The following is a 111,174-nucleotide window of genomic DNA, read 5'->3' on the forward strand; positions in this document are numbered from 1 at the left end:
GCAGTGATGCTCAGGTGGAGTTGCTGGGGTCAGATGTGGGGACGGCCCCCTCCTTCCTCAGATACAGATCTGGAAACTGAGCCTGCGAGCTGCTGCTGTTCAGGTAAACAGATGGGAGTTTTTCTGCCCTCTGCTCTCTCTGCTCTACATGATAACCTCTGACTCCCCCTCCTCCCCCTTCCAGCTTCTCCTCCTTCCTCCTTGTGCCACTGATTGCACCTGTAACCCCCTCACTGTTGTCCTCACCCCAGGGCAGAGTAGAGTTTCGTCCTGTTCACCCTCAGCAGACCTCTGTAACTGGTTCATTCATCTCCGCAGGGTGCAGAGCAGACAGCCTTTCCAATATTTGGTGAGCTGATGGGCTCAAACCTCAACTTCAGCATTTATGGCTATTTTGTGTCCTCGGAGAGAAAGGAATTGTGGGTTGCTGGAAAAAAAAGGCTTCTTCCTGTGTCGTCTTTTCACAGTAAAAGTTTTGCAGTTTATAAAGTTTATAAGAGAAGTAGGATTATAATATTTACATTGCAACAAAAATAATACACTGTGTGCACAATTGTTAGGGAAGTTGTATTTGTGAGGATTCATTTCATTATTGAACAACTACAGTGCTCTCGGGCAATCAAAAATGTTAATGAACCTAAACCTAAATGTTTAAGAAAGTAAAAATTAGGTTTTGTCTTTCTTAAGAGAATATATATATGAGCACAATCATTAGGCAACTATTAGTGTGCAAAATTATTATGCAACTTAATGAAAAAAATGAACATTTTCCCATCTCACTTGTTTATTTTCATCTGTTAAAGTAAGAATAATAAAACAACTCAAAAAGTACATATTAACATTTGTGACATGTCAAAAATAAATAAATCAGTCACCAATATAGCCACCCTTCTTTTCAATAACTGTCACAAGCCTTCCATTCACAGAGGCTTTCTTGATCTGTTGACGATCAGCTTTTTGTGCAGCAGCCACCACGGCCTCCCAGACACTGTTCAGAGAGGTGTACTGTTTTCCTACACTGTGAATCTCCTGTTTAAGCAGGGCCCACAGGCTCTCAATAGGGTTTAGGTCAGGTGAGGAAGGCCTTTACTGGCTAGCCATGGAGTGGCCATTTACCATTTACCATAAAAATCATGGTCTTCTTGAAAGATGCAGACTTTTTCCTGTACCACTGCTTGAAGAAAGTGTCTTCTAAAAACTGGCAGTAGGTTTTGGAGTTGATTTTGAGGCCATCTTCAACCCGAAAAGGTCCAACCATCTCATCTTTAGTAATACCAGCCCATACAAGTACTCCACCTCCACCATGCTGGCATCTGAGTCGAAGTGGAGCTCTGTGTCCGTTGCTGATCCAGCCACGGTCCCATCCATCTCGTCCATCAAGAGTCCCTCTCATCTCAACAGTCATAAAACCTTTGAACATTCTGTGTTCAGATATTTCTTGGCCCTGTCAACTTGTGTGTTTTGTTCAGCGGTGGCCAGGTTTCAGCCTCCCTTACCTTGGCCATGTCTCTAAGCACTGAACACCTTGTACTTCTGGACACTCCAGGCAGGTTGCAGTTCTGGAATATGGCAGCAGTGGAGGATAATGGGTTCCTGGTAGCTTCACGTTTGATTCTTCTCAAATCTTTGGCAGTTAATTAGCATCTTTTTTTTCTCAATAAGTTTCTTGTGACCCTGTTTGCTCTTTAGAGTGTTGATCTCCTTAGGCCACGCCCTCACCCTCATTATGCAAATACACATCACCTAATATGCTTAAATCCAATAAGCACTCAAGTTTCTACAGCTTGCAATTGGAAAATATGCATAAAAATTATGATATGGCCAAAATATTCGCTTGCTTAATAATTGTGCACACAGTGTATAAGTGAAAAAAAAGTTAAGAGAAACACAATAAATAAATGAATAAATAAATAAATAAAACATAAGACATTTTAACCTATGGAAAAATAAAATAAAATGTGCCTTTGGTTTTTAAACTTATTTTTATACAAACATAAAGTGTAATGTTTTAATAATTATTACTGGCTCTGTAGTTGATTCGCCCAATGAAAAATCTCTGCTTCTGAAGGGGACACAAGGTTTACATCAGGAGGGCGTAAGCCTTGTGAATATTTCATGCTGTTCAGGCAAAGTGGGGATACTTCAACGCAACCAAGACATCAAAAGAAGCAGCAACCAATCTGTGAGCTTCTTCAAAACCTGAATAGGAATGTTTTTAGAGACCAGGATGTGAGATCTGTTCACTCCTGCTGGAGTCGATACCTTTGAAGCTTGGATTGATTTTCAAAAATACCTGTAATGTAAAATTTGATATTAGGTCTCCAAACTCTCACTCTGGAAAAATGAAATCAGACACAAATCAATCCGTATGAAGCTGGAAAGATGAAAAATCCTCTCCCGGAACATAAATGCGATAGATTAGAGTTATTATGACTTTTTGAGATAGCTTTGATCCGTGATGTCAGTGTGAATACACAAGAATTTGGATGCAATTCCTTTCACGTTGTAGCGGTAGCAGGAAGTATGGCCATGTCTGCACATGCTGATCGCTGGACTCTTCCTCCTCATGCCTTCTTCCATTACTGCAGAGCTGCCTGTACGTGTGTGTGTGTGGGAGCTGATGTTTTGGGGTGAGGGGGGGGGGGGGGGGGGGGGGGCAGGTTATGAGAACTTAATCAGGGCTGCAGAGTGCAGGAGTCCCCCTCCTCCAGCCTCCCTCCTTGTTTTCCACAATTACCATGAAATTCTTAATGTCCACACAGCTCGCTCAGACTCGAGTCATCCAGAGGGCGAGAGGGCTCCCGGCTGTGCCCGCCCCACCACCGCCACTAACCTCCACCCACACAGCTCCGAGCCTCATCCCTCCCTCCTGCTGCTGCAGAGTTTCAGGGTTCAGCTCTGCCCGTCGTGTCCCGGTTGACCTTCTGACCTCTGATGCTCCGAAAAGACTGAAGCAATTTCCAGAGCAATAAACCGTTTCTTTGGCAACGAGCGCTGACTCTTTCGCAATGTCACTGGCGTGGAAGCAAGGGTGATGAGGGATTCTCTAAAGGTCAGTAAAAACAATACTAAAATGCAAAAAAGTCACCGTCAGCCATCATATCTGCACATAAACAAACATTTGCACGCCGCGTCCCGTGGGGAGCGCCGCTCGCCTGCTCTCGTCCTGGTCGCCGACTGAATAATAAGCTTCTGTTTTTCCAGACGTATAATAATAAAGCTTTCAGTGGGATTTCTCTTTTAGATCCTGGAGAAAAAAACATCAAAATTCACCATGAAGAAAAGTATAAATCAGACATTTAAGTCGGCCCTGGCTCGCCAGGCAGGGGCCACAATGGCGGCGAGGAGGGCGAGGACGAGGGGAGCGCCATAATGTAAAATAGTTAAAAGCTTATTAGAAGCGCTGAAAGGCAGAGTGATTTCCACTTTGTTTCGGAACACCCTGAGCTCATCCTTTCAAGTGATTGTGAAGGGGGCAATTCAAATCTCTTTGGGCCCATATGAATGAAGGCCCCTCTTAAAGCTCCTTTATAAGCCGGCAAATTCCCCACAGGCGTATGCCCTTTAGCTCCATTACTGATTTACCCGGAGCATTCATCTGCAGCCTTCTGCTGCCATTGTTCTGCTGCAGCCACCCCTGCACCTGACAACACCAGCTACAACCGCAGGGCCGACACACACTTGCACACTTTCTTCTTACGTGAGGGGGAAAAAGTTTTTGTGCAAAAAGGCAAAAAAAGAAAAGAAAAAGGGAGGGGAAGCTGCACGACGATGCTCGGAGGAGGGTGGAAAAAAAGAGGGGAAAAAAATGAACTTATGTGATCTGTGATTGATTCCAGCGGGTGGAGGGGTTGCTGCTGTTAAACATGGAGGGGCTCAATGAGGCGGGTCTCTGGATAGAAAAGGTGGAGGCCTGATCCCCTCTCTCTCTTTTCTTTCTTTTCCTTTCTTTCTCTTTTTCTTTATTCCCCCCTCCCCCCGTCCTCTGCCCTCCCATTCAGATAAAGGGGGTAAAAAAAAAATTCCAAGTGGGCCTATTGGTGCTGTACTTAGATTAATTAGGCTCTCCTTTAGAGCCCATTCAGCTCCTCTCTCAAACGGGGGTCCCTCTCTCTCTGTGGAAAGGTTTCACATCCATTTGCATTTGTTTGTGTGGTTTGGAGCTGCAGCGAGGCGGAGGAGAGGCCGCACAAAAGAAGAGCAGGGAAAATATTCTTTTAATGGCTTTTTCACTGCGTTACGCTGTTTTCTTTGCCCTCCTTTCACGGCTAACAGCTCTCCACGACGCGAGAGCAGAAAGAGAAAGAAATACAGAAAAAGTTGTCAAAAGGGAGACGAGGAGCGACGAGAGGCTGTGGGCTTGAAATCAGATCCGATGCTCACAAATACATGAGAGGCTGAGAGTGTGTTGTTGTGTCGATGGAGGAGGAGGAGGAGGATGGGTTGGGGGGGGGGGGGAGTGAATGCCTGTGCATGTGCACTCATGCATTAACAGCATTTCTGATGCAGATCTGAGTGTTTGTCTCCACGTTAAATTTTCTTTCTCTGAAACAAAGGAACGCACACGTGAAGCATTAATGCTGAAGAAGTGCATTTGTGTCTCCCGTCCGAAGACACTTTAACCCTTTCGCTCGCATTTAAAGGAGGTGCAGAGACACAGAGGTCAACTCCCAAGCAGACAGAGACGAGATCTGTCAAACATGAAAAAGCGATAAACATGCAGTATGTGTGTTTGCAGAGGTCATCTGCTGGTTGGATCAACAGAGCATCCAGGCCACATGTTGACATTCATTCATACACGAGTCCTTCAGCTTCTTCACTTCAAATTCGAACCTCAACTTCAACATTTAGCCCACCTCCATTTTTTATTTTTTGGATCCAGTAGTAACTGCACCTGCAATTAGCACTAACATGCAACACAATCCCAGAATTTCACTCGCCAAAACTGGACCTCTTGAACAGGTAGTACAGTAACCTCACAGCGGCCATATTTTTGGTCAGATAATCTCATTAAAAATGATTCAATAGGCTCCAACAGCAAAAACATGGTGCAGATGTCCAATTTAGCTGAAGAGAAGCCTAACAGACAGCTAGCAACTACAACTGCCTGTGTCACCATCCAGCTGTTAGTCAAAGAGACCACGCCCCTGATAACTTAAACAATTCAGCTATAAACACAACTTACCGACCAAAACAGTGTTTCTGTAGCTGTAAACATGTTTAACATAATTAACTACTGGAGCCTCTAGTGGACGTTAGAGGAACTGCAGGTTTTTAATGTTTGATGATGATGTAGGCATTTGTTTTTTTCTGCACCTGAAAACCAAAGAACATTTAATCCACGAGCTGGAAACAAACCACTTTCACTGGAGCATCTCTGATGTTCCTTTACTCTCACACTTCATCAGAGGATATTCCATAAAACCTCTCTGCAAAGGCAGTCCCTTCTTTATTTGTGTGTCCACTTTTTGTGTGACTACATGTGTCTGAAGCTCTCGTGCACGCTGCAGAAGTTCAACAGCACGTGACTCGACAACATGTCAGATCGACAGGCTGCAGATACAAAGAGGAGGAGAAGGGTGAATCTAATCCTCACATACACACAGGATTAGGAGTCGGGGCCCCTCATCCCTGAATCTGAAATCCAGGGACTCCTAGCTCAAGTTTCCTCTGGTGAATGCTGGTTTCTGATCACAAACATTAAACTGCTGCAGATATCCCATGATACTGATACTCAGAGTTGGTTATAAAAAAAAGTTATTAGTCTGAAATAAAATAATTACTTTAAATTGTGATGCTTTGAGTGGATGCAAAAGTGATTTGTTTGCAGTTTTTCCGCTCTGAAAATTTCCAATGACGTGTGACCATCAGCCTGTAACTCTGTTTTTATAGTGTGAGGGTTAAAGTTTGCACCAAACAAACAAACAAACAAACAAACAAACAAACAAACAAACAAACAAACAAACAAACAAACAAACAAACAAACAAACAAACAAACAAACAAACAAACAGCATGCACATCTGCCCACTACGGAAGATTTCAGTCATATTTATCTGTGTAATTAATTATTTAAAGGTGCCTGAACAGCGTAGCAGTTTGTTCACCACTTACATCACTTCTAATGGGTTCAGTAAGGTGTACAGGCTAGATGTGATTTAACACTTCCTGTCACGTTATATCCACTACAACATGGAGGTCTTACTTCTGTGCAGGAGGAAACTCACTATGTGAGCTCTGTGGACTCTGTGCTCCGCTGGCTGTTGGCCGATACCAGCTTTCTGGTGCAATTAGAATGAATGGGATAGTTGATATGATGGACACAAGTCATGAGTGACGTCCAGTTTACAACTGGATATTCAGATCTGGAGACCTGGAGACAATGAAGCACAGGAGGATAGATTTATTGAGACAAAAACTCAGGACACACATCAAACAGCAAGGGCATAAAAGTATTTAAAAAAATTAAAATATTATTTTAAGCAAACAACAACCTGAGACATATTTCTTTAGAAACACCAACTGGATACAAAGTGTAATAATAATTTGTAGAGATCCCAAACCTCTGCAGGAGACAAGGGTGCTCTGATACAGCAACCACACAGACACACACACACACACACTCAGGTTTGGACTGTCAGCGTGCTTTGAGTGATGCTGCAGGATTCAGCAGGTGCTGCAGACTTTTATCTCTCTGTGTAAATAAGATAAACTGACCTCAGAGCAGCTACATCAGGTAAAGGATGATGGATTTCCTGCTACACCTGCGTTTGACACACCTGTGTGTGTCACTGATCAATATGGAGGACAGGTGTCTTTATTTATACTGTGATTTTTTTGTAGTTGCTGTAACCATCAGGTACGAGGCAAAAGCTTCTGTTTGTTAGTTTCCTTCATAATTTTCCAACTCCTCTGTAATAGGAATCCATTCATGGATTTATTCAATAAATTAATGTGTGGTGGACTCAATTAAAAGCAGTTTGGTGTAAGCGTTTTCACTGAGCGGCTCAACAATGGGCAATAAAAGATACTTTTTCATTTTTCAGAGGCTGTGTGAGAATATTGGTCAGTTTAAAGTGCATGCTGGGAAGTTTGGGAACCAACCACAGACCTTTGACTGTCCTGCTGCAGATCAGTGTCCTACAGTGACTCTATTCTTCTTCTCTGCTCTAAAAGGGACCAGCTCACAGTGGCCTGCAGGTCAGGGTGATGGGGTGGAGGGAAGAATACAAACAGTGTTTTACGGAGGATGAAAAAGAGGAGGTCGCCTGTGGACATCAAACTCTTCAAACAGAAAAAAAAATAAAAATTGTCTCACTTCAGGGAGCAGCGGTCATGTCCGTTTGAACCCACACAGTCAATTCCTGCTAAGTGTGACCTCCTGCAGGTCAGAGGTCAGAGTTTAGGGTACCTGAAGGCAGCGCATACTGACAGCCACCACACTGATGCACCTGATTCAGTAACTGGATTAACCATCAGTCCAGATTATTAAATCTGGACTTCTCTCCAGACATGAGGCAGGAGTAGAAAAACTCAGTTTATTTATGTTTATTTTTATTATACATCCTCTTCCACATACTTATTAATTTATTGTTACTCCATTATTTATTTATTATGTTATTATTATTATTTATTTATTTTATTTGTTGTTATTGTTTCACTTACTGATGTGCTTTTTAAAAAAATAGTTTTTATTATTTTTGTGTGTATTTCTTTTCATCAGTATTTTGCATTTTATTTATTTTCTTTTGTTATAATTAATTAATAATAATTAGTTTTTTGCAGTTTGTTTAATATTTTAATTGTTTTATTATTATGCCTTTAATATAGCTTTAATTTATTTATGTTGTTAGTATTTGTTGTTGTTTGTTTTTCAGTATTTTGTTTATTTTTTCAGTTATTACGCTTTTTTTTTTTTTTACCATTCCTTTGTTATTTTATTTATAATTCTTGTTATATTTACTTTATTATATCTTTATTTTTGTTTTATTGATTTATTCATTTTATTTATTTATATTGCTGGTTTTATTTACAGTTGTTACCTTAACACAGGATGTTCCAAAACCTTTAATGAATAAAACATTATATAATACATTTCATTCTTGAATCAAGCAGGTGATCGATATTTCAGAGAAGAACTTTGAGTTTTTTGATGTTTATTAATGATTAAATGATATTCTATGAAGTCATTTCCTCTTGAGCTGCTGCTGAAGTGCCTCTGAGCCCTTTATAGGCTATATTCATCCAGGCAGTAAAACTGTATGTGGTTCTGCAACAAAAGACTCTCCTCCTCCCCTCCTATCCCTTCCCCACAGAGGTCGGAGGTCAACGCAACAACTGGCAGTGGTCGCGCTTCTCTGACCTACAGCTACTGCTGTGAGTATCGCCTTTCGTTGAGAGTCCGACTGCAGCTGGGACAGCGCTGCGGGACATACTCTGTACATGCTGTGCTAAAGTAAAGGTACCACAGTACCTCAGAGTGCACTGCAATTGAAGGATTAACAGGAAAAATATTAAATATGCATCTTGAGGACAAACTGAAATACTTCCCATCCAACCATCTCAAATTGGCCATAAAAATATAAGGATGTTAGACTTTTGGCATCATTGTGAAGTGACAGCATGAGCTCAGTCTTTTAAATGCTTCAGGGTAAATATCCTGCACCACAGCTCCGTGAACACGAAGCTCTCAGACTGACACAGAAGGATGGATACTTGAAACCAGAGTTTGCACAGGCAAGGAACAGAAAATGGTTAGGTCAGTGCCAATAAAAATCAGATGAAGGTTGTTCCATTAGTGCGAATGGTTGTCTGTGTGTTAGCCTTGCGTCAGACTGGCGACCTGTCCAGGGTGTACCCTGCCTCTCGCCCTATGACAGCTGGGATAGGCTTCTTCCTGCAGAGCTCTGTGATTGTAACAGAAGAGAAACAGCCAACAGAAGCTGCCTAAAGCATCACTCAGACCTCTGAAACACGAGCTCAAATCACTACATTGATTCAGAGACACCTGACACCTGCTACTGCTGGTAAACTGAGGCTTTCATTGGTCCTCAGCGGGGAACCGTTCAGCTCCAGATCAACAAATAAAACCAGAAAAGGCGGCACTCTCCAGAGAACGCTTTACACATTCACAGGACTGAGAAACTCAGCCTTGCAGCTCCCCTCCAACACTGTCTTTGATTCTTTTATGTACGCTGAAGGCCTCCTTCATCTTGCTAGTTCTCTTCACTTTTCTGCACATCTTCCTGGCATAAGAATTGTAAAAATGTTCAATTCTGTAGTTGTCACCAAAATATTTACCTTTAGCGGACAATACTGAGTTCTGGAGGAATTTGCAGGAACTGGAAGAACTATTCAATAAAAATAGTAATAAAATTCTAGAGAAACACCTCTCTACAAATAAACTGTGTGTTATTGGCACATTTTACTTAAAGTATGAAAAATAAAGGTTTTAATCTACAAACAATGCTCCCTATTAATATTATGACTTCATATATTATATCAGATATAAATGCATTACACACTAATGTGGCTGATCAATAAGGGCCACAAATCTCTAGAAAATCAAGGCGCAGGCTTATTGCAATTTAACGATTATATGCAGATTTAAGAGAAGCCTTGTCATGGTCCTGGGTCATGTAACCCAGTATTCTGAGTTTATTGATGTTTTTGTTATTCCTTTCAGTCTAATTTCATTTCAGTTTATCTAGTTACATTCTGTCATGCCTAGGTTACAGTTTTAATTCATGATTTATCAAGCTCCCCATTTGTCTCATCCCTGTGTGAAGTTTTCTGTGTTAAGTCTTCGTGTGTTTATCTGTCATGTTTCATGAAGTTTTCTTTGTTTGTCTAGTCCGAGTCATGTCTGGGTCTCGTTATGTTTCCCGTTTTATTTTGAAGGATCCTTGTGTTTTTTGTTTCACGTCCCCTGTCCTGTCATTATGTTAATTGTTGTCAGCTGTTTTCCCCATGACCGCTTCCCCTGATCATTCCTTATGTGTACTTAATCCGTGTGTTTCTGCTCAGTCGGGGTCATATCGTCTGTTATCCTCACCTCATCTTTTCATAGTTTCCGTTATTGTGTCACTGTTTCATGCCTGCCTAGTTACTCTGTGTTCATAGTTTCTTCATAGTTCTTTCACAGAGTGTCATAGTCTTTTTTAGGTTACACAGTGTTCTTGGTCTCCTTAGTTTTCCCAGTTTCAGTGTTCTCTAGTGTTTTTGTCATGCCATCAGCCACAATAAAGGCTCGCTTTATTTTTGGAAATGTAGTTCTGTCTCCACCGTGTCTGCATCTGGGTCTACCTCTTCTTCACACCGGCGCACCCCACCGTGACAAGCCTATGGACGAGAACACTACCTTTATTTTATTTACTACCCACATCTCCCAGTTAACAAAATGAACTACATTTGCAGAGCCTATGTCAGAAGAAGAGACATGAGCCCAACACTGGGACAAAACGCTGCACAGTAAGTAAACAGCACAGAGAGGCAACAAATGGATGTTTCTAAAGTCAGTGTGCTGAGTTTATATTCAGAACACATACAGCTGGAGGCCCAGCACTTTTCTGTTTTATTTCATTGAAATTTGCCATCTTGGTTGCATGCCAAGATGATGCACTGTAATGTCCATAGATACAGAGACTGCAACATCTACACAGACACATTCACCATTTTATGATGACATTTTTGTCACTCGGACCGAAGCGCACTCAGGAATCCTGACTCAAGGGATTTAGAGGCTGTTGTTCCAGTTACTACATTCAAGGTTTTTAGTTCAGCTGTAGCAGACAGTTAGCCCCGCAGCTGTTTTATTCATTTTAAAATATTTTTTATGAAATCTTTTATTTAATCACTTTTTTTTTACAAGTTTTATTGTAAATAAATAATTCTTAAATTATTAATTAGATACCGCCTTACTTGCCAGCCTGCTTTCTTGCTGGTTTCTGCCTCAGAATTAAAGCTGAATTGAAAGCTTAATTGAACCAGACTGATCTGCTCCTGTTTGCTGGTTAAAAAATAGCAACAGTAAGCTGCACATCAGGTATAAGATGGAGTATTAGCACCATGTTAAGAAAAAAATATATAGTATAAGTTGATCAAGCTGAAATTTTGAGATTAAAGCTAAAAATCTATTTTGAGAAAAAAGTCAAAATGCGAAGATTACAGTTGTTGTCAAGACAAACTGCCACAGTTACTGTACGCTCTACAAAATTACAAAATGCCTCGCGTAGGTGACTTTTTGTGAAACTCACATAACAGCATGCATCCTCTTTATTGCATGAGGATGTAATCATCAATAACCTCGTATCTGTCCGGCCATTCGTTTTGTTTTCTACATCCTTATGCTTGTCACCACAATATGTTTATGTGTGGGGAAAAAAACAATTTCCTTCCTTCTGAAGTACGATTTCACTCAGAAAGAACAGTAACGGTGGCAGTTGCCACATTTTTTTCTCCAAATACAATTTCAACTTTTTTCTCGTAATAGAATTAGGATTTCAATCTCGAAATGTCAACTTTATTCTCAAAATGATCGATAATTTTTTTCTTACTGTGGCCCTAATACTCCTTCGTACAGGTACAACAATCCTCTGTCAAAGGAAGGAAAAGTGAAGGATTAAGGAGCTAAACAGATCCCAGATCACCTCAGGATCTCACCTCTGACACCTGGCTCATCTGCAGCCTGCAGTCCATCACACTGAGGGGATCTGAGGGGGGTCATACAACTAAGTGATGGGTGGGTCTGGAGGGGGTGACGCGAGGCCATCAGGGGGCTGAAGTGTGTCGCCTGGCAGCCAAAAGGCTGATTCTGAATGGGCAGGCAGGAGATCTGGCAAAGCTCCTTGGAAAATCCCATTAGGTCCCCCCAAAACCCAAAAAAGGCACTTGTTGCCTTGGCTGAGCCCCCCCCCTTACAAAACCCCCCCTTGTGCCCCCGGCTACATCTCTGTCTCTTTGTCCGGTGTGTCTTTTTCTGAGATTTTATCACATTAGTTCCACTGGGAGCTGGAAATCGCCTGTAATTGCAAGTTCTGTGATGCTGGCGGGCCAAAAGGAGGGAGGGGGGGGGGGGGGGCAAAAAGCCAAAGGAGAAGAAGGTGAGGGGCAGAAGAGGCGAGACAGAGGGGAGAGAGAAGAGGTTGTGTTTGGCAATGAACAAAATGGGATCTGTGATTTTAGACGACTTGTGCTCTTCTGCCTCTGAATGAAACTCCACATTCTGTGTCTGTATTCAGATTATTAATACATAACAAGCTACACGATTTTAAACATTAACTGTTCGACTGACCTGGCTGAGCTGAGGGGACCTATGAATTTATCAAATCTTAAAGAAGAAAAATATCATGACTCCGATTTTAAAGCTGTTCAGTTAGTCAGATCAGCAAGCAAACTCCTGAGATTTAGAGAAACTTTTTGAAGTTTTCTCTAGTGAATTATCAAAAAATAAATCAAAACTCAAACAAGATTAAAAGTGATTCTGTTACTGTTTCTCTATTCATCAAATACACTGGTGCAGTTCACTGAAACTACGGAGTTTCCCATCACACTGATGCTCAGAGTCGGTTAGAGAGGGGAAAAAAAATCATGCTCAACAGAAACCATGTTTTAGGTTTTGTTTGTGATACCTACAGTAGGAGAAAAGCTGACTTGGTTGTAGTTTTTATGCACTGAAAAATGAATGTGGCTATTTGCTGTATTTCTAAAGTGACGAGAGCTCAAGCATGCTGGAAAAATACTGAGGTTTCCAGGTTGCAAAATATTGATCCACTTGTGTGATTGGAGAGAAATAATTCAGAGTATGAAGGTTAACTTTTGTACAAGTTGATCAGATACTGTCTAGTAAAAAATCTGCTGATTCTACAGGGTCAGGTGGGACATAATATATTAAAACGAAAAAAGCCAATGATGAAGAGTGCTGTGCTGAAGACGCTCTGAGGTGCAGCAGCAGGGACGGCGTGAATGTGAAAGAGGCGGCTGGAGATGATCGACGAGGCATCACTTTGCATCTTTAAACGCTCTTCTTTTCTTTCTCCTTCATCACTAACAGACTGACTAACAACTGACTTTCAAATGCATTTGAAAGTCAGTTGTTTTAAGGGCAGCATGGTGCTGCAGGGAGCTTCCTCCCACAGCTGGAGGACAAGCAGGGGATCTTTAAATGTGAGTCAACACTTTCACTGGTTTTAGATTGGTTTATTTAGAAATCCCAGTTAATGTTGAACAAAACTAAGCAGAAAAAGATAAAGAAACTGCATCAGTACAAAAAAGACCTCGTGCATGTTGACTAGAGCATGAAAAATGAATATTTCCTTTATTACTGTGGTTTTATAATTTATAAAAGCAACTACATAATATTACAGTTCAGTAAAGTTAAAAGTACCAAATAATTCAAAGTAAACCTCTTCAGAGCACGTGCTGAAACACCTTTTGTAACGCTCGTTGTCTTATTCATACTTAGTAGAGGGTGTCGCCTTTATTTTAAGTATATTCTCCTTCTTCAGTTCTTTTTTTGCTCAGGTAAAGGTGTGCTGTGTTAGATGTTTTAAATGTCTAATGAACTGTGTCATCAGAACTGAGCAGCAGCTCAAAATGAAGGTGAAGCGAGCTGGATGCAGAGTTTATGCCTGACAGGTGAGCCAAATTCTCCCGCTGGCTCCACCCCCACAACCCCGTGGGGAGCCGCCAATGAAACGAGCCTTTTTGTTTTTATAGATGGTGAGTTATTAGACTCCGGTGGTAATGATGACCTACAAGGACAACAACAACAACAAAAACTTTCCCTCCTTTCATGGTCATTGTGGGGCGGGCAGGAATATTTCTTCCACAGGCTGCTGCGACCTCCGACCTCTGACCTTTTCACTGTTGGTGGCCTAAGCAATGAGGCTCATTTTACTGTTTAAGGGCTTCAGTGAGAGGCCGTTTCAGAGTGTGTTGTCTTGATATTTGAGCAACAGAGGAGACAAAAAATACTGAAGGACAGAGGGAAAGTGTGCCACTGATTAGCACTCGTGGAAGAAAACAAGGATTCACAAAACTGAATTTATCAAAATAAATTAAATAAGCAGGAAAAATGTCTTTAACTGTTCTCAAGGATATGATCTGTCAGACAGTTTCTAAACGACTCAAGTTTTAAACAGCGGTTTTCACAAAATTACATTTATTTAGGTATACATTTCAGAGCATTTCAGATGTTTAGTCTGCTCAGGGTCTTTTATTTTGAAAATATACCAGATCCTGTCTGTGAAGGTTCTCAGTCATCCAGGTCATCCGAGAAGCTTCTTCAGTTCTGTTTTAGATCTGAAGAACTGAAGAAGCTTCTCGGATGAGAGGTGAAACGTCTTCAAGCAACTTAAAGAAGTCCAGACGCTTTTCTTTCCAAGCTCCTTAGACTATACCAGATCCTCTTTCTGATGTCCTCTTTCTCTTTCCTTCCTCATTTTGCCTAGTGCCGATCTGGGATGTTCTGGGAAGTAACATGTCTGTATTTATACAGACACAAAAGTAGTGGATGAACATTAAGAAAACCCAGAGAAATTTGTGTCCAGAAACAAACAGATGACATTTCTTACTACTTTATGAACTGCTGTGAGACCTTGAACCTGTGTTCTATCTGCAGGCCAGCAGATGGCGATAGCCATGGCTACAAAAAAACGTCTGGTCCTATAGAAGTCTGCGGGAATACGACTTTCTGTCGAGTTTAAAGAATCAGCCTGGTCATATGATGTTTCACATTGGTGGGATATCTGTAGTAGGGAGTTGCATGCTTATTGGCTGACGACGTGCCAGTCGCAATCATTAGCCAATGAACATGTCACATTGTGACCCACCCTTCCCCATCACATCAGTTCTTTTGTACCATGAAAATATGATAGATGCTGCAAAACACAAATTCAGAATCAGCAGGTGACATCACGTTAGCTAGCCGTTATGTCTATGCTGATGTCACCATAAGGGCGTTTGTTAGCTATGGTTAGTGTAGGGACTGTCGCGTTATTAGGTAATGCGTTACAGTAACTACGTTATTATTGTGGTAACGAGCACGGTAACTAGTTATTATGCCAAAATCAGGAACACGTTAATCGTAACTGGGATTTAGACAGGCTCGTTATTCGTTACTTCGTGTGGTGGCTATCGCGGAGCTTCCACAGATTCAGTAACATTAGCAAGTGTTGGAGGCCAGCAGGTGGATGAAGGAAAAGGGAGGCAGGAGGAGGAGAGACGCGAGGCGGCCGCCGGTCCGAGTGTCAGGTTAACTGAACTTCAGGTAAGAAGTTATGACCTGCAGTCTATCTGGGTCAGATATGAACCAAGTTTAGGTGGAGTTTATTTTTGTTGTGCTGACTTTTTCGTACTGCGTACTAGCTAGCATGACGGAGTTTCTATACAGCTGGGTGGGTGCTATGATGTTACTGATAGTGAACTTTATTTTGTTCATACGGTTAGTTAGTAGAGTTGCCAACTGTCCCGTAAAAAAACGTAATCGTCTCGTATTAGGAGAAAATATTACGCGTTTCGTATTGAGCTGAAAAGGAACAGTTTGTCCCGTAATTCAGCTACAATGAAAAAGAAACAAAGCTGGAGTTATTCTGCATCTTTACGCTGTCAGCTGCCTCTTCTTCTCTCATTCTCCCCCCTCCCTCTCCTGTTGCTACTTCAATCATGAAACTGATCAATGATCAGCTGATCGGCTTTTCCCTCTTGTTTGTTTATCGCCCACTTTGCGCCAGAAAGAGGAAACCAGCGAATGTCATTATAAACAACAGCAGCACGTTTAAGCTTGATCAGCTCTTGTTAGAATTTATTTAATATTAATTTCTAGTATCAGCTGATGTTTGCTGGAGCCACAGCTGTAAAAGCTGCTGTCATGATATCGGTTTGGTTATCTGGTGAGAGGGAAACATGAAGATGAAACCAGGAGATGTCCTTACTGAATCATCAGAGCTGAACAGGTGATGGAGAAACAGGTTTACCTTTAGGTGACATGAATGAGTTGAAGGGAAGTTATGAACTGTTTCTGAGAGACAAATAACACCAGGATCCTTTTTTTTACATAGCTGACAGCTGGTAACTGTGCAGGGGGAGGTCTAACAAAGTTTTGCCAGGGGGGCAGGTAGAGCATTAACAGGGAAAGGTGGGCATAAAGAAATACTTTTCTTTCTTATTCTCATTTAAAATGTCTAGCTTTTAAAAAGTAATTATCTGAATCTTACAACAAACGATTGATACATATATACCATCAAAACAGTGTACATCACTGTCACAACAGCGCTTGTTTTCATTCAAAGGCTTTATGATTTTTCCTATAATGGCGGTCTCTAGTCAAAATGCCCGGGCTGATTTTTTTCCCTCAGTCCAGCCCTGTATGCAGCTCATCTGCAGTCTGGTGTTACCTACATCTTCCTATTCAGAAGGCACAATTTCAGATTCTGAGTACAATCAAAGCACCACGACTGCAGTTTTTGTGTTGGATGTAAAAAGCGCACATGACGCTGTGACGTAGGCTAGAATCATGGCGGCGGTCAACGACAGTCCAGGCGTGGGATTTCTGGTGGGATTGGTCATAAAGTGTTGCTACAAAAAGCATCATTAAGGTGGTCCCTCGTTTATTGCGGGAGTTACGTTCTAAAAATCACCTGCGATAGGTGAAATCTGCAAAGGAGCCAACTTCATTTTTTACAATTTAAGGCCATAAAACCCCTCACTACACACTTTATACACCTTTCGCAGACAGGCATGCAGATTTTCACACTTTTCTCTTTTGTTTAAACACCCTAAAAGTTCAGACCTTTGTAGAAAATAAATCCAGTCTTAAAGAATAAAACCAAAGATCAAATCCTTTTTTCAGTTCCAGAACATGGGACTAGAGCAGCTGCAAGAGAATTCAACATTAATGAATCAATGGTACGGAAGTTGAGGAAGCAAGAAGAATGAGTTGAGTAAAGTTTGACTAATCTGACTGTTTTGTTTCCCTTAATGCGCCTTATAATCCGAAAAATACAGTAACTTCTACCTTCCATAAGGATGTCAGGAAGTCCAATTTTTTGTGTGATGGTTAGAATCTTCCTCTGCCGTTTGGGTGCTACCGCAGTTGCCTTTGACGGTGCAAAACATTTTGTCAACATTGTTGTGTTTGTTGGGGAGCAAACTTACAAACATACAGTGCAGCACTTCAGAGTCACACTGCTAGCGATCGAAGATTTATGCAAATTTGACAAGCTGAACACATTCTATACTGTACAGGAGACACGGCAGGAGAGTGATTGACAATGGTCTACAACCAATCAGGACACAGAGCACAATAAAAAAAAAGGTTTAAAAAAAGCATGCAAGCATGCAGCGAGGCCGTGAAAGGTTAACTGCATTATAATGAGGGACCACTGTACAGATCAAACTCATTAAAATCAAATTATTTAAATGAGCTCTTACTTTTTAATGGTTTTTGATCTTCCTGAAGGAAAGCTTCTGGAATATCTCATTGATTTAAAAGATCTGTAGAAAAAAAGGCTCCATTACGTGTCATCTGTGTGACTTTGAGCCGTTATTAATTGTTTTAAAATAAAAACTTTAACATGTGGCCAAAGAACAAGAGCATATGAATGATTCTGCTATGCGTGTGCATAAATGAAATGAAAGCCAACATGCTGAGGTGTAAATCTGATTCCCCCCCCCACCCCCTCCGTCCTCAGTCCTCTCTAATTGGTCCTGTGAAAACAGACACAGAATAAAAAGCAGGTCTGAAATGTCCTGCGAGGCGACCCCCCATTCAGCCCGATATGTAACTCGAGCCCGCCGTATTATTATCGAACCTGGACAACTCAAACTGCTAGTTAGAGCCCAGCCTCTGAGGTGCCACCTTCACACCGGCTCCATTGTGTGGACGCTCCAAGGCTGAGATTATGTCGTCAGGTTAGAAAACAAGAGAAAGAGCCCCCCGCCCTCCAATCCTCCCACCCCTGCACTTTAAATGGGCTCTATACAACGACGGGAGATGGTTTTACACATTAGGGAGCAGCTCAGTGAGCTGGTCAGGTTGCTGTGGTCACCTGGAGCTGGTGCCACCCAGCGGGACTCAGCTCTTTCATCCTTTGTGGCACTGAGCAGGAAGGGGAGGGGCTTTGATTTTGCCATGCAGCTGGCAGAGCCTCCCCCTCCTCCCCCACCAATTCAGGATTACACCCAGGACAAGAAGACCAGGACACGCCTTTAGGTCTTCATCCTCCTCTGAACTTCACCTCAGTTCACATCATCATCATCATCATCATCAGTGCTGTGGGGATGAGAGTGGTTACTGGACTAACTTCATTTCAGTTCAGTTTTTTTCTGTCTCGCCGGTTTACGTAACCTGCTCTGGAGATTAACAGGCATGTCACTGCTGCCTGATTTGCTGGAAAACTCCTCCTCCTCTGTCCTCCTGGAAGAGCCTTCAGCCTCAGTGTGCAAATGGCATGAGGGCACAAGTTTTTAAAGACTCTGACATTCACTTTATTGCTGGAAATATCTACTACAAATACAAAACAAAACTCGAAACTTAAACTAAGACACTAGAAGACAAACCACGAACTGGGAACCAGGAGTTACATAGAACAAGGAGGGAAGAAACATAGCATAGTAAGGGTATGACACAACAACTAACAGAGAGAATCACAGGCCTTAAATACATTAGCAGGACATCGAGAGGATGGGGAACAGGTAGTAACACAGCTGGGACAAATCAGACCTAACGAGACAAGAGAAGCAAAACCAGACACAGAGCACACAGGACATGGATTATCAAAATAAAACAGGAAACACAGACGGAAACTCAGGGCACACAAGTTTAACACAGTAACTGGGAAGACCTAGGGAACATAGGTGACTAGACATGAAATTTGTTGAAGATTTCCACGTCTCTGTTATGAGGCTGTGAGACCGAAAGCTTTAATGTTTAAATGGGTCCAGTTTAAAGTTTGAGAGCACCGAAGTGCAACCATCATGTTAGAAAGGTAGAGAGTGAACTCAGGGATTAATTAACTGGAGTTAAAATGTTTATTTTGTAGCTGTTTGTGCAAAAATCAACAAATTAATAATTTTCTTATGCTTAATGCATTTTTATTATCATCTTATTTGCAACAGTGCTGCATTTTACTTTATTTATTTATTTTTTAATAGAGTTTAGTCACAATTTTATCATTATCATCTGACTGTGTCTCTGATTGGAGTAGGTGGCACTCATAGGGATTGTGAAACACTCTCTTTTATGTGAGTGTGCACCGAGCCTGAAGCAGAGAACCTGGGTTAACCCTTTAAGACCTACCATAGAACCAAGTCCGCCAGAGCTTATATTATATTTTTACATGTTGTAGAGCCATTTTTGGGAGCATTTCAAGTTGCTATACATCAATACAACCATTACAGCCTAAATTTTAATAATATGTATGCATTAAGTGCATAGTAATTACGTAAATTGCAAAAAAGTGCAATAAACTACAAAAAAATTGAAAATTGTTTTTGTTTTTTAACATATATTTCTAGTTAGAGAAATTTAAGAGGCTTATCCCTCAAAACTGTAAATACAAAAAAGTTGCACAACATAGTTTCCCACCACAGGAAATTTATTTTGAGTGTCTTCATAGTTTTATTTTTGAAATACACCAATTTCTATACACTGCAGGAAAAATGAAAATAAATATTGTACTGCAAATTTGCAAAAAAGCAGCATATGCATCAAAATAAACTATTTCCAGCAGTGCAATATTAGTCCTAAGCATCCCAGAAACGACACAGAAAGTCATAAAGTCAAACATAACTTTTAAAAACACCACTATAAGCTCATGAGGCCTTGATGGTAAAAAACTACATTTTGTCGTCACTTCCGGTTTCCGGTAGGTCATGGCGGACATGCGATAGTTCGTGCTGATGGATGTAGGAAGTGTTACGAACAGCTGATCGGATCGGCAAAGCGTGTTTCTGGAATATTATGTTTTTGTTGCTGCAAGTGCTTTTTATGCACTTTTTACAAAGCTATATGTGGAAGGAAACTGTGACCTAGGAAAAGCTGATGGCATAAGATGTAAGTACAACTCCTCCGGTTTCATATGCAAAAAAAATTATTGTGCTAGCTTACGTGGTTGCAGTGCTACCCGGATTTAAAAATAGTTATGCAAAACAGAGCGTGCCCACTCTGACCGGTTTTAAAGGGTTAACAGAAAGTTAATAAGCACCATTGTGATACCCGTTATCTCTGACTGGGGCTTCAGGCTTTGTTGAGCCAGGTAATACAAAGAAAGCCCGGTTGTTTTAAACTTCATTTGTTCCACACAATTTGGGCCAAATTAACTGTCAGCATGTGATCGTTCATCGTTTTATGTTTCCTATAATTTCCTATAATTTCTAAACTTACAGGTTAGCATGGAAAAATATTATGTATCTAACATTTTTCTGACTTTTTAACTTGTTGATGATACATTTTCTTTCCCTTTTCTCTAAATGTTTGTATGCGAATAGTTAAATACTCTACTGATTTTCCCTACGTGGTTAAAAACCTCCAGGCTGTGAGAAAGATAGAAGAAGACACAGCAGCGTAAATTTGAACATTTATTGTGAAAACTTTGATTTAAAACAGAAACATTATTTTAAATATAACGTGTTTGTGTGTAATAGCAGCGGTGTAAATGTGGGTGTGTTAGCATTGTGAGATGAAGGGTGTTTGGGAGGATAAACTTAAGCAAACTCAACAAAGGGATGTAGCATCTTGGGTGTAGTTGAATGTGGCCATCGTGCCTTAAACACCAGCTAGTCTGATCACCCCACACCAGCAGGTGTAGCTCTAAGGCCTCAATTATACACTAAAAACAGGCAGGCACATGGACATCCGCACAGACTTGCAGATGCTGGAAAGTATAATCCAGGCCTGAGCTGAAGGTGTTGGGGATACTGCGTTGAGAGCTCGGAGTCTATCGGAGAGCATGAGCGTCCTTCTGCTCATCCCTGCTTTTATAACATTGCTCAAATTCGTGACAATCCAAAATTACCCTCAAGCCACCAGGAAATGTCCTGATTGGCCAGCCTGCCACTAAAGATGACTTACCTGTTTGAATTTTTCATGTTCCCAAAGGTTACTTGGCTTGCCAGCCCTGCAAGTCGCTAAACTTCACTGATGTGTCACAGTCTCTGGTTGCATCATTGCCGATCGTTTCTTCTTGACCACAGAAGGTCTCGTTTTTTGAAAGTCTCTTTTCCTGTCACAAATCCATACACTGAAAGCATCACAGCTACAATCCAAAAGTATTTTAAGTGTTTAAGCTCTCTGGATTTTTGTTTCCTTTGTAAAGCTTTGACCCATCCACATTGATCAACTTTCATATTAATGCATTAATGCTAGATTTAGAAATAAAGGCTTGAGTTATAGAGAGGATAACATCCTTCATGCAACTGCCTGACTGACGAAGAAAAACTGTCCTGGTAGTGCAGGACCCAGGTGGGCCAGCCAGGTAAACAGGTGGATGGATTTCTGGTTTCTGTGCAGTGAATTGTAGGATTTTCTTTGGATTGGATTCTTTGCATAATTAGCAGGTGTTTTTAACTTTGCACTCCACCTTGTTGTGGACATGGTCACTTCTGCCTTAAAAAAGAAAGCAGTTCAGAGGTGGCCAACGTCACAATTCAAGCTTCACAAACCAATGGATGTCTTCATCCATCTTTTATATACAGTCTGTGCTCATGACCCCTTCCTTCCCTCTTGTGCCTCCTTGTCCTTTTAATGCTTCCCTAAAGTTCGTCTTCCTCTCACAGGGACAGTAACGATGCCATTAAGATGCATTTTCATGGTGGGAGTGATTGTTAAATTGAGGATTTAAATGAGCTAACATGTTAGATACATGGGTGCGTATCCTCCTCCTCCTCGGTCTGTAAACCGCTCTGACTCTGCTCCTCGTCCTCTAACAGCCAGTTAAAAAGCTTCGACACACTTGAAGCTTCTCAGTATCCTCAGTGAGGAGTTAACAAGCTGACCCCCCACCCTCCTCGGCCTGAAAGGAGGAGAGTCTGTCGGTTCGAGTGCTCCCTCTTTATCCTCTGTCCTTCCACTGATCACTGGAGTGTGATGTCAGCAGGACGTCGCCTGCGCTCATTGTGTGGGACAGTTTTTTTTATTGGATAAGTGGAGCGGCTTCCTTTGTGCCTTGGAGCCTGAGGTGGCCTGTTGGGCTCTTAATCACCGGCCCTCTGAGGTGCGCTGCGTTCAGGGGGCAGCAGATAAAGGAGTGCCGCCTCATTCAGGCCGAGCTGTTGATCTACCAGCTCATTGTCCTCTCCTCCACACCTCGGCCAGCCAAAGGTAAACAAATGGCAAACAAAAGGCGGAGCTTCAGAGCCCAGCCGCCGCTGAGGGAGCCCCCCATGGCTACGAGTTCCCTTGAGTCTACTTTCAGAAGTTCTGTTTCTCCCCTTTGTTCATTTTGAATCCTTTTAAAGGTAGAAAACACAAAGCTCAACGGCCGTCTTTGGATTCCTGCTTATCGAGTCTTTGTTGTGAAGCTGAGCAGCGCTCTGATGTCAGCACAACCTCCACTTAGCACGTTTTGCTCAAACAGTCCTGTTTGCAGGAAAGACTTAAGCTCTAAACTTAAGTTACCCTTCAAACTACCTCTGCATCACCTCTTCTGGACTTTGACTATCAGAGTCACACATGTTTAACTGATATCACTTTGAAATGAGGTGAGGAGGTCTCAGTTGATTAAAATGCCTGTTGCCTCATCTCCTCTCTTCTCGTGGCTCGTCCTCCTTTCAGATCTTTAGGAGGAACAAACGTGAAGAGAGGAGGCAAGGACACAAATAGAGGATGTATGAACTGAGAAATGAGAGAAACTAGTTACAGTTACAGAGAGGGAGAGAAGAGGCAGACCAGCTCTGCGGGAAAGCACCTGATGCCCACCTGATGAATCTCCTTAGTGACACAGCTCTGTCTTTACCCCCCAAACCTTCTCCTCCATCTGTCTGCCTTACTCTTCCTGGCAACAATAACACACTCAGAGCCTAACTTCATTATAAATCAATGCTTCGTTCATACATTGTTACTACAAACCAGTTTGTTGTAGACACTTTAGATTCAAAGTTCACAAAACCGTTTCTAATTCAATGAAAACATTTAGGCTTAAATTTAATTTTTAATTACCAGGCATTCAGCTTCTCACAGTGTCTCAACCAAAGGGTTACGACCCAACTTGGGGTCAGCTGATAAACAAAAAGGGTCCTGCCTGCTTTCTAGTATGTTGATAGCTGCTTTAAAAACTTGAACCTGTCACTTTGGTTTGGGCTTTTTCTCGTTTTTAATCATCATTTGACCCCTGGGATTATTGTGGGACCTTCAGGGGGGTCCTGACCCCCACGCTGGGATCCATGGATCTAAAGAGTTTGAGAGGATTAACTCAAATCCTGGCAAGACTTTCTCTCCTTTTTCTCTCTCCTTCTGTCCTTTTTGTTGTTTTCCTGCTTTTCTTTGTTTACTTCTTCACCTGCTCATTAAAAAAATATTAAACATGTTGAACTAACCAGTCTCCCTGTGGACTTTGCTTCACCTGAGCACATTTTACAGCATCTTTAGTTTAGTTTTTACATTTTTTTTCTCATTCATTGCATCTTTTTTTCTGTTGAATCTTTCCAAACGTTCCCAGACATCTAATTTCTTTCTCATTCTGTGTATTTAAAACCAGATTCACCCCCCTCACCCTCTCTTCTCACCCCTACATGCCTTTAATCCCCTCTCTATAGTCTCCCCACACTCCCTCTCTTTAACTCTATTCTTTCTCAGCCTCGCTTACTCTTTGGGGATCGGATCAGATTAGCGGTGTGATGATGAGCCATCGCTGCCGTCGTGTGACCAAACTGCAGCTTTACTGTCGGATCGTGTGTTTAATTCAACAAGTCACATTTCTATGTTTGAAAGGTTAAAGACATTTAAAGTATCCTGATTTGACACCTTCACCTTCTGTAGTCAACAGAATACATTTTCTTTCATTGAGCAATTGGTGACTTTTAGGTCTTGCTGCTGGGAACTGTTTATTGTAACTCTGATTAATTTGGAAGAGAAACGTTTCATTTATGTGTGCTGGGATTAAAAACATTTTTCATCAAATGTGACTTCACTTTCAAAGAATGTAAAGCAGCAGAAATATTGATGAAAATTATCTGGGAATTCAAATATTAGTTGTCGTGTTGTTTGTAACTGGAGGAAACTATTTGTCTCAAATGTATGTGCTTGTCTTGTGTGATTGTTTTTCTTCACAGCTGTGACACTGACCTTTGTAACACAAACTAATATTTCCTTTTCCCCCCGTCTCACTTCTGTACAGATGCGATATTTGATGTTTATTATTGTTGGTTTGTGTCACAGTATGCAGAAGCAGACTGTATGAATTATGAATAGTAGATCCAAATGCAGACACAAAAGAATGAGGCAGCATGAGGTAATGAGGCAGATTTTAAAAAGGTGCAAACAAAAGGCACGCAAACTGATGCAAAACTAAACATTAACCTAAACTGGGAGAACTAAAAAACAATATGAAGAACCCTTACATGAACCTGGACATGAAACTTGGAAACATGGCAAGAAACAACAGACAACCTGACAAGGATTGAATGAAAACAAACAGACTAAATACACACAGGAGGTGATCAGCGGAAGTAGAAACACGTGGGGAAACAGCTGACACAAATGAACATAAAAACGTCACCGGGGAAGAGTAAAACTAAACACAGAAACACAAGACTTTCAAAATAAAACATGAAACATAGAGAGATGAAGACACAACAAGCAAGTTTGATAACATGAAACACGCAGACAAGAAACACGACATATTGACACTGAGAAGACAAGAGAAAGACTTATAAATCAGGAGTTATAAAAGTAGTAAAATTAGAATGAAACTAACAGTGGAAACACAAGAACTCAACATATTTCCAACAATATCAGGAAACAGAAATACAAAACAAACTGAAACTGCTGTGTCACAGACAGGTTTGTGTCTGCTGAATAGGGATGGGTATTGTTTAGGTTTTATCCCATACCGGTACTTTTGAAACGGTGCCGGTTCTTAAACGGTGCTCGAACCGGTGCTTAAAGAATGGAGAACACAAAATTGGTCCAAAAATCTCTCATGTTCAGCTGTTTTTTTGTAAAAAGATAACAATGTTAGCCTTTTCTGCAGCTATGGGGCATATATGGTATCACTCTTGGCTGGAAGCAGTGCTTAAACAATGGAAAAAACACAAACTTTGTCCAAAAACCTCTCATGTTTAGCTTTTTCTTTGGTCATTTTAGCCTTTTTGGCCAGGGTGAAGGGAGCATCTGCCATCAAACAAGAAGACAGCCACATGTAGCTATGATGATGTTTGCTAGTTCACCTTAATTAATGCAGGGGCGATTTCAGCCCATTTTTGGGGGTGCTGAAATGAATCCAAGCACCCCAAAGATTTCTTACTTTTTTTGACAATATTTGCTGTTTGTGTGACACACTACTAAAAATATAAAAAGCATACAGTACTGTACTGGTTTGAGACATAACATTTAAACAACAAAAGTATAGATAACCCCCCCTCCCAAAATGGTTTGTTCCAGCTCGCCTCTCCCCTACTCTGACTCTAGCGCTCCTGCTGCCAGAGCGATGGTGGCTGAGACGCAGCAGAGCGGAGGTGTAAGTGCCTGGCTTAAACCAGGACGTGTTAGCTGCATTTAACCTTCAGTTACTCTTTATATAGTTAGGTAGGAGTAAGACCATGTTTCTTTTTAGCTGAAAAACATTACACCCGGTAACACCCAGTGTTGAAAGCGTGTTTTCCAACAATGTTTGCTACTCTACATTTCCTCCTGCTCTGTAGTAAAATCAGCGACATTTGACCGTCGTGTTGCTCCCATTGAAATGTATACAGCCTATTTAAAATCTAAAACTTTAAATTGTCCGCAGCCTGCTGTTGTTACCACTGTCCTGTTTGAAAGGGATACTAATTAGCTAACTGACTGAATGCCCATTAACCTTATAACTCCTGTTGTGTGTGTGTGTGTGTGTGTGTGTTTGTGTACAGAGAGACAACCAGGTTCATAATGGATATGAGGTAAAGTTTTTTTTTCAAAAAAAGGAGCCACATTCAGGTAAAAGTGTAAAATCAAATGATCCGTCAATAAAGGATAATGTTGGATCTGTGTTTTAGTATTTATATCTTTTATTAGATGTTTGTGTGGTTTGTTTTTTTTCCTTTTGGTTGAAAGTAAACTGAGAGAAGACTTTTTGTTAGTGATCTTAATAGAATTTTTTTCATATTAATGTAATTTTTCATCTAATTTAATACAATCTATTTGTGTATGATTGTCAGTCCAAAGAGGGAGAGAGGAAAGAGGGAACGTGAGGAGAAAGTACAAGGTCAGGAAGAACCAGGTAAGAAAACAGACCGGGAACAGTGACAGGCAAAACAGAAACTGTTAAACTGACAAAGAGAAAAAAACTGATTTTACTCACACAATCTGGAAGTTGTGTTCTCTCTATATTAAAGCTGCTGTACAGAATCTGCTAAACACACTGGGTTGAAACATTTTTGACCCTCTTTAACAACATTCCAACATAACATTATCATTGATTGGGGAGATTAAAGTTAATGATATATTTTTATGTGGTTCAGCCACAACTCTACTAAAACCTCAGCCAGTAATAGGTAGGCCAACATTTGGACCGTCCAGTTGTCTGTATGACTGCCGCAGTACGTACATCACATTTGCACACTGTCAGAAAGTGCCAAACGGTGCCCTGGTGGAGTGAGGAGCTGTAAAGAGAAGCAGATGCTCTGTTTATATTCTAAAAATGTTTTAAGCTTGTTTCAAAGATTCTGTACAGCAGCTTTAAATGTTTTCCAAAAGCACACATACACTTATCAGTGTTTCTCAAACTTTTTACAGTGTGTACCACCTGATAAAATGTCACGCTCTCCTAAGGACCACTATGAAAGCATGAAAGTCATAAATCTTACAACACAAAATTATTATTATTAAATTAGTAAAATTAGTATCTGCAATAAAGATTTTTTCATACATTGTATACATTCTACCACAGGCAAAGTTGCCTCCATATATTATATTATAGTTTTTATTAATATTTTGTAATAATTTATTTGTAATAATTTATTCTGTTTTGGGAGTTTATTTTTATGTATCTGTATTATATTATACATACACATTAAAAGTGAATCTCTGTCCAAAAAATGCATTCAGTTTACTTTTTACTCACTGTGAGCATCATTCATTATTCTCCCGCAGTAATTAAGGTTAGGATATGTATTTTTTTTTTATTCCAATCCATTCTTCTTTGGCAGCATTTAAATAACCTTGATCAGATTTGATGGTTTTGTTACAGACTTTTCAAAAAAGTGTTTTGCTTTTCTTTTACAAATGTGGGGATTAAATTGTGTTAAAATGTACAAAACAGTGATGTCATGTTTTGTGACGAGGACCCAGGGACAGAGAGACTTGATGAATTTAAGAATCTTATGATTTAATAAAGAAATTTGCAGACTTGCACAGAGATGGTAAAATTATAATGACTGATAACGGAGACGAAGACAACAGACGATGAGGACAGGGAGGAACAGGGGTTTAAATGCATCAAAGTGACAGTCAGAGAGAATTCGGGACAACATTTAAGGATGCAGGGACTGACAGAGACAAGTTTATCTTGCCTGGCCGGGCAGCTCTCTGGGTGCTCAGCACCCCCAAAGCTCTGATCCTAGAATCGCCCCTGCATTAATGTAATAACGTGGTTAGCCTACTCAACGTAAATTACACACGAACAACATTAAGCTACTCACACAGAGAAGAACGGCTGCTGCTGCATCATCATCCTCATCATTTCTGTTACACTGGCAGGGCTAGGGGCCAGGACTCTACTCTTCGGGTTTTTGGGTGTTTTTGGATGTTGCAAACTCCGGGTCCGATAACAGGCACCACACCCGCAGTAGATGTGCTCGGTGTGAGGTACTGCAGCAAGCTATCAAATACGGCGCATTTTTCGGCTTTAAAAAAAACCCGCTATGCGTCGCCAGGTGTTTCATCGGATTTGAGGTGTTACTTCCTTTGACAGTATCACAGTATCAGCTTAAAGCACTTGTTGCAGCTGCTGAGTTTGCATATTTTGCTGTGAAATACAGCCAGACTTTGACCGCTTCACCTTGGGCATTTTTAATCTGTAGCTCTGCTCTAAAAGAACGTACGTACCTGGACCCGCCTACTATCCTCGGAAACGTAAAATGATTGGCTAGAATTCAAAGTGTATCACAGCTCAGGAAAAAAAAGCACCGAAATAAAGCACCGAAATGTGCGCAGCTTTTCGGTCTGGTTACTACCGTTTATGTCAGAACCGGTGCCATCATGGCACCGGACACTGGTACCCATCCCTACTACTGAATAAAATTAACTGCAGATAAACATGTTTGGAAAAAGACAAAGAAATATATTTAAAAAAACTGATTTAAAGACATTAACATGAGGCACGTCAGGCAGCTGGTGAGTGCTGAGACTCTTTCAGAGTCATCGGGTAGAACAGCAATGGAAATAACTATTTCACATTTCACTGCATGTATCTCTTGGGTATTAATGTCTCAGTTTTAGAGGGGAGTTGTTTCAAAACCAGGTGTATTTCAAACTAATAGTATGTGGCACCTATGATGAATTAAAACAAAGATAATAATGACCAAAAATGATTCCCACACTTGTGATTATGTAAGCTATTGTATGTGGAATATACATAATGTGCCTAAATCAAAGACAGGTAAACAAATATAAGCTTGTGACACGAACATCTCAGTGGTTTGTGTCCAAATGATGAGTTTCTGATCTCTTAATTCATCACAGAGTACATACTATTGAAAGTTAACTGGTACATTTATATTATTTGGCTTATAACAACAACAAAACTGCATTAATACTGTGTAAAAAAATGTTTTATGAGCACCTTTGTCCTGCAGCTGTTATTCTGTTATTCGGAAATTGAAGACCTGCCATTAAAAATGCCAGGCAGGTCAATATATGTTATTATCAGCTGAGTTTATTTTTTGCATACTGCAGCTTGGTGTTGCTTTCAGCAGACAGTATGGAGATATTTCATAATGATGCGTTCATGGTTCAGGTGTAAATAAAGTTTTTTAAGTTTACTGTGATCCATTAGGTTGGACTGGTGCAGAGCAGACATGGTGTCCATGGTCAGTGTTAGGTTACACCAAGGGTAACACACATCAGTTTACAATGAAGCTCATGATGCTGATTAGCTTCACTCACCAAAGTCTTCCTTCAGACAGTTTTTGTGACTATTTCTTGGTGATTCTTTTCTCCACAATGCACCGCAACACTTGATCCTATGGGTTCCCTCATCTCCCACTTTAACCCCTGTAATTAATCTACAGAAGCCATCATGTTGAGCTGCGTCGAGTCGATGTTTTACTTCTGCAGGATGTTCTGATTAAAACATGGAATAAGTACTTTAAGTTGAAGAAGTTTGTGTTGATGTGAGGATATTATAATTACAGACCGACTTCAGGACTCTTCATGTTATCAAAGGCGTATGAAACTGAAATGCAAATTCAAAGTGCTTGTGACACAAAAATTTAAGATTCAAACCACAATTAATGTATTTTTATTTTTAAAACATTGATGTAATTAACTCTAATTATCAAATGGGCTCTGTGATTTCGTTGTTTTTTTTAATAATCCTTAAGTGCTGTACTTTTTTTTCTTTATCCTTCGTTTTCATTCAAGAGAACATTTCCTACATTAAAATCATGTGACCTGCTGGGGTTCACCCCCTCCCATCTGCACATGTTGCACATTCATTTAACTGTGTCTGCTTTAATCCATAATGGGGCATTTATACGTCTAGATGAGGTGTGAATGACAGTTTAAGTGATGCTCTGTCTGACGTGTTGTTTCTCTGCAGCAGAGTTGAGTCGATGCTGCAGAGTAATGAGCAGTGAGCATGTTTTGTTCAATAGATTTAACCAGAGAATTATCACAACAAATGAATGGTTACACACACACACACACACACACATTTGACCTGAAAACACCATGATGACAAACTGCACACACTGAGCCATCTGCCGCTCAGATACATCAGCACTGTTTCCAAATGTGGTCGGAGGGCCACACGAGGCCCCGCTGAGGGCTGCCTGGGGTCCTTCACACAACAAAACACACAACGGTGATGCTGAAATACAAAACCGCATGAGAGAATCATTCGAAGAAGAATTAATAGCCTTGTTGGAAAGAGACTTCCTTTGTTTTGGCTGAGTGAATTTAAGAAAGAACCAAAAACACAAAAAGACTCATTTTCAGTCATGAGCAGATTAGAAATGTCATCATCATAACAAAAACTGATATAAAAAAACAGTAACAATAACAAACACACAAAAGGTTTAAAACTGCCTCCACACCAGGGCCTGGACCAGAAGGACATGTGGACCCAGATTAGTTTGTAATATTTTCAGTTTTTCTTATAAAATTGTTTTGTACTTATGAAGATGTGATGCAAGTTTTGCCTGGTCTTAAAACAGTAAACAGACATTCTTCCTGACATTCCTGGACCCAGATCTGGACTGACTTCCAAGGTTGTGCCAAGCCCCACCCCTGGGAGCATTTTCATGCAAATCTGTCCTTATGTTGTAGATAAATGTTAACAAACAGGCAACCAACAGAACAAATCACAAAACTTAAAGTTAAATATAAGTGTCAGCTCGATACATCACAATTAAATGTGAAACAAAACCATAGACACCACCCAATAGTTTCTATACTCTGCATTTTTAAGCCTATGCCTTAGTGTTTTGATACAAACATGACTAAATTCATAGCCTAAGAAAACGGCTTTATTTATCTCTAACTAGCATAAGCTTTTCTGATCAGCAACTCAACACAATGGAAAACTGAATGCACTGAATGCCTTGTTGATACCAGCTCCAAGTTTGTATATAATAAAGTTTCAATTGACGCTTTGCACCAGCGCCTCTGTTCCTGACTGTCTGCATGGCTTCTCAATGAGATTTAGATATCGAGGAAGTTTTAAAAAGCTAGTTAAGTGCTATTCAGCTGCCCTCAAAGGGAAAGCATTGAAAAAGCCAAAACGAGAGTGTAAAGAGCGTCGCGGCGGGGGTTTGTGGAGAAGCGAAACATCGGCATTATGGCACGGATGCCATCTCCTGAGCCGCACAGAAAGCCCTCCCCAGCTGGCAGCGCAGAGTCCGTCGGCTGAAGGCTTTCACTCTGGGACAAAAGCTATCTAATTGAGAACAAACTGTCAGTGAAAGAGACGAGACCGTGACCGGAGAGGGGGCCGCTCCGGGCCGCAGGCCAGCTCCGGAGGCCCCGGGCTCAGTCTATCGCCGGGCCTCGGCCCCTTCGGGCTCCTCGGACCTCTTGTGACTGACACAAGAGGCCACGGAGGATAACACGCGCAGCGGCCCGACACAAAGGCCTTTCAGAGCAGACACAGTCCAAACTCAGCCGACTGTCAAGCGTGAAGAGGAGGAGGAGGAGGAGAGGCTGAAAGGACGTGGATACAGATAAGTGTGAGGTCTTAGGAAAAGGAGGGACACGCATCTCTGCAGGGTCCTGAAATCAGAACGACTCTGCACATCTGCAGCTCATCCTCATTAAAGGAAGTAGTTTCAAGTCGATAGTGAAGGTCATACATGAAAAACCCTCAGTGATTTTTAGAGCCTGCCATAGTTTTGTTTGAACGTTGTCCAAGAACAAAATAACTCTGGATTTTAAAAAACAAAAACACAAGGTGGTTTTATTTTGATGATTTTTTCCTCAACTGGGAGTGTGCTGAAAATAAAACTGAGCTTTCTGGGATGTGTGTCCACAATAATTCCTCCTGAAATTAAACATTACTCTTTTTGAACCTTAAAAACATATTTCTAATTGTATAGAGAATATTTGTAGCTCTGAAAATAACAATATTGAATTTAATGCCTGAATCGGAATCATGATAAATTGTTTTTTGTTTTTTTGTTTTTAGCTCTTTTACAAACTAGACTCAACATCAAGGGTATCTGGCTAATTCTCTTCTTACTGTTTATTTGGGGAAATGGGGAAATTTAACCTGTTTTTGGACACTTGTGTGACTGCAGGATTGTATTATTCAACAGGTGAACGTTCCACAGGTTTGATTCCCTGCAGTCTTGCGGTGAACCTTCTGCATTTTTACCCGTTCCTCTCCAGCTCCTTGCTGTCCTTTTACCCACGTTTTTGTGGAGGATCTTCTCTCCAGCCTCATGCTCCACTGCTGCAATGTTTGGCGTGTGAGATGAAAAGCCGCTCCACCACCAACAGAGCTGAATGGTCATTGTGAGGTTCACAAAGGCGGCTGCAGGGGAACACAAGACTCACTCGTCTCAATGGTTCACTTTGGGAGCTCAGACAAAGGCGTAAAAAACACAGATAGAGGCTCCAAAAGAGAAGCACCACTCGAATCTGAGGGACTCATCTGGGATTGTGCTCTCTGTTAAAGACGCCATCAATCACCCCATCAGTCGTGCTCCGGCTGACTTGATTTACATGTTCGCACAGAAGCATCAATCATCCCAAACCTGCAGAAGTGTTCCCAAAAAGCTGAGAGGGAAAGTTTACCTCACCTGACCTGCCACCTTCACTTAGCATCATGAGGTTGTGGTGCGTTTAGGCGCTAAAATGTTGTCAGGAGAGAAGCGGACATGTCGTTCAGGATGAAAACAAATCCCACACTTTGAGTCTTGGTCAGTGTTTGCAGGAGACGGCTTGGTTAGACCTGTTGTGCATGAAAATTACAAATCTGACAGGATAAATAACAGTATTTTTTAAAAAAATACAATCACAATAGATAAGGGTGGTATTTCTTATCTCCTTATGTTTTCCAGCAGAGCCCTGATGACTTCATAAGCACAGGAGACATGCACATGGAAATTTCAGGGCTGAAGAACACATTTAAGCTCCGTTTGAAACTCAAACCAAATCAATTTTACACCCACTCCAAGTCGTCTTCCTCTTCTGTTGGCTACTCTCTTTAGAGGTTGCTACAGTGGATCATCCAGCTCACCATATCCCAGCATCCTCCTCTGTCACTCAGGCTTTCAAGTTTTTTTTTCAGTGTTGTTGAGTGTCAGTATTACAGGATCTATCATAGCTTCAGTTGAATGCTCCAGTTTAATGTCTGTGGTGTCGTTGAACAGAAACAAGCATTGATATCCTGCAAGTTTGATCTGTTTCTGATCGTTCTCTGGCGAAAACTTAAAAAGTGCATTTTGGGTAAATTTTCAAGGCTCATATTATCATGTTGCATAAGTAGTTGCCCACAACAGGTTAGAGCATATGAAAGGCCTCTCTTTCACTTACATTTAGGCACCAAGATCATCTACATCCTTCTAGCTCAAAGCAATTTTCTAATAGAGTCGTTTTATGGATCATTCAGTGTCTGAGTTTGACCTATGCAAGTTGACCAAAAGTTACATGTTTCTGCATGTGTTTGAACCCAGACTGAGATGAGATATTCCTGCTTTGGGTAGATCTCTAATGCAGTGGTTTTCGTTTTATTTCTGGAGCAGTCCCACTCAAAAAGCTGACATGATGAGTGGAGAGCGAGCAGGCAGAGGAGGGGCTGGGTGGAAACCTGCAGACAGACAAACGAGGAGCACGAGTAGAGCCAGGAGGAAAGAAAAGTGTTGCCTGTGTTCAGTGAGCACATGTGCCGATCTTTAAATACTGCAGGTAAAAGACACGCCTCACAAACACAGAGGAAGCTAACCTGTGATACACTGGCCGACAGTCAAAGCAAAGTGGTTCAGGAATAAACTTTTAAAAGTAAGTATTGCAAAAAATGTCCAGTTAAACTAAAGAAGAATCTTAAAATTTTCAATTCAGCTAAATTTTGGCTAAGTTACGTGAAATTTGTGATTTAATAGGTGACACTTAAATCCCACATGCTTTGGTCTGTTAGTTTTGTTAGTTTGCTACTGGAGCTGTGTCTGTTAAGTGATGTGAAGCCAAGCGCACTTTAACCGAGCGCATGGTTCACTATTGAAGTTAAAACATTTGACCGGTGTGCTGTGGTGAGACCAACTCGACCATGTTGTGCTGAAGTTAGTGTGAAAATGGTGCAAAACGTTTATCCACCGTTTCCAGGTTTTACTACCCCATATGGAAAAGAAATAGTAAAAACTTATATGATTTACTCATGAAAGTGGCCACTTTCTCATTACTTTCATATATTGTTTTAGTAAGTATCCAAAACATACAAGTTTCATTATATATTTTTTCAAGGGATCTTATATGTGTTTTCACTCTTGTATACTTTTCATACAAGTTTCACACAAGACAGATACAAACTTTATAAGATTTATATAAATCTTTTCCATATGGGACGTTTCATGTGGCATGCAACAACCCGTGAGCTACACTTTTCTCTTCTTCTGTGGTGTGTGTAAACTTACATTAATTAGGCATTGTATGTATGACATCCTATCCACAATTATAATAATTCTGAAAACAGAATAGAATTTAAATTTTTTATTTATTTATTTTGCTTTAGTTGTGAAGGCACCATGTGGCTATCCTCCTCACTGCTGCTGATATAATGATGCTTTGCAGTGAGACTCACTGAACACATCCATGTGGTTTCAGTCCTGAACAGGTGAATGAGGTTTTGAATATTAATCAGACACTGATAATTATAATAATAAAAACTGTGAACGTTTCTGAGTAGCCTTGTGACAAACCCGTCACCGTGTCATACCGAAGACTGGAATGAATATAAAGTAAAACGAATAAACTAAGACATATTAGTAAAAACACACTGAGGACTAAATTGAGGATAGAGGATGTCGGATTATAATATTATTTTATGCCATGTTAGACCCCTAATTAAAGATTGTGAATTATTATGTAGTTTTAGTTTGCATTATTCTCCTGAATTAGAAGAAGGTGATAACTATTACATTTGGTAAACTGATCTGCATTACATTAGACTGCTGATTTATTGTGAATGAATGATATTGTTTTATGATGCATTATACTGCTGAGTTATAAGAAATACTGTTCACAGAAAGTCATCGCCTTATTTGTCTGGTTAGAAGAGAACAGAGCATACTGCCCCATCTCAGCAGGAGCAGATAAACAGGGAGCCAAGGTCGTAGCTTAGGCGCTGTGTGAGAAAGAATGTGAATGTTTAGGCTTTTATGATTAGGTGGGGGCCACTAGAGGCTATAAGAGTTTGATCAAGGCTCCACCATTTTGAGATCTGATGCTGTCTGCTGTATGGTGTCCATCTCCCACGCGTGTGTTCATTAAATCATCGTTTGACTTGACCCGGCCGGACCAGTGTGGTTATTTTTGGTTTCCTCTTGTATCCATCCCCAATATTTGAATCCGTAACAAGGACTAAATAGAAATTATAAACAGAGACACAGGCGCACATCGATCCGACAGACAGGAAGTAAAAACTGAAAGAAGACGCACAAGAGAAAACCAACTTTGAGAGTATAACAGGTAATAGAAGCACAGAGACAGAGGTACACTGGGCAGAGGAGAGAATAAGATCCCAAAACTCAAAGCCAGGAAAAAAAGTAAAATCAAAACCAGGACCACATTTTAAACTTTTAACAAAAACCCAGAAACTCATTCATAAAGAGGTCAGACCATGAGTCGGCATGAGGGAATGAGAGTGTGTGATAAACCTGCAAACACAGGCAGAAAACAGGAAAGACCTGAGAGATAATTTTAGTTCAGCACAAAATGTTTTGTGTGTGATTATCTGAAAGAACGAGAATCTGAGGGACTCTTGGAGATTGCTCTGCTCCAGCCTGAAGTGTGTTGATGTCTACCGCTTGCAGAAGCAGCGGTCGCTTCACAGTTTGTTTTGGAAACAAACAGCACATTTTTCTTGTGCGTCCTGTCAGCAAGGACGGACGGACGGAGGAGGAGGATGAAGCAGTGATTATTCCTCCCTCAGAGTCCTCCCATCTGTCCTCGTTTCTGCTGGCCTCAGCCTCTTTCACTGCGACTGACAGGAGGGGGGTCCACCTCACCTCTCTTCCACCCCCCCCCATGCACACACAAACACACACACACGCATATACACACCTCATCCCACCAAACCCCACCCCGCAGACCCCCGATTGTGTTCCTGTGCACCAAAGCACTCTTCTATAGCTTTTTGATTGGCTTTCAATCCCCACACCACTGACAAGGTTCTGTATGGGAGGAGTGTGTGTGTGTATGTGTGTGTGTCTGTGTGTGTGGTGGGCTTACTAAGGAGATTTAGTGAAGGGCGAGGGGGGCACAGAGGTGATTTTTCAGGGGGAGGAGGAGGACGAAAGTAAAAACTGGGACAGATGGGGCTGATTGTTGCTCTTTACGCAAATTAAGGAGCGAGACATCTGCAGAGAGACGGAGCGGCCGACCGAGGCAATTAAGACAGAGGAGAGAGAGTCCGTTCCACAAGTGAGAATACGTTCAGTTCACAGTCAAACACTGAAACAAGAAAACAGCAAATTTATGCAAAATTTAAAAAACGGCCCTGACAATTCTGAAAATGTCTTATTTGAGAGTGACTCTGAGCTGAGCTGCCTTTGACCCTTCGCAGTTTTCCTTGCTGTCCAAATAACTAATTTAGCGAAGTCTGAAATGGAATTCATTAGTGTGTGTGCAGCTTTCTTCTTCAAAGAGTCCCGAATAAAAAGAGTTTAGAGTAAAAAGTCCAACTAATGGGAAATCTTCAGAGATCACCTTAAACGACTTCCTTGAGATCACACACTTTTTTATGTGGCGTCGTCCTTTTCATCACATCTAACAATCTTTTAATCATTTGTGTATCATTTTTAAAAGTTTCTTGTATAATTTTTCACTTTTAATTGCATTAAATTTAATAACCATGAAACTTGAAACTCAGATTTTAAAGGTGCTTTATGATTAAATGTATTATTATTATAACAACTCGATCATTTTAATATTAGATGCAATGCTTTTCTGCCCCTTTGTGTTCCTGGTGCGTGCACGCACACACACACACACACACCCACTCCTCCATTGTAATGTGAACCTGATTGAATCTCTGCATCTCTCACACTTGTTGACGTTGTTCTTGTGCAATGTCTGCATGTCCTTTTTTTAAACCACAGCAACAGAAAATCCTGCTCTCTGATTGGCCGGGAGCAACAGCATCCCTCCAGCTCAATCCAGTGAAAGGATTCAGATTCATTTCAGATGTGAAGTTTTCACAAACACACAAGCTTTGGTTCCAAGAAGAAAGCATCACAAACTGAAATCTTGAATTACATTTTATAAATCTTGAATGTATAAACGTGTGAAACTATAGCACCTTTTGAGCAGATCTGATAAATTAAAAACCTGCAGGAGGTTTAAGCTCAGCGTAAATCCGCAACCAAGTCGGTCTCTAAAAAGAAATTCTCAGAGTGTACAGCAGGAAATTTGCGAAAACTTTCCTTTTAACTTTTTCCAAAGCTCTGATCTCAAATTTGGGGTAAAGCTGGTGAAAACAGGATGTCCACTGAGAGATACAAAGTAGCAGCCGGCCTCAGAGCTTTTTGGAGGTGCATCTAAAGATGACCTTGATGAGGTATGATTATAATTCATAATTTTAAAGGACCTTAAAATAACTTTCAAGTTAACTCTATCACCCAGAAAATAAACGGAGTAAAATAAGTGGTCAAAAAAAACAAGCTGGAGGTGGTGGAGAGCGGAAATCCAGAAGACAATGGGAGACGAGAAAAAGGAAAGCAAGGAAAGGGATACACCAAAGCACAAATGAAACACAAGACAACACAAGAAAAGAATTACTAAAAATAAAAATACCAACCAAATCTCAACAACAAGACCCTCACAGTGACTACAGAAGTTTCTCTGCTGTGTGTCACGTGTGAGACAGGAAAACCGCCGCAATACTGTCCAGCAACAGAGTTAGCATTTTTAACCTTGCTAAGCAGCATCCCAATAAAATCCCAGAATTTCACCCACAAAAACTGGAGCTCAGACTTTTTGAATGATTTGTCAATACAATTAACCTCCCAGCAGCCGTATTACTGGTCAGATAAAAGGCTCCAACAGCACAAAGGGGTCCAGAGGTCCAGTTCAGGGACTGCAATTAGCTGAGGGGAAGCCAACAGACAGCTAGCAGCTACAGCTGGCTGTCAGTCAAAGAGGCCGCGCCCCTAATATTGCAACCATTAATTGGACTCTTCCAGCTATAGTAAGTGCAGCAGAGCTGAAGCAGGAAGTTAGTGATGGTTTAATTTCCCTTTAAAGTCATGTGGTTAGACCTGCTGGTCCTGACCTTCTTGTGAGTTCTTGTGACTCTTTCCTGTTGAACTTCCTGTTTTGTGTCAGAAAATATGACCAAACTACTAAAAAAAGAGCTGCAAAGCTAAATGAATCAACCTGCACGTCTTGTGAGAAGAAAAGCAGAAGAGGCAGGAGGAGAGTGATAGAAGAGAGGAGCAGCTCAGCTCTCTGCAGCGATCAGAGGTCGCAGCATAGGCGAGCAGTGTGCTGGATTTAATGTGAGCTTTCTTCCCTTTTTGTCTCTGCTTGTTTTGTTTTGTTCCACTGGCGCACACACTTGGAGACCTTGTGTGACAAAGCAAGGTCATCGGCAGGATTACTGCCGTCGGACGCTGCTCTTATTGGACCGTTTGGAGCTGCAGCAGCAGCGGAAGAAGAAGAAAACGTTAGCCATAGGGTAATCTTCAAAATAAAGTTTAAGCCATCAGTTATTCTGCGTGTTTTGTAATGACACTGTTTTTGTTGTAAAGTGGGTCCGACAGTCTGAACTCATGAATTCTCCTTTGTTTCATATGTAGGTTTGCAGACTGACACACGAGCGTGAACAAAGACTGAATCTCTGCTGCTGAATCGTTAATCCCAAACGAGGCCTGAGCCTCTTCATTCACTGTCAGCAGAGCAACAATACAACAGCCCCCTCCGCCCCCAGAATGTCTAAACGCACACACACTCACTTCTAAAAACACTGTAAATCATCAACTACAGCATGCCCCAACTTTATTAGGTGCTTAGTTTTCACAATGTTGCTCTCCTAATGGGATTTTTACCATCAATCTGAACATGTAATCTAGTTACACTGGCTGTAAGGGTCACATTTTCAATGACTCTTTAACTTTTCATTTTTAACATGGCCTGTAAGTGTGATATAGACTCTCTGCTGCAGGAAACATGCTATATTTGCAACCTGTTGCCCTTCATTTTATTAAAACAACCAAATGAAGCCCAGCTGTGAAGTTACGGCATCTCAAAATGCCTCATTCTGTCGAGGAAATCTGAACGCATTCAGATGGCGATGCACAAAAATCTGGTTATAATCGGCTGCTAACTCATATGTAGTCAGTAAATGTTTTTTCTGTTTAATCCAGTAACAAATTGAAGCAATTTCCATGTCTCCTTCATTATATCATCAAACTGTGACAGAGCTGAATATAATGAGAGTCACAAACTGCAGTGTGCTTGGATTGTGAGATAAGAAAGAGACAAAGTGCAGGACGGACAGTTTCCAAAAAAGAAGAGCCAGACATAAATCTAATAAGCAAAGATTCAAAGACACGAGGAAGCCAGAAACACTACAGTATCCCTGTAGTTTACCCCAAAAAACATGTTTTTTACATTATTTTTTTTATTTTTTAAACCATTAAACCCCTCCCACATTCTTGTAAACCCTTGCACTCTTAAACACTTTTGAGACACATCCTTACGAAAAGTTATCGTCCAAGTCAAGAGCCTTGACCAGGTTTCTGCTCATCACTGATTCAGATGAACCGTGGCTTTAGTTTTTGTTGGCGCTCCTGCCACCCATGCACATACCCAATGGCCCCATCTTTGACACAATACCCTCCCGGGGAGCTCTGCTTTACCCTCAAACTCTGTTATCAGTAACTGTCACATACAGAGTGTTGATCAGACACAAGTGAAATGTGAAAACGGTGCATGATACTCTGCCATTTGTACTTCCTGAAAAGGCTGCGGCTGGAAAGTGATAAATGTTTGCAGATATCCAGAACTTCCTTGGCATGATCTGGATCCCGATACCAAGCGCCCCCCTTCTCTCTTCCAATCTGGTGGCTTGAGCACCTCGTCTGACACATCTTTTCCCAGCAGGTCAGTCACCTCCGAGCGTGGGGACACAAAACACAAACCCTGGAGTCAAAAGGGTGTCGAGAGAGACAGAAAGAAAGGAGAGAATCCCTCCTCAGTCCAGAGATAAGAGCCCTTTGTTATCTCCGTGTTGCCTCACAGGAAGCTTTTGTGAACGGACTCAGAGGTGATATTAACTCTCCGAGCTAGGATCACTTCTCTCTCCAGACACTGCGCCGTTAATCCAGAATCACAGAGAAAGATCTGGAATAAGAGCTAGAGAGCTGGAGAGCTGGAGCTGGAGTAAAACCTAATCCGGTGGTTCACTTCTGAGTTCAGGAAGCACATGAGCCCCGAACGCCTTTAACCTTTTTATTAGTTACACCTGTGAGTTTGATAGTGCAGCAGGTAATGAAAAATCATCTGCTAACAGAGAGATTAAAAGGCTTCATTCCTGTTTACGATTAAATCTCATTGCTAAATATCTCAGTCCAGCACCGGATGCACTCAGTAATTAGCTTACTTCATGGTGATTGATAATCTATCCACTAAATAAATAATTTCAACAGATTAAACTACAAAATGTTTGTATTCTGCTGTAGATTTCTCAGTGCTTAAATAGCTTGATAGATTTCTTAATACACTTTTTAATGCTAGACTTATTGATTAATAAAAAATAAATTTTTTCTCAAAAAAATTATTGATATGAAGTAATCTATGAAGTTTAGCTAAACTGAAGCTAAACTGTTTGTTTAGCTAAACAATTGACTGATTTATTAAAAGACTTCATAGACTCCTTGATCAATACACTTCAATAGATTACTTCATAGATGATTTTACAACAGGTTTTTTAACTAGCTTGATTTGACAATAGATCCCTTCATGCATCTTGATAGACATCTCGATCTCGATAGATTTCTTCATCGCCTTCACGGTCGATTTCTTGATAATTAAACTTTTTGATGAACTAATTGATCAACTGGTTTCTTTGTGTGTTTATTCTTTATTTGATAATTGATAAATCAGTCTACCGATATATAAATGGATGCTTTTATATGTTAAATCTCTGAAGGTCAGTTTTTTATACTGATCCCTAAGTTTCAGTTTTTTTAAACTTTACACCTCATTCTTCTACCTGTATTGAGAACAAACCTTTCCCATTTTCATTTCTCAAAGCATTTTTTCGTCATATGAACAAAGCTTTTGCCCCAAATTAACTCTAAATTACCAGTTTGACACGTTAAAGCCCGGGAGAGAAAAACTCATAAACCAAGCAGGTGTTTTACCACCAACGAGGTCTCTGCAGAAATGTGCTGTGGGTTAAAGAGATGAGGGGACTTTCTGGAAGCTAAATCAGCTTCAGTCTGCTCAGCAGCAGCTTTAATGAATCCTTCTGGGATCCTTTCACACTTGTAAAGGAGCCGGTGGGAGCGAGGAGGTTTTAACAAGCTCTGTTTGTTCATGAAGGAGGCTCCGGCGTGATGATCTCCTCTGAGCTCGGAGATAATACCGAGGGCAAACGACACACAGAAAGGACCGGCCTGATTGGGAGTGAAGAGCTGTTAATGAGATGGAGGCTGCTGGTGGAGAGTCGGCGTATTGTGCTGAAGGGTGGTCCGAGGACAGGGAGCCGGGTTCAAGAGGCTGAGAAACCATTTTTTTTATGACCAGGAAAAACTGAACAGGTTCTACAGCAGAGACAAAGAGTAGCATCACGTCGAAGCAAATCTCTGATGGCTTAAAGAACATTTTCAAAGTCATGCTCCTCAGACGGCAAACAGCTGAGGTCACTGACGAGCTTCAGGTGCTTGGACAACTGATGTAATCTTGTAAGAAAGACATTTACCAGAAAACCAAATAACATTAAGATAAGAAATTATTCAGGTTTACGTATATTTGATCTTCATTTAGCTCATTCTTGGAGGATTTTTGAAATCACAGAAATCGGGTGTGTAGCAGACAAGAACATGAAGAAAAATAAAGACAAATAAACCTCAAATCCATCAGAAAGCAAAGACTTTGATGAACTTTAAGCACTCGCACTGATCCTACTTTTAAAGACAGTGAATACATTATAATTACATTCGAAATATGTTGTTATATAATGGAGGAGTGGCCTCTTTGGCTGACAGCTGGATGGTCACGCAGGCGGCTGTAGCTGCTTGGCTTCAACTAAGCCAATTGGAGTCCCTGAACTGGACCTCTGAGCCGTGTTTGTGCTGTTGGAGCCTTTTGATGCGATTATCTGACCAATAATTTGCCTGCTGGGCGGTTAATTGTACAAATAAACGTTTAAGAAGTCTGGGCTCCAGTTTTGGTGAAATTCCAGGATTTTACGTGGAGGTTACTCAGCACTTAGCATGGTGTAAAATGGTAACGCTAAGGCTAAAAATATAGATGGTGGCTACATACGGTATTCAAGTGACTACTTTTGGGATATTTTCACAGTTTTTCTTTCTCACATGTGACACACAGCAAAGAAAGTCTGTAGCTGTCACAGTTTTGGGTTCTTTGGTAGAGTTTATAGAGAAATTTATTTAGATTTTATTTTAGATTTTTATTAATATTCTTTCTCATGTTTCCTTGTTCATTTTTTCCTGGTACCTCTGGTATTTCCCTGTTTGCCTCCCACTATTTTCCATATTTCTGCCTTTTACTCCTCCATCACCTCCAGCTTGATTTTCTCACCACTTGCTTTGGTGAGTGAAATTCTAGGATTTTATTTGGATGTTACTGACGCTTAGTAACAGCATCACTCCACCCTTGCTTCACTTCTGACAACAAAAATCTTACCTGGTGATGTCACAAGCTCCATAGTCAAGGGTTCTGAATGTGAAGTGTCCATTGTTGATATACAGTCTGTGGGAACAGTGCACCTACTTTTTCTGGTTCTGGTTGAAATTTTGAGTTATGGATGGCAAAAACATTTATTTTTTTTCAGAGGTGGAAACAAGTTTCCATACTTTTCTCCCATATAAGAGTAGAGCACAAGGTCTGGTAGCGCTTCTCCATCTTCAGTGAACCTGCTGCAAACTGTGCTGAACCTGTGAACGCAGCCGGGTGTGGACGTGAAGACGAAGCAGATTCAGTTTCAGTTTTGGCTGCAGTCTGACGCCTCAGGATGTTTCAGGGTTCACTGGACTGGATCTCTCCCTCTCTCGCTCTCTCTCTCTCTCTCTCACACACACACACACACACACACACAGTGCAGGATCTCCATCCTTATGAGGTCTTTCCATTGACTGGGCTCAGTCCTGAGCCCCCCCACGTATGTGTGTGTGTTTGAATTAATGTGCGCGTGAGCGAAGTGTGTTTGTGCAGATGCTTTTTCATTCAGGCTGGCAGTGAGAATGAACTTAATCCTCTAAGCTCTTGTCGGGGCTTGTCCTCGTTCTCTTCAATAAAGCAAGAAGAGAAAAAAAAACTAAAGCGATGAAACTTTAAAAACAAAATCCCCAAAACATTTCCACAACTTTCTGATTTACAGGCTGTTTACTGAAGGCGTGAAAGAAGAAGACTCAAAAAGGAAATGTTGCACCTTCAGTAGCACTGAACTTAAAGTTATGGATGTCCACAAAGTCCTGTTTGGCAGCCATCTTGGAACAAATCCAGGAGGTTATTTTGAAGCCTCAGTTTAAATGCAAGCAAGTTAAGTGCAAAGTGGTTCATACTTATAGTAATAACACTCTAACACCTTGTAAAGGCTGTAACTCTGTTACTGCTGGTTTGGTTAGAAAGAGATCAGCTTTTGCTTTAATGCAAATGTAATTTCATCTCATTGGACTCTTCTGGATAAAAACAAACCACTACCATCCTCCCTGAACCCAAACAAGACCTGCTGGAGTCTGAGCAGAAGTGGAGGTTCCTCTGCAACCCCCATCATAGGGGCAGACTGTGTTTGTCCAGTACAGATCGTCTGGTAACTTCAGCATACACTAAAATCTAAAGGTCATATTAATGTTTTACCTGTTTTATTTTTGTATTTGCCCAAATACACAATGTCTTCTGATACTACAACTTCAAATCTAGGAGAAACAGTGCAGATTTGAACTCTTTTGGTCCTCAAAAACAAAGGCATTATAACTTTTAGGTTCTTAGGAGGCACATTTAACTAACTACCTGCAGGGATAGAAATGTGTAGCACATGTGTTTCTGAGACCTGTAAGCTGATTTCCAGGATCTGATTAAAAGGGAAAACTAATGAAGCACACTGTCAGTAAAAATTTCACACATTCATTCATTAAATATGTTCTTCCTACATTTTTACCTACATTTATAAACCAGGATCCTCTTCAAGAGCTAAAATGTCAGTCCTGAAAATGTCATGCATATATCTCAAGGCTAAAAAAGTGATGGAAAAATGATTTGAGTTAAAAAAAAAACAAAACAACAACTCTAAATTAAAGTTGTTACTGTTGTAAGTACTGAAAGTGTGGTGGAACATTTATTGTATGGTTTCATTAAATTTACTACTCAGCTGACTGTGAGGGGGTCTGGTGGGTGGCACTGAGTTCTGATGGACCACCATTGGTTTCCCAACATGTCCTTACTCTGTTTTAGTCTCGTAAAAGCTGAAACTCAGTCTGTCTGTGTTTGACATTTGAAATGAAAAGCCTGTAAACGTGCGTTCCAGCCTCCTGACTTTGCTGACACTCGGTCATCATACTTGCTCTTGGACTTGTGTTGAACTCGATTGAGGTGGTCTGATCAGACACAGCGCTGCTCTTCGCTGCAGCTGTCCACACATCACAGACAAAGTCAGGAGTGTTTCTACCTCGTCCAGCTGCCTCACAGTGTGTGTGTGTGTGTGTCACCTCAGGGCATTTTGTCACTTAAGAGTGGGACATTTGGCTGATCGGTTTTCCTCCCCCTGAAGTGCACGCTTCAAAGGCCGGATGAGCAGATTAGAGGTCAGGATGGGCTCAGGACTAACTGATTTAGGAAGGTTTAGGCTTCAGTCTGAAATCCATCCTCTTTGTTTGGCCTCATCGCCCCACCGGCTCTGTTCCTGTTGGCAGCTTCTTCTCGCCTCTTTAATTTGTTTTTCTCTGCTCCAGTAAGCTACAGGGGCCTACACGGGACAATAATTGATCCTCATGTTCGCATGAGATCAGTAAATACATGCAGCGAAGCCCAGTTACACAGGTAACCAATACAGGAGACTTTTCCTGCCCTTCAGAGAGAAAGTTGATTTCTTCAGTTTTACTTCATGTTGGGGTTTTGTTTTTACTTTGAAGATTTTAGATGTTTGACTTTTAATTTTTAACCTGTGGACAGGATCGTCGGGAGAAGCAAACCTAAAGACGCTCTGCAGAGAAACGTAAAAGTCTGCTGCCACCTGTTGTTCACTCAGAGCATCGCATCCTGTAATATCTCTTACAGGGAGATGTCATGGTTTCACAACATATAAATAACCTTTAATACAAAACAGTTATCACTAAATGGTTGTATGTTTGGTTTAGTTTCCAGAATGAGTTTTAGTTGAGTTTTTATTTGTTTCTTTATTTGTTTTATTTGTTTGTTACGAGTTTAAGTGTTCTGTAAAAACATTTGAGACAGCGTAAAATCCCATTCTTAAAAATCATTACATTTTCTTTTTTCGCTTTTATTTAAGTTAATTGAAGATTTTCACACTGTTTTATAATAATAATGGATTGTATTTATATAGCGCTTTTCGGAACCCTCAAAGCGCTTTACAATTCCACTATTCATTCACTCTCACATTGGTGGAGGCAAACTACAGTTGTAGCCACAGCTGCCCAGGGGCAGACTGACAGAAGCGAGGCTGCCATATCGCACCATCAGCCAACACCAGTAGGCTGTAGGTGAAGTGTCTTACCCAAGGACACAACGACCAAGACAGACAGAGCAGGGGATCAAACCGGCAACCTTCTGGTTACAAGATGAGCATCCCAAGCCCCTGAACCATGGTCGCCCTTACTTTTCATTTGTTAGAAAATCAGGTAATTTCATCATAACTGCAAAAGCACAGGAGATAGCTCTATTAAAAACTACAGCCAAACTTATTTGAAGCAAATCCAAGTGATCCATGCCCTTCAAGTAGTTGGAAAACGTTCGATCTGTCCAAAATATTATACAGAACACGTGAATATCTCTAGTGTTTCTCTATTTCACAATAATAATAAGATTTGCATGTATCCGGAAAAGGGTGGAGTGCCCCAAGTGGAGAAGTTTAAGTATCTCGGGGTCTTGTTCACAAGTGACGGAAGAAGGGAGCGGGAGATCGACAGACGGATTGGTGCAGCGGCTGCAGTGAGGCAGACGCTGCACTGGTCTGTTATGGTGAAGAGAGAGCTGAGTGTAAAAGCGAAGCTCTCAATTTACCAGTCGATCTACGTCCCTACCCTCACCTATGGTCACGAGCTGTGGGTAGTGACCAAAAGAATGAGATCACAGATACAAGAGGCAGAAATGGCTTCCTCCAAAGGATGGCTAGCCTCTCCCTTAGAGATAGGGTGAGTTCAGCCATCCGGGAGGGGCTCAGAGTAGGGCTGCTGCTCCTTCACATCGAAAGGAGCCAGTTGAGGTGGTTCAGGCATCTGACAAGGATGCCTCCTGGGTGAAGTGTTCCGGGCATGTCCCACAGGACACGCTGGAGAGAATCTCTCTGCTGGCCTGGGAACGCCTTGGTGTTCCCCCAGACAAACTGAAGGAGGTGGCTGGGAAGAAGGAGGTCTGTGCTTCTCTGCTTAGGCTGCTGCCCCCACGACCTGGCCCCGGATAAGCAGATGAAGATGGATGGATGAAAATATGACTCAGAGCTAAAAGATAATCCTCGTGTAAAAAGGAGACCCATCATATGCTCTGACTTGTTTTGAGCTGCATCTCACATGTTGATATGAGCATAGAAAATTTACCTGAAAATGCACTTTCTGAAGTTTTCTTCAGTAAATCATCAGAAAATAGATCAAACATCTGGAGTACAGAGTACAGAAAAAGTGAGCATTTTGTCTTGGAATGGATGCAAAATTGACTTTCTTGCTGATTTTTAATAAAAAATAATTGTGTTTTGAGGTAAAATGAAGATAAAGGTAAAATTTTGTATGTCTTCATTAAATTTCTAATGCTACTGAAACAAAATTGTAGTTTGTTACTCTTGATTTTCCTGATGTAGGTGTGTTAATGTGGCGCTGTTCAGACTGAAATCAGAATCCTGTCTCAGAGTGATGCTGCAAAACCAGCTCATGCATCACTTGGACTACAGTAATTAATTTTATGAGAAAGGCAGTAAAATGCATGAAGGAGGACGTGACAAAGAACAGAGCGAGACACAGACGGAGACTAGAGCAGAATCGACGCACCTGGGAGCACAGCTGAACACAACTAACTGATGAGACAGGGGAAGCAGAGCTGAACATCACACACACGAGCCGAGGGATTGTAAAAAGTAGCACACAAACACTGAGGCGTGTGAACTTGACACAGGGACCGACAACAAACAGACATGACAGACAAAGGTATGACACACAGAGGAATGATCCCGGGAACACAACTGACTTCCAAAAGAGATGCTGATGACAAGACAGAGACGAGACAAGAACTAGAAATGTGAATAGCCAAATTATTCTTCCCACTGATTCTTCATGGCCACACTGGTGCTGGTGCTTTAATTCCAGGTCCAGCAGACTGCAAAGTGTGCCACCGCTTTGTTCTTCAACACAACACACTAAAACTTTGGCTGTGAATGATGAAGGTGGAGTGAATGTGGGGCTCGGACACGGAGGGAAGTCATGGATAGTTAGTGATGGACTCCTTCCTCTGTGCCCTCTGTAGAACAGAATGAGCTGCTCATGCATCCTTCATCCATCATCATCAAAACCAAATAGAAACAAATCATCTAACAGCTTCCATGCAGAGCAGAAGAGCTGTTTATGCTTAAGGCTCATATCTAAGAAAACACACTTACAATGAAGAACAAAATTAATTCATGCAGCTTTGGTGCAGATGAGATCACTTCTCACTTTGTCACAGGTCTTTATACAGACAAACTAAAAACACCCCCTGATTCAGTAGCTTGTAGGACCTCCTTTAAAACCAGCAGATTGAAAGGAGATCACAGGTGTCTCAGTTACTGCCAGAACTGGATCCTGATTCCAGACTATTTTATTTTATCATTCACATGTTTGTTTCTTAAGTTTTCTTTTGTTCCACAAAATTATGCCTGGCTCCCCATCCTGTACTGGGAAAATGGGATCTGGATTAGACTGCTTTGTGGATGCGATCCCCCACACTGTTGTTTTTCCTGCTGCCAGCAGATGGAGACAAACTTTAACTTCATGTTCTCTGTTTTTGGTCAGGCTTAGTTTCTGTAGTGGAAATAATAAGTGTGACTATTATATTCTATGACTATGACATGTATGCACATATGATTTGTTCGGTAAAATAAATTAAACAGTGTTCATGTTGTACCTCTCTCCTAACCCACTCCATACTTACCGGTGATTTGAACAAAAAAATTTAAACTTGGATTCATCGCTCCATCAGACCCGTTGCCACTGATCTTCAGATGAGTTTGTTGTGGAATTTGACATACTGCAGCCCCTTCTCCCTTTCATTAAGAATGGCTTCCTGACAGCCTGATGAGGCTTCAGTGATCAGTAGATGGATTACCTGAAGGTCAAGATGCTTCTCTCAAGTCCTGTGTCAATGTTTTTTAAAGACACACTGCACACCATGCTGAGATATGCCAGCTAATAGTTTTTTAGGATTCGCCTTGTCGTTTCAAAAATACAATTTTATGCTGTCAAACTGTCTAATCTTTGATATTTTTCATAGATGTAACTAAAGGAATGGAACAAATGATATATTTTATGACAGGCTGCCTAAAGACACAGTTTAAAATTAGCTCTTTGCTAAGTTGTGTGTAGACACAACACTGATTCATCTCGTTATCTGACTTTTTTATGCTTGAATGACTCATAGGTGAGCGTTGAAGTTGCTTATAAACAAACCAAAAACATTGCTCTAAAATGGTCTAGTACAGGAGGTGTACTGAAAATGAATGAAAAAGCAGCCAGTGTCCAAAGAAAAGCATTGACAGTTCTTCAGAAAGTATGAAGAAATACTGCTCAAGAAGGTCTGGATGCTTGGAAGCAAAAAATAAAAGAAATGACGAGTGGCTTAAAACTTTTGAACAGTTCTGTAATTAGTGAAGTTAAAAAAGTGAAATAAAATATTTCCAGGGCAAGTTTTCCTAAAAAGTTCCTCATCTAGCTATTAAATAACTTGAATTCTTTTGATGTTACAAAAGTACACATTATTTTGAAGATCACAGGAACTTTTCCAAAACTGGTCTTATTTTGAAATCTCTTACCGGAAGTTACGTCTTCGCTCCGTGTTGTTGGGCCGTGGCGCTGAAAGGAGCGCTCCCAGCCGCAGGGGTGGATGGCAAGGAGCCGGAAGAAAGAGAAGTCAGAATAAAAGGACGTGAAACAGAAAAGAAGAAGAAGACTAGGAGAGGAACGAGGAGAGGGAGAAGTCCAGAGGAGGAGAAGAAGTGAGGAGCTGGTGGAGTGACTCAGTGTGATTTCTTTAACAGCTGCAGCTGCTGTCAGTCAAACACGAACAGACCCGCCAGGTGGGCTCAGGCCCCGCCCCTTCAGGTAAACCCTCAACTGTTTCTGCTGTTCCAGAAGTCCTTATATCAAAGTAATAGTAAGTAATCAAAGTAACAGTGGAGTTCTGCTGAGTGGAAAAATTACTTTAATGTGTATGTAAGTATGAGCGGGGGTAGACACGTGTAGAGACTTTGTACTGAGAGGAAGGACGATTTAAAAGTATTTTTCACAGTTTTATATGAAGTACTGCAGTAATTACCAGTGAGTGAGAGTGTGTGTGTGTGTGTGTGTGTGTGTGTGTGAGAGAGAGAGAGAGAGAGAGAGAGAATGGGATCAGTGAGCATAAGCAGCTTTCCTAAAAGCATGAAGTATTTGCTCACTTCCTATCAGGCTGCCGGTGTTGTGCTGCATTCTGTGACCGGATCAACTGCGTTCCTGCCTGCTGCTCATGTTTCCATCACTTCATGCTCAAAAAGCAAAGTCAGTGATGCTCTTCATCAGTCAGAGATCCACCTCCAAAACGTACAAGAAAAACACATCTGCTATCAGTTATGACGAGCTGTTTGTACTAACGCCATAAAACAAAGAAAAGTCTTTCTAGAAGACACATGAAACAAATGTGGTCCCGAAGTCAGAGCCAGTGTTGTGTCAAAAAGTGATTGTCTGCCAAAAACTGATTGTTTGTATTTAAACTGCTATAAATAACTTGCTGGTCTATAATATGTGAAATATATGTCAAATGTATCCCTCATGAATGATATCAAGTCATCTTAAGCAACAAACAACATTCCTGTAACAAGGTAGAAGCCGCAATCAGTTTTTGGCAGTGACTTTTATGTATCCTTTATTTATGCAGTTAAAAAAATTCTTGTTGACTTTAAAAAGATCTCTTTCAAGAGTAATCTGCCCAAGAGGACAGCTGAAATTGCAACAAATGCAAAAATAGTTCTGTAAACATATTTTAAGTGGACAAAAGGGAGCTGATTGATTATAATGTAAGTACAATAACACAGGTAATTTTTTTTTATTTTATATACACCACTTCTTTAGCATCTCAGTTGAGCATGGCTAAAAACCAGTAAACCGGCAGAATTGTGTTAATAAACCAACCAGCAGAGGGTGCTCTATAGGTTGGCTAAGTTTGTAGTTTTGCATTAAATTAGACAAGAGCCACTAGCACTTCTTCCTGGTGCCTTACAGTGGTTGCTAGAGGTTGCTGGCCGTTTTGGGGTGATATTGGTTGCAATCAGGGTGCTGCACCAGAAAAACTCCTTTTAATTGCTGTGGTTATTAGGAAGTTGCCATAGTCACCCATATTTCGCGTGCAAGATGGCCACTTGTCTGCAAACACTCACTAACTAACCACTAGCAGTAGTGGAATCCAAACAGGAAACAGAGAACTTTCAAAGTAAAGGTTGGGCCTCATTGCCAGACACATTCCACAAGACATGAATGACTTTTACTTTGTTTTAACTAACTTAGCTAGCAGCTGTCAAATGTTTGCAAACAAGATGGCATCTTCCACCCAAACTACAGGCAACTGTAGCAATCTGTCAGCAACCAAAGCAGTTTCACCTTGCAACAGCAACTTTCTGCAACCACTTGTAAATCAATCAGAGAATATGTATTTTTCCTTTGCAGCCTGGGATTGCCATGGTGTAACTGTTCATGCTGATGGATAAACATCATATACATGACTTCCACACAGAGAGGTGACAGTGTCATGGAGTCACTCATAAATATCTCACAGTTGTAAGTCATTACCAACTGTGAAAGGATAGAGCAACAGGAGTAAAATAAGCCTAATGAGTAGTAGGCTCAAACTGTCATAAACCTCTGACGTGCTTGAGGGTTTGGCTTTGGGTTGGGCCTTCGGGGGCAGTGCAGTGAGCTGTGAGAATGCCAAAACTTTTCCAAGTCAAACAAACATTTAGATAACAAGACGTATTGGCCAAAGCTGCTGCCGCAAACATGAATCATTTCATGCTCGCTCAGATGACAAGCAGTATGCTGTGGGACCGACACGGCGACCTCTAAAAGCGGCCACACCTGCAGCGGAGCAGCTCCAACTGAAACAAGTCACGTGCAGACCATCGCTTGTTTTTTCTACAGCACTTAAAATGCTTGCGTTACGTTCCTGGAAGCAGCGCTTAGGCTTTTAAATCAGCACTCAGCTTTTCCAGTTATCACGCTCTGAACTCACACCAATGCTTAAATAGCATGAGAGGAAATACAGGCATGAGACACACCACTGCTGAAAGGAGTTTGCCCTATGTGAAGAATTTCCCATGAACGTCTTCTTTAGCATTGTTTGGATCATTTTCCCCCCTGTTGAACACTTAATTTGATTTGAAGCCATTTTCCTTTCTCACCCTTTAGTCTCATGCAGATCTAACCTTTCAGCTTTCTTACTCTTCCTGCCAGTCTAATATTAGCCTGGTAGTTTCATCTGGAACTGGATCCAAAACCTGACATGTACAAAACAGCATTGAGGGAAAAGCTCCCCCCAGAAGCTAAATGTCTTTTAAAATGGCCACAGAGCACTTTTGCTTTAAATCGGTGGTTTTTAAGGGTTTCCAACCTATCTCACACTTTAGTGTTAGCCATTGTCCCATGATGACGATTGCATCAAGCACACTCTGAATCAGTGCAGTTAGATCAGTTTCCATACAATGACCCACAAAATCCCAAGCAGGTGTTCATAAACAGCTGACACTAAGTGTGACAACACAATAGAATTTGTTTTAAAAAAAGATCTTCAGTCTGTCACAGTGATTCTCAGAAAATATTACACATTAAACAAAGTGAAGTAACTTAAATGAATGGTAAGTCAACAAAAGTGAAAGTTGAGAGAATCAGGATTGTGAGAGGTGCAAGGAAGAAAAACAAAGAACTAACTCAGAGCAAGTACTAGCAACAGCTTTATAGACTGGAAAACCCAGTCAGCCCTGCCCTCCAGGTTGCTGAAACACCTGCAGAGGAAAGTGAAGACATTAAATGATGGGATTGATCAGACTAAATTAAAGGAAAGGAAATCTCTCCGAACTTAGTACTTCTTTGAATGAATTCAAGTCTCTGGAGTGTGCATCAGCGCTGCTTACACAAACTAAATGTCAAATACCTCGAACTGGAAGCACATGCTCTACAAACCCTGTCAGACAAAGGCAGAATGTGGGGAACCTTTACCATCTTCCCCTTTCAGCTGTTTGAATAAAATGAGTCTAGTAGTCAATAGAAAATTAAAGGGCAGCTGGTTTTCCTATCTGAAACCCGTTTAGCTGAAAGCCAACAGTCCATACAGGACGCGGGCCTCCTTCCAAACTCATTGAAGGCTGTCTGGAAAAATCCATGAATATAACAGCAGTCAGTAACATGCGTGATCTGCACAGCACAGGTCTGCAGTTAAGCTGAACTGGATATTCCACAAATACGTGTGGACTGACCTGCCACATGAGAAGGTCATGCCACGCTTACGAGTCAAGAGCCGCTACTCTAGTTTGGCTTTCCCCCTTCATATCTGTGTGTATAGAGATGCAGAGATATGGAACGTCATTTAGATGTTTAGCTTCCCTGGACCTGAACCACTTCCTGTAATTAGGTCCCATTACTTTAGAACTCATCAGATTTGTGCTTATTTTGGTGCAGTAGAAGAAGGATTCAGGTCCTCCACTGCAGGAAAAAAACACTAAAACGTGTTTTTAGAGCTTCACGCATCATGGTGCTCTGCTCCTGGACCACCAACGGGTGAATAAAGAGTCGAACACACATTTTAGACTATATACAAACACGTGACTTCAGTAAAAGAAGAAAGAATGGAAAAATAATTATTTACAGGTTTGGTTCCATTTGATTTTTATTTCTCAGTAGAGAAAAAACTTTTAGCATCCTCAGCTGAATTTTAAAATGATAATCCACAGACTGTATACCTTCATATACATATACAGTAAGCACTATACTGTACATTAAGATATCGACTACGCTTGCCATTGCACGCACAACAAAATCCACACCCAAAGCAAAGCTGATGTTTCTCTAAACAGGAAAATGTTCAACTGTCAGCCCAGCACTTAGAAATAACAATACAACTCTCTTTTTTTCTGTCCGCTTGCAGCACGCTCTTACTATTCATGGATTCTTTTCTCTTTAAATGGTTTTTAGTTTTACAAATTAAAGTATGAACTTCGAAATAGAACCAATAGAATTTCATCACCAACCCCGGGGCTTTAAAAAAGAGACAGAAAAAAACTGCAGTTCTTCTAATGTCCACTAGAAGCTACAGCATAGACTCCCATGTTATACTTGATTACAGCGTGCTTCAAAAGGGGTGTGCTATCTGCAGGTTTGGCTGACCTGCAGATAGTTCACAAAAGTGGCTGCAGCTGCTAGCTGTCTGCTAGGCTTCACCTCAGCTAATTGGAGTTCCTGAATTGGGGACCTCTGGGCCATGTTTGTGCTGTTAGAGCCTTTTGTTGTCATTTTAATAATTATTATTATTATCTAGCCAACAATATGGCTGCTGTGTGCGTAATCGTACTAACAGACCATTCAGTAAGTCCATTTCTAAACTTTTATTTAGATATTACTGTGCAGTAATTAGCAGGTATGTGTCTGTGTGATGCTGTTGTACTGTCTGTGAATGCAGCTTGACAGTCAAGCTAGCTAGCATTTAGCTAATAACATAACACTCCACCCTGTCATACAGATATGGTCTATATGCTATCTCTGAGGTTGAAGACAGATACTAAAACTAATGAGTGGCATTAACGTGGGTATAGTCATCTTTTACAGTCTATATAAGATAAACACTCAGAAAATAAGCAAATCAATTTTAAAAAATCATTTAAAAATAAATTAGTTTGAGGAACCTTGGCTGTCCACATGATTTTACTGCATACAGGTGATATTGCATATTTCAACACAAACTGATGTGTATCTGAATTTGTAACTGGTTTACTTTGAATTTGTGTCCCTGCATTTCTTCTCCTGCTGGCTATGTTTTCTTTTTTTTCCCCCAAATGCAGCCTTTATTTATACTCCTTGTCTGGAAAAAAGGCACTTAGTCTGGATTTGAAATTCTCAGAATCCAGTTTGATGGTTTACCGCCAAACGTCTCCTCACAAACATCATTAAACTCCATTTCCTTCCTCCGTCTTTCTTTTTGCAGGATGAATGGAAGCGGTTCAGCAGGAAATCCCAGCGCTGCCTCGTCTTGCTCACTTCCTGCCCACGCTAACGAGGGGACGCTGAAGACAGAGTCTCCGAAGAAGGACCACCAGAGCAGAGAGTCTGCCAGTGTGCCTGGGTCACAGAAGAACCAGAGACCAGGAGGGAACAAACAGGCTAAAGAGAAAACAGGCCGGCGGTTTTCTCCTCACACGGAGAAAACCGCAGAAAATACTCCAGAGTCAAACAGGCTTAAGGCTAAAGATTCAACTTCTTCAAAAAATGAATCAAAACCAGATCGACCACAACCAGAAAACCTCTTTCCAGACCAAACTGAACTAGATCCTCTTCCTGAATCAACAGATTCTGGTTTGGGGGCAGATCAGAGGAACCTTGGAGATCCTGTCAGACCAAAACATGAACAAGAACTGGGTGACTCTCAGGACTGTCAAAACCACAAAGATCTTTTTTGTGCAGATCAGAAAACTAAAGATGAGAAAAGAAACTCATTTATAACTTTGCTAACAGCTGAAAAGGATGTCCGGAATAAGCTCCATATTTCTGAGTCCATAGAGGAGAAAAAACCTGAGAGGCTTCAGCATTTCCAAGATCCTCCTCACCTAAACACCCACAAGTCTCCTCCCCCTTCTCCTGCAGACCAGAAAAGACACTTGGATCCTCCAACTAAAAGATCCGCCCTGGCTCCACCAGCTCCACCTCTCACCATTGAGGCTTTCTGTGACCAGATGCAGCCCGGCCCTGCAGGATTTCCTTCCGGGGAGCCCAAACTGTGCGGCTTCCTGATGAAGCAGGGTGGGCCTCTGAGGGCCTGGAAGCAGCGCTGGTTCACTTACGAGGAGAAGAAGAACCAGCTGTTCTACTACCGCACACCAAACGACGTGATGCCGCTCGGGTGGGTGGAGCTCAGCGGTGCCACCTTCACCTACCCACTGAAGTCAGAGCCGGGTACCTTCCAAATTAAGACACCTGAACGCACTTTCATACTGAAGGTAGGAGGCCAAATGTTGCTTAAAGCATTTTTGGATTTGAGTCGCAAGTGTTTGGAGTCTCTTAATCCACCTGCACCCTCTCCAGGCTGTGACCGAGGAGCTGATGCTCTATTGGCTGCAGCAACTACAGGTGAAGCGCTGGCAGCACCGAATGATGTCCATGTGCTCAGACCCAACGAACAACAACAACAACAACACTGCAGGTGAGAAACCAGCGTGAGCTGCTGCTCGAGCTTCTACATGGAACGCTGAGACATGAACTTAACTGTTTTAAAGTCTCTCCAGGATGTAGTTACAGCGAGCAACAATAAAAGTTTATTTAAAACAAAAGCCCTGAACACTGACAGAAGATCTGCTTTGTCTAATCTTATTTTGAAAATATCAGTAAATTACAGTTTGGTGAGCTTCAACCACCGTCCACTAGAGGCTCCAGCAGACCCCATAGTGCAGGGGTGGGCAACTCCAGGCCTCGAGGGCCGGTGTCCCTGCAGGTTTTAGATGTGTCCTTGAACCAACACAGCTGATTTAAATGGCTAAATTAGCTCCTGCAGTTCTCCAGAGGCCTGGTAACGAACTAATCATGTGATTCAGGTGTGTTGACCCAAGGTGAGATCTAAAACCTGCAGGACACCAGCCCTTGGGGCCTGGAATTGCCCACCCCTGCCATAGTGAGCCAGTCCCGAAAGAAAAACATGTTTACAGCCTGATTTTTAAAAAAGGGGGCGTGTCCGTTTATGACTGCCAGGTGGCTGTAGCTAGTAGTATTCACCTCAGCTAATTGGAGTCCCTGAACTGGACTTGTAGACTGTTTGTGCTGTGGGAGCCTTTTTAACCCTGGAGAATGGGGTCGGCTCTGACCCCATTGGTTTTCTAGGGAAACTCCAGGGTTCATGCTAACAGATATTATTAATTTCGTTGACTCATAATTTGCATCTTAACTTTTGTCAGGACGAATTTGGCGGCAATCCAATCCGAATCAACTTTTGATTTAGTCTCCTAGTCTGATGATGTTCAGTTGACTAAAACTAAACTTTCAGCATTTGTTGTCCAAATGATTTGTGGTCCCAGAAGAAGTCTGAGCTCTGTGTCTGTGTGATGCACCTGTACAGTGTATGCCTCTCATCCACACGTGGTCACTTCTAGCTCTATTAATGTTGAGGCTTCAGAATGCAGAAGCTACAAAGCTGTGAGTTTCCCATCTCATTTTTATACCCAGTCTGTGGTTGAAACAGACTTTCAGTCTCTAACTTGCTTTTCCCGTGACTCTCACCAGAAGCTTCTTCAGACCTTTTCTGGTGTGCTTTCACCTCTTTTGTCTTTATCGGCCCTCTCATGTTCATGTTTGGTCTCTCATGTTCAGGAAGTGAGTTACTGCTGTGGTTTATCTTCCTCTTCCTCCTTTGTGTCCCGGCAAGAATTGGGAAATCCTTCCATGAGGCATGGGAGGGGCTCAGACTGACTCACTGTTCCCTGAAAGTCTAAAATTGCGTCAGAATAAAGGATCGAGCGAGTCATTTAGCATGCACTGACTGGTTTTATGTTCCTCTTTTCATAGAAATATTTCAGGTTATACTTTTGTCACAGAGAAGAAGCGGCTTTTCCTTTCATTGTGTCTTCATATATGTGGCTGTTTTTTTTTGTTTAGGTCAGCATGAAGGAGTTTACAGGGTCTCTCTCTGTGCTTCTTACACCCTTATCATCCTAATTAGGACCTGAGTTTGGAGATGGAGATCATCAAAATCCCAGCAGGGCCATTAAAAATTAAGCAGAGGAGCAGGTGGGGAAATTCACCGCTCCCTCCCCACTGAAAGGCACTAAACATGAATCCAGTCTGGTTTTATTTCTCTGTGCATTATGTTGGGATTCACTGATCAGCTTTTAGTTGAACGTCCTCTTGTACAGACAGCCTACGGTCAGTTATCCGTCAGTGTTAAGCAGGCAGAGACTAGCTGAAGCAAAGCAGAGCATTCCTATGACCGCAGTGGTAAACACGGCCATGCTGTGTTTAGGTGCAATGCTGGACAGCCTCCAACTGACAGACGAGGTTAAAATTGGTGACAGTGTTCACTGACTCAAACTAATTGAAAATATTAAGCACTCTGATGAGCTCCTTCAGCCTTTTGAGTTTCTGTGTTTCATCAAATAAACAATTTTTTAATGGTAAATGGCCTGCATTTGTATAGCGCTTTACTTAGTCCCTAAGGACCCCAAAGCGCTTTACACTACATTCAGTCATTCACCCATCCACACACACATCCATTCACACATTGGTGATGGCAAGCTACATTGTAGCCACAGCCACCCTGGGGCGCACTGACAGAGGTGAGGCTGCCGGACACTGGCGCCACCGGGCCCTCTGACCACCACCAGTAGGCAACGGGTGAAGTGTCTTGCCCAAGGACACAACGACCGAGACTGTCCGAGCCGGGGCTCGAACCGGCAATCTTCCGATTACAAGACGAACTCCCAACTCTTGAGCCACAATCGCCCGTGGCTTAATCTTAAATTATACTTTTGCAGATGAAGTAAAAAGTGTGATTTTACTTCTGTTGTGTGCCTCTACTGTCGTCTATTAACAAGTAAGCGCATTAGAGGGTTAAAAAGGTTAAAAATTAAATCTTCACTTAGCAAAAATTCTGCAAATGTGATTAAATGAAATCATGAATGAAGCTTCTACTAAAAAGTGTTACATATAGCGTATAAGTATCAGTCCAAGTCCATGTAGCATGCAGTCAAATACTTCAGCTCTGAAAATATTTGACTTTTAAGAGGCCATCACGGCTCATTTCACCAAATATTGGCGTGGTCGATATGCTCTGTGATGTCGCCCTGTGGAGCTGAGGATCATTTCCTGTTATGGTTCAGTTACATCATCATCTGGACAGGAAGTGATTCTGACTGCAGATCAGCTGCATGCGACTGAATGAGAGGAAACCCCCACGGACTAAATATAAACTGGCGAGCAAACACCTGCTGGAAGGAAAAAAAACTGAGTCGCACAGCTCAGAGCTTCATTCTTTCATTTTTTTATCTTGAGATAAAATTTGTATAAAACAAGCATTGAACCTCCTCTGTTTATCAGTCTGACTACTGGAGAAGCTCAACTGGCTCTCGGGTATTCAGTACATGTCCCGGCTTGTTTAGCACTTTTAGGTCTCAGCTCAGCTCACAGAGACGGCTCCATTGTTTGTTTGTTTTTAATTATCCTTCATGTAGGTGTTCAGAGCCTAATCTGACAGCGTGGAGATCTTTCAGTGCCCCCTGCAGGGTCTTTATGACATGGCCTGGAGAGCCTCCCAGACTCATCCCAATATATACAGTGAAAATCGCAAAAGTTCTTAATTTTTAAAAGAATAATTTTTTTAAATTGTTTTTATCTACGTTTGTGTTGTTTAGGCATCAGAATTGCTCAGCCAGGCTGCTTCAGTAAATCATTCCTATTATATTATAAAACACCTTTCAGGCACACACATTTCTGGATTATACCTTTTTGTAGCTGTTTCTTTTATTTATAGTCTAAACATTATTTATTAATACAATCTGCAACTCTTTCACAATTTTTGTCTTGCTTTCTACTTTTCTTTAACTTAAACTTATTTTTATTTTTTTGTTTTGTTTTATCACTGTTGTGCATATAACACCTATTTGTCGAGCTATCTTATCCATTTAACTAACTAGCTAGCTTTTTATCTATCTAGCAATCTAGCTAACTATCTAGAATTCACATTAATCACATTATTGGACATCTAGTATGGAAAATTTTAAAATAAAAAGATAATGGGTGTAGAAGTGCAAATAATTTTACATAAGGGGGACAAAAAAATACACTGAACAAAAATATAAATGCAACACTTTTGTTTTTGCTCCAATTTTTCACGAGCTGAACTTAAAGATCTGAAACATTTTCTACATACACAAAGGACCCATTACTATCAAATATTGTTCACAAATCTGTCTAAACTGTGTTAGTGAGAACTTCTCGTTTGCTCAGATAATCCATCCCACCTCACAGGTGCGGCATGTCAAGGTGCTGATTAGACAGCATGAATATTGCACAGGTGTACCTTAGGCTATGTCCACACGTACCCGGGTATTTTTGAAAACGCAGATTTTTCTATGCGTTTGCACCTTTCGTCCACACGTAAACTGCGTTTTTGGTCACTGAAAACGGAGATTTTTAAAAACTCCGGCCAGGGTGGATATTTTTGAAAACTCCGTTTTTGCATTTACGTGTGGACAAGAAAAACGGAGAAAACGCAGCGTCAAAGGTGTGTGCCTTTTTTGACGTCACACTGTGCGCCACGTTATTGTTTCGGTGAAATGAATTTCTACAATACTGTTACTGTTAATTGTTCTCTCTGCAGTGTTTAAATGCTTCCATATACACACGCACAGTTACTGTCCCTCCACACATAGGACTCGGTTCTGCTTCTATGCCCCAGCTTTGTTTACTTTTTCCCGCCGAGGCTTCTAGACTTCTGATTGGCCAACATTTCTGCACGGTTAGGAATATATCGCCACCTGTTGCTTTGGCATGTTCCTAGCAGCGTTTTCCTTCATTTCTGCCTTTACGTGTGGACGCGATTATTTTTTTTAAAATGAAATCGGAAAATCTCCGTTTTCAAAAATACCCACGTACGTGTGGACGTAGCCTTAGACTGCCCACAATAAAAGGCCACTCTCAAATATGCAGTTTGATCACACAGCACAATGATACAGAAGTCGCAAAACCAGTCAGTATCTGGTGTGGCCACCTCACACAGTGCAACACATCTAATGGAGATGTGTTGCACTGTGTGAGGCAAATGGTGCCTAATGGGCATAGAATTCATCAGGTTGTTGATTGTGGGCTGTGGAATGTTGGTCCACTCCTCTTCAATACTTGTGTAAAGTTGCTGAACATTGGCAGGAACTGGAACACGCTTTCATGTGACAAACTGCTGTCATGTGACGACCTGACTGCAGGTCGTCACATGACAACATGCTGGATGTGGAGGTTCTGGGCTGGTGTGGTTACATGTGGTCTGCGATTGTGAGGCCGGTTGGATGTACTGCCAAATTCTCTGAAACACCTTTGAGGACGGCTTATGGCAGAGAAATTAACATTCATTTCACAGGCAACAGTTCTGGAAGACATTCCTGCAGTCAGCATGCCAAAAGCTGTGACTTCTGTATCATTATGCTGTGTGATCAAACTGCATATTTCAGAGTGGCCTTTTATTGTGGGCAATCTAAGGCACACCTGTGCAATATTCATGCTGTCTAATCAGCACCTTGACATGCCACACCTGTGAGGTGGGATGGATTATTTCTGCAAACGAGAAGTCCTCACTAACACAGATTTAGGCTACGTCCACACGTACCCGGGTATTTTTGAAAACGCAGATTTTTCTATGCGTTTGCACCTTTCGTCCACACGTAAATGGCGTTTTTGGTCACTGAAAACGAAGATTTTTAAAAACTCCGGCCAGGGTGGATATTTTTGAAAACTTCGTTTTTGCATTTACGTGTGGACGAGAAAAACGGAGAAAACGCAGCGTGAAAGGTGTGTGCCTTTTTTGATGTCACACTGTGCGCCATGTTGTTTCGGTGAAATGAATTTCTACAATACTGTTACTGTTAATTGTCTCTGCAGTGTTTAAATGCTTACATATACACACACAGTTACTGTCCCTCCACACATACGACTCTGTTCTGCTTCTATGCCCCAGCTTTGTTTACTTTTTCCCACCGAGGCTTCTAGACTTCTGATTGGCCAACATTTCTACACTGTTAGGAATATATCCCCACCTGTAACTTTGGCATGTTCCTAGCAGCGGTATCCTTCATTTCTGCCTTTACGTGTGGACGCGATTATTTTTTAAAACGAAAACGGAAAATCTCCGTTTTCAAAAATACCCGGGTACGTGTGGACGTAGCCTCAGACAGATTTGTGAACAATATTTGATAGTAATGGGTCCTTTGTGTATGTAGCAAATGTTTCAGATCTTTAAGTTCAGCTCATGAAAAATGGGAGCAACAAAAGTGTTGCGTTTTATATTTTTGTTCAGTGTAATAATTAAACAATTTAAGACCCGTCAGTGAAGTGTGCTAAGGTTCAGACTCGTAAAACAATTAGCCTGAGCTTTTTTTCAACAGTTTTAAAAAGAGTGAACATCTTTATATTCCTGTCACCTTTCTTTTTGGCCTAGACGCAAGTATCATAGCTGAGCCAGAGTTGATGTGTTTTGATCTTTCCATACAACAGAATCCTTTACCAGAGATTTGGAAGTGTGCCTTTTTTTTACTCCCCCTACTGAAAACTGGTGATTCTTCAATGGTCAATAACTACAGACCAGTTTCCAAACTCTGGATCTTAGTCTGGTAAATAATCAACTTAGAGTTTCCTGGATTACAGTAGTTTTTTTTTTTTTTATCTCCTTCTCTGTCTGGCTTTAGGAAATTGCAATGCTATGAAACTGCTTTCTTAAAAGTTCTTAATGATGTCTATTGAGCCTTGAAAGCCTTCAAAGAACTACTGCACTGCTCTTTTTATTGGTCTGTCAAAAGCCTTTAGCACTATTGACCATGGCATTTTATGCCAGAGGCTACTGGTCGTAGGCCTTTCAGACCAAGCAGTTTGGTGTATTACTAATGACTTTTCTGACCATCAGCAGTGCATGTAGCTCAGTGGCCTCTCTTCCAGAGAGTGCCCAGGGTTATGTAGTGGGGCCTGCACTATTTATGTTAATGGCTGTGGACAAAATCTTAATGCTTCGGTTAATTTTTACACATATGATACAATTATTTATTGTGCTCATATAAGTGACATAGTTTTTGAACAATTACAGCTAGCTTTTGAATTTATACAGTCACAGCTGTGTCAGCTCAGACTGCTTTTGAATGCAGGAAAAAAAAAAAACAAGTTTATGTGAAAATTACTGAAACTGAGGCTGAAGTTGGGCTTCTTTTTCCAAAAATCAATCGTGTTTCTCTTTCACAGCAAGGAAAAGGCTCGTTGTTACCACCTGTTAACCCCTCCTGGATTACAGCGATAAAATTTCCATGAACGCCTCTGCTCTTTCTCTCCATTTCATGGACTGTTTATCACAGGGCACTAAGATTTACAAGCAGCTGTAAAACTTTGGCACGCCGCTGTACTTATATTCTCTGGTTGACTGGCTCTCACTGGCCATAGCAGGATGGTTCATTGGTATGATTTTATCTGTAAATCTATGTATGGTTTACTCCCTTCTTATTTATCAGAGTACACGTCATGCAAACAGTTTAGTCATAGTCTGCAGTCTCAGGACTTCATTACAGTCACCATCAGTTCATACAGAACTCAGAAAGAAGGCATTCCTCTTTTTCTGCCCATCTTTGTGGGATACACAATATGACATCAGCTGATGTCACTTGTAGACTTTAAAAGACGTACAAATGACTTTGTGAAATCATCCCTGGGAACTTGTTCCTGTTTTTGACATGAATGTGTAAACGTTAGACAATTTTAGCTATTCTATTGTTTCCTGTATTGCTGCGATTTTAATGTTTGTCTGACATGGGTCACTCTTGTAAATGAGACACTGAGTCTTAATGAGACTATATAAGAGAGTGTATAAGTAAAGGTCAAATAGAAAGTATTTAAACATCAAACACACATTCATTGAAAATAAGCAGCTAGAAGAAAACACACAGGCTTTGCGTGTGTGTCTGAGGTGTTGAATGTCTGTGTGTGTTTGTGCAGATGACTTCCTGCCAGTGTTGAAGAGCCCCATCGGTCTGGTCGGGGAGGGGGCCGCCAGTGTGCCGATGACGCGAATTCCCCTCGCCAACGTGTCGCTCAAACATCCGCTCATCGAGATCCAGTGAGTCCCCTCGGCCACAAATCCGAGACATTTAAACGGCTCAGACAGTCTGATGTCTTCCACTTGTTGTTTTGTTGTTGGTCTTCATGTTTCTTCTTTCTGAGTACAGAAACTCAGTCCACTGTCTGCGTAAGAGGTCATCCCAGGACTGGGGTCAGAGCGTGTTTCATGTAGAAGCTCCTCCCTGGATTCCCCCGAACATTGCCGACACAGTCAACACCCCCAGTATGTATATACAGTACTACAGCAGTACTACAGTAACTAGTCAGAGCTTAGAGTACACCAGTGATACCATTCATATTCATCTATGAAACCACATGACGCAAATCAGTTAAACTACAGTCATAACTTAAAGACTTGAATGATGTTAAATTTTCTCCTTTTAAATTCACACAAACGGAAGTTTTTTTATTGTACGCGGCCCTAAAAACCTCAGAAACTTGGTGTCCAACCAGATCCTTACTCTGAATGGTGTTACCTTTGCCTCCAGCAGCCCTGTGAGGAGTCTTGGAGTCAATAATGTCCCTCAGTGCACACATTAGACAAATATGTAGGACTTTTTTGTTTCATATATGCAACATCAACAAAATTAAGAACATCGTCTTAATATATTAGTTCACGGATTTTCTACTTCTAGGCTGGACTGTTGTAATTCATTATTGTCAGGTTGTTCTTAAAGCTCGTTGAAAAGCCTTCAGCTGTTTGAAATTCTGCAGAATGTAACAGACGAGCTCCCCAGTTTGGATTCAGGAACACTATCTACTTTTCCTATTAGATTTCTCTTTTTAATAAACCTTGTAGTTGGTGTTGTGTAGGTGTCAGGTGACAGTGAACCAAACCATGTTATGAATGTTTCCACCCACATTTGGTCAAGACAGATTGCTGCCCCACTCTGATCCTGCTTCTGTTGAAGGCATCTTCTGTCATAAAGTGCTCCACATGGAGGATCATGTAATCACTGAAGTCTCTCTAATACTGTAAGGCCTTTACTTTGAGATAATAAGGCAGCATTTTTGTGATTTGAGGTTATATAGAAATGAAGTTGAGGCCTGCGGTGCCCATCAGATGTGGAAGGAAGAAGATGCATCTATAGTTACCTGTGACTTTAAGTTGGACTTGAACTGGGACTTTTTCATTTTGACTTCAGACTTAAGACATAAACATCAGCCTGAACTGTGACTCACCTGTACTGAGTATTTTGTACCTGATTTGGGCTGTGGTCCGCTTCAGTCCTCGGGTTTTTATTAAGAGCTTGTTAGTCTGTGTTTGTCCTGTAAATAACCACCATCAGTTTCTTTACCCGCTTCAGCATCCAGGCGTGTGACTTCTTTTAATCCTTCTCTGTCACTTCTCAGCTTCTCCAACCCTCAGCACTCCCTCTGAATCTCCGAGCCCCTCCCCTCCCCCGTTGCTCAATGCCGCTGATCAGGCGCCCCCTGCAGATGGCAGGGAGTCACCATCACTGTTTGAGAGTTGCAGCCGCAGGGTGAAGGCTCACAGTGCGTCCACCTTGCCTGTCCGCCGCAGAGACATGGCGTCTCAGTCCTCAGACCGGATAGGCCGCTTGCAGCAGGAGAAAGAGATGCTGATGGAGGAGGTCAAAGCTCAGAAGGTGATCAGTCGTTCAGTAATCATAAAATTTTATTGATCTCTGCTGCCACTGAAAAAAAGTGACAAACACAGCGCCTCCTGCAGGAGCTGGTGTGGATCCTCCACAAAGCGCTGGAGGCTTCTCAGCTGGAGAAGCGAACCTGTGCCGAGTTTTTGGCAGAGGAGGGTGAGCAGGAACGTCTGGAGCTGCTCCGACACCGCGAGCGGCAGGCGGCCGACCTCCGGGGGCGGCTCGACGAGGCCAAGATGGAGGTGGAGGCGGTGAAGAAGAGTCTGGCTGAGAAGGCCACGCAGGTCGCCGAGCTGGAGCAGAACAACAGGATGCTGGAGGAGAAGAACAACGCCAAACAGGAGGTGAGGACAAAAGAACAAAAAGGGGAACGTTTGAGGAAGATCACAGAGCAAAATGCTCATTGAGCGAGCTCCGTGTCCCCACTTTTAAAGAGTGGTTGGCAGGTTGGTGTTCTGCAATGTTACTTAGGTCTCTTCAGAGGTGGTTTTTTAAAATATTTTCTGATTCTTCAAGTTTGTGCCTCCTTATTTGGACCGTCCTCCTACCTTTGACCTGGATTTGAATTTCTGAACGCCACACTGAAACATCTCAATTCCTAAAATTCATTAGGAGGTGAGGAGGCTGCAGGAGTTATGACTGACGATCAAAAATAAAAACCGCGCTGAGAGTAGGGGTCTTTAGGTAGCTCGTCCTTCATAATCATGAGTTGTTTCAGTTATTTAAATTGATCAGCTGTGTCAGTTTGAGTGCCACATACACTGCAGTTTGATCTCAAATCGGTGAAATTAGTTTACTGCAGATTTCTTAATCCAAGACAAATATTTAGAAAAAAATTATGTCCCTTTAAGTCCAAACACATTCTCAAAAGGTTCATGTTTAATGAGCCGCGAGCTGCTCACGAAGTCTAAAACATACAACTTCACTCAGTTTTCTGCTGTCGCAGGTTTAAATAGCATTTCGTTTTCATTCAAGCAGCTGTTAACTTCCCGTAGTCTTCTGCTTCTGTGCTGGCATTCTCACACCGTGAGTAGGAAATGTTTATATTTTCCAGATATCTGAACTTTTAAATTTTCACTTTATTCAGAGCCACCCTGGACTGCACTGGGACCTTTGGTGGGCCTAATCCGGCCCCCGGGCTGCATATTTGACTCTGTCAGGGTTTCATTTTAATTCTGTTTTATGTGTGGCGTGCATTATGACCATATAGCTCAATCAACTGCTCCACCCAGTGGTCACGTATCGTATCTAGGCAGTAACTGGCTGTGTGACTCAGCTTCTTCTTCCTGCCTGAACCAAAACAGGACGCACCCACACAACATGAGAATGGCTGAAATGAAGCTGAACGATTCTTTATTCTAGTTTTGTGTTGTTGAATCACCGCCTGCAGCTGGCAGACAAATAGAAAGTGCTTAGAGTTACGAGCACTTCTACTTGAGTAAATGTACTCAGTTACTTTTTCTTGCTTCTTGTGAGCTTTGTGTGACAGTAAAACATGAAGTCTATCTGCAGCTGTACTCACTGTGCGACTGTTTCCTGTCAGGTGATCATAAAGCTGTCCGATCAGGTGACGGCGTGTCTGTCAGAACCGCGGCGCCCCGACTCGTCCTCTGCCGGCCGCATCAACTCTCAGACTCTCAGACAGCTTCGGCAGGAGAACAACAACCTCAAGGTGAAGCACAGTGATAATTTACAGCGAATTAAAGTTTTACTTGAAAGTACAGAGTGTAAGTGATTGTGTTTTAAAGAAAGTTTTAAAAACCTTCCAAAATGAGCTGAAGCTATCAACAGTGAAGAAACAGACGATATTACATTACTGAGTCTAAAACCTCTTAAATCTCCCAGGTTGTCTGACTGTTTGTGTCTGCAGGATGACATCGAGGCATATAAGACCCAGAACAAGTTTCTGAACTCTGAGATCTACCAGCTGACCAAACTGTGGAGGAAAAGCTCAGAGCAGGAGAAGACCCTGATGGTGAAGGTCGGTCTGATGCCATTTCTGTTCATTTAAACACTCCACCACCACACAGAGCTGCCAGCTACAGCCCACAGCCTACAGCCTACAGCACAGTGATTAATGCCCCTTTTCCTGCCCTCTGATTGGCTGCAGTGTGCTTTCCTGGAGGCCGCTAACTGTCAGGTGGAGAGCCGTTACCTGGGAGTCCTGCGGAGGCTGCAGGAGATCAAATCTCTGCATCCGGCCCAGCGGGAGGCCGTGCAGAAAATGATCGAGGACGCTCTGAAGGGAGAGCTGAAGAGCGTCACGAAGCTCAGCGTAGACAGGTACGAGCACCCGAACAGCAGGGTAGACAAAATAACAGACACAACCTACTTCTTTCTCATTCAAGAGTCACTTGACATGACAATTAAAAACTCAGAAGAAGAAACTCTAAATAGATCAAATTTTTCACTGTTTACTCCAGACTTGATAAATGTGTTAAACATCTGCTGTGTCCTCAGGGATCATGATGAGTACGGCTTTAAGATCATCCCAGACTACGAGGTAGAGGACATGAAGCTGTTGGCAAAGATCCAGGCGCTGGAGATTCGCTCCCACAACCTGCTGCACCAGGTCCGAGAAACCAAAGTTTACAGCCGCTTATCCCCTCCCCCCCAGCAGGCTAGCAGGGCCTGCAGTCACTAATCAGGGCTAAAAAATCAGCCCAAACCTTCTTTCAGCTGCTCCCTTTAAGGGGTTTGCCAGAGCCAATCATCTGTCTCCACCTGTCCCCTATTAAAGATTTAGTCTTTATAGTCATAACCAACATTATTTTGTATGTTTAATGATATTTATTAATTATATTTTATATTATTTGCTCATCATGTCCTGTTCAGAGCCGACCGACAGTCCAGAACCGGAAAGCAGTTTCCTACAAAGAAACTTTTTCCAGTTTTGATCAAGAGCTACGATGTTCAGTAACTGGCGGTCTCGTTTGTCCCTGTAGGAGGGTCTGCAGCACCCCCTGCTGAGCCGCTGGGCTCAGTACCTGGCAGGCAGGTCCAACGATGACTTCATCATCTCACCTGAGCTCAAAATTCTGGTGCGTGAAGGCATCCCTCGGGAGTATCGGCAGAGAGTGTGGCGCTGTTTGGTCCGAGCCAGAACTTTGACAAGCCAAGAGCGCCACCCGCAACGCTATCAGCAGGTACAGCTGTAGAGAGAGAGAGTGCTTTATCCGCACCTGAGCACAGGTGGCTCCTCCTCCTTCCTGTTGGGAATGCTGGCGAGCCCTCAGTAATCCTGTTCTGTTTCCAGCTGTGTGAGAAGAGTCGGACAGCTCCTAATCCTGCCTCCAGGCAGATCCAGCTGGACCTTCACCGAACCCTGACGACCAATCAGCACTTCTCCTCGCCGTCCAGCCCCGCCCTCCAGCAGCTCCGCCGCATCCTTCTGGCCTTCTCCTGGCATAACCCTGCCATTGGCTACTGCCAGGGACTCAACAGGTCAGAACAAAAATAAAAATTTTATATCTGAGTTCTTATGTGGACCCGCCTTCCAGACAGAACCTCACCATGAATGTCCACAGGTTAGCGGCCCTCGCTCTGCTGGTCCTCCAAAGTGAAGAAGACGCCTTCTGGTGTCTGGTGGCAGTAGTGGAAGCCATCATGCCTCAGGACTACTACACCAAGAATCTGGTGGCCTCTCAGGTCAGCAGACACACTCACCTGCTTGCCTGCTGTGATCTGTTTTAGTGATCAGGGAGGCTGATCTCTGTGAGTCTTTGTGCTCAGGCGGACCAGCGCGTGCTGAAGGACTTCATGGCGGAGAAGCTTCCTCGCCTGGCATCTCACTTTGAGGATCACAACATTGACGTCTCTCTGGTCACCTTCAACTGGTTCCTGGTGGTTTTTGTGGAGAGTCTGCCGAGTGATATCCTGATGCCTCTGTGGGACGCCTTCCTGTACGAGGGTACCAAGGTACCATACACCCGAACACACCATGACAGAAATGCAGACAACACTTGAATGCACCGCAGTAGTGTCCATGGAAACAAAAATGATTTTGTTTTGACCTTTTAGATGTCTTTATTTACATTTTAGGAGTAATAAGACATTGTTTACTAAGCATGGGGAACTGTCATGTGACATGAAATAGGAGTGGGAAAGCAGATAATTCTAGTAACGACCTCACAGTCTACCACAAGCAGCGGAAATCCAGATGATGAGCGGGACAATGCCTTTGGGCTTGTTTCTGCAATGTGACAAATGCAGCACAGCTTTTACATCGTTTGTCTCAGGAAACAAGAAGGTAGTTCAGACCCAGAAATGTATACCACACAGGGATAAATGCTGACAACAGCTTCAGCCACGTAGATCCAACCCAGAAGTTTAATTTAAAAAGCTTAAAGCTCAACTACCGAGTAAGGTAATATTATCTTGCAACTGAGGAACCAAGTGGCTTATTGGAAATCGATCAGAGCTGTAATGAGTAAAGGGCCCAACTGCACCACAACTGAAAGAGTAATTTTATGACTCACCTCCTCAAAGTTTCCAATTAATTGTGTGGCGTGAGTGTCCTGTTATGAAATGCGTGTCTGTGCTGCAGGTGATCTTCAGATACACTCTGGCTCTGTTCAAATACAAAGAGGACGACATCCTGAAGATTCACGACAGCGTGGAGATCTACCAGTACCTACGCTTCTTCACAAAGACCGTCTCCAATGCCAGGTACGCACTCGCCTCCACCCGCCTTAATCTACGAGCTGTTACACTCTCAGAAGTGTAGCGGATGTAGCTGTTGAATCTTTGAGCTTCAAACCCTTTTCACTGAAATTTTGTGAGAAGTTTAAATTTCCCTGATCACAGTAACAACGATTTAAAGATTTTTAAGTATCAAGCAGCATAAAACAGAAACACTCAAGCTGATCAGTTTCTAGTTTCTCTGTGTTGGTGATCGAGTCCTTTCCACCTGCGTGTGTCCATGCAGGAAGCTGACCAGCATCGCCTTCAACGACATGAACCCATTCCCCAGCCGGCTGCTGAGGAACCGGCGAGTGCTCCACCTGGAGCGCCTGCAGGCGGAGCTGCGTGAGCTGGAGGAGCAGCAGAAGGAGTTCATCACCGAGAGCGTCGTACGGAAAGACAAAGAGCTCGACGTCATGGTGAGCGAGGACGACGAGGACCTCTGATCGCACGGGAGGCTTCAGCTGCTCACTTCGAGACGACGATGAGTTTTCCATGAGTTCAAGAGAATTTCACTAAACCGGCTGTTAACCGTTTCCTTCACACTAAACACAGGATTGTGTGAGGTTCACCATCTCTACTAACACTACAAGGAAACAGACACATACAGATTTAACTGCATCACATCTCTGAAACAAGCTTGCAGTAAACAAATGTGTACTGTGTTCACGTGTGTAATAAGTCAGGCTGCAGAAATGTGCACATGTATTTCAGTGAATTCATTTGGATTAATATGTGATCACTTATTTATTTCAATGCATCTTTTGCTTTATACCTAAAAATGCGTGACATTTCTAAATGTAGTCACATCCCTATGAAACATGGTTGATTGTCACAGCTGGTGATAAAGTAATTAAAATGTCCAGCTATTCAAAAATAGGGCATTCTGCACAATGAGTACTTTTTGGTACTTGAAGTATATTTTGATGCTGATGCTTCAGGACATTGTGCTGCATTGTCGAAGCTCTCTGGGCTTCCAGTTAGAACGACCTCACAGTGTTTTATTTTGATCTGGTGTAAAGTGCATGGTGCGGAAATGACAGCATGATAGTCACATGATAAAACTGACTTTTCTTTTTTTTTTTTAATTTTGCTGGGTGTGCATTTTGTTCAAATGTCTTTTTCAGCATTTGTACATAAATATTCTGTATATAAATATTTGATTTTCATTTATTTTACAGAGTCCTTTATTTTGTTTCACAAATATGACATTCATGTCAAATGACATCTGCAGACTTTATAATGACCAGCAGGGGGCAGTGCATTGCAGTCTATGAGAACATTTACTGAGACCTGTTTCATGCACTAGTTTCACTGATCAATTTTTTTTTTTAAAAAGTGAATTCCCTACCAATTGCAGGAATAAATAACAAACGAGAAATACATACAAAACAATATAATAATATAATAAAAACTAAATAACAGATAGCACATATTTATTCAACTTGCAGACGATGAAAATAAACGGAAATTAGAGTAAAATTTAAAAACTTTTATTGATGTTAACTTGAAGTGCTGAATTAGCCCTGTTGTCAGTTCAAATCACTTCAATCTATAGCGCACTTTAAGGTCTTTAGACCTTAAAAAATAATACACTGCAAGGTAAGCTTGCAGCATATTACTTTAAGGTCAACTCTGTGGAAAGCCTGAGACAAGTTGATGAGTCAGTGAAGCGCACTTCCTTCTGATGACGACTATACTGAGGTGAGTTTTTAAGGATATCCTGAACTTTAATCATTATTAGACTTCTGACACCTGGCAAATAAACTCTCACGCGATATGAGAACATAACAGCAAAAAGCCAGTAGCTGGTACATGAATGGATAAAAATTGGATCCCTCTAAGATTGAATTGGTTGCCCTCTTATATTACGTTGTTGGAACCTAACCGCATCCACTGAATTAATGCAGTTTTCAGGACAGTAAAAACAGAGAACTCTGATATACACAATTTCTGATTACTGATAGTGTTTCTTAATGCAAAATGGGCTTGCCATTTAAAATGCAATTGTTTTATGTTAGATCTTTAGTGAAGAAGGGTCATTTTTGATTCTGTGGACAAGGGATGCAAATGGAATGTGAAGACAACAGGTAGTAGGGTGAATTAGGGTTTCGTGTGGTCTTCAGTGCATGAATTTTATTGCCACTTTATTTCAACTTTTTATTAATGTACTCAAAAGAAAAACAAGAACCAGGAAGGAGATTATTGTGATTCTTGTTTGTGAAAGAAAGCACATTTTACCACATCATACTGTGTTTGCTGCCATTTATTTTACTCGTCCTGCCCGAGTGTCTGGGCTGCGTTTGTTTGTGCACCTTTGTTCTGGCCTTCTGCTGATGGGCTTCACATTCTGGGCTTTCCCTCTTGGTCCAGACCCAGCAGCCTGCTGCTGACCACACACAGCCTACAAGCTGATCCATCCATGCATCCATCCATGCATGCATGGCCTGGTTATTGTTGAGTTATCACCTCCAGCTCCTTGCACATAACCAGGTAGATACTGGGCTGGGCCTGATCTCTGAGCTCAATAACAATGACAAAAATGCCAAACACTTTACTCTTCATGTAAAAAATGTTTATAATACAGTAAAAAATGTATGTAGCCAAAATCAGTGTTTTATATACAGTGTAAGTGAACAACATTGCTACACTGCTGGTGTTTGATTTTAGAGGCTTTCTTTATAAGAACTATGATATCATTTCTTTTGGTGATTAACAGTTTTTATATAATTTTTCTATCATATATAGCTTTCAAGAAGCCAAAGATCACTGGACTAAAAGACTACAGACCTGTGGCTCTGACGTCTGGTCATGAAGTCTTTTGAGCGCCTGGTTCTCTCCTAGCTTAAGACCCTCACGGCCCCCCTCATGGACCCCCTGCAGTTTGCATACAGAGCCAACAGGTCTGTAGACGATGCCATCAACATGGCTCTACACCTCGTCCTGCAGAATCGGGACTCCCCGAGAACCTACGCCAGGATCCTGTTTGTGGACTTCAGCTCTGCCTTCAACACCATCCTTTCAGACCTTCTTCAAGGATAGCTTTCCCAGATGAATGTGCCTGATCCCATCTGCCGGTGGATCACTGACTTCCTCATGGACAGGAAGCAACCAGTGAGGCTAGGGAAGAATGAGAGCCTCCGTCTGAGAGGAGTCCAATACTCCTCTCAGACGGGCATAAGTCTGTCTACAGGATGGAGGCTGAACATCTGGTCAGCAGAATCTGGACAAAACGTCCTACCCATCAAGCTGTCAGAACACCGTCTCTCCTGTACAGTACAGAATCGCTGCATCGATAGCAAGGAGTGTGACTCTGAAGTGCAGTACTGTATGTCCACGAAACGTTTTGCACCGTCAAAAAATTAAATTGGCTACTTGATTTCACCTATCGCTGGTTATTTTTTAGAACATAACACCCGCGATAAACGAGGGACCGCTGTTTACAGATACTGAGAAATATAAAATTTGAATCCCTTTTCTCTTTTGCTCTGAGGCGCGGGGGAAAAATATAGACAAGTCGATGAACATCATTTACAGATATATTGGGTAAATGTCCAAGACATCTAGAGAAATGTAAATCGCCGTTTGATTCATTCATTTGCTTAACTTGTTTTGGACCGTAAACAAGGCGCGAATAGGACACCGGAAACAAAGCTCCCTACAGGAGTTTCCGCACCGGAAGTAGCGTATGCTAACGTGCACATAGTCTATTGATGGAAAGATGTCTATTGTCTTTTTAAAAATTTGATAAAGTCTGATACTTAATATTGTAGGGATATTAATATCCCTATAATATTAATAGGGATTAATATTATAGTTATAACAGAAGTCATACTTCTGTTATGACAGAATTAATTGGGTAAATTATATTTACAATTGTAACATTGTAAACATAATGTTACAATTTTACATTATGTTAAATTGTAACATAATGTAAAATTGTAACATTGTAAACATAATGTTACAATTTTACATTATGTTACAATTTTACAATTGTAATGTTTTACAATTGTAACATTGTAAACATAATACAATTTTACATTATGTTACTGTCAGAGTCGGACGGTGCCCTGACCGGTCGACCTGTGTGTGTGTGGGTTTTTGTTCTCTCTCTCGCTCTGCTTTTTCTCCGGCTCCGCTGCGATTGTTACGCGGTCGCGTAGCAACGGGAAACCTCCGACCGGTAAATGCTGCCGCTCTGAGCTGCCTGGACGCGAACGAGACGGAGAGACGGAAGGGGAGACTTCACTGATTCTCGGGAGTTTTGTGGACACACGAGGGGAGACGGGGAGCGGAGCACTTAAGGGACTTGCACTGTGGATAACTGTGGATTGGTTTTGGCTTCACTGTAAATAAAGACACTGTTCAACTTAAACGAGAGGTCTGCGTCTGGGTTCGCTAACTCACCACCCTTAACCGTTACAATTTAACATAATGTAAAATTGTAACATTATGTTTACAATGTTACAATTTTACATTATGTTGAATTGTAACATAATGTAAAATGGTAACATTGTAAACATAATGTTACAATTTAACATTATGTTTACAATGTTACCATTTTACATTATGTTAAATTGTAACATTATGTTTACAATGTAAAATGGTAACATTGTAAACATAATGTTACAATTTAACATAATGTAAAATTGTAACATGTTTACAATGTTACAATTTACAAATTGTAACATTGTAAACATAATGTTACAATGTTACATAATGTTACAATTCAACTTGACGTTTCTTAAGATGATAACTTATTCTTATATAAACAAGGGGCCCAAAGCTCCTAACAAGTAGGGGTGGAAGTAGGTTTGGTACAATGACAGAAGATATCAGTAGGCCTGACACCGGAACCGGTCTGGACCCGCTTCTGCTATCAGCCATCAGAAGAAGGTACAATGTGGTCAAAACAATACTCAGACTGTAGCATTTAAAGATCCCAAAGTGTAGGATGGATCAATGCTTTCATGTCGTTCACTCCAGATTCTGATCCTACCAGCAGAAATTGACACTCATCAGACCGGGCATCATTTTTCCATCTTCTTCAACATGTTCGGAGCTCTCCTCCGTACTTTGGTTGCTGTAGCCTTTGTATTGGCTTGAGGCAGTCAGGTCATTTGACATCAACACCACCCAACCGGCCTGTCTAGCATGGACAACCACGTCACGAGTCCATTAAATCATCTTTCTTCCACATCCAGATCCACACTTCGACCTTCAGCAGGTCGTCTTGCTCATGTCTAGTTGCACTCACCTGAAACGGGTTAACAGCTGAACAGGTGTACCTAATAAATCGGGCAGTCGGTATGTGGATTTTGGCTAAAAAAAATTTTTTACGTCTCACAAAAGGGTAAGAAGACAGATTCTTGTTCAGATCAACAGAAAAATAACCACCAACGTGTCCTGTCAGGTAGTGTACATATATTTCCACATGGGACCATTTGTTGGATATTTTCGGGCATTTCAGAGGCCAAACAATTAATCTGTCAATCATATTCCCTTCTGATATGATAACACACAGATCTTGAAAGTCAACAAAGATACCAAGCACAGATTCAAATTTTCCTTTTTATTATTTTTCTTAAAAAACAAATATACATAAGAAATGATAAATATAAAAAAAACAACCCAGAGCCAAAGAAAAAGTTCTTCAATGTTACAAACCACTTCGTACTGCAGAGAAAACAAACACTAGTGTTACACCTGACAGTTAAACTTGTGTTGCCTAAAGTCTTAACTTGTTCTTGTTGCTATGAAGCCGTCCCTCATGAAGACAAAGAGTCACATCCGAAGGAAACAAAGACGTCAGAGTTTTTAGTGCTGTGGATCTAACAGCAGATTATTCACACCGTACGAAGACGACGCGCTGCAATACGGAGCTGGGACACATGGACATGCAACTTTACTACAACACCGGCCCTTCATCTGCTCCGATCCGGGCCCGAGGAAGCAGGCAAACAGTCTCAGATTGCCTTATTTAAAACCTACAACCGAAGTGAGAAGGGTGGCACGTAGAAGACAAGTTAGAGACACTCCAATGTTAAAGAAAGATCACTGCCAAGGCTCAGAAAATCACAACTGAATAAAAATAAATAACCTGTAACTGGTTTGGTTGGTCTGTTAACAGGATTACTCAAAGAGCTGTGCACAGACTTAAAGGTCAACCCTTTATGGCTGAGGGGTAAAAAGCAAGAAACAACTTCAAGGCTCTGACAAATGAACCTATAAACTTCACAGGAGAATAAATAAGACCATTTTTAGCTGTGGCTGCCGAGATCTCCAAATACCAAAGATATGATATCACACCTGAAGAGGGGCATGCAGAAATGGGGGGAGGTCAGGGTTAACCGTCCTCTTCAGGTTCTTTGAAATACTACTGACCACCTAAAACCTTGGTCACACAAACTCAAAGAACCAGCTCAAACAAGAGGAAGTCGTCCTGAATACACCTGCTCTTCTGCTTTTAGTTATTTCCTGTCATACTGAACAGGTTTCAAATAAAGAATTTCTCAAGTAATCCCTGTGAGCCAAAAGCTCAGGTTGCCACTCTAAAGGCTTAGATTCAAAGAGTTGTTTTCCTCTTCTGAAGCTGTATGACGTAGGGCACAGTAGCCCCACCCACCTCCTGTTCAGACCACTTATTATAATTACTAAAGCCTGAAAAAACACTTTAGTTAACTGAAATACATAAAGCAAAACTTTGGGAAAAAATAATGGTGATGAACTGAAACAATGTTGTGAAGTAAAAAAAAAAAAACATACATGAAATTTACTTTGTATTTGGATAGTTTTTGTGAGTTTGGTCAAATTTGTCGAGACTCAAAGCTAACCCATTCTAAACTTCTTAAAGTAGAAAGACGAGATGCAACCTGATAACCCTGCAGTAACGATGAAGGTTTTATACTTCTTTTTAAAGAAAAGGTGAAATGTTTTCACATAGGCTGTAACCTAAATGTCACTGAGCTACGAGCAGCTCAAACATCACAAACACCAGCGGAGGTCACGTTTGTGACAGATCTGGGGCTCAGTTCAGGTTTTGGAAACATTCTTTACCTTCTGAGACGAGACAGAATTTGACTTAAATCAGCCTTAAATTTGTGTTTTGTTTTGTTTTTTTATCTGTGATTTCAAACTGATGCTTCTTTTTTTTAAAGCTGTTTTCTTTATGCAAATTTGACAGTTTTGACCTTAAAGTTAGATGCACCCTGTGTTTAAATTTAAAAAAAAAATACAATAAAATCCACTGAAAAAACCCCTAAAAATCACAGTCTGATTATGACAACGCTGCATAAATCAGTCGATACAAAGATTCTGATTGGAGTGTCACTAACCCACAGCTCACCTGCTGACCCTACACCTTCAGCAGCAGCTTGACCTCTGCGTGCTGACTGGATGGATTGAAATTGGTAAATGAAACGTATAATTAATCAGCAGACAAGGAAGAGGAGCTGAAATGTTTCATTCCAAGAAGAAATAGAGTTAAATAAATAACAAATTTGCTTTGTTAGTTCATGATTTTCACATAAAGTCCTTAAACAGGCCGGTCACGCCAGAAAACCTTCTAAAGTTTCTCAATTAAAACAATTCTGTAGAGATGTCTGGATGATGAGGATTTTACTGTTTTTATATCACCACGTTTGTTTCCATCTCGTTTTTGTCATTATTCCAAATGTCCTGTATATAAGTATCTGTACAAATTCTAACTAAATACTTGAAATGATCAGACTTTTCTGATGTTGGAATGAAACTTCTCAGTTCCAGGTTAATCTGCAGTCAGGTTAATCTGCCCGGCGACAGCAGTCACATGGTCCAAACTAATCTAAGTGTATCTGAATAGCAGGAGTTAAATATTTCCTTTGATTGCTCTTAGTTTTTTCTTTTTGGGACGTTTAAACATGAATAAATGTGTGTGTGTGTGTGTGTGTGTGTGAGAGAGAGTGTAAGTGTGTGTGGTAATATCTGAGCTACGAACACTGTTCATCTAAAATACTTTACAGCTAATTCAAACGGACGTCAGTGATGAATGAACTCCATCTTTAGTGCAATTAGTTAACATGCTCGGAGCATCGAGTGCGGCGACCACGGCCTCACTGCTTTTTCACACACATGCGCTTAATAATTGAAAGCTGAATGTCAGACTGAGGTCCTGTTTTCTGCACACGGAGAGATTTCCCACAACAGCTTGTGAATCTGTCGGGTTGTTTTGTTTTTGTTTGGAGGAGACGCTCCTCAGTTTGGCCTCTCTGAGCGGTTTATCTGTCAAAGTGAAGGAGGTGTTTGGCAGAGACGAGGTGCATGATGGGAACAGTCGCAGCCTAAACACCGCCGGTCGGAGCCAATCAGCTGCGCCCATTAACATCTCAGGAACAACAAGTGTTAAACTGCACACAGATGTTCATCATCACAGCAGCAGACTCAGACCAGAAACATGTCAGCAGGTCGATGTTTGAACACAACAAACTTTAAACTGACTGAACCCAGAGAACGTCCAAACTCCAGACTTCATCCTTAGGATGTCTCCATGGAAACACCTTCAGCTTCAGTTTACTGTAAACAGCTTGTAAAGGCAACATTTTTTGAATAATGTGAATGAAAGTTGCTCTGTTTCCACTGATGCAAATGGTAAAGTGCCCACAAGCTGCAGTTCCTCTAACATCCACCGGAGGCTCCAGCAGTGAGTCAGTCCCCAAAAAAAACCCATGTTAAAACTTTACAGCAGAAATAAACATGTTTACAATTTATATAAAAATGTTTTTTGTCTCTATAGATAATTTACACCTTCATAACACGTCTACAGGTCAAGAATGGTTTTATAACTCACCTCTTTAAATTATATTAAGGCTTGAAGTTTGCATAATTAGGGGTGTGGTCTATTTGACTGACAGCTGGATAGTGATACAGGTGACTGTAGCTGCTAGCTGTCTGCTAGGCTTCACCTCAAGTAACTGGACCTCTGCACCGTGTTTGTTGGAGCATTTTTTATGCAATTATCTGACCAATAATATGGCTGCTGTGAGGTTTCTATACTAACTGACTGTCCAAATGTTCTGAGCTTCAGTTTTGGTGAGGGAAATTTTAGGATTTTATTTGCAGCACTAATTAGGTTCTAAACCTTCATTAATTTCCCTCCATTTTGAATCTGGTTTCCAATGGGAGGTACTCATGTGCAGATCATCATAATGATTTAGGATTTGGGATGATATAGGAGTGTTCAGTCTACACAACATAACTGAGCTGTCAGTCCCCAAAGTGCCCAGATAAGGCCAGACATGTTTGCTATCTGGGTTAAGTCTGTATTTCAGTCTGAAGGAAGGACGCTTGGATTCAGCCTCACACACAGCTTAACCTGCAGTGCAACAAGGCAACATGTTGGCCAACCAGGAGAGCAGTTGCCTCGGCAGCACCGTTGCTCTCAAATCAAACGTTTCACTTTCTTCAGCACTTGACTCAAGACATTCTGATAACTCAAACTCACATTTTGGGCAACCTTTCTTTCTCAGGTTGCCCAATGAGTTGCCTTGTTGAACAATAAAAGGAGATCAAACCTCTTACAGTCGAGCCATTGGTCGGACTTCCTGCCTGAGGCGAAATTAATCATTGAACCTGGAACATGTTGAACAAAAGGAAGCAGGAAGACTTGTTGTCGTTGTTGATGTGGTCACATGATGCAGTTTTTTTTATTGCTGACTGAACTCAGCCGTCACATCTCCCACCGTCTTCTCGATGGAAACAACAATTTGATTTGTGGCGGTTTCAGAGACGACGGTTTCGGCTCTGGACAGGAAGTGGGATCCGGGTGATTGTTTGTTGGAGCATCCGTCTCTGACTCCAGTAAACCATTTTGAGCCCCGACCACAAGGGGACTCGGCTGATCGTTACAGCCTACGAGGTGAGAGTCATGTGACTGATGGAGACAGTTTTCTATAGGCTATTTATAGGTCTGATATGCATCAAAGATTCTGTCCTGATATGTTTAGGCAATGCACAATACATATCTTGGTGTTTGAAATGACTGATTGATATTTTTTAAAAAGAGCGTGATTTCAAATGTATTGATTTATCAGTCAGGAAACCTTTTAAAATTATTTTCCATTGTTCACAGTCAATATGTTATCTGCAGTGGGTGGCAGAAGGCCACGCCCACAAGCAGATGCACAAACAAGAACCATGAGCTGCTATGTACACAAGATTTTCTCCACTTTACCCATATTAAACAGCTTTTCTTAAACAAGTAACTGAAGCTGTTACACTCCACCAGACCCCATTCATAAAAACAGTAATTTTACCTCAAAGAACACAGGAGTTACTCATCTACTGTTGCCACAATTGAATAGTTTGTAATATTGTGCTGCTTTGGTGTTATAATGCATTAATTCGGACCAAAACTAATGCATTAAAAAGCAAAAGTCACACAAATAGGTCAATAACACTCATTTTCAGTGTTAAAAAAAATCCCTGTTTTTGTCAAACAAGTCTGGTGGATTTAAAAAAAAGAGCCACTAACCCCGTCTTCTCCACAAGCTCTGTTGTCCTTCCTAGCTGCAGGAGAACTTCAGGCTTCAGCAAACTGAAGGTGCTGCATTAAGGAGTCACATGACTGGTCTCATGACCCACACCTTGCAGGTTGTAGCAGTAACTACGGTAGAAAAAACCAAACCGCACACTCGTGGTGATCCATCCCACATAGAGTCTGACAGCCTCAGTATAACCTGGACAGATCTCATCCACCAAATAAATGGAGTTTTATGGCTGCTGTTCCGCCTGTCCACAGGCCCCGCCCCTTTGATGACTTGGTTGACGAGCTGTTGTCTGCGATGCGCGGGTCGTCTCCAGAACAAACGTTAAGACAAAAAATGGAAAAGTGGCTGAAAACTGTTAGGAACTGAAGAGTGAGCGATGAGTTGGGGTGAGTTTTATAAAAAAGGACATCACTACGAAAAAATGCATCAGCCGGTTTAAAATCTGCAGCGCTTCAATATAAAGTGCTTCATTACATTGTTACTTTTTTACAGTTTCTTATTAAAATATTGTTTTCCCTGGAGTGAAACCATAGTAAACATGTTACACGTTGGTAAAAATAAACATTTGGAATGTCTCTTTTTAACAAGTCCCATTGGCTGATTTTGGTCAAGCTGAACTCGTCCCCGGAGCCTGAAACAGCAAAACGGTCATATGGTTAACACAAGTCATTACACATTACAGGCAGTCACACAGGGTATGGAGGAGAGAGCAGAGCATAATGAGAGATGAAGGTGAGTCAGGTCCACATAGCTGGAGCAGGGTTTGCTTATTTCCTAGTTTTTCTCACTAAGTTACTCACTTAAAAGTTTTTAATATTATTATTATTATCATTATTATCATCATCATTATTAGGGGTGTAACAATTCTTCAGTTGGTCCCTTATTTCCATGAGAGTTCCAATCTCTGGGCATCCTGTTTTATGGGGACGCTCATGGGGATGCTTAGAATAAATGGGGCTCTATGGACTTAGAGCTAAAAGGGGTAAATGTTGTGGTAAAATCCCTTTCCTCGAGTACTACAGCACCATTTACTATATCTTACATTCTGATATTTGGCTTCATACAAGCAGAAGTTTCCAGATAGCATCACCTTTAACCACCACTTTGTCTACAAACACTTGTAAGATCTATGTAGTTATTGCCACCAAAGGACGACCTCCTGTCATAAATCCTAAACTGAGCAACCATTAGCAAAACAATGATAGTTTTTAGGCAAAATTGGCTTCACTGTAAGACTAACTGAAGGACTTTAGTGTTATATTTGTAAAAGATTAGCCTAGAAGCTGCCAAATAACCTCCAACTGATCGAGACACTCCATCCTTCCCTGAGCCTGGTTCTGTTGGCGGTCTCTTCCTGTTAAAAGGGAGTTCTTCCTCTCCATCATCGCCAAGTGCTGTTCATAAAAGTTTTGTCTGATTGTTGGACCTCTTTCTTAAAGTTGTAGGCTTTTGACGTTACGGTATTACAATGAACTGGTGTTATAACAGTTGAAATAACCATTTTAGCTGTTTGGCTCCAGAGTGGAAAAGCTATCCTTAAACTGCTCTGCAAAACTTGTAGAAGCGACTCAGGGTAAAGTGTATCCACCACAGCTATTTTTCCAGTGCTGTTACTACCGTGACAGAATACTGGGGATTTTTCACAAACTGAAGCACAATCTGCACAAACCTACAAGAGCTGGAGTGGTCCTTTGCATCTCTCTGTTGTTGCTGCGCTTCTAGATTTGGTTGTTTTTTGTTTCTCTGCAGTTTTTCTTTGGTTGATTGTTGGGGGTCGCTGAAGGACAAACATACAGGATGTGACAACCACCTGGTTTCTGGTTTTTAATTCGTCTCACTCTACCAGGAGCAAACATCTGGTGGGGAAAATAATGAACCCTTTAGAATTCATTTCCGAGTCAGACCTAGCTCTTCCTAAGCTGCTCAAACTATGAGGGACATGAGTTCAAGTGATGAAATATCATTCTATGAAACCAAATAGGAAGCTAGGACCCAGAAGAAAGCATCTTTCTAAAAACCACCTTTAGTTAACCTCAATCAGCTCCTGAAAAATAGATTGTTTTAAATTTATGGTCCATAAACTGAATTCTGTAAACATTTTTGATTCATATTTTAAAAATTAACTAACCTGTCTTATATCTGTTCCAATTTTATTGGTTATTTGATCATTCTCATCAGCAGGGAAGAGCAGAGTTTACATCTCAGTTTAAAGGATTTATCTCCAATCATAGGGTAGTATATCTAAAAATGTGATGACAGGACCAGAATCACAGAAGCATAAAGGGAGCCTGAGACTGAACCATGAACCTGAAGCTGCAGCTTACCATCTGCTGAGTCCTTCTTCTCGTTTAAAGCACCACAGTGAGAAAATAAGGCTGAACAGAAGTTCACTCAAACAGCAACAAAACATCAACACATTTATAAAAAAAATATATTTCAAATATAAAAATTACAAAAGTAAAAAATAAATAGATTACAAACAAAAAGTCAGTAGGAGTTTAGTCTCTGAGGAAGCAGCCAGCATGATGATGATGGTGATGATGGCGGCGGTGTAAATGGGTTTGGCTAGCATGCGTCAGTGGGCCATCCAGTCAGCATGCTTGAGTCACCACATGCATCAGTTAGCATGTATAGGTTAGCACACAGTGTTTACGGCGGCTGATTTAACATGTGAATGGGCAGAGGGGGCGGGGTTTGGCGTGTTCAGCAGGCTGACGAACAGGAAGAGAGTAGAGGTGGGCAGGTAGACACAGAGGAAGAGGACGACGTCCTCGCTGAGACAGAGGACAAAGTCGCTCTGCTCCATCAGCATCCAGTCCACCAGCACCCCCACCAACAGGTAGTACACCTGGAATTCCTGATGCTCCTCCCACTCCCCGTCATCACCCCAGTCTGGACCCACCGATGCCTCCTCCAACGAGTTCTTCTGCCTGACCACGCCCCCTCTGGTGTCATTGTCACTCACCATGGGCTTGATCTCCGCCCCTTCTGATGCCACTTCCTTCACCCGACTCCGCCCACGTTCCACAGCACGCTCCAACCGCCGGCTGCTCTCCACAAACTCCTGCAGGAACACAGGAAGGTGGACGAAGACCAAACACGTTAAAACACTGCGCCCCATTGATATTCAAGAAAGTCCTTTTATGAGGAATCATGATCAGAACTTTATTTAGAACATAATCATGTCTAACAATAAAGGAACTACGCATCCCATGATGAATTGCAAACGTGAGATTCTACAACAAACAACTCCCCCTTCTTGAACTGACACCTGCAGGTCAATGTTCCCTCTAATTTTTCATGTGTCTGAGCGAACACACAAACTCCCTGAGCGGTCCCTTGGACCACTGTGAGCAACATTAGACGTGTGCACTGTGGTCACGCCAGCATCGAATCCATCCAAGTTACATGGTTTATTAAAATAATCAAATTATAGCATTTACATTTATGTTAGACTACTTTTAATTAACTGCTTTAGCCCACTTAAAATGGAAATTTTAAAAGATCTTGTTCATGACCTGTGTAGTATGCTAACACTATTGAAAGTAGTCTAAGGAGCTTGGAAAGAAAAGCATCTGGACTTCTTTGAGTTGCTTGAAGACGTTTCACCTCTCATCCGAGAAGCTTCTTCAGTTCTAAGGTCAAATGGTGGAGAGTCCCAGATTTAAACCCAGTGGGAGTTTCCCCCCAAAGAGGGACAAAGTACCCCCTGATGATCCTCTACCTAATCACATGAGCCAAGGTGTGAAAGCGGGTGTGGGTCACAATCAGCCAGGGTTTCGGGTGAGCTCATTGTGAAACCTGGCCCCACCCTATCATGTGATTTCCTGAGGTCAGATGGCCCAGGATGTGAGTGGGCGTTAAGGCACCTGGGGGGGGATCTCAAAACTGGATTATAGATGGCAGACAGTTGGTGTTGTAAACCACCGCCTCTGTTCAAAGATGGTCGCTCACAGTGGACGTAAATGGCTTCTTTCACTCCTCTTTCAAACCATCTGTCCTCTCTGTCCAAAATGTGAACATTGGCATCCTCGAAAGAGTGACCTTTGACTTTAAGATGCAGATGGACAGCTGAGTCTTGTCCTGTGGAGGTGGCTCTTCTGTGTTGTGCCATGCGCTTGTGAAATGGCTGTTTGGTCTCTCCAATGTAGAGGTCTGGGCATTCCTCGCTGCACTGTACGGCATACACCACGTTGTTACGTTTGTGTTTTGGAGTTTTGTCTTTCGGGTGAACCAGTTTTTGTCTGAGTGTGTTGCTGGGTCTGAAGTACACCGGGATGTCATGCTTGGAGAAAACTCTCCTGAGTTTCTCTGATACACCGGCTACATAGGGGATGACAATGTTGTTGCGTCTGTCCTTCTTATCCTCCCTCGCTGATGTCTGATCTTCTTTTCTGTGCATCTTTGCTGACTTTATAAACGCCCAATTAGGATAACCGTATGTTTTAAGTGCTTCCTTTACATGTGTGTGTTCCTTCTTTTTTCCTCCAGGCTTAGAGGGAACATGTTCTGCCTGGTGGTGTAGGGTCCTAATTACCCCAAGTTTGTGTTCCAGAGGGTGATAGGAGTCAAAGATGAGGTACTGGTCCATGTGTGTGGGCTTCTGGTAAACTTCAATGTTAAGGTTGCCATTCTCTTCAATGTGCACAGCGCAGTCCAGGAAAGGCAAACAGTTGTCCTTTGTGTCTTCCCTGGTGAACTTGATGTTTTTATCCACGGCGTTAATGTGCGCAGTGAAGGATTCCACTTCTTGTGTTTTGATTTTGACCCAGGTGTCGTCTACATATCTGTACCAGTGGCTGGGTACTCTCCCTTTAAAAGAGCCAAGAGCCTTTCTTTCCACTTCCTCCATGTTTTTGGTTTTGGTTTTGTTTTTGCTCACAGGCTTTCGAGCGTTTTCCTTATAAAACGCAGTTTGTACCGTTTCTTCCCGCAGTAAATACAAACAACGATAGTATTCAGGAAGAAAACCAAACATTGCATATATTTTTATCATAACTCTGGTTTTACGTGGCCTATCAACACAATTTAAAAACTGGTATAAAGTCCACACTTTTCCCATCAATTGTTCCGTCTGTCCTGCTCACATCTCCACGTTGTCATTAACGTGGCTTCACTCCACATTAGCCACGCCGCTTTGCTAGCTAAAACACCGGTGTCGGCACATAAGGACGCTGTCATAGCCTGTCAACGACGTTGATTAGCTGCGTGTATACGAATGTGAATCGCATTATTGGCTGGACTATGGGATAAGGTGGCATCGTTCTAATCCCAGCAGCCAGTCACTTACTAACACTGCAAAACAGAATTGTTAAAGTTTTAACGCAACGCAGATTTTCTGTGCGCAGAGACCGTGCCAGCAGTGCGCAATTGCGCATGCGCACAGCTTAGAGGGAACATTGCTGCAGGTCATCATTACACTAACATATTTTCAGAGTTGAATGTTACCATCTCAGTCCTTTTGGTAAATTCACCGAGCTCTGAGGGAGACAGACGAAAGATCTCACCATCAGAGCTTTGTCCATGAAGAACTCCTTCCCTGGAGTGCCGTCGTTGTACTTTGTATCAATGGCGAAGCAGAGGAAGAGGACGTCCACCACAATCTCAAAGATGGACAGGAAGCAGTGGGCCACCAGGAAGGAGAAAAGACACACGATGATGAGCGGCAGCAGCCACTCTGCGTAATCCCGCTGGTAGTTCAGGAGGAGGACTCCAGCGAACGCCGTTGTCGTCACAATCAGGATCTGAGGAGATATATTCAAATAAATTGATGGCAGGTGGGAAAAGAAAAACTGAAATCCACTGTCCATATACGGTGATGCTTCAAAGTTCACTAGCTACTTTTTTTCTACTAAAGACAGAAAGCAACAGAGCTTCCGAAAACACCTTAGACAGGTAACCTACCAGTCAACATCAGCTCCAGCTCTGCTGGGGTGTTTGTAAGCTAGAAATGTATCTGTCTGTGAGTGACAGGAGAATGGTGGACAAAAGCCAAGATGAAAGCCCTCCCTGCCACTAGACTTTACAGCTAAAAAACAAATGCAAAGAAAAAGAAGGAAGATGAACATAATAGCACTGTTTCTGGATCTGGCTAGCTAACAGCTCCTTTCCCCACCTATACTGGCATATATGTATAGTTAGAGCTGGGCGATATATCGAGTTTTTAAAAAATATCGATATATTTTTATACGAGATATAAGATGTGACAATATCCTTTATATCGATATAGTCTATGTTACGTTATAACTATACTTGTGGAGCCGCAAGTTTGCCTCTCTTTCATTCACTTTTGTCTTTACGCAACATTACTTGGCCTCGCCCCTCCTTCACTGAACACAACTCCCCCTCCTCCCCCATCGCTTCACCTGCAGGAAGCGACAAGATGGACACGGCAAATCTCCGTTAACGAGTTACTGCGCATCGCCCCGTGCGTGGGGCTGGACGCCGTCAACGTGTTAGCTAGCTAACCACGCTAACGAGCTAACCACGCTAACGCCATGCAGCCCAGAGGGGCTGCACAGCCTAAAATCCTTTCATTTTCTCAAAAGTTGTCAGCGCGCCTTATGTATGAATTCTGGTTGTGCTTGATGGCCGCGAACCGATTTTATGTGGTACACGGTGCTCAGCAATCTGTCAAAAAATGTTTTAGTACGACTTTGGTACGCTACGGAGCTGCACCGCTTGATGGATTGTCGGAGCATTACGGCTACCGAGGAGCCTCGCGGAGTGATACGTACTGTGCTTCAACGTAATATTACCCTACTGTGTATAAGGACCATAAATGGCACCTGTTAAGAGACGTGGTTATGAAGAGGATTTCAAACTCCAGGCTGTCAGTCACGCAGTAGAAGTTGGGAACAGAGCAGCTGTGAAATCTGTCTTTGTTACTATGCTCTGCGTCTTTTAGTTTACATTTTGACTGCACAATTGTGAGCTTTTTGTTATGCACAAAAAAAACATTGTTTTCTTTTATTTATGGAGCATTATTATTTAATAAATGCTCATAATTTATTTTTGAGTAAATTTTATGTACATCTATGCTCTATGTTAATAAAAGTGCCTGTGTGACATCTGGGACACAGCTTTGACTAAGAACTCTCTTTTTGTTCTTACTTTATGGCTTTAAAAAAAATATCGAGATATATATCTTATATCGCCGTCCAGGTAAAAAATATCGAGATATGAATTTTGGGTCATATCGCCCAGCCCTACGTATAGTATAGAAAAAACATTTAGGCATGGCATCAAATCTCATTTCACGGGACCAGTAAAAGTGTTTAAAGTCAATGTTTTGGAATTCTGAACTTAATCCCACAGAACTGTAAATGGTAAATGGACTGGTTCTTATATAGTGCTTTTCTGCTGTAGCTGAGCACTCGAAGCTCTCTTACAGCAACATTCAGTTAGGTGATCACACTCAAAGTGAAGATCCTTCCTCCAAAGCAGCACAAACTGGCAGGAAAAATGAAAAATAGAGCTCCCGCCTCACCTTCCCCAGGAAGAGCACAAAGTCTCCAATGGCGTTTATTGTGGCGACTCGCAGCGCGTTTTCTACCAGGATCACGAAGGCGTCACGTGCAGACGTGCAGAAACTGGTGCTGTTGATGGCTGTGGCTGCATATGCATTCTGGGAAATAAAACCAGATATGGTGAGATGATTATATCAATGAAGAGAAGAGAAGAGAAGAGGGTGGAGTATTACCTGATTGAGATAGTTGAGGCACTTCTCCAAACACCACAGACAACAGATACAAGTTTTCAGCATACAGCGAGCGCACGCATTCTCCTGATAAACAACAGATAATATCAGGTTATATATAAAATGTATTTATGTTTACATGTCACATACAACACACTGTACATGTAATCATTTTAAAAAAAGGATGAACGAGTTGTTAATGCAACAGAAATGGTGTGGTAGTGATGAGGAGACTTCGGTATGAACACCAAAACATCATCATCATACAGACGGATGCCCTTCAGTCTGTATTGTTACCAAACCTTTAAAGGACATCAAGTCATTCCTCTGATGGTTTTTTTTTTTTCCAGTTTGATCATAATTGGTGAAACTGTTCAATGAATCACTTCTGTGTAATCTTAGCAACAGTGTGTTCACCACTGACAGGTTCACATTGTTCTTCTAAGTGACAGTGTCATGGTAAGTTTCCCTACTGAGAAAAAAAATCCATAAACCTATGCACATCTCAGTATTCATCAGGAGTTTCAAGAGGGCATACAGAAAAAGAGAAAATCGGCCTAAATGCTTTCTTTAACTAATTGTTACATAAAATCAATGTAAAATCTTAAATTTAATGGGATCTGGTGAAATAACATTTACTTGGTATATATTCAGTTTATACTAAGCACTGTCTTCTTTAAAAATTATTTATTTGAATAAATAAAACTTTGATTTTAGGTATTTTGTTTGCATCTTATTGCTTTATTACTTCATGTTTAGTAAAAGTGATAACTAATTTTTTCAGGGTCTGATTTTTTTTAAAGGCTTCTGGCGTGTGGCAGCCTGTTACGGCAGCTCTGCTCATTTCTGAGCTTTTTTCTTATTTCCTCTTTCCTCTCTTCTTGTAACTTTCTCACTTAAGTCTTAGCAATTATATTCTGCCATCATGCACTACTGCTTTGTGCTAGTTATAGCATTTTATTCTATTTTTATATAGTATGTTATTCTTTTATCTTATTCTATTCCATTGTTTTTCTTAATTTTTGCTGCTGTAACTTTGCACTGTCCACTTTCTGCTGTGACACAAAAAATTTCCCAGATGTGGGACTAATAAAGGTTTATCTTATCTTAACAGTCTAGTAAATAAAGTTTTTGTACCTTTCCTTTGAGCTGATTATGGATGTACATGAGGATGAGTCGTGGGATCTTGACCAGTGTGATGATGAAGGATCCTTTAGCAACTGTGCCCAGGTGGTACCGGACCAGCCTCAGGACTGAGGACAGGATTGGAGTCACTGGGAGTCGGTTCTTGTCCCTGAAACACAAAGTCCTGGTTAAGAGTCTTTCCTGCCAGGAGACATTTAGAAGAACCTTTATGTTTCCTGAAACGAGGGGGTACGCATGTGGAGAATCCACTCTGAAACCCAGAGTTTAAAAAGGCAGGCTAAAAAGATGCAGTATTATGCTGTCATTGTATACCAGAGTGACTAGAAATACAGACAGTATGATTTTAATACCTTGAGAAAAAACAAGCATAATAATTTTTTTGTAATTTTGACTCTGTACACCTCCACAGTGTACTTTACTTCAAACAATTACGATATGACTAAAGCACACTCTCTAGAAGTATCACGGCCAATGTCTACAATCAAGAGAAACCTTCAAAAATATTATTTTTTTGCTGCTTGTTTACAACAAGCCGCAACCCACTGCTTACAACCAATAAGAGGACCAGATTAGCCAGCAGAACTACCTCCAGATCAACACTAGTAAAACCAAGGAGCTGGCGGTAGACGTCTGCAGGCACAAACATCCTCCACTGCAACCACTAAACATTCAAGGTATGGACATTGAGACTCTGGACAGCTACAGGTACCTTGGTGTTCATCTGAACAATAAACTGGACTGGACTCATAATTCAGACGCCCTCTACAGAAAAGGGCAGAGCAGGCTGTACCTGCTGCGGAGACTTAGGTCGTTTGGAGTGAAGGGCACACTACTGAAGCGCGTCTATGACTCTGCGGTGGCCTCAGCCATCTTTTATGGTGTGGTCTGCAGGGGTGGCAGCATCTCTGCTGGGGACAGGAAGAGACTGAACAGGAGGGCCAGCTCTGTTCTAGGATGCCCTCTTGACAAGTGGAGGTGGTGAGTGACAGGAGAATGGTGGCTAAGCTGTCATCCCTGTTGGACAACATCTCCCATCACATGCAGGAGACTCTGAGAGCACTGAGTGGCAGGCCTTCAGTGGCAGGCTGCGGCACCCACGGTGTGGGACGGAGAGATTTTGCAGGTCTTTCCTCCCCACCGCTGTCAGACTGTACAACAAAGACTCCAACTGACCAAACACACACATCCACACATGTGCAAAAGCAATAATACTAAGTGCAATACTCTTTTCTGGCATCGTTGTATTATACTCAGTTGTATATAGCATTTGTATTCTATTTTATTCTATTATATATAGTGTTTTATTTTATTTTATGCTATTCTATTGTGTACAGTATCTTATTCTTATCTTATTCCAGTGTTTTTCTAATTTTTGCTATGTAACTTTGCACTGTCCCCTTCCTGCTGTAACAAAACAAATTTCCCACGTGTGGGACTAATAAAGGTCATCTCATCTTATCTTAGATTAGACTTTATGACAAAACATCTAATGAGCCTGTACAGATAAATTTATACCAGAACGACTGCTAAAGAAAGGTATGGAGAATGAGAGACACATGATCCTGCTGTCATTGTCCAAATACCTACAGACCAGCTGTTCATTTTCCTAAAAGTATCCAAGCTGATTTTATCCACTTTCCACCATGTTGCTTTACTACATCGATTACAGTCAGTGGCTCAGGCGAAAAGAAGCTGTCTTTTCTATTTAAATACCATCATATACCAAATTCCCCAGTGAAATATCAAGTATGAAAAAGGTATGTAAAGTGTAGTATAGACTCACCTTGTGAAATAGTACGTGACCACAGCGCCGGCTACAGTCATCTGCTGACAGGCCAGGATGAACTCACTGATCCAGACCAGGCCCACAGCATGGTACCAGGTCAAGTACTGAAGAGGACCGGTCAGTCTGAACTCCGTCAGCCCCGTCTCCTCGTTCTGTACGGGGTTACCTGCACGACCACACAGAGCAAAGAGAGAAAGAATAATTTGATGACTAAAACTAAATGAAATCTGCTACTTTACATTCAACGTTCAACAGAAACACAAATCCACAGAGATAGTTTCCAGTACCGCGATTCGCCCAAATTGGTTCAAGCATAATTTATAGGTTAAATGATTTACGAATGAGTCAGTACAACCAAAAGGTACAACAAGAACAGAGAGAAACTGTAGATCTTGGACATGTCAACCAAATATATACCAGCTGTTTGACTTATTAGCAAAACAAAGACGAATATCTAACAGCATTGTAGCTTAAACTGAAGACAGGAGGCCAAGGTAGCAGTAGCAGAGTTGAAGGTGTTAAGATGTTCACTGGGAGTAACCAGGAGAGATGGGATTAGAAATGACCACATCAGAGGGACAGCTCCGTGTTTATGATGTCAGCTTTTCTCTTTGACTGCTGCAACTGACCGGTGGTTCCCAAGAAGAGAAGGACCAGGATCCAGTAGATCCAAAAGAGCAGGAGGGCAAAGAAGGTGACAAAGGGCTGCAGGGTGAGGAGGGGGAGGTGGATGAAGACTTTTCCTGCCACGTGGAACAGAGCGATGGTCAGAGCTACTCGTTTCCTCATGAAGAGCATCAGCAGCAGGAGGATGATCTGGAGACAAAACACACAGTCAGTCTCGGGTTTAAAACACCAATCGATCACACTTTCTATGCTCTGTTTGATGTCGAGTACATACAGTGAATACAGTGGCAGCAACGGCATAGACAAGCAGTGCCTGTCCGCTATCTCTGGTGACCTCCACCTCCTCCTTCGCTTCCTTCAGTACTTTAGAGGAAGTGTCGTTCCCGTATAGCCGGTAGTCAATGTAGAGCCACCAGAGCACACTAGTCCCCGCTTAGACACAAAAAGCAGAGCCCTGATTTCAGACACATTTCATCTGTTTATATCTTTTAATGCAACAAACAGACAGGAAGTGATCTCACCAAGGGATCCAAGGACAACCAGTGAGGTGAGGATCCAGACGAGGACAGCAGAGATGTAGCGAATGATCACCATGAGGATCATGGAGAGGACTGAAAAAGACAGGCAAAAAAAAGTGATGTTAGAGCCTCAAGTGGCCATTAGAAGAACTGCAGTTTTTGGCACATCCATATGAGAATTAGATTTTCGTCTTAGAGGTTGATGCTTGTTCTCACACAGTGCGAGGACACAAAGTCCGATGATGATCTCTTTACTGGCAGCGACGCCAGCGATCAGTCGGTGCAGAACACTGTTATCCCCGACAAACGTCACCACAGCCTCAGCAAACCTTGCGTAGCAGGAGATGTCCACCGGAGTGCAGCGATTAAACACGGGCAGCGGTTTACTGAGAATGGAAGACAGAGGTCAGAGGTCACCGAAAAAGCAAAAAAGCAAGCGACTTTGGGGTGAAAAGCTGCTACATACCTTGGTGGAACAGGTAGTTTGGGGCATTTAGTGGTCCTCTGTTCGAGAACAGGATATCTATGAGCTGCTAACTCATAGGAGCACAGCTCAGAACCTGAAAGAAAAAAAACACCATCATATTTTAAATAATAATAAAATAACTTCTAATACCGCCCTTTAGATGCAGAGAAGGTCTTTGACAAGGTTTAATGATCCTAGTTCTTTAAAGTCCCACTGGGATGGTCCTCTGCTACTGCTGCTGTTTACACTAGCAATTCCACTTTTGCAGTAACTGTATAATCATACCCACAAATCTATGGGTTAACAACAGGACACATTGACCATCAACTATCACTATATGTTGATAATATAATTTGGTTTATGCCAACAGCATCAGACTGATGTTTGCAGACAATATGCATGACCTAATGGAAGCACATCTGTTTCAGTAAATCAAACAGTTCCTGAAATAGGTTTTTACTGGCTTAACCCTTTTAAAAACAATAAAACATAATAATAATCTTTATTTATAAACTGTTTTTCAGAACAAAGTACTTCACAGGACAATTCAGATAAATGGTAAATGGACTGGTTCTTATATAGCGCTTTTCTACTCTCACTGAGCACTCAAAGCACTCAGTAAAATAAACTTTATAAAATACTGGCAGGTGCCAGCGCCTCAGCCTCCTGGCAGTTGAATCTTTAGGTGGCACAATCCCACCTTTACATTTTAACAAGGTTAAAAGTTGTTCTATGCTTATTGTATAATGTTGAAACAACATTAACATCTTTTAACATTTTTGTAATCAAATTGTGCCCTGGCCTGAACATCCAGAAGCGTGATTATCATTATGAAAATTCCCTGAATGTAAACTGGGAAAAAGCTTTGAGTGTCATTGTGTCAAAACACTGAAACACTGACACCATTTTAACTTTATATTGCTTTCTGCGTCATTGAGAAACCTGCAAAACAAAAATGCATGAATTGGATCAAGATTGTCAAATTGCAAAGTGTCAGAGATTGTCAGTTAAGTTATTAGTATGAGAAGCCTATATTATATTCTTCCTGTGTAAATACACCTATTGCATTCACAAGATTTTTAGTAAACATGACCTTTGACCTTAACCTTGAGGTCAAGGTCACCAATATTGATACTCATCCAAGATTTTTAGTAAATGCACTTATGGGATCAAGTCACTAAAAGTACAAAAAGGCACCACTGTTCAACTATAAGCTGTTCTGCTAAATTTGGTTTTTTTTGATATTCACAATATTGGTATTCTAGTCCTCAAGTTATAGAATCAGTATGATCTTAACATGCAGACTTTCATGGTTTTCACATCCAAGCTGATGGTCGGGGTGAGCGCTGGGTTTTTCCACAGTGCCGGTGTTTCCAACTCTGAGCGTATCCGCCGCATCACCGCTGACAGGCTGCACCTGAGTGTAATCTGGGCTGCTGGCTTCTTGAAATCAGTGCTCATATTCACTCTCCACCAGATCGTCTGCTAAGCCTCGTTAGTCAAGGCCGCCACAGTGACAGTATCTTGCCATAGTTATTCTTGTATTGACCTTGTACCTTCTGCTCACAGAAAACCTCTGGATGTTGCTGAAACTCACTGCCATAACCCGTCTTGGTTCAGTCAGCACGCAGCTTCTCCACTTACACTCACCTGCCTGCCTTCCTGTCCAGCACTCTGACATTAAAGGATTTACTCATCGGAGTACCTCTACACCCCATCCGCACCAACCCCTCTATGCTTTGCCTCCGCCTGTGAAAAGTAAGACTGTTTGCAATTTGCAACCTACGCCTTGGATCCGCATCTGGCATCCCTTCTAACACTTGTTTCCCTTGTTTCAGTGACTCTGAGAATTACGCCACACCCTTTCCCTCTGTCCCACACTCCATGGGTCCTGCACTGGATGTTACCCAGTGTTGGGTCCCCAGCCCTCGTCCACAACAACCCCAACGCTCCCTCACGGACCATGTCACAGTTCACATAGTGATTTACTAACCACTCGTTTCAGTGTTTTTGTAATCGTGTGACTTTTATAGTGTTGTTTCTTTGCTTCCTGACCCAGTATGAACATTCCAGATCCCTCAGGTCATCTGGATCCGGTCTTTTATCAGTTCCCAGAGTCAGAACCAGACATGGAGAAGCTGCATTCAGCTTTTATGCTCCTTATATCTGGAACAAACTCCCAGAAAGCCTCAGAGCAGCTGAAACACTCAGTTTATTTAAATCCAGGTTGAAGACTCTCTTATTCTCAGCTGCATTTGAATAAAGCACCAAATCCACACTTAAGCTTAAATTTCAAAACTTTTTAACTACTAATTTTATCTACTGTTCTGATTTTATCTGTTTTGATTTTTGGTTTTATATACTGTTTTGTTTGTTTGTTAGTTAGTTTGTTAGTTAGTCAGTTTGCTTGTTTTAATCAATTTTAAATCATTGTTTTTGTTTCTAATGTATCTGTAAAGCACTTTGAATCACCTTGTTGTTGAATTGGCAAGGCAAATAAACTTGCCTTGCCTTGCCTTCATAGTATACTTCACGTGACTATGGAAAAGTTCAAGGAACTAGTACATCATAGTATTACTCCTGTTCATAATGTATCAAAGAATTATTTGAGTAGTAGCTTCCTAGTTTGCTTTGTCACTTGCCCTAAGTTTATGGTATACTTGCTATCGCTCCTTGCATTTCTGTACACTTTGTGCCTCAGTTCACGCTCTGTAATAAAAGTCTATTTTGCTCACAGTCCCTGACTCCAAGTGCGGTCTGCATTCAAGTCCATTCCCTCATGTTGGCCCTCTGGCCTTGACATCTGGAGGAAAAGTTTAGGAATTATAGGTCTGTACTACATAGACAACTTCCAGGGGCCAAATGTAACCTGTGGTACAGAGTTTCATTAATTCATCATAAATTAAACAGCTAAAAGGTTGATAGATGAGTCCAGGTCCATCTGCTATTGGCAGCTGCTTGTGTGAACCCAGAGCATGCAGCCAGTTCAACTACCCTAAGCACAATACAAATCCTTCAATGTTCCCACGACCTGTGACACTAGGCAAGGATAGATCGATAGTTTGGTACATTCAGAAGAAAACTCGAACACAATGTTGGGCCCAGCAGCACTAAAAAGTCTGCACGTCCACAGAAGACAACAGTGGAGGATGATCATAGGATCCTTTCCATGGTCAAGAAAAAAGAACACTTTCCAGGAGGTAAACATATTGTTGCTCAAGTTTACCATAAAGACACAACTTCAGAGAGCAACTCCAGTGGGTTTAGCACAAGCCGCAAAACCTATAGCTCTGAAACAGCAGACAGACAAAACTAAAATAAACATGTAGAGTAATGATGGAGGGAAAATGGATGGAGAAGGCATTGAACAGCTCAGGATCTGAAGCAAACCACATCCATACAGTGTGCAGTCCAGACAGTGTGATGCATGGACCAGTTTAGCTTCCAGTGACACTAGGCCACTGCTGGTTACAGATGGACTCTGAAGTGTACATGGATATACTATACTGATATACTCTAGAGGTATGATACTATTTTTAAACCAGTTAGTTACTTGCGCTTTCATTTATTGGTGCAACATAGACATATTGCAGAAAATTGCACATATTTGTATCAAAAAGGTATCACTACCTCTGCTCTCCACAGTGATCATGCTTGCTGCCATACATAATCACAACCCAAAGGCACCATTCTTAGGAGGGAAGAACTCGAACAAAAGAAACATGCAAAGCTCAGATGACTACAGTCATTAAAATGTCTTGGCTGAAGAGGGGGAAAAAAACACCATCCAGTGCACACAGCTCCAAGAGAAACTAGTCCCCAATATGCCCAGTCATTTGACTAATATGCCCAGTTTGTATCATTCCTGACTGTGAACTTGATTTGATTTTTATTTTGAAAGTTTAATCTGAAACACAGATATGAATATTTCCGCTTGTATGAACAAACGGAGTGTGAGCGTGCTGGAGCTGGGCCTCTGTGACAGGCTGCTCAGGTGTAGCAGAGAAACTAGTTCCTCTGTGTGAATCTGTGACAGTGGATCCTTTATAAACGACTGCCGGAGGAGCTGTGAGGTCACCTGACCGAGGGTCTGCCGTCATGTTTCAACACGTTTGTGTCTCAAGTGAACAGTGAAGGCTCTGAGTCACAGAGCAGCCATGATGGAGGAGAAGCAGAGCAGAGTGGCACCAATGACACGACACGCATTAATGCTGCCTTTGTTACTGTACTGTAAGTTCAGTATACTGTTGGTGTGTCCGGTCTGCAGACATTCAATCATCACGGTGACGCGATGGCGCGCGGTCGGCCAAGTGCTGACATCACTGCTTCCTTTAAAACCAGCAACATGTTCGTACTTCGGTCTTTGTGAGAACATCGAGTCACACAGTGCACCCCCCAATCCCCCGCCACTTCCAGCACTCCACCTGCTTGTCGCCTCCAACGCATCACCCACCCTTCATATTTAACACCTGCTTTCAGATTCAGCACATTGTATGTTTTCACCTTCAGCAGATCACCCGTTACATCTTTAACACTTTTGCATGCTGGAAAAGGATTATTTATTTAAAAAAATCATTAGAGAGAACGCCTTTGTCAGAAGTGTAAAGCTTGCACATGCATGCGGCAGAATGTGTGCAAAGCAAAAAATAACACAAGAAAACATGATGCAGCTGAACTGGTCCAGTTTAGAAGGTTGGTTTCAAATCCAAACCAGGACAGGGAGCAATGCAAGTGCAGGCAGGAGGGAGTGTTTCACTGGGCCTAGCTCTCACAGCTAATTACTCTCCAAATCAGACAAGACCACAAAACCAAAACAGGGACATCTAGTGCCTAAGGGTCGTCACAACTTCAAGACATCACTTGCTTTCACCTCCAGCTGTTTACCTACTTCTATCTTTAATGGTTCACCTGCTTTAAGCTTCAATACTTCATCGGCTTTCCTCTTTAACACTCTTTAACATCTCAACACAATCGTCACCTTTCAGTTTTCACCTCCAACACATCACCCCGGCCAGCTACACCTGTTTTCATCTTTAACATATAATCTGTTTATACCTCAAAAACTTTACCTGCTTTAAATGTTTGACATTGCTGAACAAATAAAGACACAGATTCAATTACATTTCCCATCAACACCCTCTCCTGCCTAGATCAAAGCCTCTTTGTCCCTCAGCTAAGACGTGTAAAAATATATCTGGATATCCAGACACCTATTCAAGCGTGCAAGGAGTCGTGTGACATTTATGCCCTCACCATTGACCATAGCGAACCTCTTCAGGTCCTGGTAGGTCTTCAGCTCCTCTGTGGGACACAGAGACACACAAAGAGCCATCGACTTGATTTTCCTTTGAACAATGTCGATGTTACAGGGATCCAGGAAGAAAACAAACCTGTAAGCGACAAAAAGTACAGGAAGTCAGCACATCGACATTTATAATAGAAAAAAATTACTCAATATATATATATATAAAAAAAAAAAAACACAGGTAAATGCCTCCGAAGACCTTAAAATCTAAAAAAGAGTGAGACCAAATAGGTCAGCAGTGGATTGGCATTTAAAAAATTTAACAAATGGTGCTTCTAAAACCAGAAAAATCCCCATCTTCTAATAAATATGAAGACATGAAGCCAGTAATTTTATCAAAATTTAATTTCAGGAATTGCTGATAAAGAACACAATGCATTTTTAAAAGAAAAGCACAATTTTCCCGATTTTAGAAGAGTACCAAATATTATAAATAAAGCAAAAAAGCTTCTGATAAAGTCCTTTAAGTGTCTTTAAGTGCAGGGAAGGCCTTCAGTAGGGTTGAATGGACCTACTTATTCAGTGCGTTTTAAAGTATCCGTTTTAAAGGATCAGATTCAAATAAATATCAACTGCAGAAATGTTTAAAAACAGGAATATTTTAAAACTAATTTCTATTAAAAGAGGCGTGTCGAGACTGCAATAGAATGCAATCACATTAAGGAAATATACTTTAAAAACTGGATAAACGGAGTGTAAGTTATAATTTTATACTCATGATCCATTTTATTATTAATCAACCTCATTATTATACAAAACCCAGCAGAAGCACTACATCAGCTGCCTGCTCTTCAGTCCATCGTGTATCAGTGCTGCTACTATCTGACTGTTTCACGTACTGTAGACTTGAACTGACTGCTGAATTTTGGCAGTGTTGCCCACTCTGCCCAGTTTGATAATCCCGACTTGAGTCATGAACAGAAGTGTTTGAGTAAAAATAGAAGCTGAGACTGAGCAGAGGAGGATTAAAGCTGAGCAGAATGCAGGAATGTAGATGTGGGAGAAACGTGTGACTCAACAACAAATGGAAACAAAGAGCCACAAAGAGCCTGCAGAGACTCAAACCCTCGCCGTTCCTCTCCTACAGGCGCAGGAATCTGTGATCCTGTGATCCCGCTCACTTCACCTGAAATCACCTCGCTCTCTGTTCAGCCTCGTGTTCCCGTGGGTTTATATCAGCTGAAGGACTACATCTGATCCCACAGCAGTCAGAATGTCTCAGAGATCAAACAGTCTGACACAGTAAAGAGCTGACAGATGTCTAACAAAGATCTGTACCGTGTGTAAAAGTAGGTCTGACATCGCCTCCAAACTCCAACAGCTGCTCGCCCTCCAGCAGGTGGAGCTCTGCGTGTGTGTGTGTGTGTGAGATGAGTCACAGCTCTCAGCTAGTGTCAGCATAATCAATGCTGAACTCTCCCACAGGACCACAAACGCATCGAGTATTAAAGTGCCAGGATGAGCCGCCACAACGCTCTAAAAATACCCAAGTACTACATCAGTAATACTGCAAATTAACAAAGACAGACTGTACAGGACAGACGTGCAACACAACCAGAATACAAACAAAAATACTAAAGAATTACAGTGAAATTAAATTATTTACATATATCACCACCAGGAGCACAAAATAAAGTAAACAAAACTGCAAAAAGACCCTGCTAACTTAAAAAAAACTAAAATATTTATGCAATAAAATCCTAATTATTAGACACAAAACACAGCACTGTGCAATAAAATATCACCACAATAATCGAAACTGCTATGCACTAAAAGTGCTTTATAAACTGTAAAGATGAACACCTTAATACAACCTATAAACCAAGACAAGCCAAACTACAGAATTCCTGTAGTCGCGAGTTTTTCCGACAGACAAATTCATACACAAAATCTCCCCTCTGATAACCTTTTTTTTAAACATTGCTTTGTTAAGGGGAGTATATATTTATTCAAATATCACATTTTTGTTTCTCAAATAGTCAGAAGTAACTTCAAAATGCACAGATTCCTGTCAAACAGTAACAAACTCAACACTTTAACTGTACGAGGAACAGTAAAAACCTCAGTACTTACTTTCTGTCAGTGTGGTCGAGACCACTCAGCCTGACGCCTTCAATCTGTTCATTTCGTTGGCCGCAGGTGTTGCCATAGCTGTCATATCCGAAGACGAGGCGAGCGGCGCCGCCGGTGACGATGGTGAACCCGCAGATGCTGCCCTGGAGGATAGAAAGAGAGTCAGAGAGTGCAACACACCTTTAGCAAGAGGCGCGTTTCTTGCTGTCTATATTCACTGAATCTCATCCCTCAGTGCACTGTATCCCATCTACTGCTGTCACATTCTCCAGTTACACGTTAATTTATCTTCAGTCAATAATCTAATCTGATCAACTGCATAGATTTGAATCTGGGCCTTCAGCTTTTGCATGGTTGGCAAAATCTGTTGTGTTTTATCTGTACTGTTACTTGCACCAGACTATGAATATATATGGAAACTTTCATGACTCTCATCTCAGCAGCACATAAAATGACCAAACTCAGGATGAGTTCCAGTAAAAACCCCGTCAGGACATCACTGTGAAAAATCTAAGACCACGTGACATCTAAAATGTTTAAATCCACAGAAATCAGGGCTGAATAGAAGATGTTCTGACCTGAACAGGTTCAGAGCCACTGTTTATTCTCCACTGTAGCTCAGTAGAGAATAAACCTGAGCTACACCACTTGAGCTACAGCCACCCCTCTGTAGCTTAGAAGTGCTTGTGTGAATGGGTGTGATTGGGTGAATGAATTAGCTGTATAAAGCGCTTTGAGTGCTCGGACAGAGTAGAAAAGCGCTATATAAGAACCAGTCCATTTACTCATCATAAAATTTTCATGCATCTATTCCTGTACTCACTTCAGTTGTAAAATCAAACGACTCTTGACCAGTCAGAGCTCTGCCTGAGGCTCTAAAAGCCAATCAGCTGCCTGCTCTGTTCCTGCTGCTACTTCCTGCTACCACAATAATCTTAGAATCTGAGGCATTTAATAAAACCAAACATGTCGTGGTGCCGAGTCAAAAAATAATACACCTAAATAATCAGGGTGTTTGCCCACATCATACAGCCTGGCCTTCTGCCTTCAGACGTGCCGCAAATAAAAATGAGTTTTATCACTGCTGTGCTGTAGTTACAGGTCTCTTCAAACTGCTGCTTGCCTCAATAAGTCTGGCAGGAGATGTTGTTGATGTTCTAACACGCTTGAGTTGTTGAACCCACCAGGGCCAGTGAATGAACATCTTTCCCTTTCACCTTGAAAAGTAAAGCAATCTGTGCTGTCTTTTCTTTATTTCTGAGGTTTTTTTACAGAAATTTAAGATGTAAGAGAACCCAAAAGTTGTGTAATTACTAAGCTGAAAAGGAAGAAAAACTACTTAACCATGTTTATTAAAGGGCAAAGACTCAGCGGCGTTTCAGCAGTAATCCATCGTCAGCGATTACTGTGTTACAATGGCTAACTATATATAAAATATAGAAAAAACTGAAGACTTATTAAGTCAAAATCTACAATAAGGGGTTAAAATGTAAAATGAATGCAGTCACTGTGGCACAAGCTGGTAAAGATTTTCTGTATCTGTGCTTGTGGCAGCAGAAAAGTATTCAGCTGCATGTCCAGTAAGTAATTTTCCTCATAAATCAACTCAAACAGAAACGCTGTTAGAACATCAACAACACCAAACATATTACAGAGGCAGGCAGCAGTTTGAAGGGGCTTCTAACTACAGTGCAAACAGTTTCTTCAAGTCGATTCTTAACAAGACAAAGCTGTAAAGGCAAGTTTCACCGACTTTACTTTTCATACATGTGTTTTTCTCTAAAAGTGTTCACACATCTCCCACGTCTTGCTTATACCGTCATGCGCTCTCACGCTGCTCAGCCAAATCCCAGTTACAGAGAAGCCTCAGAGTCCGTTCTTTATGAAAAACATTAGACTAAAACAGGCTTGTTCCACATTTTAGCACCAACTCTCAACCATAAAAAATGCTAAATTCACTCGCCTGATTTTCTGGGTCAACGCTTATCGGTCAGTAAGATGCAGATTCATAATAATTTGTATTTTTATTTCATTTAAAATCTTTGGTTTAGTGTCAGTGAATAAAATTTGCTCATTTAAGTTTAAAAAACAAAATCAAACATAGTTTCATTTTCAGCCATCAGCCACTTTACTGGTTACATCTGTTCAGACTGCTTTGAACTCAAATGAAGGCAACAGTATCTCAAATAACCACTAATTACACCCAAGACATGCAGAAGAAACCTCTCTAAACACAACGTTGAAGCAGATGGGCTACAGCAGCGGAAGACCACAGCATGTGCCACTCCAGCTAAGAACAGGAAACTGAGGCTTCAATTCACACATGCTAGAAGATTGGAAAAATGCTGCCTGGAATTTAGTGTAAACAAAATGAGAATATTGTGGTGGTGGTGGTGTAATGGTGTGGAGGGAATTTTTTGGCACACTTTGGAACTCTTAGTACCAACTGCACTCATCATATAAACATCAAAGTCTACCTGAGCTGTCCATGAATTTGTGACCAAACTGTACCCATTTTCCGATGACTGCTTCCAGCAGGATAACACATCATGTCACAAAGAGGAACATGAGAATGAGTTCACTGTATCCAGACGCCCTTCACAGTCACCAGATATGGATAGAGCACACCTGAGACATGGTGGAACATAAGATTGATATCATCTGCAGGAACTATGTGATGCTATCACGTTGATATGGACCAAAATTCCTCACAAATGTTTCCAGCAAATGAATAATTAAAGCAGTTCTAAAGACAAAAGAAGGTCCAACCTTAAAACGGTGGCCAATGACTGTATAATGTGTAGTATTTGTAAGATTGTAAGATTTAGGAAGTGTGGAACTGTCCGGTAACACAATAACACCAAACAAACACCTGACTGAGTGTCAGGTACATATCCCAGTATAAATAAACAGATGCACCAAAGCCTCCACAGGTGTGTCGTGTTGACATATTTGCACAAAGACTAAACTAGTCCAGTTTGCTTCGGGAAGCTTCCTAACCAAGCACCAATCCAACATCCGACTATTCACGAAAACAAAGACCATCAACACAAGTGGCACAATCATGTTTTATTAACTGTGCATTTGGAGCTTCTAAGGACAGGCTGTTAATCCCACACAGGTGAACTGTGAACGTTACGCTGCTCTGATAACATCTGCTTCCTATGAAGTTTTTGTCATATGTGAAGAATGCAGCAGTCCCCAACCCCGGGCTACGGACCGGTCGTTTGGTAGCGGGCCGCGAGAGTTGAGGCTAGTGTGTGAAATTGATGGTTTTCAGGGTTTTTATCATTAACTCGGTTTCCCTGGGTCTTTACCTGTTGTGTGTCTTATTTTGAAATAAATATTTCCGTGTTACCATAGCGACCAGAGTACGGGGCAGAGAGGTCTGTGGCGCAAAAAAGGTTGGGGACCGCTGCTTTAGAAGGTTTAGAAATGAAGATTAAGGGCTAGATAAAGTCATCAAAAAGAAGCTAAGCTTTGTCCTAGTTTCTTTGCTATGTCCTCACCCCATAGCACTCACTTCTCTCACCCAAGCGGTTGCAGCAGATGGCCGCCCCTCCCTGAGCCTGGTTCTGCCGGAGGTTTCTTCCTGTTAAAAGGGTTTTTTCCTTCCCACTGTCGCCAAAGTGCTTGCTCATAGTGGGTCACATGATTGTTGGGTTTTTCTCTGTATCTATTTTTCTAGGATCTACTGTACAATATAAAGCACCTTGAGGCGACTGTTGTTGTGATTTGGCGCTATATAAATAGAATTGAATTGAATTGTCCTTACTACTCGGTATGACCGTTGCTGTGTTACTTTTACTTTCATTATTAATTAATTTGACTTCAGCCACAGAAAGCCTTAATAAAAAACACTCGATCGTCTCTCGAGAAGGAAGGACAAGCATTGTATTTCACCGTTTATGAGCTATATATCCATTATTGTTTATGTTCTTCCAGTCTTTGTAATGAAGTGATGATTTTAACCTTATTTTTTTATATGACCTGCTTCAAAGAACACGTTAAGAACACGTTGGGCAAAATATCCAAGGGGAATTTAATAAGTAACAATATCATTTCATTTTTTAATTAAGTCTAGTTTTTATTTCAGTAAGTAAAATTTATTCCGCCTGTAACTCAGAAAATATGCATAAACGAAGCAAGTAACTTTTAAATAATGGCTAATATGGGATCAAGATTGGTAACAGTGAAAATACTTTTACTGCAGTTATCGTTAGAGATTTTGAACATAATCCTTCATAAACTGATAAAATGATTTTGCGAGCAACACAAAGAGAAGAGTTATGCTCATAATCACAAGTGGGCTCTTATTTACCCAAAAATCTACTATAATTTGTGCTTTTATTTTACTTAGCAGCTAGTGCTGGTGGACATTATTAGCATAGTATGACTGTTTTATGAGGTATCACTACTGTAATATCACTGTAGCATTGGTGGTATAATTGCTGTAATACAGGAGGGTACTGTGGTACTACTATATTATTGTGAGGTAATATAAATGCACTATTACTATTGTTTGGAACTCTTATTGCTATAATATCACTGTAATGTTGAGGGTATTGTTACTGTATTATTACTGTAGTGCTGGGGTACCATTACTGTAATTGCTGTAATTAACTGCAATTACCGGAGTATCACTGTAGTTTTGTGTGGTATTATTACTGTATTGACACTGTATATCCGAGGGTATCATCACTGTAATACTGGGATGTTACTGTAGTATCAGTGTAGTACCAAGAACAATATTTCTACAATAATATTGTAGTTCTGAGGTTATCATTACTGTAATAATAGGATATTAATACCTTATTGTCATTGTACAATTAGTTGGTATTAATACTCTAAAATTACTGTAGTTATGAGAACATCTTTACTGTAATATTTACATTGTTATCATTGTAGTAGTATTAGGCATATCATTAACGTAATATTACTATAGTTCAGAGGTATAATACCCAGGGTATTACAGTAATAGTACTGTAGTGTTGTGTGGCAACATTACTGTATGTACTCCTGAGGTAATATCACTGGAATACCAGGTTACTATCGCCATATTATCATCGTAGTATTGTGTCTTTTATTACTGTAGCATTACTGTAGTACTGTGAGTGATGTGGGTGCTGATGGAGGGTTTCTGTGGTTACCATGCCGACGCAGAAGACGGTGAAGAGCAGAAACCAGGGCAGGTCTGTGCAGCTCCGGTCCTCCAGCGGTCTCCATTCTCTCTTTGTCCTCTGAAAGACACACACGCACGCACGCACGCACACACACACACACACACACACACGGTGAGAGCACAGCGGGGCCTTCAGGAACTCCATCCCTCCCTCTTTCCCACCTGCCCCGGCCTGCTAACTCGGTTCCATCCCCCAGCTCCGTGTGTGTTTACGGTCGCAGAGAGCGGAGCGGGGCCGCTCACAGGCCGCGGTTACCCGCCTGTTCCCGGCTGGAGCTAATTGGATTAAACAAGCTGCTGGCTCTAATCCTAGCTCGGCCCGCTCTGGTCCCCGGGACCGGTTTCCCTTTCACGGTCACAAAATAAACACACACCGGCGCTCTGCTGAAGGACACGCTTAGAAGAACGAGCACGGTACCGGACCGGACCGAACCGAACCAGGCCGCGCTTACCTCCGTGCTACCGCAGCATCCCATTGCAGTCAGGGTGGAGGTGCCCGGAGCTTCACGGAGCTTCACAGAGCTTCAGCTCAGCAGCAGCGGGGTCTGGAGCCCGACAGGCGGGGGGGTGGGGGGCGAGGAGGAGACGACCAGCCCCGCGTGATCCCGGAGGCCGAACCCGGAGCGGAGACGGTCCCGACGGTCAGACAGAACGCTCCGACCCGCTGAGCATTCTACTTGTCGGAGGCTACTCCGGGTACCTAACCGAGCGGGGATTAACGGCCGAGGATTTGTCCGCCACACTTCCTGGTGGGCCGTCAGGTGCTGCGGCCATTCATCTCATTGCGCTTGCGCTTGTGCCCGCGCCGTGAGCGGAGCAGAACAACAAAGCCGTTTTTGACCTGCAGCTGCAGTACCCGCTTTGACCACTAAATCCATTCTAAAGGCAAGATGCCGCTGTTTGCCAGTAGAGCTAATCTACACTAGAAAGTAACACAAAATACTCTAAACAGTCACATCTTTTAAGTAATCATCAACAGTTTTCTCAAACAGAGTGAAATACCCCAAAGTTAAGCAACAATCTATGCAATAAATAAAGAATTAAACTTCAGTTTCTCCCCCAAAATCCCGCAATTATACATTTCTGCAAACCAGATTGATATCTGCTATGAAAGGTTCAATAAAAGCATAAACCCATCAGAGATGTGGGCTTATTTAACATAATAGTTTGAATACTAATAGTGTACGTCGTACTCTACCCTATTTATTTTAAAGCTTTATTTTTCAATAGAATATTTTATTATTATATAATGTATTTAATATAGATTAGTCAGGAGTGCAATCAGTGAAGTGTTGCAAGGATAATGGAGCATTGTCTGATATGAAAATTAATGGATCAATACTTTTATTCACTTGCCATTCTAAACTACAGAAGAGAGATGGATGCAAAATTAATTCAATTTAAATTCAGTGTGCCGAGCACTGAGCAGTGTATTTGCTTTGATTATTTTATTGACTGTATTTTTTATTGTTTTTTGTAACATGATATAACATAATATGAATCACACAAGAGCTGGAGGTGGCAGTACTGAAGGTGCTCAGATTTCCATTGGGAGTGAACAGGATGCAGGATTAGAAATGAGTCTATCAGGGGGACAGCTCAGTCAGAAACGTGAGGCTGAGATGATTTGCACATGTGCAGAGGAGGGAGAGTGAATGTACTGGACAAATGATGATGAAGGTGGAGCTGGCTGGCAGGAGGAAAGAGAAAGACGTTAGAGGAGGTTCATGGATATAGTGAAAGAGGACATACAGAGGGTTTTTGTGGAGATGGAGGAAAATGATCATCTGTGGCAACCAAAATAAGAGGAGCTGAAGATTAATTTTCAGTAAACTTCCTCACTTACAAATACTGTTTATCCTTTCGATGTTTTCACTGTCAGGATGATAAGTTTGACCTGTGCTGCAGAACAAGCTGCTCTGGTGTTGTCAGCTCCCCTGCATGTATGTATTTATGTACTTTTTCATTTCCCTCCTCTTCCTCAGTGTGCATTTGCTGTTGATGCTGAAGAAAGCCACTGTGTCTGTCACTGTAAACCTGCTGATTTTGATAAAGCTTTTAAAGAAAGCAGTTTGACCTCTGACCTCCACTGACAGACTGCCACACAGAGCTCCTGCAACATTTAAAGAAGTGACATCTTTGTTTCACGTCCATGCGAACACTCAGTGCACTGTTGACATTCTCCACCAGTCACCACATACACAACACACCATCATACAGCAACATACGCTTTCTTCCACATGCTGGACACATCACTGTCATAGCTAAGAAAGAAAAAAGGCTGGCGTTTGAACTTTGCATCACTACATGTTCATATACCTCCAAGAAGCCATGCAGCTGCTGCGGTATTTTCAATTATAGAAATGTTTCCTACCACGAATTAGTCATAATTCTACTTTAACAACTTTTCATAGCTATTAATAGAAACTGTTCCATTGGTGTAGAAAGGAAAGGAAATGAAGGTAAAGGAAAGGAAAGGGAAACAGAAAGTTGTGTCGAAATATTTTTAGCACTATACAGATTTTGTTCTGATTTTTGACTTCTAATGGCTACACTCTGATATTTCGAAGAGACAGATCTAGAAGAAGACTCAAAGATATCCCGAAGTACTTGCAGTTTGACAATCGAGCAGCCAGAGCAGATGGTGAACAAACCTTTCAGGAATATTTGAACAATGTTTGTAGCTGGGCCTGTCTCCCTGGTTCTGATCTCTGAACAGTTGGTAGCTTTCAGAGCCAGGTGCAGTTTCAGGCAGTCCGTCCCTTCTGAGAAAACTATGATGGCAGAACTTTGGGTTTGTTTGTTTTGTTGTTGTTTTTTCATAAAATGACTGAAAATCATAATGCATGATTTCAAAATATTTTAGAGTATCTGTCATCGATTAAGAAAGGATGGAACTGTTATAAATACAGACAGAGCCATGAAAAAAAGGATTCCTTTGTAAGTTACCATGAGGACTTGACCTGCAGCTGTACATATTATTTATTAATGCAATTTGCACTGTTGTTTAACTTGTCTAACTTAACCTAATTTAATGTTTGTATTTTATTTGTTTGTTTTAATCACTATTGTGTACATAAATTTTGCACATCATACTATGCACCTGTGGCACTTTTACTGTAACTATATTGTTTATTTATTGCAGGCTGTACTATTTGTATTCTGCACTAACACAATCATTTCCCTTATTCTCATTTGCTATTAACTGCTTTCACCTGTGCTCTGTCCTGCAACCTTTTCTTCCTTTGTGCTCCTGTATTCCTCAAGTTAATTTTTTTGCTCCTTGTGCCCGTTGTGGATGCTGGTTTTGCCGTTTCTTTCTGGTTTTTGTTTACCTTTTGTTCAAACAGCCAAATATATGACTAACTTTTGGTCTGATTGTGTCCTGCATTTGAATTCTTCACACACCACATTCTCACACTAGATATTAGATTTCTGAGAAAGGACTTCTTCAAGTTTGTGTCACTTCTACAACCACAGCTAAACTGTAGATTCAACTTTCATCATGTCAAGTTTGAGTGTTTGAACTTTTATCTGAGAGCTAACCTGTTACTGCTGGTATAAATTTAAAGGAAGATTTTCCTTCAGTTGAAATCTGATCTGAATGTTTAAAGAAATTCTCAGTTTTTCCTTTGAGGCATTCATTAAACCATCTGTTAACGTGGGCGTGCCTTCAACCGTGATCACCTTTTTTTTAGCATTTTAATAGGCTGTCATGGCATCCCTCCCAAAGACTAAAAACGAAAGTTTATTTCGTGCTCTGTCTGATTGCCATGAAGTAAAGGATTTGGTCTTCATGACGGCAGCTTCTGCAGGAGACTGAGTGCCCCTCCTTAAACTGTTTTAGTGCTGATGTGACTGTAAGTGTGAGACAGTGAGGATGCTGATTTTCATTCAGTGTTACACTGATTTTGCAAAGTTTCCTTCACTTTTGTATTTGTCTTTAAAGCTGCACTCACTCTGCTAACTTCCTGTAGCCCCTCATAGGCTGAAATAAGTAAATTTCTAGTATCACTTTGTGTTTAAATGCAGTTGTTTTCTTTTGCTGCATTTTACTCATACATTTGCTGCAGTGAAAGCTTCCCTACCTCCTCAGGTCATCCCTCAACAACAAATTGTTTCTGATGATTAAAATCAGGGGTTAAAGTGCTTTTTAAAAAAAACAAAAAAACAACTTGCTTCGTATTGTTGAGCCATGAAGCTCTCTGCTTTCATCTTGTTAAGTTTAATTCTCCACAAAGGACGGTGAATATGGGAGTAGCAGCAGGGTTAGCAAATCACAGCCTGTACACAAAGCTCGTGAAACAAAGTGTAAGGGTTCCCTCACCTTCCACTGCAGTCAGTTTAGAAACTCCTGTATTCATTGTCCAGTCAGTGCTTTGTTATCATACTGTTGTTGTATTTTTTGTAGTACTTTGGAGGTAAGTTTACTTTTTTCTCCCACTAATTTTCCTGTAAATAATAATCAGATTCTCGCTGAGTCATTGAGTAAAACCAAACCCACTTTTTTATTGTTTTGTTCATTTTTGCGTTGCTTTTTTTTTTTTGAGTGTGTGTGTTCATGTAAAATAATCACATTTGCTGTGTGAAGAGCAGAAGATCTTTTACCTTTTGCCTGAGTCGAACCTGTTGCTGAGAGCTTGTGGAGAGGCGCTTGGGGTCCATATTCCTGTGGGAGTCCTGGTGGGTCCCGGAGGGTTCCGCAGAGTCCTGGTGCTGCTGTCAGACTGAGGACGGCAGTGATGTAGGTCTGATCAGGCTGCAGAGGACAGAGAGCTTTTGTCTTATTGTTTACTGTTGTACCAGGCTGAACACTGGGGGGTGTGGGCATGTGTTTTCCTGCGTTCTTCTTGTTATGGGAAGATTAAACTTAAGCAACCACACTTAAGCACGCGGTCACATTTCGGGCACGTAAAGCAGTTGAACCTCATATACATACATAATTCATGAAGTTTTATTAAGATTCATTAAAGTCTCAAATTAATGCACACAGTCATATTTCCATTCCTTCAGAGGGCGTCATGACTGTGTGTGTTCATTTAAAGAGTTCACAGGCAGCAATGTTCAGCAGAAATATTTAACTTCTCTCAAAATCACATTTGAATCAGGCAGGAAGCAATCGTGACCAAACAAATCTGTCAGGAAGAGGCAAAAATCCAAAGACAGGCAGACACACAAGGAATGAAACAAACAAGACCAAAGAAATTTCTGGAAGGCTTAACTGGTGAGAACAAGAAAACACTGCAAAGGACCAAAGACACACAGAGGAGTTTAAATACTGGAGAGTTATTAACAGATTGTGAGCAGGTGATGGTGATGGAGCTGGGGCAATAAAGGTTTGCTCCCTTTCTTAGTCTGCCTCCCTTAACACTGAGATGGCAGAAGAACCAAAGATTACAAAATAAATTACGAATTAGTTTGAGACAAAGCAACTCTTGCAAAGATGACATATGACAATGTTCACAAAGAAACACTATAAATATTCAACTCTGTGCAATTTTTGGTCTCTGATTTCAAAAAGAAAAAAAGTTTGTGTTCTTGGAAATGGAAAAAGTAGACAATGTAAAACTTTTATTAGAGATGCAGTTTCCTTTGTTATCTTCTCTAAAACAAACAGACTGACATAATGAGGTGCCCTTTGACTTCTTGGGTCTGTTTGGAGGATTTGAGTTGTGTCAAGTTGATTGATCTTTTTACACCAACCAAAGCTCCTGTGAAGTTAGACACGGGTTCATCCATAATGTTTCCAATGTGCTAGCTGCCGGTGTCCAGTCCGACTCTGATGGAGACACAGCAGTGTTCAGA

At 41.5% G+C, this 111,174-nt stretch overlaps 2 protein-coding genes and 1 long non-coding RNA gene across 12 annotated transcripts; 1 reads left to right on the forward strand and 2 right to left on the reverse strand.

Moving 5' to 3' along the window:
- Window positions 1–49,478: 49,478 nt before the first annotated feature.
- Window positions 49,479–71,128, forward strand: tbc1d2 (TBC1 domain family, member 2). Of its 5 annotated transcripts, none has more exons than XM_085183128.1 (18): window positions 49,479–49,765; window positions 50,111–50,200; window positions 54,885–55,893; window positions 55,979–56,096; window positions 63,620–63,740; window positions 63,850–63,965; window positions 65,096–65,352; window positions 65,436–65,705; window positions 66,905–67,033; window positions 67,232–67,342; window positions 67,472–67,644; window positions 67,822–67,933; window positions 68,307–68,507; window positions 68,618–68,805; window positions 68,889–69,009; window positions 69,094–69,279; window positions 69,908–70,029; window positions 70,289–71,128. In XM_085183128.1, exons 2-18 carry the CDS (start codon window positions 50,169–50,171, stop codon window positions 70,488–70,490), a joined length of 3,468 nt encoding a protein of 1,155 aa, XP_085039254.1. In that variant the 5' UTR covers window positions 49,479–49,765; window positions 50,111–50,168; the 3' UTR covers window positions 70,491–71,128. The 5 variants fall into 5 exon arrangements, with proteins under 5 accessions (XP_085039254.1, XP_085039263.1, XP_085039272.1 ...); XM_085183146.1 differs by lacking the exon at window positions 49,479–49,765 and adding an exon at window positions 54,423–54,485 and having other exon boundaries at window positions 50,111–54,268; XM_085183137.1 differs by lacking the exon at window positions 50,111–50,200.
- Window positions 71,129–76,792: 5,664 nt separating this feature from the next.
- On the reverse strand, window positions 76,793–110,118 carry slc44a1b (solute carrier family 44 member 1b). Of its 6 annotated transcripts, none has more exons than XM_085181060.1 (17): window positions 109,978–110,118; window positions 105,338–105,427; window positions 100,188–100,330; window positions 98,063–98,199; window positions 92,810–92,903; window positions 92,560–92,729; window positions 92,347–92,436; window positions 92,100–92,257; window positions 91,828–92,014; window positions 91,196–91,364; window positions 89,404–89,560; window positions 88,270–88,353; window positions 88,057–88,194; window positions 86,075–86,311; window positions 83,533–83,631; window positions 82,241–82,423; window positions 76,793–81,198 (listed from the first exon to the last, which is right to left on the reverse strand). In XM_085181060.1, the coding sequence occupies exons 1-16, from the start codon at window positions 110,032–110,034 to the stop codon at window positions 82,286–82,288; spliced, it is 2,148 nt and encodes a 715-aa protein (XP_085037186.1). In that variant the 5' UTR covers window positions 110,035–110,118; the 3' UTR covers window positions 76,793–81,198; window positions 82,241–82,285. The 6 variants fall into 6 exon arrangements, with proteins under 6 accessions (XP_085037186.1, XP_085037178.1, XP_085037169.1 ...); XM_085181052.1 differs by having other exon boundaries at window positions 82,237–82,423; XM_085181043.1 differs by having other exon boundaries at window positions 76,793–82,423.
- Window positions 94,172–98,056, reverse strand: LOC146523894 (uncharacterized). The gene is made up of 2 exons (XR_014877330.1): window positions 95,326–98,056; window positions 94,172–94,855 (listed from the first exon to the last, which is right to left on the reverse strand). It is a non-coding gene; the product is annotated as an uncharacterized LOC146523894 (long non-coding RNA).
- Window positions 110,119–111,174: the final 1,056 nt, after the last annotated feature.

The sequence above is a fragment of the Neolamprologus multifasciatus genome, chromosome 2 (assembly GCF_963576455.1).
Source record: "Neolamprologus multifasciatus chromosome 2, fNeoMul1.2, whole genome shotgun sequence".
NCBI classification, from domain to species: domain Eukaryota; kingdom Metazoa; phylum Chordata; class Actinopteri; order Cichliformes; family Cichlidae; genus Neolamprologus; species Neolamprologus multifasciatus.

Excerpts from the sequence above, each read along its gene's own strand:
- tbc1d2 (XM_085183128.1), top strand. The coding sequence starts at position 50,169 with ATGTTTCCATCACTTCATGCTCAAAAAGCAAA. Across the intron at positions 63,741-63,849 it reads CATCCGCTCATCGAGATCCA|AAACTCAGTCCACTGTCTGC; the intron begins GTGAGTCCCCTC and ends TTCTGAGTACAG. Across the intron at positions 67,934-68,306 it reads CCCACAACCTGCTGCACCAG|GAGGGTCTGCAGCACCCCCT; the intron begins GTCCGAGAAACC and ends TTGTCCCTGTAG.
- slc44a1b (XM_085181027.1), bottom strand. The coding sequence starts at position 110,034 with ATGGACCCCAAGCGCCTCTCCACAAGCTCTCAGCAACAGGTTCGACTC. Across the intron at positions 92,904-98,062 it reads GAGGTTCGCTATGGTCAATG|GTTCTGAGCTGTGCTCCTAT; the intron begins GTGAGGGCATAA and ends TTTTTCTTTCAG. Across the intron at positions 88,354-89,403 it reads ATAATCAGCTCAAAGGAAAG|GAGAATGCGTGCGCTCGCTG; the intron begins GTACAAAAACTT and ends GTTGTTTATCAG.